General features: G+C 48.3%; 2 protein-coding genes, 1 long non-coding RNA gene and 1 pseudogene across 5 annotated transcripts; 1 reads left to right on the forward strand and 3 right to left on the reverse strand.

The window, feature by feature from the left end:
* The first annotated feature begins 296 nt into the window (after positions 1 to 296).
* Positions 297 to 14,023, forward strand: Muc20 (mucin 20, cell surface associated). Of its 2 annotated transcripts, none has more exon segments than NM_001401397.1 (4): positions 297 to 406; positions 3,147 to 4,907; positions 10,414 to 10,505; positions 13,681 to 14,023. In NM_001401397.1, coding segments are annotated over 4 exon segments (2,001 nt in total). In that variant the 5' UTR covers positions 297 to 327; the 3' UTR covers positions 13,750 to 14,023.
* Positions 14,024 to 20,717: 6,694 nt separating this feature from the next.
* Positions 20,718 to 67,385, reverse strand: Muc4 (mucin 4, cell surface associated). 2 transcript variants are annotated; one of them, NM_001419613.1, is given in 33 exon segments: positions 20,718 to 21,272; positions 22,086 to 22,248; positions 22,672 to 22,907; positions 22,987 to 23,057; positions 24,050 to 24,123; positions 24,801 to 24,980; positions 25,854 to 26,013; positions 26,970 to 27,151; positions 29,737 to 29,874; positions 31,030 to 31,263; positions 31,613 to 31,714; positions 32,161 to 32,328; positions 32,666 to 32,750; positions 34,644 to 34,855; positions 35,127 to 35,246; positions 35,938 to 36,054; positions 36,223 to 36,402; positions 38,103 to 38,191; positions 39,609 to 39,739; positions 40,448 to 40,603; positions 41,534 to 41,698; positions 42,460 to 42,599; positions 44,178 to 44,306; positions 44,534 to 46,351; positions 46,724 to 47,766; positions 47,769 to 47,776; positions 47,778 to 48,221; positions 48,224 to 48,227; positions 48,230 to 48,236; positions 48,239 to 50,834; positions 51,561 to 51,633; positions 52,363 to 52,900; positions 67,197 to 67,381. In NM_001419613.1, coding segments are annotated over 33 exon segments (10,041 nt in total). In that variant the 5' UTR covers positions 67,279 to 67,381; the 3' UTR covers positions 20,718 to 21,076.
* A 10,206-nt stretch (positions 67,386 to 77,591) lies between these two features.
* On the reverse strand, positions 77,592 to 78,760 carry LOC148002634 (glyceraldehyde-3-phosphate dehydrogenase pseudogene; annotated as a pseudogene).
* Positions 78,761 to 96,433: 17,673 nt separating this feature from the next.
* Positions 96,434 to 98,055, reverse strand: LOC134481086 (uncharacterized). The gene is made up of 2 exons (XR_015633516.1): positions 97,804 to 98,055; positions 96,434 to 96,689 (listed from the first exon to the last, which is right to left on the reverse strand). It is a non-coding gene; the product is annotated as an uncharacterized LOC134481086 (long non-coding RNA).
* Between the last annotated feature and the right edge of the window lie 17,257 nt (positions 98,056 to 115,312).

A 115,312-nucleotide genomic window follows, 5' to 3' on the forward strand; every position in this document is an offset into this window, starting at 1 on the left:
TCCCATGAAGCCCGGACCCCAGGCATGGGTGAGTGGGGTAAACACCGTCTCTCTCATGCCCTTCTCAGTGGCAGGGGAGGATTTCAGAATGGAATTGATGCTGTGTCTTCACATCAGAGAGACAAGGCTGCCTGCCAGGCAAGGGAGTCAGGGTAGGGAATGGGACCATGAGCCTGCAGTCAGCCTGGACATTTGTGGTCACCTGGCTCTATCCTGGAACCTACCCAGTCACGCCTGGGCAGTCGGCTGCCCCTCCTCCCTGGATTGAGGAAGTAGGAGAGGGTAGTGAGGAGAGGCAGCAGGCAGGTCTGACAGGCAGCGGTGGTCATGATGAGCTCTGTCTGGGGCCTGGCTGTACCGCTCCTTGTCTTCTACTGGAAGGTTGGAGTCAGTGTGAGCTCTCCAGGTAAGGGACAGGACAGCCCCTGGGGCTCCTCCCTGGTGTCGGTGTTGGCAAAGACAGCCCTTTGTGGGCAAGAGAGACATTTTTTGTTAATTGTATTAATGGCCTGAGAAATACACGAGTGTGAGTGTGTGGGATGGCAGATGGGTCAGCTTATGCGGGGTGGCCTTGTGGTGGTCACTGTGAGTCTGGGAGTTAGTCTTTAGTCATGGGATAGTGGGGTGGAGGGCAGAGGGGGGCAGGGATGGCAGCCGGGGATCATTTTGCTGTGAGCTGAAGAACCATGGTCTAAGGAAGCTCTGGTTCCTCCAGCTTTGTCGCCTTGCCCGGCTAGTCTTTGAGACTTGCCTTTTGAATGAAACGTTTGTCACAGACTGCTTGGGCAGGGCAATTCTGAGAGAGGCAGGCTTTCCTGAAAGATGGGAGCTGGCAGTGATCTGTTGCTAACAGGCACTGTGCCGAACTCACCCCATGCACTTTAAAATGGATAATTTTCAGGCTAACTTTAGGTTCGAAGTAAAACTGAACAGCGCTCTCTTGAGACTTCTCATGATGTCCGTGTCCCGACAGCATGAGGACTGCTACAGCTCTACAGCGGAGACCACACACTGACATTGTCACACTAGGCGTAGCTTTTTAAAATTCCACTTTTAAATTTACTGACAGAATTTATGTAACACAGGGCCCTGACTGCATGGAGCTTGATATAGAGACTTCATTTATTAATTTTTCCATTTTCTATGTCTGTGTGTGAAAGAGAAATGTCTTACATATGTGTGGATCCATCCATATGTGTGTGAACATGTGTGCAATGTATGTGTGGAGGCCCAAGGTCGATTTTGGGAACCATCCTTAAAGGCTCTCTCGCCTTATTCCTTCACCTAAATCTCTCAATCAAACCCAGAGTTCAGCTATATATACACCCCTACACACACACACACACACACACACACACACACACACACACACACACACACAAAGAGAGAGGGGGGGAGGGAAGGAGGGAGGGAGGGAGAGAGAGAGAGAGAGAGAGAGAGAGAGAGAGAGAGAGAGAGAGAGCAAGCGCACAAGTACCTGACATATGTGGTGTATGGAGACCAGATGACAGTTTGAATCTTAAATTCAGGTCATCAAGCTCAATGACAAGCAGCTTTACCCACTTGAGCTATCAGGCTGGTCCAACATTACCTTTTCAATCCTCACAATAATGTCAGGGAATAGGCTCGTACCTCTAAGACACTGCCACCCACTTAAGAGCAAGGAGACTTCAGATATAGGGAGAAATTTAACCCTGGAGTCATCACATGCTAGCGGTGCCTAACCTTTGGGCCACCCTGCCTGTCACACATGCTCACAATTGACCAGGCTTATGCTGCAGTTTTCATTCTGTTTAACTGAAACCTTACAATCCCAGGAGGCAGGTGGCCCTCACTCCACTTTACAGAGGAGACAGTGCCAGTGTGGAGCACAGAGACTTGGCCTGTGTCACAGAGTTAGTACACAGCAGAAGAAGGAGCAGAGGCGGGACTCAACCCAGGCTCTGTCCACACTTTTCTCACCCCCAATATGGAGGCATGGGGGAGGAAAGTGGCAACATCCTATGACCCGGGCTGGGCTCTGTGGACCAGGGGCCTCAAAGAAATAGCCTGGGCATAAACGCTCATAAGAAGGCATTCAGTAGCTCCTGTGGACGTGTGTGTGTGTGTGTGTTTGTGTTCGTGTGTGTGTTTGTATGTGTTTGTGTGTGTGTGTTTGTATGTGTGTGTTTGTGTGCGTATGTGTTTGTGTTTGTATGTGTTTGTGTGTTTATATGTGTGCTTTGTGTGTGTTTGTATGTGTGTGTTTGTATATGTGTGTGTGTTTGTATGCATGTTTGTGTGTGTCTGTGTGTTTGTATGTGTGTGTCTGTGTGTTTGTGTGTGTCTGTGTGTTTGTATGTGTGTGTCTGTGTGTTTGTATGTGTGTGTTTGTGTGTGTGTTTGCATGTGTGTGTGTGTTTGTGTGTGTGTGTGTTTGTGTGTTTATATGTGTGTATGTGTGTGTTTGTGTTTGTGTGTGTGTGTTTGTGTGTTTATATGTGTGTGTTTGTGTGTGTGTTTGTGTGTTTGTCCGTATGTCTGTGTGTGTATGTCTGTGTGTGTGTGTGTGTGTGTGTGTGTGTGTGTGTGTGTGTGTGTTGCTCGAGCCCAAATCATTTTCTTTACGCAAGTGAGCTGGCTCCACTCCTGGGCCGATTGCTTTCCTAGGACACGTTCCATTCATGCAGGAGGCTCCTCTCCCCATCCTCCCATGATTTCTAAAGATAAAACTGTAGGTCATTCTAGACTTGGAAGAACAAGTGTGCGTGTATAGGAAAAAATTTTGGGGCTGAGCGAACTAATGGAAGAGTGGCAAAGTTTCCTCAGAAAGTCGTGGAAGTCCTGATCCCTGCTCTGCAGCCCTTGGCTCATGTGGATTCCTGTTTTCTTTACCTACTCTTGTGTGTGTTGTGTGCTGGGAGGCCGAGCCGCAGACCAGAGATCAGCTGGGATCCTTCGGGGCAGGGGCCACCTGTCAGGGCTTCAGAGAGCACTAGTTAGGGCAGCGTGTATTTAGGGCTGCCACAAAGGCTTTGGCTTCTCTGTGCTGCCTTCATCCTCTATGTTTATACAGACAATGACCCTCCATGCCATCCGATAGCACCCAGGGCATAAACCGTGAAGTCAGTCACCGGAATTCACCAGGTTGTTCTCACCCGACACAGGTCTCGGCATTAGCAGATCCATTCCTTTGGTGACAAACAACAGCATAGAAGTGCCCACCTTCCCTCAAAGGGACAGACCCAGCTCAGAGCGAGCTTTCCAGACCACCAACCTGACTCAGTATGTTCCTCTAGACACGAAAACTCTAGGCACTGAAACTGCTCCTAACACCTTAATTGCAACCAGTGCCAATTCAGAACTCAATTCCAGGGACACCCAGACCACCTCTTTTGTAACAAAGACCAGGAAGACACATCCTACTACTCTTGCAGCACCATTCCTTGAGACCCAGACCATCTCTCCTAATGTGTCAACCCTAAATATTCAGACCACTTCCCCAACAGCATCGTCCCTGGATTCCCTGACCACTTTCCCTGCACCACCATCATCCCTGACCACTTTCCCTGCACCATCATCATCATCCCTGACCACTTCCCCTCCACCACCACCATCCCTGACCACTTCCCCTGCATCATCATCATCCCTGACCACTTCCTCTGCACCATCATCATCCCTGACCACTTCCCCTCCACCACCACCATCCCTGACCACTTCCCCTGCACCATCATCTCCATCCACTTCTCCTGCACCATCATCCCTGACCACTTTCTCTGCACCACCATTCCTGGGGAACCAGACTGTCTCGCCTGTTGAATTGACCCTAAAGACCCAGACCATTCCCTCTGTAACAGAGACCAGAATTCTTTCGAAAAGAATACCTTCCAACTTCATGGTTGTGCACACCATCCCTACAGGGACATTGGCACCAAGTGACAGCCCCAGAGCTGGGATGACCACTGTCAAAGCTGGCACAGTGAGTGACCCCATAGAAGCCGTCCTTGGCACCCTTTGTACTGATGACAGCTCTGAAGAGACAAGGAAGATCACAATTGACCTCCTGACTTTGGCACACCCCTCCATGGGAGTGGAGCAGCTGTCTTCAGAGAGCAGCTCCTCCTCTGACAGCTCAGCTGGGGTCCTCAGCAGCTCTCAGGCCCTGGGACCCGACAGTACAACTCCAGCCAAGGACTCAGTTGCCTTCAGCATCTCCCATATTAAGCTCACCACCTGCATCACGGAAATAGAAACAACCATCACCATCTCTGGGACCCCAGACGCGAGCCGCAGCCCTGCAGAAGCAATGACAGCTTTATCTGCTTCTGAGATGTTAACTTTGCCTCCATCCACTGAGGCAAAGCCAGTTGTCCCTAAGACCACAAGCTCATCTGGGATCCTGTCAACTGCCACTACCCTGGCCCTTGCCACCACCCTTGAGGGTACACTCCCTGCTAGTGGAATCACAGAAAGCGAAATAGCAGTGGCCCAGACTCCTACCTCCAGTGGAACTTCGGCTACAGGAGGAACCCAGGTGACAGTTAGAAGGAACCCACTGGAAGACACTTCAGCACTCTCTAGTGAGACACAAAGCCACACTGAGGTTTTTGGTACCATCACAGTCCCCACGGTTGCTGGATCAACAGTAGGAGAAGCAACCTCTCTTGTGAGTTCCACAGCTCTAGACAGCAGTCTCTCAGCAGTGGTCACCACCAAGGGCTCTGCTTCCTCAGAGACTTTAACCACAGACAATACAACCAACAGCTCCTTCCTCACAGGGAGTCGCCCTCCTTCTTTAATCTATTCGACAACAGCTAGCACCAGTGAAAGAACAAACGTCACTTTAACCAAGACCACAGCCTCACCGAAGACCCCGATGAATCCCGCACCCACTGCTTGGACAAGGAAAACCACAGAGCACGATCCAGGTAAGCGAAACTCCCACAAATGCTTTTTGGAGATTTGGAGTAACCTTAAGGAGTTGAGAGGAAAGAAGGAAGTAAAGGCCAATATTACACCCTCTCCCTGACATTTCATAATCTCCTGGTCGGTTGGTAAAATACAGCTAAGATGTGTATGTGATGTAGTGATGCATAGGTGATGTTGTGATGCATGTGTGATGTCATGATGTATATGTAATGTAGTGATAAATACATGATGTAGTGATGTATATGTGATGTAGTGATGTAAATGTGATATAGTGATATATATATGTGATGTAGTGATGTATATGTGATGTAGTGATGTAAATGTGATATAGTGATATATATATGTGATGTGTATGTAATGCTGTGATGTATTGTGATGTAGTGATGTATATGTGATGTAGTAATGTATATGTGATGTAATGATATATATGTGATGTCATGATATATATGATGTAGTGATGTATGTGTGATGTTGTGAAGTATGTGTGATGTCATGATGTATATGTGATGTATGTGTGATATAGTGATGTATGTGTGATGTAGTTATGTATGTGTGATGTAGTGATGTATGTGTGATGTTGTGATGTATGTGTGATGTAGTTATGTATGTGTGATGTTGTGATGTATGTGTGATGTAGTGATGTATGTGTGATGTTGTGATGTATGTGTGATGTAGTGATGTATGTGTGATGTAGTGATGTATGTGTGATGTAGTTATGTATGTGTGATGTAGTGATGTATGTATGATGTTGTGATGTATGTGTGATGTAGTGATGTATGTGTGATGTAGTGATGTATGTGTGATGTAGTGATGTATGTGTGATGTCATGATGGGTGTATGATGTGTGTGAAACTGGGTTTTCCAGATGTGGTTGAGATCTTGGCTGTGCTTTAACCTGAGAGACCTTGGACCTGCCCCTGTTCTCTGAGCCCGTTTCTCCACCTTGTCTAGGGGTGGTTGTAGTGGATGAGCTTCATCTTTTCCAGTCTGGCTTCTGTGAAGGTATCTATTGGTCAGGAGCTCTGCTTCAGGTGAGATCTGTAATGTTATTCAGAAGACTTGACCCTCACGCCTTGGAAGCCTCAAGCCAGCAACGCCCAACAGAAGCAAAGAATGTGCAAACTTGTCAAACTGCTGCCCTGTAAGCATGGCAGAGCACGCCAACGGGGCTTGGGGGCCATATTTGCTGTGTTCTACATCATAAAGAATGACTCTAGACAAACCAACAGAACAACGTTTGGGGAGTTTAAACCTTCATTTCTGAAACAGCAGAAACTTCTCAGAGAAGCCCACTGTCAGCAACTCTCCAGTAAGGACAGCTGTGGGCATCTGCCTCTGCTGCTTACCTTTTTGTTTTTCTGGGTCATTCCTGAGTATCTTTGCCTTGTTTTACCTTTTTGGGCAAGGGAAATACAAACGTCAATCATGAGCTGAGGATATAGCTCAGCGATGGAGCGCCTGACACTGTGCGTGTGCCTGAACCCCTACGTTTGACTTCATGCTCTGAAAATCTGTCTCTGTCATCTCTATCTCTCTGTGTCACCTCCACCATCTCTGTCTCTGTCATGTCTGTCTCTGTCATCTCTATTTCTCTGTTATCTCCATCATCTCTGTCTTGGTCATCTCTATCTCTCTGTCACCCCTGCCATCTCTGTCTTCATTATCTCTCTCGGTCATCTTTATCTCTGTGTTACCTCTGCCATCTCTGTCTCTGTCATCTCTGTCTCTGTCATGTCTGTCTCTGTTATGTCTGTCTCCGTCATCTCTGTCTCTGTCATGTCTGTCTCCATCATCTCTGTCTCTGTCATGTCTGTCTCCATCATCTCTGTCTCTATCATCTCTGTCTCCGTCATCTCTGTCTCCATCATCTCTCTCAGTCTTGATCTATCTCTGTTACCTCTGCCTCTGTTTCTATGTCCATCTCTACCTGCATCACCATTTATTTGGTCTCTATCTCTGTTTTCTCTCTCATCTCTGTCAGCTCTATCTGTATCTGTCAGGAATGGTATCTCTGGCCTGCAAACCAGCACTCAGGAGGCTAAGCAGAAGGACTGCGAATTTGAAGCCAGGTTGGTCTATGTAGTAAGACCCTATGAAAAACAGAAATTAAAACAAAAAAATTTACTCACAACCATGCTATTGAGTATCTTTTTTATTCTGGGCAAAATTAATATAAAAACATTTTGCAGTCAGTAGCAGAACCCATAAGGGAATTCACCAGGTGCTCTGGCTTTCTATCTGGACCAAGAGCAGGTTGGGGAGGAAACAATTTATTTCACTTGTTGGCTTGCTTCTCCTGGTTTGCTTGGTTTTCTTTCTTATACCCCAGGCCCAACCGCCCAGGATGGCACTGCCCACAGTGGGCTGGACCATCCTTCATTGATTAGTAATCAAGAAAATGCTCCACAGGCCAATCTGATGGAGGCAGTTCCTCAGTGAGATTCCCTCCTCCTGGGTGTGTCCAGGCCTGTGTCAAGCTGACAAACTCTACTACAACTCCAGAGGGAATGAGTCTCCTTGGCACAGAGGAGAGACCACTGATAGGACAGATACTGTCGTGAGCTCAATAAATGTTTAAAAGCTGCAAAAGAAACCTTTGCCCAAGTATGGAGTAGCCACAGACACTCAGTCAAAGAAATGTCTAGGAATTCCAGGGGCAATTTACGTTGGCGAGTTTGAATTGAGTTCTGCCCAGTGTTATCTTTAGCATCCATTTTCAGAAATCTCCCCCACCCCGACCCCTGGTCCTAAAGGACATTTGGGCCAGGTGGTGCTACCAAAGAAAACCAGCTTTTTCCTCCCTGTAGGTTCATACTCATAGTTGGTCTCAAAGCTTGCCTCAGTGGGCCTTTCAATTCTGAAAGCCAAAGATGAAATCACACACATAGACTGGCTCCCAGGGTCTAGGTGCAAGTCCTGTAGCTGTTCTCACTCCCACAGAGAACTCTGTTAACAAAACGAGTATGTGTGCATGAGATAGACCACAGGTGGCTCTATCTCACAAAGAGGGTGGCCTTGGAGAGGAGGGGAATCCGCTTCTTTTCCATTTAATTTCTTTCTCTCACCCTCTCTCTGTCTCTGTCTTTCTTGTCCACCTTCTCTTTCTTATCATCGCCATCATTATTGGTGTGTGTGTGTGTGTGTGTGTATGAGTGTGTGTGTGTGTATGAGTGTGGTATTTGTGAGTGTGCATATTGTGTGAACGTATGTGAGTATGTGTATATGTCTGTGAGTGTTGTGTGTATGTGTGTATAAGTGTGTGAGTGGTGAGTGTGTGCACGTGTGTGGTAGGAACAGGAATTCATGTGTCATGGTGCACGTGAAAAGATCATTCCCTTTCTTGCACGTTTCCATAATCCAGGGATTATTCTCAGGTCGCCCATCTTGCTCTGAAAGGCCCTTTACCCATTGAACCACTTGAAAGACTCAAGAGAGAGTTCTGAGCACACATTTCAAGGAAATCTGCTGTACTTAAACTCCAAACCACAACCTCACAGATTATCAATTTCCTTAGTTCAGCAACTATCAGACACAAAACAAAACAAAACAAAACAAAACAAAACAGAAAAACAGTCAGTAGTGGTCGGGGAGTCTAGGGAAAATTCTCTAGGGAAACAAAAGACCCTGTAGGCTGCTGGGACTAACGTAGGAGTCCCTAGCTGAGAACCGGCTAGCTGTCAATTTTTTTCATAAGAAATGTAATGTTTATTTCTATTCTTCCCCGATAGCGAGGGGTCTCACAGACTCTATCCAGTCCAGCTTGATGAAACAACATATCGTTATTGGCTCTCTACTGGAGCCCAGAGAGCTCAGCATCTCACCACGAGAATCCCACCTCTTGTGTAACCTTAGAGAGAGGTTGGGCCCTGTAGGATCTCAGAGCCTGTGAGACTCTTATCCTCCTATGGGGGGATGGGTATTCATAGAGCTGATCTTGTCAAGGTCACAGTTGCTATGATCTGAGTCATCAGCCATCAGGCCTAGCCCAGAGGAAACAGATGCTAGCTGTGAGCAAAAGGACTTTTAACTTGCCAATGTTTGCTTTGACCACTCCAGAAGGCTAATGACTTAAGGACAAGTCGTTGGGGTGAGGGAAAAATCATTTTGGGGCTCTCACATATTCTGAAGGGCTTCCTACAGAGGGAGGAAGGAGGGAGCAGGGGACAGAGTTGATTCCTGGAGACTTTTAGGAGCCGAGACAGCAGGCTGCTGTCTTAGTCACTCTTACCTGGTTTCCTTTAGCTTAAAGGGGAGAAGAGCATGAGGTAAATTTAAGGTAAGTCAACTTTGTATTAGTTTCATAGGAGACAGTTCTTAAATAGTTAAAACCAATAGTTTAAAGTTGAACATAAATCTGGCCCAGAGGTTAAGGCAGCAGAGGAGACAGATACAGCGCAGAGGCATTTCCGATTTCCGTCTTGTCTTAAGGACTTGTCAGACATCCACAGATCCAAGCAGTCAGTGCTTTTAGCAAAAGTGACCTCTGAGCCGGGAAAGGTAACATACTCAACTGGTGACGGCAAAAGCAGTCAGAAGTGTCTACAGTGCATTATTGAGAGACTAAGGCTATGACGCTCAGCTCCGTGATATCCATAATCAGTGATTTTAAAAGTCAGCTGAAGTAAATGAAGCTGGATCGTGTATGTTTCTCTTAACATAAAAGATAGAATTTAGCGGACAGTGGTGGCCCATGCCTTTAATCCCAGCACTCAGGAGGCAGAGGAGGCAGAGGCAGAGGCAGAGGCAGAGGCAGAGGCAGAGGCAGAGGCAGAGGCAGAGGCAGAGGCAGAGGCAGAGGCAGAGGCAGAGGCAGAGGCAGAGGCAGAGGCAGAGGCAGAGGCAGAGGCAGAGGCAGAGGCAGAGGCAGAGGCAGAGGCAGAGGCAGAGACAGAGACAGAGACAGGTGGATCTCTGTGAGTTTGAAGCCAGCCTGGTCTACAGAGAGACTTACAGGACAGTCAGGGCTACATAGCGAGCTCCTGTCTCCAAAAAAAAAGAGAAGAACTTTCTGGTAGAATTGGAAAGGCGGAAAGGCTAAGCTAGGAGGCCTCCTGACACTACCAGCTTCCTGCTGGAAGCACAGCACCCAGCTCAGGGCACCCCTCGGTGGGCCGGCCCCTCCACAGCATTCTTTCAGGGCAACCCTTTGAGGATCACCCTCTCCAGCACTCTTTCTGCCCAGGGTCCTCTCCAATGGTCTCCAGGTCTTAAGAACATTCTAGATCCACTTCCATTTTCCCATCCTCACTCTTCTCTTTGACTTTTTCAAATATGGGGGTGCCCTAAGACACGGTGCACTCCACTCACTCACTGGTCAGGGGAACACGGCAGTAGGCGTAATTACTCTAGGAAGGGAGTCCTCGGTCTGTTTGCAGCGATCTGTGGAGACACACACATTTTCCAGTGGGAGTATAGAGGAGGAGGAGAAGGGGCATGGAGAAGGGGCCCAGGCTGGAGATGAGTCAGCTGTGTTTGCACTGTCTCTTGTCTATCCTTAACCTTCAGGTATAAATGGAGGCTTCCTCCTTGTACGGCTGACCGTGGCCTCCCCTAAGGACCTCACTGAGCACGTCACCAGAGAGAAGCTGATGCACCAGGTACGTGTACACCAGGAGTAAGTGACGGGCTCTTGGGAACTCCAGGGAGCGTCTGCAGGGCCTGGGAGGACAACGACTCTGTGAAAGAGCGTTTGGAGCTGAACCGGGGCTCATGGCTGGCTTTGATCTTGCCAACCTTCTCAATCCTTCTGTTTCTTTTCTGTTTCTCCCCACCCCAGATACAATTTTTTCAGGTCTAGGAAGTGTAGGCCTTCTGGCCTTTGAAAAGGCCAATATTAATGGGAAAGTAACAGAGATTTTGGTGCAAGCAGCAGGAGCCAAGGCAGGGTAGTTTACTCGGAAAAGACACAATCTGAGAAATCTTCAGGCAACCCTTCCAGCTTTGGATATGGCCGCAGCCAGCAGTGCAAACACAATCTGTCTCTCTCAGCTCCGTGCCTTTCATCCTTCACAGTCTTTCTCTATACACATGGAAGGGGCTTATCATCATTTAGTCACACAAAAACTACCTCCCTCTCCCCGAATCCACGTGACATCCAGAGAAGGCCTGGTCTCATTAGCTTACAACATCCACGGTGCTAGTTTCATGTCTGTTGCAGGGAGAAAATAACCTAACAAACGTCAATTTATGGTGGAAAGGGTTTATTTCTAAGTTAGAAGTCTATTGCTGTGATGAGACACCACAATCAAGCCAACTTGTAGAAGAACGAGTTCATTGGATGCTTGCTGTGTCTGAGGGTGAACACCCATGACCATCGTGTCAGGGAGCATGGAAGCAGGAAGGCATGCATGGCACTGTGTAGAAGCTGAGAGCTCACATCTTGAGACAACACGAGGCAGGGAGTTAATAGAGAATGCCATGGGCTTTTGAAAAGCCAGTGACATGGCCCCTCTAACAAGGCCACATCACATCTCTTAATCCTTCCCAAACAATTCCACTGAAGACCAAGTATTCAAATATTTGAGCCTACTGGGCCATTCTCATTCAAACCACCACAGCAGAGAAGTCAAAACAGCAGGCACCTCAAACAGCTCATCATAGCACAGCCACAGCCAAGAGCAGAGGCAAAAAATACGAGCAAGCTTCTCTTCTTCACTCTTGTACAGTCCAGTGCCCAAGCCAAGGGAATGGTGCCACCAATAGTAGGCTAAGATCTTCCCATACATATTAGCTGACTTATTAAGACAACCTCGCACAGACAGACTAAACTGATCCAGACAAGGCCTCATTAAGACTCTTCCTAGGTGATTCTAGATGGCATCAAATTGACAAACCTAACATCACAGATACCATGACTGACATCTCAAAAAACATCACAAATGGGAAAAGATATAAAATAGGGATGCTAGATATTAAACCCCTCGGAGACATGCTCCAGGTAGGAAGGGAGGTTGTAGTGCATCTGAATACCAATTTGGAGGAATTCTCTCACTTCTAGACCATTAGTAAAATTCTGGGGTCTAGGCTCTTGGGAATGCTATAATGACTGGAAGATTAAACTGGGTCAGCTCAGTATAAATGTCACAGGCCTAGCTCAGTGCTGGTCTCGTGAAGTGTCCAAGTTCTGCCTGTATTGTGGACAGTGCAACTAGACCTGGTGTACCACCTAAGACAATGGTGCCTCGACCCTGCCCTCCTGGGTGTCTCGGACTTCAGCCAGCACATTTCATCGTCAATGAGAGTCACATTAGTTCATGCTCTGTGCTGTCTAGTAAAGGAATAGACCCTAAAGAGGGGCTGACTGGCAGCTTTACGATAGGGGTATAGCCCTGCTGCCAGGGCAGGCAGGTGAGGAGTTGCTGTTACAGAGTGGAACTTGCTGTTATCCCTGCTCATAGGATCCCTCGGTGAAAGCAAAAGAAGCCTGCCATCTGTCACTCTCTGGTCTCATCTGGCTCCTGTGATTTTTTTTTTCTATTCTCTTTTCATAATGTAAATAAGTCTTCCCACCCCCACATCTAAGTTTTGCATTATCTTTATTTTATGTGTGTGGACATTTTGCCTGCATGTAATCTATACACTATGTCTATGCCTGGTGCCCCTGGAGACCCACAGCAGGTACCAAATTCACTGGAACTGGAGTTACAGGTGATTGTGAACCACCATGGGGGTGGAAGGAATCAAACCCAGGCCTTCTGCAGGAGCAACAAGTGCTCTTAACCACTGGGACACCTCTCCGGCCCCAGATCTAGTTAGTTTCAGATCTTAGATGATCAGGTCTTAGGACTTCTGAGAATTACTACAGTAATTACTACTAAGTAGACATTGATGGGAGTAAAAAGCAAAGCTCGTCGCTTTGCAAACAAGGGGAGGGAGGGCTCAGACACACAGAAGCAAAGGAATGGCAGAAGAGCAGCTTTGACAAGCATCAGGGCACGCTCCCTGGGACACTGTCCTCTTTCTGCTCAGTGGGTGCCATGCTTCCTCAGTGAGCCATCACAAGTGGGATGTCATCTTTGGGTCGCTGGTTACAAAGCCTAAGTTCTGGGCAGGAGCATCCAGCTGGCCAAGCTTGGCTCTTGTAGTCACCAATCGCTCTTCTGGGATATCAACAGAGAGTAAATATCTGACTCTCTGGATTCTCTTAGTAACAAGGAGGCCCACAGGGACCCTCCTCATGAGGACTTCTGCCCACAAGGCATCAACATTTGATGTAGGACAGACAGGTGACAGGTGTCATCTGTCACAAACATCGAAGTGGCAAGCACGGATCCTCCTGGGAGAGAGAGAGGCCACAGTGGAGTGTGGAACTGACACCTCAACTAGCGACTATTTCAGAGGTCAGAGAGCAACCATGGAGCTCAGGATCAGGTCAGGCCGCTGAGGTACAGAAGTGAGGCCACATGGCATTTATTCTATTGTTGTTGTAATTGTTATTGTTATATTTCATTCCTTTATTTTTTATGAAATTCATTAAGTGTATTGATTTCTGTTGAGGTCTGGCCAATGGCCCGGGAGTCAGGCAGATCTGAGGTTGGGTCCTAGTTAGCTGTGTGGATTGGTTACTTCAGTCCATACTACCTCTACCTCTTATAGAATGAGGTTAAGAGCCCCTTCAGTGTATGGCTGTTGTGAGATTAAAGTGGCCCTTGCTATTACAGGAGAGGGTCAGGAAGCATCGGGATATCCCTCCCATGGCCCCTCTCATCCTTGGCTTACAGTGGGCTCCCAGGCAGATAGGTTGGGTACCCCACCAGTTATTTTGCTTTCCAGCTCCGCCGTGAACTGCACACCCATATGCCACTTGTCCAAGTGTCCTTACTGAGCATCAGGAGGAGCTGAAGAATGCAAGTTGCAACCAGGCATGGCCCCCGTGTCAGAAGAAGTGATGGCACCTGTGGCTCAGATGTTACCAACAAACCACGGCCATGGTTCTGTGCTATGGACTCAGAAGGTTCCCATGAAGCTCAGCTGGCTGGAGAGCCCTCCTCCATACCTGATCACAAGATGTTGGTCTACTTATGCCTGAGTGGGAGAGGCTGGCCTGTTTCCAGTGACGGCCTTCACCTCCTCTGACTGGTTATTGTGTTTCAGTAAAGGGAGACCTGATCACTCACCTGTGTTCTTCTGTTTTGTACTCAATGACACTCGGCGTGACCTCAGAGACTATCTGTATTGACCCCATGTGCCTTAGATGTTTTTACTATGTGAGAATTTGGGGAGTGATTTTTCCCCGTTGCCTGGTTTGGTTTGGCATTTATCAAGACTTGCCCTGGAGCCTGCTGAACTTTGTATTAGTCAGCTGCCACTAGAGTAAAATATGAGATAATCAGCTTCCAATGAGAAAAAACTTATTTCTGTTCACGGTTGAGATGGTTCTGGGTCAAAATAGGGCAAACCCATTGTTTCAGGCCTCAGGTCAGAAAAAAATAGGGTAGATCCATTGCTTTGTGTATTAGGTGGGAGTGCCGGATGGCAGAAGTGGCATGTGCCGGCTGCTTGTCTTATGCCCAGAAAGCAAAACGAAGGAAGAGGAAGGCGCTGGGGCACCCCACCCGCTTCAAGGACATATCCCCTTAGGCCCCATTTCCTAAATGTCTCACCTACTGAGGAACCACCCTAAGGACCAGGCCTTTAACACAGGGGCCTTCCAGAGACACATCCGAACCACAGAGAGATCCTTCAGGGACCATATTTGTTAATCTCAGACCAGTTGAGCCTGGGAGAACCTGGTCCAAGAGAGGGAGGACCACAGAGAACGTCAAATTGGTTTAAATGTCAAGTTATGGACTCAAACTGGTTTAAAAAGAAAGTCGACGACAGGCAGTTACTCTTGCCGTAGCTCATGCCCACCTGCCATTATTTTAAAGTTAGATGTAGTTTGTTTATCTTCTCTCATAAAAGCATAACTTGCTTAAGATTTTAAACTTTTGAAAAATTCAAGAGAGGAATGAGAAAGAGTAAGGCGGGCTGGGAGAAGAAAACCTGAAATACCAGCGCTTATATCCAGTGAGAGTAAGCTGCTCACTCTGCCTGCCCACGTGGGTGTCAAGGGGACCCTACACACTCCGTGCTCCCCGATCTGAAGTTCTTAATCTCACTTGCTGCGTCTCCCTCGACTCAATTCAGCCACTCTGCAACCTTCAGCTGCCCCAGCCCAAATCCTCAGAACCAGTAGTCATTTTCCTTTCTCTCTCATACTTTATACAAGAAAATCCGAAGGGCTTCTCTTCCAGCACCCCACACTCTCCACGATCTCACCATCTCTGCAGCCATCACTCAGGAGGGACGAAATGCTGCCGTCTCTCACCCGTGTTACTCCATGACTACAGACTTCCCATTGGTTCCTGTGCCCATCTGAACATCCGGTCTAGTCCCCGGACATTTTCTGGAGACTTCTCTTCCTAACACGTGGCAGGCCTGTGCTTCATACTCTTCCGTTTCATTCAGAGGAAAAGCCAAGTTTGGGCAACAGTGTGTAGAACGGTGAATAACGGGTACAGCCACAGCCGCCTCTCTAGCCTGCTCTCTGTAATCTCTGTTCCTTGGACTTTGCCCTTCCTTGGATGCACCAGGCCTGCTGGGGTCTGGGGTCTTGGGAGCCTTTGTGTGCATTATTCAGTCTGCTTAGATGGCCTCTCCTCCAGACATCTGCTCAGTGCCTCCTCCCTCTTCACCTCTCTTCCCCCTCCTCAATATACTCTACCCACAATGCCCTTCTCACCCTACATACCGACTGCCATTCTTCTTTGATATACCTGATAAAATATGTATTTCTTTTATTTGCTTTTATCACCGGAGTCCTTCAACTATAATGACACCCTTTGCCCATTGTCACGTCCCTACCACCAAGGTGGTTATTAATATCAGATATCGACCGCACCCGTGCGGAAAGAGCACACCAAACCAACACCAACACGGTTCCATGTGGTGAGATTTAATGGGGGAATGAGACAAGAGGAAGGGGCAAGAAAAAGAAGAGAAAAAGAGAGGGAGGGCGGAGAGAGTCTGCCTTTTATTTGGAATGTGACTTAACTACTCCCAGGTGGAGTTGCGAATTGAGCCAAAAGGTCTTCTGGGAAGGTATGGCCATGGCCATGGCAACGCGACCAAATGGTGTCCCTGCTAAAGGCAATTGCTGATCCCATCACTAGGTTCTTGCACATAGTAATTTGTTGGGGAAGTAGCTCAGTCTTGGAGCAAAACACTGGGTTTCATCCCTGGCATTGAAATAATGACAGGGCTGCCCATAAGCATGTTAAGTAGTTAATAAAAACATCCATCAGCTCTGCGGTTGCTCCAATAAAGGGGTGTGTACAGAGCTGGTGTGCGCTTTCAAGAGAGGCAGAACTGGAGACGCAATGGCAGTGAGGAATGGTGTGATGCGAGCAGCGCGCAGCGTCACCTGGGGCCGTGGTGATGTCTGGGTCCATGCTGTTGCCTGGGTCCATGCTGTTGCCTAGAGCCATGTCTGGGTCCTTGGCTCTGCCACAGCCGAGTCTGTGTTGATATCTGTGGTGTGAGGGTTTGGGATTTAGCTCAGTGGTAGAGCGCTTGCCTAGTAAGCGCAAAGCTCGGGGTTCGGTCCTTAGCTCCAGAAAAAAAAAAAAAAAAAAAGATATCTGTGGTGTGGCCGCCTGAGGCCATGTTGATGTTGAAGAGTGTCCAAGCCAGCTACAGCAATCGAGAGAGCTAGCTCTGCCCCTTGCCTGGACAGCCCAGGAGAGCTGGCTCTGATCATGTGATCTCTGGAGAGCAGACAGGCTACTGCCCAGGCCCAGATACAGGGCTTTGAGTTAGCCCACTCCAACACTGACCCCGTCTATGAGCTGCTGGAGCACATGGTGCTGGTCCCGCAGCACCAGAGCGCAGGATCTCCACGACTCAAGGCAAAAACTGGATCTCAGAGGGGACTCTCGGTGAAGCTCCAGGATTGATGGTGTAACAGAAGGCTGGAGCCTCGAACCACACCAAAGATTCATTACAATGAACGTTTGCAAGTAAAGCTGTGTGGGCAAAGGGTGCACTGTGTGACATACTGTGACACACGGTGACACGCGTTGACACACCACAGCTTCCATGGGGAGGGTTTTTGTTTGTTGTTGTTCTCTTTTCATTTTCATTTGTCAGGGAGGTGACAAGGGCAGAAGTCAGATAATGGAGGGACTGTGAAATAAGTGGGATTGGGGTGCTTGATGTGAAATTCACAACGAATACATTAGGAAAATGTGCATCCCTTCAACCCAGAGATTTTATTCCCAGTTTATTTTAAGAAAATAGTGAAAAAAATCTATACAGAATATAACTGCCGATTTAAAAATCTAAGCAAAACCAAACCAACCAACCAACCAAACAAACAAACAAACAAAAACTCAAGGAATTCCAATAAGGCAGTTTAGATGGATGCAGTAGATGTTAAAACACAATATTTCATTCAGTCTAGAGACATTCCTGTCTGCCTCGATGGTCATCAGCTAAAACCTGCTCTTGCAAAGGATTAGAGTTTGGTTCCTTGCATTCATGTCAGGCAGCTCACAACTGACCATAACACTAGCTCTGGGTTCTGATGCCCTCTTCTGGCCTCAGTGAGCACTGCACTCATGTGCACATAACTCACCACAGATACACACAACACAAGTAATTCAAAATAAAATAACTCGGGGCTAGAGGGATGGCTCAGAACATGCACTGCCCTTCTAGAGGACTTGAGTTCTATTTATTAGCATGGAGGAAAGTTCTTGATACCTTTGATACTTTTGATCTTATTTTTTGAAAACAAAATGGTGCTGGAGAGATGACTCAGTGGTTAAGAGCACGGACTGCTCTTCCACAGGTCCTGAGTTCAATTCCCAGCAACCACAAACTGGCTCACAACCATCTGTAATGGGATCTGATGCCCTCTTTTGGTGTGTCTGAAGATATCGACAGTGTGCTCATATACATAAAATAAATAAATTTTTTAAAAAAGAAAATGAAACTGTTTTTTCCTCCCTACTACTTTTCATATTATCTCTAGAAACTTTCAGGCTTTGCGTTTTAAAAGCCCGTGACAACATCAGTCTAGAGCTCTTTCTGCCCAGCACCAAGCCTGCCTGACTGCAGTGATGGTCATGGACTCATGCTCTAAAGCTGTGAGCAAGCCTCCAATTAAACGTTTTCTTTATAAGTTGTCTCAGACACGATGTTTCCTCACAGCAATAGGGCAGTGTCTAAGACAGGTTACATGAGCAGATGTCTCTGAAATTAGGGCAGTGGGATCTGAAAGCTAAGAAAAGAGCACTCTGTGGTACAGTCAATCAAGACATCAACTGACTCGATATCATCCCAGGCTGTGCTGTGACAAGGTGTGGAGGAAAGCAGCCAGCTTACGAAGGCCCTACACCAAGCCTTTGATCTTCTCCTGCTCTATACTTCCTTCAATTCCAGAGGATAATTTAACATTAATTACATAATTAACATTAATTACATGTAAAGACCTGTATATACAGTGTTGATGATGATTGCTAGTAAATCAGAAAAAAAATTACAAAATATGGGACAGAACAATTGGAAGTACTTGGAAATTATGATTATAATTATACATGTGTCATTATAAATATATTTTATATAAATTATGTTATATAAATTATATATGAATATTACATGTATAAATACACATGTGTGATTGTAATTGTGTGGAGGAGGGAGGAGAGGATCACAGTTAGCAGAGATAATGTCACTGAATCAGCAAGAGGCAAAAGGATGTGGAAAAAAATTCCCTAGCCATTAAGATTTTGAAGGTATGTACAGACAAGGTAAAAACATAGGGAGATGAATTGGTGGGTAAGAGCGCTCGCTTTAAGACTATGGTGACTTCGGTTCAGATCTCCGTCACTCATACAAAAAGCCAGCCGTGGCTATATGCAAACCCCAGTACTACCAGGGATGGGACAGAGACAGGAGGACCCCTGGGCCTTGCCAGCTGGTCACCTAACGTCCTTCACAGGCAATGCACTAGTACACACACACACGCACACACATACACACACGCACACACACATGCACACACACACACATGCACACACACATGCACACACATACACACATGCACACACACATGCACACACATACACACATGCACACACACACATGCACACACATGCACACACACACACACACACACACACACACACACACAAAGCTATGTGAAGCAGTGCCTGGTAGCCAGCCCGTGGGTGTGTCCCACCTGTAAAGGAGCAGACACCACATCGCTGTCTAGTCTGTAGATGCCAGCAAACTGTTGTCTGTCATCCTGGACATTTAGCTCCTTGCTTTGGCCCACAGGAAGGTTCTAGAACATTCCTTTAAAGAAGAGTGAGCAAGGATACTGGCATTTGGGGCCCCAAACAGTTAGTTCCCTTTGTCCCTCAGCCGCCCCTCAGGGTGTCTCTGCTGCTTGTAACCACCTGGGACTGGTGAACGTCTGCTTCCCTTTCTCAGAGAAGCTGGCACCCTGAAGAAGGACTCGCCCCTTTTTACTCCAGGTGCCAAAGTGACAGAATCCAAATTTTAAGAGCCGGAAGTAAACTCGTGAAGATGCGAAAGTGTCCTTAATCTAGTACGCCATTCACAAAGGTAGTTCTCGGGGCTGGGGATTTAGCTCAGTGGTAGAGCGCTTGCCTAGGAAGCGCAAGGCCCTGGGTTCGGTCCCCAGCTCCGAAAAAAAGAACCAAAAACGAAAAAAAAAAAAAAAAAAAGAACCAAAAACACAAAGGTAGTTCTCTGCCAGTCAGAGTGGGCTGTCCCTGGGACACCTTCCTTTCCCTGTCAGTGGCCTATTCTGGGCTCTCCTTGCCGCAACAATCGTGGCCAGGGCTACTAGACAAGATACAGAATATCATGTGTATTGCAACTCCAGATGAACAATTAAAACAAACAAACAAACAAAACAATTGTGCTGGTGGCTTGCCAGGAGCTTAGTTTTAACTAGGCATCCTTAGTTTCTTATTTGCTAAATCTGACGACTTCCCTTCTTTATTCGAGAATGATCTGTATTTGAAAAGAGCACAGTCCGAGCTGTGTAATACGTTAGGTGCTTTGTGTGGGTTAGCAAACAGAGCTCCTTCGGGAGACCTGATCTTGCTAAAGCCCCTCTGGTCTGGATCTTGCCATTCTGGCTGGGCCTCTGCTTCCCGAATTCCGTTCCAGGCATCGTGGCTACACCTGGCCTGAACAGGCGAGGTACTTACTGATACAGTTCACAAGTTTGGAAATTGGAAGCCCAAGGTTGAATGGCTTCATCTCTTTGGCCTCTAAGTGAAGTCTCTTTGGCTAGGTCAAATGGCAGAGAAACAGAAAAGAGAACTGCCTGCTATCTGCAAAAGAGGCCAAGGGCACAGGCTACCCTCATAATAAAAACACACTCCCTGGGAACTAGGGTCCTTTGGGAAAGATCTCAGTCTTCACGAATGTGATTTCCATAATCTAATCGCCTTGTAGTAGGCCCTGCCTTTTGAAGGTTAACCTCTCCAACATGGCTGCAACCGGGACCAAGGCTCGCCAAAACAAGTGTCCCAGAGCATTGGCTGAAGTGTAGGACTGGATGAGACAGGAGGAAGCGAGGACCAAGCCAGCATTGTAGCCACTGATGCAGCCAGCACAGGCAACCGGGAGCTGTGGTAGGGCTGTGCCCCACCATCTGGCTTTTCCACCCCCAGCCTAATATACAACTGCTACAACTGTGTTTATGAAAAGTAGAAAAACATGCTAACCCTTCAGACTCCATAAGAAAACTGGAATGGAATCCATTGTTTGAAGACATAAAAAGATACTTTATATTTAAATAGATTTTAATGAGAAGTATGCTGGTTTTATAAGTAAAAACATTTTGGTGAATATAAAGCCAGTCATCCATTAACTCTGGTGTGTGTGTGTGTGTGTGTACATAGGCAATATCCTTTCCCATGTGCTGTATAGGAATCCATCCATCTCTACATTTGGTCATCTGGCCTTTTCCTATACCCATGGCCTACTAAAATGGTAGAGTCTGGTTTCACTCCCTTTATTCATGCTTGAAGAATCTCAAATCATCTTCATGCAGTCGGCCCTTTCCAGTCTCCCTAGAGCAGGGGCAGACCGGTGGGCGGGTCCTGAGGTATTCTAGGTGCAGCTGCCCATCTGGGACGAGGCCTCACAGTTCTGAGTCCAGAGGGTAGGAGAACTTGTTCATGGAGCAGCCGCAGAAGTGAAAGACCACACATGCTAAGATGGCCAGTAGCAAGAGGGCACCCAGGGCTCCAAAGAGGATCCCGAAGAATGCCCCAAGTTTCACGCTTAGATGCTCACAGCGTTCGCCCCAGGATGTGTAGATGCTGAAGGTTGCGCAGCTGGGGACAGAGAGAACAAGTTGTGGTCAATGAGGAGGCCTTCCCCTCCTGGGGACCAGGAGTCATTATGCAGGACAGGTAGGGTAGGGGATCCAGCCAGCCCTGAGGCCATTTTGAAGTGAGGTCAAAATGGTATGGCTCAGAGGGATGGCAGACTAAGGCACGTGTGCCTGCACAGCCACAAACCCATCCCCTTATCTCTCAAAGGATGCGCTCCACCCTTGACTTAGCCCACCTCCTTTAACCAGTCCTGCACTAAGAGTGGGACAAGAGTAAACAGAGGACAATGGAAGACAAGCCCCTGTGTCCCTGCAGACTTAGAGTTCTCTCCTGGGGAAGACGCAGTTTGGTAATGCATGGAGGAGGCCTATGGAACCAGCCTCAGGGGTGTCCCCAGACTGAGTACCCCTGGGCAGGACTGGGACCAGCCAAGACACTTTGTTCTTTTCCACAAGGTCAGGGTGGGGGGCAAACATTCTTAGGAGGTTCTAGCACCTGGCATTTTACTTCCTGGGTGCCCACTGGACCCTCCCCTCTCTACAGTGCAGTTTCCCCAAGTCCAGAACGGTTGGAGTGAGCTTTTGCGATGAGCTTGGGTTTCAGAAGCAACACACATCTCTCTCCTCCATGCACAGGAGTGCCACACGCTTTCTCCCACTGCCCCCTTTTTCTGTTTCTTGTTCCTCCAGCCACTGAGGAGTCATCCCAATGTCATGTCTTGGGAGGGACCATTGTCTTCCTGGGCCTACTGTGGTGTCTTGTCAAACTTGAGTTCCCCAGTACTATGCTGTCCTGCCCCAGGCCCCTACCCACCTGCACTGGGGCCCATCTGGCAGGTGCTTGCATTGGCCTCCATTGTGACAGTAGCCCTCACTACATGGGGACACACAGGTGACGCCATCCTGGGGGCTGTAGACCAAGTGGTAGCCTTTGTAGCCATCGCACGTGAAGTACTCGTCCAGCATACTTAGGTTCACTGCAGGCAAGAGAAACACGGAGTAAGCAGACCACAGAGACACGGTCATACCTTTCCGGTCAGGCAGTCATGGGTTTATCCTGAGAAGCATCTGGTTAGGTGTACAGAGTCCTGTCTCTGTAGGTGTTCAGTTCTCCGTGGTTGATCTTATTAACGTTGTGTAATGGGGGTCGGAGTGCTCAACAGGTAAATTACTGTACACGCTTACCAAGAGGATGGCTGTTTTCAGGGTCTGAAAAGGCCAGCAGTGATGAGCCCATACTCAGAAGTTAGCCAGAACCGAGCCCAATCCCAGACTCTCCAACTCACTCACTCTCTTCTACCAAGGGCTGACATGGCTTGCAGGTCTGTGACAACCCTCTATTTACTTTTCTCCTCTTCTCCAACGAATCCCTGTATTTTCCCTCAGATAGAGTGACTCACGGGCCATCCCGTCCTGGACGTCTGCCCTCGAGATGGGGAAGAAGCGGACGTTCTTCCTGGCTTCTCCACTCCTCTTCCGCCTCTCCTGCCGAGCCTGGAGGAGGAAGGCCTCCATCACGGCGCTTATCAGTTGGTTGTTCAGATAGTGGATGAGGGGTCCCCTGGGACGGTACTTGAAGTGGGAGACGACCTTCCAGTGATGAATGGGCTTGCCCAAGGACTGTGCTCCGGGAGAGCTGTACGGGAGGGATACAGTGGGAGTTTGAGGAGCAGGAGAGAGGGAGAGGGGAGACATGGCGGGACAACTTCACTTACGTTCGTATCAGCTCCACTAAGCTGTTGGAGAGAAAAGCCCGCATGTCCAAGTTCTCTAGTACGTTTGCCACCTACAATGGGGGGGATGGGGGATGGGAGGAGAAAGGCATAATGAGGATTAGAGAGACCTCGCCCAACTTTGAATGTGGGACCCAGGCAGTTCTCTTCATTCCCCCCCTCAGAGGCTGGCCTGGGTCCCGGCTTAACAAATGCTCAGCAGGTGAAGAATGTAGCGTCCTGTCCCCTCTGCCGTAGCATTGCCAGGGAAACCTCTAAGAGGAACACCTTTGCCCATCCTCTCCCCTCATATGTACCAAACACAGACCGTTCAGCTAAGCCCTAGAGATGGCCAAGTGCCAAGAATATCACCTGTTAAATTCAAAGAACCTTTGGCCAAGGGCAGCAGATGGATGTCACCAGACCTGACTAGCTGGGATTTGACGTCTCTGGCAGTCAGGGTATTAATAGTAACGATCACTTTGAATGTCTGTTGTGTTTCAGTGCCAAGGGCTTTCCACACATTATCATTTAAATCTCGACACAGCCTAGGCGGGTACTACTTAGTGCCGTTCACTTTTACACCCAAAGCTGCTATAAATAGCTTGTCTAATTACTGCTTCTGCTCTAGAGAGAGGCAGGGCAGCGTTCTGAGTCCCTGTGTATAGGAGTCTAGAGTTTCCGCCATTCACCAACCTGGCTACTTTGCTTAGTGGAGGTATAGACAGGGACATGGTATCAATGGAGTCCTGGTTCCCTCTGGGAAATCAGGGAGGAGGTGACTTCTGCCATGGAGCAGCCAGAGAGCGTGAATCATGAGGGGGTACCCAGAGGGACAGACTGGAGTGACATACCACCTGAGATTCTTCTCAGGGCGGGCTGGTTATTCTAACACATTCTGTACTCTCTAACCCTGAAGCTTCCTGACATCTCAGAACCTTGAACCTCCCCTGGGCAAGAGGCTGCCCCTTTGGGAAATTAAGGTTGCTGAAGGATGTGCAAACTACAGCACAGTCCCTGTGGGACCCTTTCAAGATCCGCTTCCCACCAGGAGCCCAGCACTGACCGAGGCATTGACGTCAGCGTTAGAGGCGTTTTCGTCCTCCCTGAGAGAGAGCGTGATGGTCCTCAAGGGAAGCTCTGGAGATAAAGGAGACCCAGACTTAGCCGACATTTCCCCCGTGTCCACTCAGAGAGATAGCTCCGTCTACCACAGCAAGGTCACTGAAAGCCAATTCCCCCACTGCTTCTGTGCTGGCCAGGCCTTCTGTGTAACCGTGAGCTTCTCCACCCGGCTTCTTTGTTCCCTGAAATAACAACCCTGAGACTGAATTATTGTGAATAAATTCTTAGGCCGGAAGCTTTGGCACATTCCCGATGCCCATGACTTACTCTGTTCTAAGTTTCGCCGCAAGGTTGGTTTCCTCTCCTCAATTTCACGCAATCCTCTTCCTAAGAGTTTGGAGCAAATCTCTCTCCACTGACTATCCCAGAAATCCCCTCTCTGCACCAGAACTTTCACCTCCCTATTTCCTGCCTAAGCTAGCAGGCCAACAGCATTGTATTGACAGGCGATGCTTCCACACATCGCACAGGAGGTTCTCTCTACATTCCTGAGGCTTCTTCTGCCTTGGTCTGTCCTCTGCAGAGGGGACAGCGGCCCTCACCATGTCCTCCAGCCCCAAACTCACCACATGGAGGAAACCTCAGTTCTGATCTGTGCCTTTGAGGAACTCAGGCCTCATACACTAATGTACCCATCATTCCCAGGCATGAGAGACGAGAGGGGCTGGCACAGCAGGAGCAGTCAGCCATACCTTTATAGATGATGGGAGTGAAATTGTTCCCGGCCAGGAAGCAGCGGTTACCAGTGAAGGCAGGGGCGCAGGTGCAAGTGGGCTGGCAGTCTGGAGGCCCAGAGATGTCGCAATGGCCATGGTTATAGCAGTAATTCACAGGACAGGAATGGTTCTGGCAGAATTCAGAGATCTCCACAGCTGGAAAGGGAGTCGGAGAATCAGCCACACTGTGACGAGGCAGCCTATGGGAGTGAACAGCCTGTCGGAGTCTAGCCCTAGGATATCTTGTTTGGTTTCTCCCCCATGCTCGCCTATTCTGTATTGTGCTTGCGGGCCACTCTGAACCCCAAACTATCTTCCCCACATCTTCTCCACGCGTTTCTCTGTAATGCAACCTTTCTGTCTGCAGATAAGTGTTTTTTCTCCTCTGCACAGGGCATGGCATGTTCACCAGAGCATCCTTGTCAGAGAGGGACCCAGAAGATGGTGTGAGAAGGACCGCAGTCTGCTTCCTTCCCTTCTCCCCTCACATCCGTCTTCTGGTTCCACTCACTCTGGACTCTGCCCAGAAGATGGTAGTCCCCTGGCTGTCTTAGAGGACTGGAAAGGTTGCACTGTCATCTCTGTCATGGTGACTACAGTGGCTCAGAGAAAGAGGAGCAGACGCACAGGAAAGAAGCCAAAGGAAAACTGAGGTTCCTCTGTCCCAGGGTCCCCATAGCAACACCTCTAAATGCCCTGACTTGTGAAAGGCAGAGCCCCTGTGTCTCTGAAGATGCCCACGTACCTGAGAGCCTAGCTTGCCTCTGGCTCATTAACCTTATCCATCAGTCTTTCCCCATGTTGTCTCCAGCAGGGTCTGGTCCAGCCCCAGCCTCAGCTTCTGCATCCTCTCCTGCATCCCCATACCATATCCCACCCCTTTCTAAGTCCTCCCCCATCACAGTTCCTGATCCTGAGGTATTTGAAGACAGGTTGTTAAAGACAGAGACACCAGTTTGTCTTTGGCTGTCACAGACCCTTGACAAATCACCTGAACCTCCTCTTGCCAGGGCCTGGTCCCAAGCTTACCTACACAATGACGCCCATCTCCAGTCATGTTTGGAGGGCAGGCCTGACAGCCCTTCCCAGGAATGCAGTCCACATTAGGGAAGCATGGCTCAGTGCAGAGGTCCTTAGAGTGTTCACACAAGCGGCCGAAGGAGTTCCCATCGCACTTGCAGCTGGTCACCTGAATAACAGCAGGGCTGCTGGTGTCCCCAAGCTAAGGGACATCTCCCCTGAGTTTTGCTGTGAGTCCCTTCCCGAAGCTATACAATCCCCTCCCTGGCCCTGTAGCAGGCTCTCAGCTTTGCCTCCCTCCGAGCACACCTCCTTCCCTGGAATCCATGGCAGAGTAAGATGGGGAAGAAACAGAGGGGCTGGGGATTTAGCTCAGTGGTAGAGCGCTTACCTAGGAAGCGCAAGGCCCTGGGTTCGGTCCCCAGCTCCGAAAAAAAGAACCAAAAAAAAAAAAAGAAAGAAAGAAAAAGAAAGAAAGAAACAGAGAGGACAACAAAACAAAACAACAACAGCAGCAACAACAACAATCCCAAGCAAAACCACAAAGCATAAATAAGGCAAAATCTGTGGACTTGGGTCATGAAGCTTCACCACAAATGTGGACAGAGAGGATTTTCTCCAAACTGAAGAAGGTACACTTCCACAGACAGCAAACAGCTGGGGACACAAGGCAGCATCCCACCCCTCTCTTCCCAACCCCAAAGAGAGGTGAGCTACTCTCCATATTGCTCTATAAGGGCTTCTGTGTGTGAGCATAGTGGGCTCAGGTCCCCCTGGTCTGGAGGGAGTCAGGGCAGCTAGCTGGTGGCTACAGACCTCTATCCAGAAGCACGGTAAAACTTCCTGTCCTACACCTCAGGGCTACCGCAGGGAACCATGGGAAAGGCTGAAGTGAACATTTTAAGCCTGACCAGGTGGGAGGTGAGACACAAAACTCTTTTGAGCTCTAAGCAATGATGAAGGTTCCACTTCACATACATGTTTGTAGCTCAAGACGGCGCCTGCACTACTCCCCCACCACAGCTCCACCCTCTTCCCTACATACACCTTGCCCAGGAGAGGACACACACACACACACACACACACACACACACACACACAGAGCCCCCAGCTCCCACTACTCACCTCAGTGGAAGAGTTGCCCTCTTTGCTGGTCTCGTTGTACAAACACTGTTCCTCCTTACTACAGAAGCAAGCCACCGTCTCAGGCTGGAGTACCGATGACAAGTTAGTCTTGACATCCCTTGCTAGAATCTCCAGGGTACATGCTTCTGGGGATGTTGGTGTCCACTGCAAACTCCCGTTTTCTATCCAGAGAAAAGGAGACCTCAGTGTCTGGGGGAGCTCTCTGCTCTGTGGTCAGTGCATCCTGGCATCTAACACCCGGACTACTGAGGTGGTCTTCCCATACCCACAGGCATCCTTTAGAGCAGAGCTGGGAACCCCAGGGCGATGGCGGTCATGCTCCAAGCAGGAGGGAGGCAGCACCTGCTGAACGTGATGGGTGTGTGTAGACATACACACAAGGGAAGGCTACCCATCCCCTAACGAAGAGGCCCCTAAATGCATCCCTGCCTGTGGCTGTACTAGGATGCTGAAGACCAAGTACGGTCCTCTCAACGCATCCCCAAGCTGCAGGGTGGAATGGCTTCACCTCCAGAATCTCTTCTGCCTTCCCAGCATGCCCTCCCCTGACTTTCCAGGCCTAGGGTACCTCACTAGACATCAGACTACAGAGATTAAAGAACAGCTTGGAAGAAACAGAGTAGGGGTGGACAGGAGTTAACTTCAGGCCGTCACCTTCCAGGATGGCCAGGGTGGCAGAAAGCCTTGTAATGCCTGCCACTGCGTGCCAAGGTTTAATGACCCCTCCACACCAGAAAAGCAAAAGGAGACAGTTTGGTGGTCAGGGCCCAGAGGAAGTTCCCTGATGACTTTGGTTTAGCAAAGAAAGTCACCATCCCTTCCAACTTTGGCCCTTTAACCCAAGTCACAGCTGCCAGTCCGGGTTCTCAGATGCCGTTACTAAGAGGGGAAGATGTGCTGTGTTAGTCCCAGTCCAGAAAATCAGACAGGGAGACAGAAAGCCAGACAAGTGTGACTGACTGCCGTAAGGACAGCCCCAGTGTTAATTGTAGTTTTATTTGTAGTTTTTGGTCTCATTTCACGGTGTGTTATTCTTTTAATAGATGTGATAATGCTATAAACACATGAGTCTTATTACATCTATTTATCCTGTGTGGGGGTAGGAGGCATGTATGCATGCCACAGTATTCATGTGGCGCTCAGAGGAAAGCCTGCAAGACTTGGTTCTTCCCTTCTACCATACAGGTCCCAGGGATGAGACAGAGGTCAGATTTGGTGGCAAGTGCTTTTGCCTGCTAAGCCATCTCACCAACCCTAAAAACTATTGTTGCTGTTGCTCCTCCTCCTCCTCCTACTCCTCCTCCTCCTTCTTCTTCTTCTTCTTGTTTTCCAGGAGACAGGTGTAGCCCTGGCTGTCCTGGAACTCGCTCTGTAAGCCAGGCTGGCCTTGAACTCAGAGATCTGAGTGCCTCTGTCTCCTGAGTTCTGGGAGTAAAGGCGTGTACTGCCACCAGGTTGAACTAGTCTTTTTTAATGGTCATATTTGATTATTCTGATAGTTTGGTAAATGCTCCATGATGGTTAAAATGAGGCACACAGCTGTGCAAGATGGCGCATGCCTTCAATCCCAAGAGGCAGAGGCAGGCAGGCAGATTTCTGACGGTTCAAGTCTAGCCTGTTCTACATAGTGAATTCCAGGGCAGCCAAAGCTAGCTAATGAGACCTTGTCTCAAAAAAATGTGTGTTATTAAATAGAGGCAAAACGACCTTTGCATTACCTGTGTGTATCCAGAGCCAGTTGACCTATTTAAATTTATCTAAACTCCGTACTGCTACTCGCTTGGGGAGGGCCACCCATTTGCACTATAGGCATTACTGTTTTTTTCTTGAGACAGGGTGTCGCAGACTGGACTTGGTCTCATGGCAAGCTCCTTCCTCAGCCTCTCTCCCAGAGGATTACAGGCTTGAGTTGCTATGACCGGCTGTGAGTACCAATCTTGGGAAATGCTGTTTCTCAGGGGCTGGAGACATAGCTCAGCGGTTAAGAGTATGTGCTGCTCATTCAGACCACAGGAGTTCGGTTCCCGGCACCCTCCTCAGGTGACTCACACTGCCTAACTCCAGCTCAGGGGCACCCAACCTCTAGCACCTGTACACACATATGTACAGAGGCACATAATTGAAGTTAAAACGCTTGTAAGCCCACCACAGAGGGGACATTGGCTAGTCGTCACATCCGATCAAGAGCAGAGAACAGATCGCCCATGCTGCCTGCTGCTCACTTTGCGTCTTCAGCTCTGCCCGTTTCTTCATTCTTAAACAGTTCAGAGCTCCGCCCACGAATCAGTGCCACCCACGTTCATGCATCACCATAACTGACAATCAAGACACCCCTCACTCCTGCAACAAACATGCCTGCAGACCAGCCTGATCTAGATAATTCTTCACTTGAGACACCCCCCACCCCCTTTTCAGGTAATTCGAGGTTGGTTGAAAACCCACCATCACACCTGTTCTGAAGCTGAGGTGGGAGAACCTTAAGTTTGTTTGTTGCCTGGGTTACATAGGAAGTTTCAGGCCCGCTTGGGCTATTGTAGGAATACCCTGTCCCAGATAGAGGGAGGAGGAAGGGAGAAGAAGAAGAGAGAAAACGAGGAGAGGAGGAGAAAGAAAGAAAAATGTCTGTTGGTCCTGGATACTCAAATGAAAAACAAAACAAAACAAAACATCAGGGTGCTGTACAGAGTGAAGAGACACAAGAAAGCTCAAGGTGACTCCTCCCATCCCATTGGCCAAAGATTCATACCAAAGAGCTCAAAGCCACTGCACTTGTTGGAGAGGCTGAATACGACATCCTTAGAGTTGCTGGTGATCTCAATGGCCACTGTTCGCCCCTTGTAGGCTTGAATCTTGCTGTTGTAGTGGATAGGGGGTGGGTACTGGTCTGAAACAGAAACACGGAGACTAGTTATGCACGCAGCTCTCTCCAGTCTTCCCTTTCTGCTCTCTTTCCCCATGACTCTTCCTCCAAGTCATTGCCAAGCCTCGGCCAGCCTCTGGGAGCAGGACTCAGTCTTCCTCCGTGCTCTGCAAGCTGTGTAGAGTGTATTGAGTTTGCACTGCCCACTGTCTAACCTTTAGGCTCCCTGTCTTTTCTTTTTCTTAAATATAGTCTTTTAAAATTGGAATTGTATTTTTATTGTGTGTGCATCAACGTTTGGCTTGTATGCATGTGTATCGGCGTGAGGGTGTTGGATCCTCTGCAACTGGAGTTACAGATGGTTGTGAGCTGCCATGTGGGTGCTGGGAACTGAACCCAGGTCCTCCAGAAGAGAGGCCAGTGCTCTTAACAGCTGAGCCATCTCTCCAGCCCCTAGTCTCCTGAACAGAATGCCATGCTGGGCCTTGAGAACAGATAGTCAGTTTTACCCCTGATAAGAGCTGAAACCCACAAGGGTGATGTGTAGATAGACATTCCACCTTTCCAGAAAGAGAGGTCAAACTCTCTCAACACTCTGTATCCCGGAAGCCTGTTTTTCTATCCCATGGCATATGAATACGTTTCATCAATAGATTTATCGAGCATGTGATACACAGATGGCACTAATCTCTCTAGCAATGAACAAGTGACCGAAAAAGAGGCCTAAGGGAATTATAAATTATAAAATGTTCTTAGTAGTTATAAATGCTAAAAGAAAAAAATTCAGGAAAGGGAGTGTGACTGAAGTGTGAAATTTAAGACACGGCAGACCAGAGGGGCTTAAGAAAGCAGTGTCAAAAGTTGAGAGAACATACCTTTGACTGTCTGTGGAGAGAGCCTTGCAGGCCAAGTTACTAGTGAGCCCAAAGAAGACAGTGGGGTGGAGGGAGAGGGAGGAGAAGGGGTGTCAGGGAAGGAGTTCTGAGTGGCGAAGGAGACAGTGCACAGACAGGGCAGTGAAGAGAAGGCTGTTGTCCCTCAGAGGGCCTGAGTGAGCTGGGAGGGTTTGGTCCATTAAGAGAATGAAAATGTAGAGCTTGAAGGAATGTCATGAAACGGGGGTCCTTGTCTGCTCCCCATCTCTGGAAAGGTCCCTCTGACTTTCCTCAAGTCACTTACTGAGCGTGCCATTCACGTGCCGGAATGTTCTAAGGATTGAGTTGGTGCTTTGTCCGATGTCTCTGTTTCCTGTGGCCAGGATGTCAAACTTGCACTGTGCGTCCTCGTTGCACCCAGAGATCAAGTCTTCACCGGCGCCGCTCTTGTTCCACAGTTGGGACAAGAAGATGGGAGTAAACTCAGAAGGCAGAGGGTCTGTCCTCACCCCAAGGAGGCCTGTCCCGTTGATTTGCCCTGTAACACGGGAAGTACAAGGGTGGTACGAGACTCCAGTCATACCTCAGTGGTGCCCACCCCTGACCCTCTGTATATGGTTCTGTGTGTAAGGGGGTGGCACGGGAGCTGGAAGGGACAGGATGGCTTCAGCGTCTGGAAATTCCTACTTCAGTGAGCGAAGACCACCCACTCCTCTCCTCCCTTCCTGGAAGAGACATGCAGGGTAGAAGCAGGGGACAGACATAGGACAATGGCAAAATCTTCAGACCTTATGAAGGATGCATAAGATCCCCCACAAGCACAAGGATGACAACACAGCAGCTCCCTCACTGACCCGCCCCAGTGGCCTGAGGACCCCCAGACTCACATGTCATTCCATAGTGGAAAAGAGTCTCCTCGGAGCTGTTGGAGGGGATGGTGGAGCCATTGGGCATTCTGAAGTCATCTTCTGGATTGTCATTCCAGACTCCTGTGGGACAGAGCAGAGGGTTCACCACCACAGCTTCCCTTCTCCAAGGAGCATTCAAAAGGGCAGCTGCATCTGTCCCAGGTCTGGGGTCCCAGGAGGTAGGAGAGGACCAGGCACTCACACCCTGCCATCGTGCTTTAAAAGGGGAGAAGAAAGCCAAGAAGAATATAGAGGGAAGGTGGGAGGAAGGAAGGAAGGAGACTAAAAACAGAAAACATAGAGACGGGGAGGGGAGGAAGCGGACAACTGAGCCTCCACCTTCCCCACAGCATCTCCTTCAAGGTCTCTTAAAAAAAAAGTGGCAAACAGGAAATTAGCCTAAACAGTGTGTGAAGCAGCCCCTCTCTGTGCCCTTAGGGGGCTGAGGAGGAACTGGGCAGGGTAGAGAAGTCCAAGGCCCATGGGAGGGATGACTGTCCTGGTACGGTCTGACCTCTGCTTCTTACCCAGAAGGCCCTTTGTGTGGTTGCGGTACTCCTCTGACAGGCTGGAGGAGGCGTGAAGGATGTTGGAGAGAGCAATCACAGAGATGGTCACTGTCCCATCAAAGTTGGCTGAGACTTGGGAGCCATTTTGGATCAGTAGGACACCAGTGGCATTGAATACGGGCAAGTCTGGAAGATAGGACAACAAGTGATGCCGTAGCCAGCATGTCCCTTGGACTCGGCAGCGGTGACAACTCATGGCACAGAGGACACTGGGGTATCCTGACCATGCCTGAATTAAAGGTCTCACACCATCCAGACCAACCTCCAGCCCCTTCTCCCTTCTCGGGTAGGAAACAAAGAACACTCTATGCCCAGGCTGGCTGAAGATCTTCCAGTGGAGCAGTTTAAGGGCAAACATTCCATTCTTCTGGGTGTTGTAGCCTCTACCCACTTCCTCTGAGCACACCACTCCCAGGGGCCTGAGGAAGTAGAGTGGGACACTTGCTGACATTACCAAGCCTACCTTCAGTGTCGCTGGTGTTAAAGGCCACCGTTTGGTTATTGTGTACAACTCGGATTGTGTCATTGGGCTCAAGAAACCACTGAACCTGGAAAAGAATAGGAGGAGGACTAAGCCCAACCAACAGGCAAAACCAAGGCCTGAAAATGAGGCTCTAGAGAGCAATGCAAGGCTAAAATCTGGGCCAGATATGCAGACATATCCTTACTGTGTGTGGAGAGCTCAGTGGGAACAAGGCTATCAAGGGAAGCCTGGGGGAGCAGATAATACCCTTGTTCCCACTGTGTTATGAGCAAACAGTGACATTGGAAGCTCGCTGGCAGCCCAGCAGTTGTGTCAATGCCAAACATTAATAGACAACGCGTATCGTAATCCTGTCACTTCTAGGTTTTACTCTGCTCACTCCACTGTCGATGTGCCCCTTTGTTCCAGGATGTAGGATTGCCATGGAAACACATCCCTGGTTGTGTCTACATGAGTCTTTCCGGAGATATTTAACTGAGAAGGGCAGATCTACTCCAAATGTGAGCAGTATCGTTGCGTGCACGGGGACCCAGACCAAATAAAAAAGAAGAGAGCTGGGTGCCAGGACTCATCTCACTGTGACTGCAGACACAGTATGTCACCAGCCTCCCCACATACTCCCGGTGCCATGATGCACTGACTTCACTCATGAACTGTGAACCAAAAGAACCCTTTGTCCTAATTACGATTGCTGTGAGGAGACACCAGGACTGGAGCAACGTGGGGAGGGAAGGGTTAATTTGACTTATGCTTCCACATCACTGTTCATCTGAAGGAAGTCAGGACAGGAACTCACACAGGGCAGGAACCTGGAGTCAGGAGCTGATGCAGAGGCCATGGAGGGTGCTGCTTACTGGCTTGCTCCTCATGGCTTGCTTTCTTATAGAACCACTAGGCCAGGGATGGTACTACTCACAGTGGGCTGGGCCCTCTCCCATCAATCACTAATTAAGAAAATGCCCTACAGGTTTGACTACAGCCCAACCTTATGGAGGCATTTTCTTAATTGAGGTTTCCTCCTCTCAGATGACTCCTACTTCTAAGTGACAGAAAATTGTCCAGAACGCCCTTCTTTTCCTTAAGTGGTTCCCTGTAGGATGATGTCATTATGGAGGGGAAGGCAGGTGCAAGATAGAACAAGGCCTGTCATTGGACAAGAAGGAAGGATGGGCGGGAGAAAAGTTTTGGAGAGGAGGAGGAGACTGGAGCAAGGAAGGAGCGAGAGGAGAAGCAGCCGCGAGAACATGGAGGCGGACGTTAAGATTCCTCTCTGCACATTTACAGGTTGTTATGAATGTTCTTAAGGGATGGATGTGTACAGGGCTTTGCATGTCTAAGGTGGACAATTATATCTTATCAATTGGATCAGAGGTTATTGTGTTGTGTGTTCTTTCATGTGGTGATTTAATTGAATTCAAGAAAGTTTGTGGTGGGGTTGGGGATTTAGCTCAGTGGTAGAGCACTTGTCTAGCAAGCGCAAGGCCCTGGGTTCGGTCCCCAGCTCCGGAAAAAAAAGAAAAAAAGAAAAAAAAAGTTTGTGGTGACTGGAGACACTGGTCTGCCACGGAATTGGGATGTGTATGTCTGGCATGGTGGCAACCTGCCTTGGGAACTAGGCGGATAGAGAGATTGTTGCCAGGCTTGGAGAGAAGCCATCGGCAGTGTGATGTGGGATAGAGCAAAGTGGGTGAGATGCTTTACTGACTGAGATGAAGACATCTAACAGATGTCTTGGGGCACTATGGTGCTGGACCTAGTGCGGGATAAAAGACAGCATTTTTTATTATAATTTTAGAGCAACTATTTCCTGTCATGTAATTGGACACAGAAGTGAGAAAAGTAGACAATGAATCTCTCCTCATTTGTTTATACTCTTCCTCTTCCGGTGTCCAGCTGATGGCCCCTGAGGGGTTCCGGGGAAGGGAATGCAAGGATACCCTGGACTCCCCTCACTTACTGTGATGGGAGACTTCAGGCTGCTGGTGTTGTATTGGGCCGCAAAGGCAATGAAGTTCGTGGCATTGGCAGAATCAGTCTGGGCAGTGCGGCCCTCCAGCAGGAAGGAAGAATTTCTGTCCTGGGCCTGAACCAGCAGGAAGTCCCCTAGCCCGTTGAAGGTGTATTTGGCGTTATCCAAAGTGGTGATGTGGGGATCACCAAATGTCCAAGCTAAAAGGAAGGAGGTTACACATTCGCCAGTTAGGGCCGTGGCCTCAGACTCCCAGCTGGTAGGGATTCCACCTTGGGGGACTCAAGTTTGGTGGACTCCAGAATCTACTCCAAAGTCCTCATCACTCGTAGTCCCTGGCCTCAACCCTCAGTCCTTTGCAAAAGCTAGATCCAAAGTCCCTCTGTTTACTTAGCTTCACACAAGACCCGTGAACATCATCTGCCCTAGGAAGTCGATCCCTTGCTAATCCACCTCAACCATGATGCTCACCGGGCCGGGGGGGCCTGTACCCAGCACAACTAACTCGGGGCCGCCTGAGCTGGTACTGGACGCAGAAAGAGGGCTTGTCGTTCCAGCGGCAGCACCAGTTCTGTGCCTCCTGCTCCTCATCTGTGGAGAAGAACAGTTCGTCAGGAGGAAGGAGCCCCGGGGAAGCCACTGGCACGTTTGGAAGAGTATGGTGATATTAGCAGCAAGAATAGTGCTCTTGGAGTCAGGCACGGCACAGTACATACTCTCCCAAGCCCAATGGCTGCCAGTGACCTATAATCAAATGGCACTGTATGTCCTCGTTGAATGAATGTTGGGGTTATTACACAGCAGGGCACATGGTACAAGCCCTCAGAGAGCCGGCGGAGAGAGAACAGAGATGATGGTGTGAGAGACTAGAGCAGGCCCCAGGGTGGGCACAGGCAAGCTCCCCTCCCCTATTCACCTCTGCGTGCCCTAGCTCCCTTGGAAGGTCTCTATGGTGGGATGATTCTAAGTTTTCCCCCAACGCATGGGACCCAGAGGATAGCATCAAAGTAGGCTCTCTTCCTTGGCCTAGAAAAATTCCCCACTCCGGGCTGAGAGCACAAGGCCAAATGAAGATAGAAGACACATTCTGCCCTAATCGGAGAGAATACGAGGAGGAAGGCTGCTTCTGAATTTCCCACAATCGGGGGTTTGGGACCAGAGAGGAAGTCGCTAGGAAGCACTGGAGCCAACAGGCTTCATCCAGAAGGTCCCCATAGCTTGTCTGAGAAGAGCCACAGGCTTCAGGGCAGACAGGGGTTGGGATCTCCAGGAAGATACTTACCAAACTGCCAAGGACTGTGCATTCTCCAGCCTTCTCGAAACTCACCCCAGGTGCCATAGCTACAGCACACGCCCCCTCGCCCGGAGGAGAAGCTGCACAGCTGCCTGCCCCACAGACCTGCGAGGAGAGAGCAGACATCCTCAGGCCGGGAGCTCGAGGCAGGTCAGATGGGCAGGGGCTCTGTGTGTGGGGGTGGGGTGGGGGGTGCTCAGGGTGCCCGGGAAAGGGCAGGACAGGCATGAGCAGAGCAGAGCGCGTTTGTGAAGGACCGGGAGGAGGTGTCACCTGTGTTGATGAGCCAGAACCGAAAGTCCCATCGTCCCTGCTGCCAGGAGCAAGGGCAGGAAATCTTGTTCCAGCCCCAGCTGGGCTGCTGAGGCTGACTTTCCAACCACCGCAGACACTTGAGCCTGTAGTTGGGCCACACCTCCCTGTGTAGCCTGTAGACCTGCAGTCCCCGGATGCCTGAGAAACAAGGAAAGCAGTGCTTATGACAGGACACGGGCTGCGAGCTCGGCTTCAGTTAGGCTCAACACAAGCTCATGACTGCATCCTCCATCCATGTCCTCCTGCCTCTCTGGATAGCTCTTCCTAGGAAGGGGCCCACTTCACACTGGCAATGATTATCTCCAAACCACCTTGAACAAGTTCCAAACGCTTCATATCTCAGACCTTAGGGCAAAACTCTGGGATAAGTGCCAGGCAGGGAGGCGTTACTTGACCAACCTACTTTCCCTCCTCTCTCTCTCTCTCTCTCTCTCGCTCTCGCTCTCGCTCTCGCTCTCGCTCTCGCTCTCGCTCTCTCACTCGCTCGCTCTCTCGCTCTCACTGTTGTTCTTGCTTTCTCTCTCTTGCTAGCTGGTTCTCACTCTGCCGTGCCTTCTAATTCTCAAACCACTACAGTTCCTCCCCTAGAGACACATAGCCGCCAGTCATGCCCCAGACGCTCCATTTCATGATGCGCCCTCCTCTTCCCTTTCAGTGGCCAAAGCAACGGGGACAGAGAGGTCCAGGCCCAGAAACTAGCTGGAAGACACAGAGAAAATGACAGGCTGGTGGGGCCTTGCTCTATCCTGTGAGTCTGGGAAGCCTCTTTTGGACCCAGACACCATCTTGGGAAGGGAGAACTAGCCAGAAAAATCTTCAGCAGGATTGTAAACCTCCAATTCCTTGGAAGTTTCATACTGTACACACAACTTTAGGGAGAGGAGCGGACTCTAAAGACTCCCTACACTCCGGGACAAAATATGATCTACTGTGTGAGATTTTCAACCCCTATATTCACATTAATGAAGCAACTGTTTTCAGAAGAGTAACATTGTTTATAATGCTGCACACACACACACACACACACACACACACACACACACACACACACACACTCTGTGAGATACCCAAGCTGATGTGTCTAATAGAGAGAGACCCTCTTCCACAGGGTGGCACCCACCTGTCATTTGACCCAACTTACGTGTCTCATTGTCAAACGTCTTTGTCCCAGATCAGATAGACCTGGACTCGCCCTTTACGATCTGCATGACTGACCTCTCCCAAATGCTAGCATGCCCTTTTCTCCATCACATTTTGGAAGACGATATTCCCTTTGGAGTCTATATGTTAGACCAAGTCTGAGAGGAAGTGCCACAGTTCGCCTCTGGTCACGAGGGTCTCTATCACACTGACTGTTGAGAGCCAACGTAGTTGGCCTTCTCCCTCTTTCTCTTCATTTTTCTGTCTGTTAACCTACTGTCTGGCAGACAGTAAGAGCTCAATAAATGTTGGCTGAGTGGATGCTGGCCTTTTGCAATGCCTCCTGGTAGACTTCCTTAAGGGTCTCACTCCAGCTCTGGAATAGGACATTTATGTGGGTTATCCTAACTTCACACCTATGTCCCTTGTGGTCCTCACTCCAGGACCAGAGTACCTACCTACAGACAGACAGACAGACACCCGGGGTTTGGCTCGTCTATGGAATGAGATTTAGAGGGGCTGAGGGTGTGAAAAAGTCCAGGCAGGATCAACTGTGGATGCACTTGTAGGTAGTCAGTCTGTGCAGGAAGCTCTCCAGGGTGATGGAGAGGCTACATCTGCCTAGGATTGCCATGGCCAGGGTGTGGAGGGCAAGGGAAGCCTGAAGCCAGCTCGTATACGGTGGGTGGCACTTTTACCTAATTTGGAGTTCAGGAATCGATCTGGACGGTACTTCTCCACTGCTGGCCGGAATATCAGCGGGCTGTTTTCAAAATACCCATCTCCACTGCGGGCAAAGGAAAGACTCTCAGGCCTCCGCGTCACATTCAAAGCTGCTCTTCGTTTAGTACGTCAGTCATCCTAGCCAGCCCCCCAGTCAGCAGCTGGTAGCCCATGGCTCAGTGAGGTGGGCAGCCAGATTGAGCCACGGTCCCAGTACTAAGGGGGAGAAGGAAGAGAAGATGGGTGGGGTGGGGAGGTTCGTCTCCATCCCACATCTCACCAGTGAGAGTGAGACATGAGCAGGCTCACTCCATACACACAGGGTGCGGGAGCCACAGAGCTGAGGGCAGATTTTCCTTTGTTTCCCTTGAAGCAATCTACGGGCATACTTCGGGGAGTGCTTCAAGGTCAGTTTCTGGGTCCAGCATTCACTTCCAGTGGCTGATTCTGCACTTACTAGCTTGGTGATCTGGTCTGACTTTGGGGGTTTTATATCTGGGTGAAAGAGACCCCTGACTATGTCGGAGCGTTTTAAAGCGTCAGTGCAGTGACATTTGTAAATCCCTCAGATCTGAGTGGAGACCACATTCAAGGGCCTACCACCTCCACTGTCACAGTTTTGAGGGTCCAGGATGGAAGGAAGTCTGCAGCAGCAGTCCCAGGGCCGCTGCAGGAGCATGATCTTTTCTCTACAGTCACCCAGGCTAGAGGACAAATGCATGCGTGACGTCTCTGTTGGGCTCACTGAAGTCGGTGTGAAATCGCTAGCTGCCTGGGTAATTACATGCTTTCCTCATTCATGGCACATCGAAAGCCAGTCAAAGCCACGCTAGCCAGGCTGTACACACCCCAATGTAAAAGAAAACCATGGTCACAGACCATGTGTGACCGTCACAACCAATTGCCACACAAGCAGGCGGCTGGGAGCTGTTCTTTCAGAGGCTGTGGCCCCTTCGTGTGCAGGAGCCCACACTGCAGCCAGACAGTTCTTCTCCTCACTTCCTTCTCCATCTAACCTTCGGGAATCACAAATGCCACTCTCGGGGGCCTGCGTTCTGATGCCCACTTTGCCACCTTGAAACTCTCTGACTTTGGGCAAATGAGTCATCCGCTAGAACCTGAGTTTTCTCACCTATAGGATAATGGTTTTACTTGTAGGAGAGTCATCAGCTATCGTGTGATCACCAAATCAAACAAACCATAAATAAATGAATGAATTAATTAATTAATAATATGACGTAATAGGTGTACTAGGTGGCTGCTAGCTGAGAAGTCAACTAATGTCAGTGGAGAGAAACCAAGGAGGTCAAAGGTTAAAGGAATCCAGTACACAGGTGTTGAAATAGGAACACCTAATAGTCAGGATGAATGGGGGCTTCTTCCTCAGGAAGAGCTGCATGTTCAAGCACAGGATGGGCATGTGAGTGGGGAACACTTGGCTCTCACAGGCCGGTGCTGACAGCAAGCCGACCCTGTCTTACCTGGAGAAGCCCATGAGCACTCGGTTGTACAGTCCCTGGGTCACATCCCACCTCATGCCACCGCTCTGGTAGAGAAACAGGGCGTAGGACCTGCTCCCATCTGTGGAGAGGATGGCTTGGTAGGTATTGGTCTGCAAGTTGGGGAGAGACAATCGGAGATGTCTATGAGAGGTCTGAGGTTTCCTCCCTGGTGTCCCCACACCTCTGAGCAGACCCAGGGACATCGCCTGTTCCTGATCCACCCAGGCTGGGCGTGTCGGCAAGCTTGCCGTGTAGGGCAGGCAATATTTACCCTGGTGCGGAAGCTCTTAGCATGCCCTATGTTCCTTCCCTGTAACTTGTTTTCAGGGAGAGGATATAGAGGGCTGTGGGTTGCAGCCCAGTTAGAAGAAGGCTTGTAAAAGAGACGCAGGAACCTGAGAGGTTGCACAAGACCGCAGCGATGAGAGGGGCCCTCCTTAGCCCTCCCTCCGGATGTGTAAGGGCTTTGTCAGGTGTCCCCTCTACTTGGGTGGTATGGAGAACTTGCGCATGCCCTGTGCACGGCAGGGAGTCGGTGAACTGTTTTTTGAGTGCCACTCACTGGTGTTTCACTATTAGCAGAGGAAAGCTGACTCGTGGGAGTCAAATGAAGTTGTCAGTCACCAGAGATTCTTGCCTGTAAAAGCAGCTGAGGCAGGCCTGGCCCACTGTGGGCACTCAGTAGACCATGCTTTCAGGGGATAGTAGAACCAGCAATCTTTTCTCCAGCCAGGGTATTCTGGAAAGGTAGCTCCCACCTAGGATGATGGGATGTTCGGCTTCCATAAGGGTCACAGGAGCTGTCCATGTCCACTCACCCCAAAGCTTCCCCGGGCTGGATAGGCAGGAACATTGACCCAGGTGACCTTCAGTGTCCACTTGGCTTTGAAGCTCCAGTCACTTGTAAACTCATTAATCAGAGACTCCACCTTCCGGATTAGCTGGTGCTGCTCATCGTAAAATGTGATGTAGTCCTAGGACAGGAAGGTGGGTAAGAGCAAGGAAGTGAGGGGCCCTCTAATGCCCCTAAGGCAGCCGTTCTCAACCTGAGGGTTGTGACCCCCTTTGGGGGGAGGGGCAGTTCAAACAACCCTTTCACGAGGGTCAAGTATCAGACATGTATATTATGATTTATAACAGTAGCAAAATTACAGTTATGAGATAGCAGTGACATAATTTTATGGTTGGGGGTCACTACAACATGAGGAGCCATATTAAAGGGTCTCAGCATTAGGAAGGTTTAGAACCCTAAGGGGTCCCTGCTTCCTGCTTGGGGATGCTAGTTACCTCGATGCCCATGGCTGCCTGTACATCTTTTCCTCAAGTCTGAATTTTTACAAACCCCTTTGACTTTAAAACCAAGGAAAATCTTGGGGCATGTGAACTAGAGGATCCTTATCCAGAAACTCAAGGCTTCTTGAACTGAGCTGATGCATCTCTTAGTTCAAATCAGCTCGCACGGTATGACCACATGTGTCTGGTTTTACATTCCTGTGTCTAGCATGTAACTCCTTAAGGACGGGTGCAGGTATGTCCATCAGGTATGGAACTGAGGCCGAGCTTTGTCAGCGGCAGGCACACGAAACATACTTGCTATGACAGCTATTGCTATACACTTTCACAGGCTGGCATTATTAACTCAATTCAGGAGTGTTGGTGCAGATGGGGCGGGGTTCTGCTGGACTCAGCCTCCATTCCTGTCACCTGCAGGTCTTCACGTGGTTGAAGTAGGGTGTTCCAGAGTCTACTTGGCATTCTCTCTTGGCTTCCTCTACATCTTGTATTTAAACTTCAGTCCCTTTCCATGAAGATCTAGGCTGTGACACAGTGCCCTTGAAGTGCCCCTGATCCCTCCAGGGAAGGTGCTGGGGAGCTCCTGACTACCAAGGCCTTGAATGACCCACCTGGTAAAATATGGTTCCCCTGGAGCTAGAGAAATCAGCATCACCCCAGAATGGGGCCACTATGGCCACATGCTCCCTTCCTGTGAAGTCTCTTTGAGGTGGGTTGGGGTAGGAGAAGACATCGTAGTCTGACTCGGGGAAAATGATCTGACCGTTATCTGTAAACTGAGCACAAGGGTTCTTGGTTAGGGAGGGATGAGGAAAGGGTTATCCTAGTCTAGGGCCAGTTCCTTGTCTTTCTTTGCTCCCCCTGAGAGCCCATCTGTGCAGAGAGTTAGAGGTGTCAGTATCAACGGTCTCCTTGTGCACTTTTTGCCTTCCAGGAGAACTCGGAACCCAGCAACCTCACAGGTACTCATCCCTGTAAGGACATTCCCATATCAGTCTAAGGTAGTGGACTGTGTCCTGACTCTGTAGTGCATCCCAGCTCTCCTCAGAGCAAAGCCCTCTTAGTAAAGAGCCTTGCCCTACCTGGATGCTTGTGACATATCAGATGAGGGTAAAGGAGTCAATGCCCTGTTTCCTTTTACCGTGTTGAGCTCTCATTGGGTGTCCCTACTTCTCTTCCTGAGGGCAAGAGGAGCCAGGATCGCCATTCCCAGGGAATCAGGAAGTAACCCAGGGAAATAGAAATGGTGGGAGCCAACCAAGTTTCCAAGCCTAGCTTCTTCCTCATGGAAAAAATCTTGTGGAACAGTCAAGATTCCTTTTCACTAGGGTAAGGATATTTTTGTCCACATGGGCAGGGAGGTGTGGCTTTCCACAACTAGAAACTCTGATACCAAAGAAGGCTACAAAAGTGTTGTACAACAAAGTGACCTCCATTCTTTCATCTATTCTGTCATGGGCCATCTCTGCAGAGAGACAGGGCCCAGAGAACATAGGCCACAGACGTGACACAAGGCTACAGTCAGAGAGAGACTCACGTAGAAGGAATCCCGCAGGGAGGAGCCGAGGGGAAAGCCAATCTGGATCTTGAAGATTGGTGAGGTAAAATCCACAGTCCTGGCAAACAATTGCTTGTCTCTAACTTCAGAGCTTGACCCGTAGGGGAAGAGGGAAATACCTAGGCCAGAATAGAGCAGCAGAGTCTTTGAGGGTCTTCCCTCCTTTCAGGTTCAGAAGGATCCTGAGAGAGCTTCCCCTAACTCACACCTTACCTGTCCCCTCTTCCAGAAGAAGGCCTACCTTCCCTGTAGGCCTTACTCTTCATTCTACCTCTCCATACACACACATCTTGTTTACTTCAGCAGGAACCCTCATCATCCCTCAGATTAGATCATCCTGACATAACAGTCCTGCTGTTAAGATATTGCCATAGGATATCCTCTGACTGGGAAGTCAGAACTACTAAACGGTAAAAAGATGAAACTCCAAAACGGCAAAGACTGGTCACTGTTTACTGCAGTGGTACTTCTCCAGATACATTTGAAGACACCGCCCTGTATGCCCTCGGATTCCAGTTTGGGAAACCTTGTCTTAAGTGTTTCCCAAGTGGATCTAACGCTATACTGCATGGTCTTGATTGGCTTAGCACAGTCTATTGGCTTCCTCACTGATGCCTCGTTCGGCACTCCCAAATTTAACCCATACCAGCCACCGCTATGCAGAATTATATCCTTCCTGATTCATTTGCCCACATAGTTCTTGGGCAATTCCAAATGCTTCGGAGCTCCCCACCCAACACAAGGACCATCATTTCGCTCCCGTGGCTTTATTCTAGCTGCTCAGACCATTGACCTATCTAGGGTGCTCTCCCCCTCCCATAGTTCTTACCAGGAAGCCTCCTTCTGTTCACCTTTACCCTATTTCCATCCCCCTTAGGGGCTTTTGAGTGTTTATTCCTCATATCCTGATCTTTCACCTATAGAACAGTTCATCAGTCCTTGAATATTTCCCTCCCAGCCCAATGCGATGCACAAAATAGCCTTTGGCACCCAGTTTGGGGACTGCCCCGTGGTTCCCTGTAAGCTCTATCCCCAGAGAGCAGAGACTGTAAGTGAGTAGAGTGAGACTCAACAGGTTGAACCACTCTAGGACAGTGGTTCTCAACCTTCCTATACTGTGACCTTTCAGTACAGCTCCTCAGGCTCTAGTGACCCCCGACCATAAAATTATTTTTAACAGATATATGTATTTTTAATTGATATATATTTTTAATAGATTTTTTAATAAATATATTTTTTCATAAAATTATTTTTTTTTGATTCTTTTTTTCGGAGCTGGGGACCGAACCCAGGGCCTTGCGCTTCCTAGGTAAGCGCTCTACCACTGAGCTAAATCCCCAGCCCCATAAAATTATTTTTTGTTGCTACTTCATAACTGTAACTTTGCTATTGTTAGGAATTGTAATGTAAATATCTGTGTTTTCCGATGATCTTAGGTAACACCTGTGAAGGGGTTGCTTGACCCCCCCAAAGTGTCGTGACCCACAGGTTGAGAACCACTGGTCTAGAGGAAACCACAGGGAAAGGGGGTGCATTATTTGTGACCTGTATGGGACAGAGTATGAATTAAAAAGCCTCGATTCCTCAGCTACACACAAGGACCTAAACTGACAAATGCAGTCTAGCAATCACAGCTACAGTATTGCCGTCCGGCTCAGTAGAAGACACCAGGGTCCTATCTCATTGGTATCACTTACCCTGATCTGGTGGAAGAGGGGCTGGAGGCACTGTGGACCTGGAGGCTGTGGATGTGCTGGGAGTCGGAAGGGTCAAGGAGGTGGCTGAGAGTGCTGTACTTCTGTCATTGTCTGTTTTCGTGGTCAATCCTGGACATACAGGGAGAGAAGACGGGAGTGGGTTCAACATCAGAGAACGTGAGAGTCACAGAAGATGAGGAGCTGAAAGAGACAGCTAAAATGTTTGTCCCTACACTGGTCAACAGCCAGCACCTCCATGCATAAGTATAGAAGGCAGAAAGAATGGCTCGCTAGTCACCATTCACCATTGGGAATCTCACCTCACCCTTGCCTTATATGTGTGGTAGCTGACGCACCTGAAGAGGACGTCCCACGAGAGAAGGTCTCTGTCACAGTGGGTCCAGGTGAAGAGGCAAACTGCTTCTCTGTGGTAGCCTCTGTGAGGAGGCTGGTTTCAGACGTGCTGGATGCCCCCATGGTTTCACTCAAGTAACTCTGAGAATGTGTAGATGATCGCTGAGTAGACTTGCTGTGCGCTACTGTTGACAATCGGCCTAGAGTTGTGCTTGCGACTCTTGATGTGATCACACTGTGGCTTCCCGTTAAAAGTGTGTGCCCCGCGTTTCCTGAGGTGGAGTCTGTGGTGGTGAATATGTCTGATGTGGCTACGGATGGGGTCCTCCTACTGGAAGTAGATGGGGCAGTTATTTTTCCTGAGGAGGATGTTTCCCAAGAAACTGTCTGGGTTTGAGTGGATCCCCTTGAAAATGATGAAAGAGTGGATGTGGTCACCTCTGTCGGTGTGGTGGCTTGAGGTTTGCTGCTGGTCCCCATGCCTCCAGTGTGTTGGCTCTGAGAAGAAGTTAATTCTTGAGTAGAAGTGCTAAGTGTTGACACTGGTGACAGTTTCTGAGTTGAAGGTGTCACTGAGATCTCTGTGGTGGCAGGTGTGGAACCTTGAGCAGTCATTGCCATTGTGTGTCCCGTGTCTCCTGAGGTGCCTTCTGTGGAGGCCGTGGTGGTTAATATAACTGATGTACTTGGAGGTGAGCTGCTCTCTCTGGGAGCATGTGAGGTGGTTGTTGCATCAGGAGATAGTGTTGTCTGGGAACTTGTCTCTGCCTGAACTTGGTCACTTGAGGAGGCTGAAAGAGTTGTAGTCACCTCTGTGTTTCTGGTGGTTTGAGGATTGCGGGTGGTCTTCATGCTACCAGTGCGTTGGCTCTGAGAAGATGTTATTTCCTGTGTAGAAGTGCTGAATGTTGACACAGTTGACATTTTCTGGGTTGAAGGTGTCACTGAGATCTCTGTGGTGGCAGGTGTGGAACCTTGAGCAGTTACTGCTGTTGTGTGTCCTGTGTCTCCTGAGGTGCCTTCTGTGGAGGCCATGGTGGTTAATATAACTGATGTACTTGGAGGTGAGCTGCTCTCTCTGGGAGCATGTGAGGTCGTTGTTGCATTAGGAGATAGTGTTGTCTGGGAAGTTGTCTCTACCTGAACTTGGTCACTTGAGGAGACTGAAAGAGTCGTAGTCACCTCTGTGGGTGTGGTAGTTTGAGTTCTGCTGGTGGTCTTCATGATTCCAGTGTGTTGACTCTGAGGAAGTGTTGTTAATTCCTGTGTAGAAGTGCCGAGTGTTGACCCTGTTGGCAGTTTCTGTTGTAAAGATGTCATTAAGACTTTTGTTGTGGTTGTTGTAGAGGTCTCAGGTGTCCTCGGAGCTGTGTTTCCTGGAGTAGACTCTGGAGAGGATGTTGGGGTGAGCACTTCTGTTGTAGCTGGGGATGTGTTACTGACACCAGAAGAAGTTGGGTTGGTTCTTTCATCTGAGGATGATGTCACTTGGGACCGAGTCTGTACAGGAGTTGAGCCACTTGGAGAGGATGAAAGAGTTGATGTGACTGAGGTGGTTTGAGGTCTGCTACTGATCTCCATGCTGCCAGTGTGTTGGCTCTGAGGAAGTGTTGACAATTCCTGAATTGAGGTGGTGGGTGTTGACACTGTTGACATTTTCTGAGATGAGAGTGTTGGTGAGAACAGTGTGGTAGCAGGTATAGAACCCTGAGCAGTTACTGCCGTTGTGTGTCCTGTGTCTCCTAAGGTGCTTCCTGTGGAGGCCGTGGTGGTTAACATGTCTGAAGTACTTGGAGGTGAGCTGCTCTCTCTGGGAGCATGTGAGGTGGTTGTTGCATCAGGAGATAGTGTTGTCTGGGAACTTGTCTTTGTCTGAACTTGGTCACTTGAGGAGGCTGAAAGAGCGGTAGTCACCTCTGTGGTTCCGGTGGTTTGAGGATTGTGGGTGGTCTTCATGCCTCCAGTGTGTTGTCTCTGAGAAGATGTTATTTCCTGTGTAGAAGTGCTGAATGTTGACACAGGTGACATTTTCTGGGTTGAAGGTGTCACTGAGATCTCTGTGGTGGCAGGTGTGGAACCTTGAGTAGTTACTGCAGTTGTGTGTCCTGTGTCTCCTGAGGTGCCTTCTGTGGAGGCCGTGGTGGTTAATATAACTGATGTACTTGGAGGTGAGCTGCTCTCTCTGGGAGCATGTGAGGTGGTTGTTGCATCAGGAGATAGTGTTGTCTGGGAACTTGTCTCTGCCTGAACTTGGTCACTTGAGGAGGCTGAAAGAGTTGTAGTCACCTCTGTGTTTCTGGTGGTTTGAGGATTGCGGGTGGTCTTCATGCTACCAGTGCGTTGGCTCTGAGAAGATGTTATTTCCTGTGTAGAAGTGCTAAACGTTGACACAGTTGACAGCGTCTGGGAGGAAGATGTCAGTGAGCCCTGAGTGGTGGCAGGGGTAGAACCCTGGGTAGATATTGCTGTTTTGAGTCCTGTGTCTACTGAGGTGACTTCTGTGGAGGGTGTACTTGGAGGTGAGCTTCTCACACTGGGAGCATGTGAGGTGGTTGTTGAATCAGGAGAGGATGTTCTCTGGGAACCTGTTCCTGTCTGAAGTTGGTCACTTGAGGAGGCTGAAAGAGTCGATGTAGACACCTCTGTGGTTTTGGTTCTTTGAGGATTGCGGGTGGTCTTCATGCCTCCAGTGTGTTGACTTTGGGAAAGAGTTGTTATTTCCTGTGTAGAAGTGCTGAGTGGTGACACTGTTGACAGTCTCTGGGATGAGGCTGTTGGTGAGACCTGTGTGGTGTCAGGTTTAGAACCCTGAGTAGTTACTGCCATTGTGTGTCCTGTGTCTCCTGAGGTGCCTTCTGTGGAGGCCGTGGTGGTTAACATAACTGATGTACTTGGAGGTGAGCTGCTCTCTCTGGGAGCATGTGAGGTGGTTGTTGCATCAGGAGATAGTGTTGTCTGGGAACTTGTCTTTGTCTGAACTTGGTCACTTGAGGAGGCTGAAAGAGCGGTAGTCACCTCTGTGGTTCCGGTGGTTTGAGGATTGTGGGTGGTCTTCATGCCTCCAGTGTGTTGTCTCTGAGAAGATGTTATTTCCTGTGTAGAAGTGCTGAATGTTGACACAGGTGACATTTTCTGGGTTGAAGGTGTCACTGAGATCTCTGTGGTGGCAGGTGTGGAACCTTGAGTAGTTACTGCAGTTGTGTGTCCTGTGTCTCCTGAGGTGCCTTCTGTGGAGGCCGTGGTGGTTAATATAACTGATGTACTTGGAGGTGAGCTGCTCTCTCTGGGAGCATGTGAGGTGGTTGTTGCATCAGGAGATAGTGTTGTCTGGGAACTTGTCTCTGCCTGAACTTGGTCACTTGAGGAGGCTGAAAGAGTTGTAGTCACCTCTGTGTTTCTGGTGGTTTGAGGATTGCGGGTGGTCTTCATGCTACCAGTGCGTTGGCTCTGAGAAGATGTTATTTCCTGTGTAGAAGTGCTAAACGTTGACACAGTTGACAGCGTCTGGGAGGAAGATGTCAGTGAGCCCTGAGTGGTGGCAGGGGTAGAACCCTGGGTAGATATTGCTGTTTTGAGTCCTGTGTCTACTGAGGTGACTTCTGTGGAGGGTGTACTTGGAGGTGAGCTTCTCACACTGGGAGCATGTGAGGTGGTTGTTGAATCAGGAGAGGATGTTCTCTGGGAACCTGTTCCTGTCTGAAGTTGGTCACTTGAGGAGGCTGAAAGAGTCGATGTAGACACCTCTGTGGTTTTGGTTCTTTGAGGATTGCGGGTGGTCTTCATGCCTCCAGTGTGTTGACTTTGGGAAAGAGTTGTTATTTCCTGTGTAGAAGTGCTGAGTGGTGACACTGTTGACAGTCTCTGGGATGAGGCTGTTGGTGAGACCTGTGTGGTGTCAGGTTTAGAACCCTGAGTAGTTACTGCCATTGTGTGTCCTGTGTCTCCTGAGGTGCCTTCTGTGGAGGCCGTGGTGGTTAACATAACTGATGTACTTGGAGGTGAGCTGCTCTCTCTGGGAGCATGTGAGGTGGTTGTTGCATCAGGAGATAGTGTTGTCTGGGAACTTGTCTTTGTCTGAACTTGGTCACTTGAGGAGGCTGAAAGAGCGGTAGTCACCTCTGTGGTTCCGGTGGTTTGAGGATTGTGGGTGGTCTTCATGCCTCCAGTGTGTTGTCTCTGAGAAGATGTTATTTCCTGTGTAGAAGTGCTGAATGTTGACACAGGTGACATTTTCTGGGTTGAAGGTGTCACTGAGATCTCTGTGGTGGCAGGTGTGGAACCTTGAGTAGTTACTGCAGTTGTGTGTCCTGTGTCTCCTGAGGTGCCTTCTGTGGAGGCCGTGGTGGTTAATATAACTGATGTACTTGGAGGTGAGCTGCTCTCTCTGGGAGCATGTGAGGTGGTTGTTGCATCAGGAGATAGTGTTGTCTGGGAACTTGTCTCTGCCTGAACTTGGTCACTTGAGGAGGCTGAAAGAGTTGTAGTCACCTCTGTGTTTCTGGTGGTTTGAGGATTGCGGGTGGTCTTCATGCTACCAGTGCGTTGGCTCTGAGAAGATGTTATTTCCTGTGTAGAAGTGCTAAACGTTGACACAGTTGACAGCGTCTGGGAGGAAGATGTCAGTGAGCCCTGAGTGGTGGCAGGGGTAGAACCCTGGGTAGATATTGCTGTTTTGAGTCCTGTGTCTACTGAGGTGACTTCTGTGGAGGGTGTACTTGGAGGTGAGCTTCTCACACTGGGAGCATGTGAGGTGGTTGTTGAATCAGGAGAGGATGTTCTCTGGGAACCTGTTCCTGTCTGAAGTTGGTCACTTGAGGAGGCTGAAAGAGTCGATGTAGACACCTCTGTGGTTTTGGTTCTTTGAGGATTGCGGGTGGTCTTCATGCCTCCAGTGTGTTGACTTTGGGAAAGAGTTGTTATTTCCTGTGTAGAAGTGCTGAGTGGTGACACTGTTGACAGTCTCTGGGATGAGGCTGTTGGTGAGACCTGTGTGGTGTCAGGTTTAGAACCCTGAGTAGTTACTGCCATTGTGTGTCCTGTGTCTCCTGAGGTGCCTTCTGTGGAGGCCGTGGTGGTTAACATAACTGATGTACTTGGAGGTGACCTGCTCTCTCTGGGAGCATGTGAGGTGGTTGTTGTGTCATGAGATAGTGTTGTCTGGGAAGTTGTCTCTACCTGAACTTGGTCACTTGAGGAGGCTGAAGGAGTTGTAGTCACCTCTGTGTTTCTGGTGGTTTGAGGTTTGCTGGTGGTCTTCATGCTACCAGTGTGTTGACTCTGAGCAAGTGTTGTTAATTCCTGTGTAGAAGTGCTGAGTGGTGACACAGTTGACAGTGTCTGGGAGGAAGATGTCAGTGAGCCCTGAGTGGTGGCAGGGGTAGAATCTTGAGCAGTCACTGCCGTTGTGAGTCCTGTGTCTACTGAGGTTCCTTCTGTGGAGGGTGGACTTGGAGATGAGCTGCTCACACTGGGAGCATGTGAGGTGGTTGTTGTATCAGGAGAGAATGTTCTCTGGGAACTTGTGCCTGTCTGAACTTGGTCACTTGAGGAGACTGAAAGAGTTGTAGTCACCTCTGTGGGTGTGGTAGTTTGAGTTCTGCTGGTGGTCTTCATGATTCCAGTGTGTTGACTCTGAGGAAGTGTTGTTAATTCCTGTGTAGAAGTGCCGAGTGTTGACCCTGTTGGCAGTTTCTGTTGTAAAGATGTCGTTAAGACCTTTGTCGTGGTTGTTGTAGAGGTCTCAGTTGTCCTCGGAGCTGTGTTTCCTGGAGCAGACTCTGGAGAGGATGTTGGGGTGAGCACTTCTGTTGTAGCTGGGGATGTGTTACTGACACCAGAAGAAGTTGGGTTGGTTCTTTCATCTGAAGATGATGTAACTTGGGACCGAGTCTGTACAGGAGTTGAGCCACTTGGAGAGGATGAAAGAGTTGATGTGACTGAGGTGGTTTGAGGTCTGCTACTGATCTCCATGCTGCCAGTGTGTTGGCTCTGAGGAAGTGTTGACAATTCCTGAATTGAGGTGGTGGGTGTTGACACTGTTGACATTTTCTGAGATGAGAGTGTTGGTGAGAACAGTGTGGTAGCAGGTATAGAACCCTGAGTAGTTACTGCCGTTGTGTGTCCCGTGTCTCCTGAGGTGCCTTCTGTGGAGGCCGTGGTGGTTAACATGTCTGAAGTACTTGGAGGTGACCTGCTTTCTCTGGGAGCATGTGAGGTGGTTGTTGCATCAGGAGATAGTGTTGTCTGGGAACTTGTCTCTGCCTGAACTTGTTCACTTGAGGAGGCTGAAAGAGCGGTAGTCACCTCTGTGGTTCCGGTGGTTTGAGGATTGCGGGTGGTCTTCATGCCTCCAGTGTGTTGTCTCTGAGAAGATGTTATTTCCTGTGTAGAAGTGCTGAATGTTGACACAGTTGACATTTTCTGGGTTGAAGGTGTCACTGAGATCTCTGTGGTGGCAGGTGTGGAACCTTGAGTAGTTACTGCCGTTGTGTGTCCTGTGTCTCCTGAGGTGCCTTCTGTGGAGGCCATGGTGGTTAAAATATCTGATGTACTTGGAGGTGAGCTGCTCTCTCTGGGAGCATGTGAGGTGGTTGTTGCATCAGGAGATAGTGTTGTCTGGGAACTTGTCTCTGCCTGAACTTGGTCACTTGAGGAGGCTGAAGGAGTTGTAGTCACCTCTGTGTTTCTGGTGGTTTGAGGATTGCGGGTGGTCTTCATGCTACCAGTGCGTTGGCTCTGAGAAGATGTTATTTCCTGTGTAGAAGTGCTAAACGTTGACACAGTTGACAGCGTCTGGGAGGAAGATGCCAGTGAGCCCTGAGTGGTGGCAGGGGTAGAACCCTGGGTAGATATTGCTGTTTTGAGTCCTGTGTCTACTGAGGTTCCTTCTGTGGAGGGTGTACTTGGAGATGAGCTTCTCACACTGGGAGCATGTGAGGCGGTTGTTGAATCAGGAGAGAATGTTCTCTGGGAACCTATGCCTGTCTGAAGTTGGTCACTCGAGGAGGCTGAAAGAGTCGATGTAGTCACCTCTGTGGTTCCGGTGGTTTGAGGATTGCGGGTGGTCTTCATGCCTCCAGTGTGTTGACTCTGAGAAAGTGTTGTTAATTCCTGTGTAGAAGTGCCGAGTGTTGACCCTGTTGGCAGTTTCTGTTGTAAAGATGTCGTTAAGACCTTTGTCGTGGTTGTTGTAGAGGTCTCAGTTGTCCTCGGAGCTGTGTTTCCTGGAGCAGACTCTGGAGAGGATGTTGGGGTGAGCACTTCTGTTGTAGCTGGGGATGTGTTACTGACACCAGAAGAAGTTGGGTTGGTTCTTTCATCTGAAGATGATGTAACTTGGGACCGAGTCTGTACAGGAGTTGAGCCACTTGGAGAGGATGAAAGAGTTGATGTGACTGAGGTGGTTTGAGGTCTGCTACTGATCTCCATGCTGCCAGTGTGTTGGCTCTGAGGAAGTGTTGACAATTCCTGAATTGAGGTGGTGGGTGTTGACACTGTTGACATTTTCTGAGATGAGAGTGTTGGTGAGAACAGTGTGGTAGCAGGTATAGAACCCTGAGCAGTTACTGCCGTTGTGTGTCCCGTGTCTCCTAAGGTGCTTCCTGTGGAGGCCGTGGTGGTTAACATGTCTGAAGTACTTGGAGGTGAGCTGCTCTCTCTGGGAGCATGTGAGGTGGTTGTTGCATCAGGAGATAGTGTTGTCTGGGAACTTGTCTTTGTCTGAACTTGTTCACTTGAGGAGGCTGAAAGAGTTGTAGTCACCTCTGTGGTTCCGGTGGTTTGAGGATTGCGGGTGGTCTTCATGCCTCCAGTGTGTTGTCTCTGAGAAGATGTTATTTCCTGTGTAGAAGTGCTGAATGTTGACACAGTTGACATTTTCTGGGTTGAAGGTGTCACTGAGATCTCTGTGGTGGCAGGTGTGGAACCTTGAGTAGTTACTGCAGTTGCGTGTCCTGTGTCTCCTGAGGTGCCTTCTGTGGAGGCCGTGGTGGTTAATATAACTGATGTACTTGGAGGTGAGCTTCTCACACTGGGAGCATGTGAGGTCGTTGTTGGATCAGGAGATAGTGTTGTCTGGGAAGTTGTCTCTGCCTGAACGTGGTCACTTGAGGAGGCTGAAAGAGTCGTAGTCACCTCTGTGGTTCTGGTGGTTTGAGGATTGCGGGTGGTCTTCATGCTGCCAGTGTGTTGGCTCTGAGGAAGTGTTGTTATGGAACTTGAAGTAACCATCGGTGATGCTTGTCCTGTGTTGTTTGTCATTCTATATGGAGAGGCTGTTGGGTTGGACACCTGTGAGGTCATTTGAGATGGGTTGGTGCTGCTGGGAAGGGCTGTAGAAGTCTTCGGGGCTGATGTAGTTGATGTATTTACTTGAAATGAAATAAACAAGGACATTATTATCTTGCAGAGTTTGGTTTAGGTAAATGGATAGTTCCAACCCAATTCTTTCATACAGCTAACAGTCCTTTTAATTTCTCTACATAGTGTTTTCTGTGAGGTTTCGTTTATTTAACCACAGCTGTGCATTTTGCACACACACACACCCCAATTCAGTGATAAATGTTGCAGAAGGTAACTCGCGATGGTCTTTTTGCTTCCATTATTGTTGTTTTTGAAAGATAGTAACATCTGATGGAACCCATAAACCTCGATTTCCCTCAGGTTAAACTTGGAAGCCAAGAGCCAACTGCCACAGTCTGCACCAGTACATAATTAAAACTTGCACACAGATCACATGATCGAAGCTCTCCAATAAAGCTGTGTGGGCAATGAGCAGCAGGTCAAAGCCCTGTCTTATCGGGTTTCAAGGCACCTTTAGGAATCCACAAAAATATTTTCTGTAAATGACTTTTATCATGAGAAAGAAAGAATCGATCTAATCATGGACCTAGCTCGCCTCAGTTTCATTCTTCTTTAGCCATCCAGGTAGAAAATGCAATGTTTAGCTTTTTCCTTCTCAGAAGAAAGGGGTGTAGAAAATGTACCTAGGGCCTATGAAAATCATAAGAGATGCCTCAGCAGTTAAGAGCACTGACTGGGGGTTGGGAATTTAGCTCAGTGATAGAGCGCTTGCCTAGCAAGCGCAAGGCCCTGGGTTCGGTCCCCAGCTCCGGAAAAAGAAAAGAACACTGACTGCTCTTCCAGAGGTCCAGAGTTCAATTCCCAGCAACCACATGGTGGTTCACTACTATCTGTAGTAGGATCTCATGCCCCTTTCTGGTGTGTCTGAAGACAGCTATGATATATCATATACATAAAATAAATAAATCTTTTTTAAAAAAGAGAAAATCACAACAGAGAGTTAGAGAACATCCTATTCACACTATTTTAAGATTAGCAGGGACCATTCTCTAGAATTGTACTGTCTATGTCCTTGGAGACAGCCTATTTCCTAGTAGGGGAGAGGGGAGGGGGAGGGAGAGAGAGAGAGAGAAAGAGAGGGGGAGAGAGGGAGGACGGAGAGAGAAAGAGAGAGACAGACACAGAGTCAGAGACAGAGACAGAGAGACAGAGAGGGACCGAGAGAGGGAGGTGTGAGTAAATAGAACCATCAGTAAGCAAGGATGTGGCAGAAGTTACAGCACCACACATGGATTAATACAGCAACTGCTTAATGTACAAAGCATGCTTACATCCACACATGCGTTTGGTTTTCACAACATCTGCATAAGTAAGTCATTATCCCCCAATTTTGTAAATGTTAGAGGCTTCTCTGAGACTGAGATCTGACTTTCCCAAAACTTCCAGCTCTCCCTGGGAAGCCAAGACCAATACCCAAGCTCTTAGCCTCTGCTTTGCGTCCTCCACAGCCCTCACCGCCATACTCAAAGTTCTGGAGAAGTGACACCATGGAGCTCAGTGTGCCAGACCACGTCAGGAGAGAAGGAGGAAGCTTGTAAATGGGAATGGAATAGAGGCAACAGAGAGCAGGAGTGCACAGCCCTTAAAGATTCACTCAAAGTATCAAGCGGTCTTACGTCTTAGAGAGTGTAACCACCAATGAAGATGCTGCTGCTTTCTCCAAGGCACAATTGACAATGTGAAAATTCTAGAAGTTAGGGGACAGGAGCAGTGATTACAAGCACGTACTTCTCTTGCAGAGAAGCAGGGTTGAGTCTTTCAAACTCCACATCCAGCAGCTCAGTGGATCTGTTCTCTACAAGGACCTGCACTCACATGTGCCCCAACATACATACATACATACATACATACATACATACATACATACATACATACATGATTAAGAATAAAAACTATAAACCAGGCAATGGTGGTACACACTTTTAATCCTAGCACTTGGGAGGCGGATACAAGCAGATCTCTGTGAGTTTAAGGCCAACCTGGTCTACAGAAGAAGTTCCAGGACAGCCTAGACTACACAAAGAAACCCTGTCTTAAAATAATGATGATGATGATTGATGATGATGATGGTGGTGGTGATGATGATGGTGATGGTGATGATGATGATTTAAAATAGTCTAGATATTGGGAAAGGAGAGAATGGACAAAGGAGGCTGAATTTGAGCAGAGTCCAAGTGGAAATATTATGATATTATGCCTAACTCCTATAATCCAATACATACTGCTAAAATATTTTTTAAACTCTTAATCAAGAGATTTATTATGACTAATCAAAATCAAAGCACACAGAATAGTGGTTAGGGTAACTTTCCATGTACCCCTTAGGTGCACACATTCAGGGCTTCCTCATAAATCTATCAATAATGTAAATGAATGCTTTTCAGATCCTGTATCAATGGGCATGTCTGTTAACTGAAGAGAGCATCAATTCCACCCCTCCAAGGACTTTAGAAATAAAGATTGAACATTAATCTTTCTGACATGACTGGAAGCAGCCCATCTTTCTTGCTAAGGTTGTCAAATACTCCTTCTTTTAAGAGGAGTCTTAAAACAGTCCTGAGAAGACAAACAAAGAGAGGCAGGCAGTTTCCCTCACTGTGGTGAGGAAGTAGCCCAGGGTGAAAAAGGCTTCTGGGACACTATGTATCCTCCTGGGCTGGTGAGCCAGGGCTGGGCCACAAAACCTGTTCTAGCTCAGAGGCTCCGAGACATTTTGGAGGAAAGCCCTGGTCAACAATTGAGAGGTGGCAGTCCAGGCTTCCCACAGAGAGGCCAGCTACTTGGGGTTGCTTCAGAACATTTGTAAATAAGCCTCAAAGCTGACAGTGTCGTGTGTGTGTGTGTGTGTGTGTGTGTGTGTGTGTGTGTGTGTACATCTGTGTGTGCATGTTTGTGTATCTGTGTGTGTCTGAGTCTGTGTGTGTCTGTATGTCTGAGTCTGTGTGTTCATGTTTATATATCTGTATCTGAGTCTGTGGGGAGGGAGGGGTATGGGTGTGTCTATGTGTCTGTGTGTCTGTGTGTAATCCTAGCACTTGGAGGTTGAGGCAGGAGGAGCTCAGGTCCCTAGTTTGAGACTACTGAGTCACAGAGTGACTTTGAATTCAACTTAAACTACATAGTAAAACTATCTATACGAACCTCACCCCAAAGTAAAGAAAAAAAATCCCAGAGCTGGGAATGTGGCTCAGTAATAAAACACATACTTTTCAGTGGGTTATCTATCCCAGGATTAAAATGAGCAAGACTTTTCTAACTTGAAGGTATCTTCCATGAAATGAAAAAGGTATGTGAACAGACAATGGGAAACTCCTGAAAGAGAAGGGGACAGTGTCCTTTCTCCAGAGGTAACTCTCTGTTCTTAGATTATAGTAATCCCCAGGGATTCCATTCCAAGGCCCAGGTGGGTGCCTGGAACATTGAAGAGTATCCAACGCTATATAATATAATATAATATAATATAATATAATATAATATAATATAATAATTTCTCCCTGCACATACACATATGCTAAAGTCTAATTTATAAATTAGCCATTAGAAGAGATTAACAACAATAATAGCATACGGCAGTAAGAATATCTTTGTGCTAAGTTATTTAAAACCTATGAAATATTCATTTCTGGAATTTTCCACCTAATGTGCTTCGACTTCAATTGACTACAGGAAGATTTTACTTTATAATGTTGTTGGTTTTTTTTAAAGGAAATGGATTTTCTCCCTTCTCTTTGTGCTGGAGATGGGAACAGGAACATTGGCAATGCCAGGCAAGTACCTGCTCCAGCCTTCAAACATCCTTTTCAACCTAACTGCTTACAAGTGTTCGGAAGGCAGTTCTTAGAGTTGCCCCTGATTGGTTCTCTCCCCATATATATTTCCACCTCGAAACTTATCCTAGGATGGTTTCAAGTTCACAGCCATCCTCCGGTCTCAACCTCCTTGGTGTAGAATTTTAGGACTAAGCCACCACGCCCAGCTCCTTAGCTCCCTTCCTGAGAGAGCCATTCAGACTTTCAAGTAAGAGGAGTTCCGAGTTGGCTCTAATTTACACAAGTCATGTGACTCACCCGCAAGCCTCTGTACTGTGTTAATAGAACTGCTTCCTGGGGGAACTGTCTAAGCTGTTGTAGACAAAGGAGTGGGCAGAGCTGCAGAGTACCCTGCTGGACATTTCTTAACGGACATTTAAGGATTGTGTAGTTTCGACTTTATGGGGCCTCTTCCAGAGTTTGGAAGAAGAATGCTTCATGGCTGGTTTTACAATGCTAATGTAACTTTAATGATAAAACTATACAAAGACACTTCAGAAAGAAAAACTAAGACAAATAAAACTCGGTAATAACATCCACACGAATATCCTAAGCAAAATATTAGCAAGTCAAACCCAACATTAGATGTTTAAAGGTGTATTACAGATAAGCTGAATTTAGAGCAGAAATGCAAAATGAATGAATGTATGACCTATTGAAAATGGGCAAGCGGTCCTGGGTTGTATGAGAAAGCAGGCTGAGGAGCCCATGGAGAGCAAGCCAATAAGCAGCATTCCTCTGTGGTCTCTGCCTCAGTTCCTGCTTCCTGCCTCTACTTCCTGTCTTGACTTCCGTGGGTGAGGGAGTGTGAACTGAGAGTTGGAAGCTGTAATAAGCCCTTTCCTCCTCAAGTTTCTTTTGGTCATGATGTTGTCTCATAATAAAAACCCTAAGAGACAGTGTGTCTGAGTGTACAATGTGCATGTGTATATGTGTGTGCAGTCCCACTTAGCCAGGAGTACATTGTTTTAACTTCGCCTGATGCCAAAGGGTCTTTATATGTGTAATTATTTTCACAAACAGAGAGGAAATCAGCCTTTTACGTCTTGGGTGATAGTTGCCTCCCTCCCTCTACCTCAGAACAGGAAAGAATGGTGCAGAGGGAGTGGCTGAACTCAGACCAGCAGCAAGGCCCTATGTACTACGTCAAAACTCTCTGCTGGGCTCTGAAGACCTGCTTCCTAACAAAGTCATATCCAGAGCCTGGAACCTTCCTGTGTTAAATTATCACGTTCCTACAAAAAGGAGCACTGAGAAACGTGACACGCGCTCTCTCCTGAGGAATATTTGGAGTGTGCCCACTTCTCTGTGCAGTAACGAGAACTTAGGAACACACCATTGGTCTTGGTTTAAAACTTTTCTCCTTTTCTGTGCATGCCTGTGTGCATGCAGCCCTATGTATGCCATGTATGTCCACGTGCTTGTGGAGGTCAGAGGTCATTGTCCAGCATCTCTCTTGGTTGCTCTCCACCTTATTTTTTAAGATAGGGTTTGACACTGAAACGAGAGTTCACTGAGTCTGCTCGACTGACTGGCCAGCAAATTAATTCCCAGAACCCACTAGAACTGCAGCCATCTACTACGTCATGCTGGGGACCAAACTCAGGTCCTCACGCTTACGTGGCTTTAGTGGATGAGTTACCTCCCCAGGCCTGACATAACTCATACCTTGGGCTTGACCCATATGTTGCTAGCATCTATGTGTGGTACCCCAAAGATGAGCGTTTATCCAGTAGCCCTGCAGAACCCTGGGCACAGTTTTTAACACTGTATAAAACAAATATTACCTATCGGAGGACGTTATGTGTTGCGTTCATTGTGGGTTTTTTGTTATATGGTTGATGCGAGTAAGGAAACCAACATCTATCTTTCAGTTGCTAGCAAGCACAATTTCTTTTTCCTTTGTTTAACTCGTGTCCGGGTAACTCAGCTGTGTCATGTTGTAAGCGCAGCGACTACCTCTGCCCGTCATGCTCAGCTCCGCTTCCGCTATTTCAGCTCATTTCCTAGATATTGTCTCTGTTTGTGGAATTACTGGTTTATGCCATAATATAGATTCATGTTATTCATGTGTATTGTCAAACTTTTTGGCAGGAAGGTTGTGCCAGTTTGGGGTCCCACCACATTTCCCATCATCCTCTCCTCCTGGAACCTCTTTGCTTTGCATTGCTAATTTTAAATCTCACCCAACATGGCCGTGGCCTGATAGTCCTGCTTGTACAGGTTTATTTAGAGAGTTTTCTGGTCTCCCGTGAAAACAGGCAAGAGGGTATGAACTGCTTCAATTTCTGACCTGGGTTTTAATGTTTGGGATATAAGTGGGGAAAACAAAAACAAAAACCCTCTCACTCCATTGAACCTGCATTGAGAAGGAAGGAATTTCTGTTAATACAACAGATGGGTACTGGTTGCTTCTGTCTTTCAACACTATTTAAACAACACATTCTAAGCTGCTCCCTTCACGGACTGGTGAACTCTTTAAGGAAGTGATGTGTAGATTATCTACTAACCTTGGCGTGTCATGCTCAAGTATGAAATGATGGTGAGAGAAGCTATGTTTCGTAAGAAAGTGGTCCCCAAAAGAAAGACTGAGAGAAGTCTCAGCAGTTCAAATGCTTCCTGCTCTTAGAGTGGACCCAGGTCCAGGTCCCAGCACCCATATCAGATAGCTCACAACTGTCTGTAACTCCAATTCCAGGGAATCCACATCCTCTGGCCTCCCCAAGAGCCTGAATAAACTCAAACGGGCACACACATATACACATAATTAAAAATAAATAAAATGTTTTTATAAAAGATAAGATAAATCAGAATCCATGAGGGATCTTTTTTTAAAAAAAAAAATGCAGCCTATGTGCACTGAAGTATGGCTCATGTCAATCATCCCAGCACTTCAGAAACTGAGACAAGGCTTGACTCAAGTTTGAGGTTAACCTGGGCTACTAGAGATAGTCTGGGCCACAAAGTGAGAACTAACCTATGACTAACGAAGTGTCCTTGGACTAACATCGAGAGTCTAATTTTCTATGTGTGGATGGAATCCAGGAATCTGCATCATAGTGGGTGTTCGGGATGATCCTGGTTTCTGCAGCCCATGGAGCACATTTTAAGAAACAGTATAAAGCAAATAGAATGGGTGTGGAGATACGATATTATGAGAATCTTACATCCCAAGAGGCTGGAGCTTTTGCTGGGCCTCAAAGCCAGAAGTAATAGTGTAATAAATCAAAGTAATAACCTCACTTGGGAATCAAGACTTCTATCCCACTGTGTGCTCAACCCACCTTTAAGAGTAGAGTGTAAATGCCCAACCTGGCCTTGGATTTCCCACGCAATCGACTTTTACAACCTGAGCTAATGTGCAGCTGTAATTTTGTTTTGGTTTGGTTTGGGTTTTTTTGTTTTTTGGGGGGTTTTTTGTTTTGGTTTGGTTTTTTATTTTTTGAGATAGGGTTCCTCTGTGTACCCTTGACTGTCCCAGAACTTGCTTTGTAGACCATGCTGACCTCGAACTCGTGGAGATCTGCATAGCTTTGGCTGTGTCTCAGACACTTAGGTTCGACCTTCCATCCCCCTCCTCCTGTTAACTGTTAATGGCCGTTCCCAGATGTCCAGGCTGAAACCCTCTCAGTCACCTTCCATTGTTTCCTCTTCCTTGTCCCCCAAATTGTAGTTTGGTGCCAACTCTCATTCCCCCAAATGACTCGTGTCCCCTCGCTCACTTTGCTGTGTCATGAGAACCCCCTTCCTCCCTATTCCTAAGTCCAGTTTCTCATTCCCTGCTGTGCTTTGGATGTGGTGAGCTTGTCCCTCAGAGACTCGTCTTTTGGAGGCTTGCTTCTCAGTATGATGGCAAGACCCTCACCAGGAAGATTTGTGGGAAGCTCTTAGGTCAGGAAGGGGTTATGGGACTCCCGCCTCTCTTCTGGCTTCCTGTTTTGGTGGAGTGAGCACCGGCTCTCCTCTGTGCTCTGACCGTTCTTCCATGAGGTCGGCCGCAGAGCCTATCTGTGCATTCCAAACTGTGAGCTAAATCAACTTTGTGTCCTTTATCAGCTAAGCTGCATCCGAGACTTCCGGTATAGTAAGTTGACTGATACACACCCAATGAATGCTTCCCTCATACTGCCGTTGGGTTGATATTACTTACAAAGACCAGGAAAAGCTGCTCTATAAAATGATCTGTATTGCCTGCCCTGGAAGGAAATTGCTTGAACGCTAAGAGCACGGATCTAGCTACCATCTAAGATCCACACCTAAGCAGTTCTCAGAGGTAGACCATGTGCTGATGGTTGAACTTCTTCTTGGTTGTGGCTGAGCATCTAAAAATGGCCAGTGCATCTATAGACATGACAGAATGCTTTCTGTAGGAAAGAATGCCCATTCCCAAGGTATTCTTGGACTCTTGGTAGATTAATGGAAGGTGTGTCTCCATGTTAAGTCCTTGAACATCAGTCTGCTTTTGGGACTAACTAGCTCACACAATAAACTGCTTCGACTGCCACTGGTAGCACATTTGCATGCCTCGAATAATAAAAATACGAAGTCTAGTATTTACATCCCGCTCTGTCCCGTATGTCACTGACAGTGGCCCATACTGCACAGTGAGAATTCTAGGCTAAGTAACCTGCCCAACGTCTCCGAAGCAGAGATTGAGGGCCACCAAGGCAAAAGACAAGTCTCTGAGGATGTGAGCTCCTGCTCAGCTCCAGGACTGCCACCTTGCATCTGGAGTGCTGGAGTGGGGGTGATCTAGGATGGTTGACCTGTGCCAGGTTCTAGAGCTGCCATGTTGATGGGGAGCTGAGCCTGAGGACAAGCCAAGCACATGTTTAGGGGCAGAGAACGTAGCGCTGGGACATTTCTGACTATTTCCTGACTCTTCTTTCTGTGATGATCAGTGTGAGTAGCGAGTTGCTGCGTTCTTGAAGTGGCAAGACCATTGTCCGATGGTCCGTGTGAGACAGTGTGAAACAGAAAAGTTCCCAAGTTCTAAGAGAGGAGAAGCATCACCCGGGGATGGCAAAGGCTTTGGCTCTGGTTCTGAAGTGAGGCCGAGCCTCACCACTGTGTCCTGGAGACCTCAGTACACGCTCTGCTCACCCTAACCTCAGCAAAGTCATGCCTCCCAGCTGTGTGGTGCCTCTCAGGGCTCCAGGGATGGCGAGGTTGAAAGTGAAAACGGACATCATTCTTCTTGATGGCCCTCCGGTGACTCCACGGTCATGAGAAAATGTTGGGTGTGCTGTTGATACAGGAGGAGTGGTGGCAGCAGGAGTGAAGAGGACAGAAGAATATATTCAATAGGGTGGAGTGTCATACCACAAAAAGAAACCGTGCTTCACCTTGCATGCTCTGTGGGCTGAGGCTGCATTTTAGCACCTGTTGTTTGTCTTGGGTTTTTCTCCTGGAGGGAGAGGTGAAAAGCCCATAAACCAAATTTCCCACAATTCCCCTCCCTTCCCCATTGTTCTCTTTTAGCTGGAGATCTCTTTGCAGGGTTGCCTAGGAGAGAATAGAGTCTAAGCAGAGAGCCCAACTGTAACATTTTTAGCAGTAAATGCATTGGAAAGTGTGAAGAAGTTGAGGGAGGGCTGGCCTTCCACCATGGGTGGGGAATCCTGTGCATATCAGCCTAGAATCAACCGACAGGTGTTACATGCACCACTATGTGCCTCTCTTTTATGTGTCCTAGAATTCGAGACAAGGAAAGAGACTGACTCGAAATACTCGAGAGAGTCTGGCAGACCACCTGGAGCAGGGCAGGGCCAACAACAATGACATCATCGATATCTTTGGATGCTTGCCCCAGGCACTAGCTTTCTACTTCCTTCAGTGAGGTTAGAGGGAGAGTGAGGTGGTGCCCATAACTCCTGCAATTGTCACGGCAACCCTCGGCCTAGGAAGAGGCCCACGAGACAGCTATGAAGCCTGAGAAGTGTGCCCTTCCCGTAGAACATTTGCTCTTAGTAGCTCAAGAACCCAAGAGCCGTCTTAGGCTGGGTGGGTATGCCCACCTCGGGTGGGAGCTAAGCCAGGCAAGCTGTAAAACCAAGAGGGCAGAGACTGGAGGCCAAACTTCTGCAAGGAGGCGCTGGACCGGGATGAGGAAGTTGTGCTGAGTCTTGGTGCTACAAAGATTGTCCTGGGGTGTCTGGATGTATCGTCTCCCAGATACCGGGTAAAGTCTCACGCAAGGTAACACCACAGGTGAAGGAGCCCCTGGATGAGTGGCCTTGTTTGATGGCTCTAGCGGATGTAGCTAGAAAGAAGGGTTCAATCTCCTGTTTTAGAGTCTGCTGTGAGGCATGGGTTCTAGAAGGCCTCCCTTGATACAGATCTACAGTTTTAAGGTCGGTACAAAGAATGTGGTTCCAACCACTGATGAGGGGAAGACCAAAGCACTCGATGAAGCCAGGATAACGATGCTGACCTTTGATTTGGCCAGTTTCCCTCGAACTCCATCCCGGTGCTCTTTGACTTGGGATGGAGGGAAGGGAGAAACAAGGTGGCTTCGCTTGTTGTGGCGCTGCCTCACCTCTGTGCCTCCGCAGGCTTGCCGTAACGCCGGTTGCTGTGTCTCTCACTCTTTCTGGGTCTCTGTGCCACCACCATGCCAGCATCTTCCGCCTGGAGCCTCCCTGGCTCGTGGCTGTCTTCTTATCCCACCACTACGTTCACTTTCAGTCACGGTATCCAGGGCAACCATGTCATAGATCTTTTGTGTCCCTGCATGAGTCACCCCTTTACTGAAAGCCCCTCCCTGCTTGCCCACGTTAGTCAGTTAAAATCCAGAATCCATCCTACGGTCATCAGCCCTGCAGGACGTAGCCACCTCTTTAAGCCCCCAATGGGCCAGTCTCTTTGAGAATGTGCCACAAGCCCTTGCCCTGTTGACTCTTGCCTGGTACACGCTCCCCACAACTCATACAGGACTCAGCTCATACAGACAACAGTTACTCAGAGAGACCACCCCAGATTCAGTCTAAACAAAGCTCTCTCGATGCCTCCATTACCCTCAGCCCTCCCTGGAGAGCCCTTCTGTAATTATTTAATATCTGTCTGCAGTTGGCAAGTTCTTAGCTCCAGGAAGCCGGGCCGGGGCTGTTTTATTCTTCACAGTGTACATAAGGGCACCTGAGAACAATGTCAGGCACATGAAGGAGTACCTCAGGTCGCCCTTTAAATTAACAAGTAAATGAATGATGGTTCTCTCTCGTCAGCATTTCTGTGGCTAGGGAGACCTGGATTGTTGTCCCAGCTGCCTTACTTATGGGCCGTGTGACCTGAAACAGCTCACCTAGGTTAGAGAGCTTTGGGACTCAAGGACCATGACCTATCCGTCTTAGTGTCTGAAGTCATGGCCTGGGTAGGCTTTCAGGAAGCGAACAACTTCGAAGTCTGAATTGCGTTCATCTCCTGAACTCACCACAAGGCACTATTTGGAGTCCAAAGTACAGAGTCAATGCCTGAGAGTCCTCAAACATAAACACATGGAGAGGACAAAGATGCCTACCACATGGACGAAGGCCCGTTGTGAGCACAACCAACCATGTTGATACTTTTATGGCACAATTGCCCTGTCCCTCACCATGTGAGGAGCTGAGAAATCGCACTCATTTTGGAGCAGCAACCGTGTAGAGGCTGGAGAAAGGCTGTTGAGACTAGGAGGACCCTGGGCCTACAGAGTGTCGAACCCAGTCTAGAGGGAAGTGGCCCCACAGACTGCTTTGTGTGTCTTTGTGAGGTATTTAACCCGCCAAGAAGCCAGAAAACAGACACAGTAGCAAAGACCATTTCTTTCATCACGGAAAAGGTCAACCGCTTCTCAGCCTCTCCTGGCAACGAAGACACAAGCCTGCCTGTTAAGCACTGCCTGGCCCATCCTCTCTCAGAGGCCAGGGCATGGAGGAGACTGCCCAGGAGAAAGGACCCCCAGAAACGGCAGTCAGAGTTTGGCCCTTTGGCAGAGGTGGGCCTTTGGGCCTGTTCAGGCAGTGAAGCACGTTTGAAATAAAGCTGGGCGTACTTGCAAGTGTAGAGGAAGGATCATTTCCGGGGTGGATGGACCTGCCACCTGAGCCTACGGAGGGGTCCACTATTTCCTGGCTCCATTGCACTCTGGGCTGCTAACTCCACCCCACCCCCATTAGAAGGACCCCTCTCAAAGACGTCGGCATGGTTCTTCTTAATGCTATCTCAATTTATCCTCATCCCGCACCAGCAATGACCTCCTATCGTCCCAGTGGCCCTCAAAGCAATGATGTCACCCCAAAGCAAATATCCCTTTCCACCTCTCCACCGTCCCCCTCTTCTTCCATTCGATCTCTCTAGGTCTTTGTCTCTTACTCCATGACACGTTCACTTTTGTCCCTCTGTGGAAAATAAATCTCCTTTGTGCTGAAAACTTGGTCTTGGGATGTCTGTACCAATATAGACCCTTTGCTGCCGACAAGGGTGAACAGACAGCTTAGACCCAGACGTGTGCGAGGCCTTAGTAGACCCCTCAAGGAGCCAGAAGGAACAGACCCTCAGAAGCTGCCTTAAGCGGCTTAGTGACTGGATTTTCCCACAAAGCCCCTCATAATGTTCTGCCTCTTGCTCTAAGCTTCATTGCCTCTCCCTGACCCTCCTGGCTCTGATCCTGTCACCACAGGACCCCAGCTCCAGGACACGGAGACTTCCGTGAGTCATCCATCTGCCTCATCCTCCTTTCCTTCTCCAGCCATGCTCCTCGATTTCTCTACCACCCATACCCTGGACCCTCTCTAAAGAACACAGAATTTAATGATGTAATGCTTTGGAGCAAGTGGGGAGTTGGTATAAACTTTTTAAGAGTTGAGTATGGGGGAGATTTAAAAACATCTCTTATTTATTCTTCGACAATTTAATACACCTAAACAATGACTCTGATTATATCCATACCCATATTTATTTGTTTGTTTGTTTGTGTATTTATTTCAGAAAACTTCTCACATGATAGCTCAAGCTGGCCCAGACCTAACTACATAGCCCAGGTTATCCTCAAACTCACAGTAATGCTCTTGCCTCCCGAATGCTAGATAACAGACTTGAACCATCAAGTCTGGCTTTTTAAAAAAATGCTATTTTTTATGTGTTTTAAGGTATTTTGCTTATGAATATCTGACTATGTACCATATGTGTATGGTGCTACAGAGGCCAGAAGAAGGTGTCAGATCCCCCTAGAGCTGGGGTGAGCAGTTTATGGATACTGGAAGTTGAGCACAGGTCCTCAGAAAAAGCAGCCACTGCTCTTAACCATGGAGCCATCTCTCCAGCCCTTTAGACTTGCTTCAGATCTGGCCCTAAGTGCTTGCAGCTTGTGACTGCTGCTGTTTTGTTTGGTTTTGTAGCTCTGGGGATTGAACCCAGGGCTTCAGGCTCATTAGACAAGCAACCTGTTGCTAAGCTATGTCCCAAGTGCGAGAGCTGACATTTTGCTGTATTTTATGTTTTGAGACTGGATATCATGTAGTCAGGCTGGTCTCAAACTGAGTATGACCTTGAAACCCCCACCCACCCACCTGCCTCTGCCTCCTGAGCTGGGATTACAGATATACGACGCCTTGTCCAGTCCCAAGAATAGAGTTTGAATCACAGAATATAAACATTTAAGAACTGGGCAGAAGGCATATTCAATGGTACAGAGTACGTGGTTAACACAAGCAAGACCCTGGGTTTGATCTCCAGCACTCAGCACAAGCTCCCCACGGCCTGTTGAGGCTCGAGAAGGACTATGACTCTGACTTCGGTCTGGGCTCCCAGTCTTCAGCCTTACCAGAATACCCAGACACCCCTATGCACAGAACGAAACCCCAGTTTGCAGTCAGGCCGGCAGTTGGGAAAGTGGCAGGAAGGAGTTTCAGAGACCTGGGGAACATCCCCAGCAGGGCTGTGCCCACCCCCCTGAACCCTGTGCAGGGTTATGTAAAGCCAAGGCTGGCATCACAGGTTTTTGAGACAGCGCACTGGCTGCCCTCGGCATCTCTGCTGCCCCTGCCCATGCCTGGTTTCCATTCCCACCATGCTCCACGACGGCCTGCCTCCTTCCCCTCCTTTATGGCACATTGCTTTGTATCACGTATTTCCCACCCATCTTGTCCCCTGCTGTGACATCCCTGGAAGAGTTCTCTTTTTCTCCCCTCAGCAGCTTTTCTGATTTTTCCCTCAGAGTCTCCTCAACTCCCTCACCTCCAGACTATGGTTCTGCCTCTTTCACTTTCTATGCAAATGAAGTCCTGGTCCCCTCTACCATGAGTTCCTCAAGCCAGACCACCTCCTGCCCCAGGACATCTCTGTGTCTTGTCCCTTCTTTATAACTTGTTCTAGTTTATCTTTTGCCTTCCACCTTCTCCCATATCCACTCACCCTCTCTCTCTCCCTCCCTCCCTCCTCTTCTCTCTCTCCTTTCCTCCCTTCCTCTCTGAAGCCGGCCTCCCCCGCCCCAGATGTCATTATCACACGCTATGCTCACCAGGTAGCAGGAGGAGGCAAGAACACAGGCAGCTCAGACACAGCCAGGGAACTCTCCATGAGACTCCATGAGGCCCTCGCATGGCTCCAGAGAATCCCTTAGGCTCCCTCAGGAATCTCCACAGCACAGAGGTGGCAGCAGGAGGAGCAGAGGTGAGCCTGTCCCTACTGGCTGCTGGCCCCAACAGGTGTATTTCCCTGAAGGGGCCAGAATGAGTACTAGGGGGAGGAGGACAAAAGAAGGCGTGGCCTCATGCCAATTATTCTTACCCAGTCTTTTCTTTCCTCAATCCCCACCCTTTTCCCCCACCAGGAAAAAAATTAATACCTGAACACTCATGGCTCTGCTTCTGTCAACTTGAGCCAAGTGGGAGGGAGGGTAGGAGAGGGATGTAGGGAAAGAGAAACAAGACTGGCGGGAAGTGAGAGAGGGCACCTTCCTGCCTACGGCCCCTGAGACCTTTCCTCCCTCTCCTGGGTCTGCAGTGGCTACTGCTACTGTAGAAGGCAGCCAGGTCATTTCAGAAGGAAGGACAGAGACATAGGGAAGAGACAGCACAGAGATAAAGAACTTGAGGCTGAATACAGGAGAAAAGGAGAGATTTATAGATACTCTAATGAACATGGGGGAGGGAGGCGTAACTCTATATAGTAAGGGTTGTAATAGAGATACCCTACATGCTATCTTTTGGAAGGAGTGATGAGGTTAGACCATCAGCTCCCTATCAGCATGTGAAACATGGTGGTCCTGTCTAGGACAGGGAGTATCTGAGGCTACTGGGGGAAACAGTTTGAAAGATTTGCCAAGGTTAGTAGGGTTAACACGGAGACTAGGTAGAATGCTTATCCATGACCCGGATGTGAGGGGTGCCCCTAGAGAATCGGAGGCTTGGATCACCCCATTTTGGAACTCACCAATTTAGACAACCTCTCAGAACTCAGACTGAAGCAAGGAAGGATATGAACCCCAAGCAAAGAATCCCAGGCAGAATTCTGAAGTTCATGGAGGAGTATTGGTAAAGCTTTATACAGGAAAATGGGAGCTTTCTCCTCACCCTTAGCCACTACATGAATCTCTGCTTCTAGGACCTCAAGGTGCCATTCACTAAGAGTGGGTGTCTATGAGTGACTGGTCCTAGAGCAAAGACACAGCCCAAGATAAAAATCAACAGTTTGGCACTCTCAGGCAGAGCCAACCTTGCCGAGGCAATGTTGTGGCAGGCAGTCCCTTTTCAGAGACCGCCACCAAAGACCATGGTGAACCTAACAACACCAGTGGACCATGTGAGGAGGACATCGCATGTGGCCTAAACTGCGCTCTGTGTAGATCCTGTTTATATGATACTACAGAGACACGTATGACCTTCCAGCGCTCTCCTCCTGGGTATGAACCAAGTTACTCCATTGTTTTTAGGAGAAGGAAAGCCATGTGGTAGAGAGGGATGTGAGGTGCCTTGACAGGATGACAGGAAGCCATCACTGAAAACAGTTTGCATAGGGACCCTTGACCTTAGGGGTCATTCTTTTATGACAGCCCTTTTTTCTTTCCAGATTCATTATTTTATAATTTGTGTGCGTATGTATCAATGCATATGCGTCTGAGTTGGCATACACCACAGAAGCCTGCAGAAGCCAGGAGAGGGCATTGGATCCCCTGGAACTGGAATTAGAGACAGTTTGTGAGCTGCCGTGTGGGTGCTGGGAACTGAGCCCAGGTCCCCTGCAACGGCTGCACATTCTCTTTGCCACTGCACCATTTCTCCCACCTCCACATCAAGTCTTGCTCATAGTTCCTCCTTAGTAACTTGTCACCTGGGGTTTTGTTTATTTCCTTTTGGTTTGATGAAGCCGTGTCTTGCTATATAGCCCAGGCTGGCCTGAGAATCTTGAGCCTCCTGCCTCAGCCTCAGGAATGTGCTACCGTGCCCTGCTCACCAATGGTGGTGGTGATGGTGGTGGTGGTGGTGGTGGTGGTGGTGGTGGTGGTGGTGGTAGTGTTGATGGTGTTATTGGTGTTTGTGGTGGTGGTGGTACTGATGCTGGTGATGGGGTAGTGTTGGTATTGGTGTTGATGGTGGTGATGGTATTGATACTGATGGTGGTAGTGTTGATGATGGTGTTGGTGGTGGTGGTGGTAGTGTTGATGGTGTTATTGGTGTTTGTGGTGGTGGTGGTACTGATGCTGGTGATGGGGTAGTGTTGGTATTGGTGTTGATGCTGGTGATGGTATGGATACTGATGGTGGTAGTGTTGATGATGGTGTTGGTGGTGGTGGTGGTGATGGTATTCATTTGTGTTTGTTTTGTTGCCTTGGTGACACTCTCTAAATTACACCTTCTCATCCATGAAGGCCAAAAACCTCCAGGGTCACATGGAACTAACAGTTAGCTAATACAGAGAATCTTCCACTCAAGGCATGGAAGGCTAGAGAGTTTCAGGGCATTCCCAGAGGCTGACCAGGAGACCTGGGCTTTACCTGTAGCTTTGTTACCCGAGGTAAGTCACGGTCTCTTTAAACCTTGTTTTTCTCATCTGAAAAATGGCAGTAATAACACTTACCAAAGAAGCTGTAAGACTGAGGTGAGCTTATAGACCAGAAAGCGCTTCATAAATGTTAGGATACCAGCAGAGGGCATCTGGCTTGTGGCTTCATCCTGACATCATCCCTGAAGGGAGGAATGAATGCAGCAAGGAGAAGAAAGAGTCTGAAACAGAGAACTAAGCTTGGCTGCCTATAAAGGTCTCCCCTGCCTCCATTTAGGTCTTTCAGTACTGGGGCCAAGAACTAGAAACCTCGTGAGAGGAGGTCTGTGATATTCCCCCAACCATCGTCTCTCTCAGGTCTCTTTGAGACCAGCTCCTGGTCTTGCTCATTTCCCAGTGTTAAGTGTCTCTAGTAATGTCTCTCTCTCTGCCCAGGTGAGTCTTGGAGATTTTTTTTCTTTTCTTCTGGCCTCCCAGTGTATCCTACAGGATAGGGAAAGAAACCATTGGCCTCTCCTAGTTGTGCCGTGCCAAGTCTCCCATGGCTCTAGGCTGCTGAGTTTGCTTCAGGTAGGAATATGATAGGGGAAGGGGGGAGGCAAAAGGGACTCTGTAGAAGTTTGGATAGTGAAATGATACTAAAAGCTTTTTCCGAGCGTAGAGTGTCTGACTGGAACAGACAGCTGAGCTCCAGACAGAACAGTCAAGATCTTTGCCCCCTGTATGTGTACGCGCACACGGACATGCGTGGGCGTGTACCTCAGAGAACAGCATTGGTGCCACTTCTCAGTCACTGTCCATACTTTTATTGGTGGTGGTGGGTTTTCCCCAAGGAGAGAGGGTCAAGTTCTCTCATTTACCTAGCCAGATAGCTCAGGATGGCTGGAGACCCTCTCCCTGCAGCTAGTCAGCTAGTCAACTCATGGTCTGCCCTGGGGTCGACCTATCCCTGTCTCCAAGGTGCTTGGTTACAAGCCCACACCACCACAGCTGGCGTATTTTATGTGGATTCTGGACCTTGAACTCGGGTCCCTGTGCTCTGCAAACCTTGTACTTTACCACTGAGATACCCCACCCCACCCCACCCCCAACATTCTTTTTTTTTATTTTTTTTTTATTAACTTGAGTATTTATTTACATTTCAAGTGTTATTCCCTTTCCCGGTTTCCAGGCCAACATCCCCCTAACCCATCCCCCTCCCCTACTTTATGGGTGTTCCCCTCCCCATCCTCCCCCCATTGCCGCCCTCCCCCCAACAATCACGTTCACTGGAGGTTCAGTCTTAGCAGGACCAAGGGCTTCCCCTTCCACTGGTGATCTTACTAGGATATTCATTGCTACCTATGAGGTCAGAGTCCAGGGTCAGTCCATGTATAGTCTTTAGGTAGTGGCTTAGTCCCTGGAAGCTCTGGTTGCTTGGCATTGTTGTACATATGGGGTCTCGAGCCCCTTCAAGCTCTTCCAGTTCTTTCTCTGATTCCTTCAACGGGGGTCCCGTTCTCAGTTCAGTGGTTTGCTGCTGGCATTCGCCTCTGTATTTGCTGTATTCTGGCTGTGTCTCTCAGGAGAGATCTACATCCGGCTCCTGTCGGCCTGCCCTTCTTCGCTTCATCCATCTTGTCTAATTGGATGGCTGTATATATGTGGGCCACATGTGGGGCAGGCTCTGAATGGGTGTTCCTTCTGTGTCTGTTTTAATCTTTGCCTCTCTATTCCCTGCCAAGGGTATTCTTGTTCCCCTTTTAAAGAATGAGTGAAGCGTTCACATTTTGATCATCCGTCTTAAGTTTCATTTGTTCTATGCATCTAGGGTAATTCAAGCATTGGGCTAATAGCCACTTATCAATGAGTGCATACCATGTGTGTTTTTCTGTGATACCCCCCAACATTCTAAGGACATTTCTCTTCTAATTTCTAGCCCCTAGTCTCTTGGGGTGCCCTGCCGTAACTCACCCAACACATACCTCATGTCTCTGTAGAACTTGGAGTACTAATGAAGCCACTCTAGACTAAATGAAAGTATCAGAGTGGGTGGGCAGGAAGTGGAACGGTCACTCAGACTACGTCTAGACTAAAAAGATTTACAGCTAGAATGTGGGCCCCAGTGTATGTCCCCCAACTCAGGCAGGGCCTGTAACTTCATCTCCCTCGGGGAAGACCGAGGTTACAAGAGGTCAGGGTGTACCCTCTTCGTTACCGCGTCATAGTCAGGCTGAGTGACCAAGTGAAACAGAATTGACTTCCTTCATGGTTCTTGTCCTGAGTCACACAGAAAGGTGGAGTGGCAGCCAGGTCTTCCTGGGGCCAAAGTGAAAGAAGGGAACTAAACTGAGAGTCCTCAGTGTATGCTTGGCTCCCAGTTACTTCCTCATGGCAGATCACGAGTCGACTTACCGACTAGCTGCAGGGAGAGAGCCTCCAAAATGTCCCCGCTTTGGGTGGCCCTTTGGCCAACGACTGAGCAAAGTAAAGACTATTTCTACCCTGGGGTTTCCTCAGATGGGCAGCTTGTATGTCAGAGTTCCTACAGGGCAGGGGCTGTGACCCTGTCAGCTCTGCTCCGTCCTCCTAATGGATCCCTACCTCCTTAATATTGTTCTGGCCTTTCACCCCAGCTCCCTCTCCATTTCCAACAGGACCTAGCTTGAGATGATCATTTCAGAGATCGATACTGGCCTCTAAGGTTGAGCTCAAACCTGTGTCAGTCCTACCCTGAGTCTGGCCTCTCCCACTAACCCAGTGACAACACCACCACAAGACCTGCTGAGCCTTGTTTCCCACCATGCAGGCTCCTTGGCCACGTGACTGATGCCTGTAACCCGTGCGCAAAGGCAAGACTTTCGTAAAAGACAAGGAGGGGTATGGACACTCCTGTACCATGCACGGCCGGATCCAGAAATGCCAAGTTGTATGCTAAGATCTCTACAAAGGGGAAAGCCAAGGTGACAAAGAGAAGTTCTGTACCCTCAGCTCCAGTCCCAAGTCCACGGTGAAGGCATTTGGCATTTGGACCTCACAAAGGACAGTTCTCCTCCCAGGATTGAGTTTCTCAGCCTCTTTCTCTGAAAGTGCCAAGCATTTTCTTAGCGATTAGCTCACTTCCTTTTACCAACATCTGGGCAAGCGTCCCCATGAAACAGGGGCTGCTTTGCGCGCGCAGGGGGGCGTAGGAGGCCAGGGTTGGCTTAAAGCCCAGGATTCTCAAATTGTTCGGTTTGGCTGGTTTTAGTCAGAAGGAAAGCCTAGGCCAGGTAGTTCGCCACAACGACAAGTGGGAAAGAAAAGTATCCAAGCCTTCGGACTTACCACCCGTGTCCTACAGCGGGGCTCAGTCTTTTAAAACTTAAACTAAACAGCCTCGGCTGAATCTTAGAGTTAAGAGATGCTGATAGCCACAGTTTAAGTCACTCTTTCAAGGAGGAGGTGTGACCATTCACCCAACTGAAGGTGGCCAAACCTAGGTAGGTTTCCTGTTCCTTTCTGTGTTTTAGCCTCTGTGTTAATATTAAGCTGGTTTGTAGCCTTTTAATAGGCCAGTTAGAACCAGTGCCCCAATCTAAATCCCCACCATGAGCAACATGAAGGAAACACATCCATGGCCCACTGCCCTCTCCAAAGCAGGCCCATGGGCGCAATAATGCAGGCCAGGTGCAAAGCTGACCATAAATATAAAATTGAAGGATGTATCCCAATGGTTAGAGCGATCGCCTAGTATATATGAGGACCTGGGTTCAGTTCCAAGCACCACACTTAATCAATCAATCACCCTCTTCTATGTTTTTTGTTATTTAGGCCTGGTGGTGCATACCTATAATCTCAGTACTTGGAAGGTCAAAGGAGGAGGACTGTGACACCAAGGATAGCCTGGGCTACTTAGAGAGACCCTGTCTCAACCTAATAGTAATTAATTTAAGTGTATTTTTCCCACTCTAAAGATAATATATGCTCATTATGGGGCCCTCGAAAATTTAAGAGAAGATGAACGTCACTAGCCAGGCAGTGGTGACACATGCTTTTAATCCCAGCACTTTGGGAGGCAGAGGCAGGAAGGAGCATCTCTGTAAATTTGAGGCCAGCCTGGTCTACAGTGAGATTCAGGACAGCCAGGGCTACACAGAGAAACCCTGTCTTGAAAAAACAAAACAAGAAACAAACAAGCAAACGGTGAACATCCTTAATGTTTGACTGCGGAAGGGCACAGTCTGAACTTTGTGGAAGAGAGAACGGAAGACGGTCAGAGACAGAGGGGCCAGGCAGTTTGCTGTGGGATGGTGTCTCCTAGTGATGTTAGAAGTTACACTCAGAACATCTCACCAACATGACTGCTCACACATGAGCTGGACAAGAAAGACACCCAAGAGGGCTTGGGAGAAGAGATAGAAGCAGATACCAGTCACCCCTCCCCCGCCTCTCCTCCCCCACTCCCACCCTCCCCCACCTCCTCCCCCTCCCCCCATCTCCCACTTCTCCACCCAGTCCGAACGTCAGCCATCTTCCCTCAAAGGTAGACTGGCTACAGTTAAATAAGAGTTTAACTCCTTCTAGTTAAAGTGGACAAAGTGGACAAGGAGGAGCCCACAAGGCCTCAACCTTACAAAGAACTACGAACAACTGAAGAAAGCCTTCCCCAGGGAGGAGGACACCAGCTAGTTGTCCAGTGCCAAATGGTCAGCCCTGAAAACATGCACACGAGCCGGCTATTGTGACTGAGCATGTTGTATTTAGGAATATATATATGTACACATACACGCACACAGTAACCATTCATGTTTTTAGGAACATATACATGTACACATACATGCACACAGTAACCATTCATGTATTTAAGAACATATACATGTACACATACATGCACACAGTAACCATTCATGTATTTAAGAACATATACGTGTACACATACATGCACACAGTAACCATTCATGAAGTAAGAGACCGTGCATTTGAAGGAGAGCCGGGAAGGGTATGTGGAAGAATTTGGAGTTGAGAGAAGGGAAGGGGAACACATGTTGTAATAATATTATAATCTCAAAATTTTAAAAAGTCAAAACAAACGGAAACAAAAACCAACCCAAGGTCCTCTATTAATACTCGGATAGATTTCTGGGCTTTTCCCTGGATAGTTTACCAATATTTTGTTGTTGTTTGTTTTGTTTTGTTCTGTTTAAAACAAGGTCTCACCGTGTAGCCCTGACTAGTTTAGAACATGACCACAGACTAGGCTGGCCTTGAACTCACTGAGACTGCCTGCTGCTTCCTCCCAAATGCTGGGGTTAAAGGTGTGTGCCACACCCCTCACCCCATAAATATATTTTTAATTTGTCATATTTTGCATGTTTTCTTTAAGACAGGTCTCGCTTCTGTAGCACTGGAACTCACTCTGTAGACCAGGGTAGCCTCAAACTCACAGAGATCCTCCTGCCCCTGCCCCTTAGTGCTGGAACTAAAGGCTGGATAAATTTGTTACTCTTGGCATACACTAACGAACCTTAAACCTACATGTTTCCGTTATTATGAACATTTCATCCACTGTTTTTTTTGTTTTTTTTTTTTTTTCCTTTTTGAGACAAAGCTTTGCTGTGTAGCTTAGATGGCCTGGAACACGCCATTGTGCTGCTTCAGTTCCCTGAGTGCTGGGGTGTGTGTACTCCTATACCCAGCTCATATACCCAGCTCATATACCCAGCTTTTAAAGGCAACGTAATACGCCACTGAACGCCACCGTGTGCATCCTGTGTGTGTAACTTGTTTAACTGAGTCAGACAGTTGGGTTGTCTGTAGCTGTCTCTTTTATAAGACAGAAAGAGATGACAGTTTCGGTACCCACAGCCCCTCCTATATTTAGGCTCATTTTTTCAAGCCAGAGCCAGTCCTGGTGTGCTTGGCTCCACAGGTTATAACAGGAAGTTGACACGAACCGCTTATTACAGGATCTAAAATGTTTTCTTGGACATTTTGGGGGTCGATTATATTTTTTAATGTTGACAGCCGAACGGTAAAAGCACAGCCAAGAGCAGAATGGGATAATTACTGCTTTGCACAGGGTTTGCAAAACAGGTGGAGTCCCCCAAGGAGTCCTTCCTGGGTGAACTCTCAGCCAGAATGCTGGGATATCAGGCATCTCGATTGAATACCTCAGCCTCGACCCTTAGTCAGGCAAATATTCTCGAAAATGATGCAAAAATAATTTGAAGAGGGAGCAAGGAGAAGTAGAGTCAGTCAGAGGTTTAGAGCAGGAGGCAGTGGACGCAGTCTGACAGCTAGGAGAGACTTCATACTGAGAGACTGGCTGACCCAGAGACCAAAGAGACAGAGGGAACCGAGTCAGGCAGTCTTAGCAAGTTCTCTGACACACACTAAACTGGAACCAGAGAAGACAGCAAGCCAGCAGCCAGTAACTGCCTGACCCCATGTCCCAGGCACCATGCCAACGCAGCAGAGACGGATGAAATGGACAAGAAGTCCTTGCATTGCCAGGGGCACTGTTTAGGGCGGACCTAGGCACGAAGGGAGGGACATTTAAGGAGCGGCCTCTGGGTCTGTGAGTTTGATGAATGGTTGTTTGCTGTGCGTGGGGGGAGAATCAATAAAGGTCAAAGGCCTCTGTGTGGGTTTTCCAGTGTAACTGATTTGGCAGCTTCGAGCCACAGAAAGCTGTTCTCTCACAGTTAAGGGGACATGAGGTCTAAAATCAGGATGTCAAAGGCCTATCTTTGCTTTTAGAATGAGCAGCAGTCCTCGACACTCCTAGACTTAACAACCCCTCTAATCCCTTTCTTCACCGTCACATGTCTCATGGCCATCCCCTCCAAGTGCATCTGTCCTCTTTTCAGGAGATCTTTGTCACTGGATAAGGTCCACCCTAAACTAATACAATCAGTCGGACACAACCAATAACATCTTCAAGGACATTTCCAAATAAATCCACATTCTGAGATTCTAGGTGACATTCTGGGGGTCTAGTACAAACCCCTTAAATAAACTTGGGGAGGAATAAACATTTGGGTCATCATTACATGGAAGTTGGGTGGAGGGAGCATTTGCCTACTACGGTGCTCTAGCTGATTGGCGACCTTATGAGAGAGCATACCAGCAAGTGACCCATTTCATCCTGGGCTGGTCCTGGACATCAGGGAGTCACAAGCCAGGCTGGGTAACCAAGAGAAACAACGGGCTAATTCCTAACCAGATTTCCTCAGGGCTTGAAATTGGGCGGGCAGCTGTTCTGGAATTCCAGACTTACACGTCTCACCAGCCCATGCGGAGAGCCCCCACCCAGTGTCCAAGAGGACTTGGGAGAAGTGATAGAAGCGGATACCAGCCATCCCCCCACAGTCCCACACCCCTCCCTTCAAGCCCGAATGTCAGGCATCTTCCCTCAAAGGTGGATTGGTACAGTTAGATGTGAGTTTAACTCCTTCTAGTTTCCTGCAAAACTCCCAGAGAGTAAGGGTGGGAGAGGGCAAAGGGATAGGAGGACAATTCACTTAAGAATAAGTTAACCCCACCCCATCCTCAAGCATTCCACAGCTGGGCGTATCAATCAACCTCCCAGGTGCCATTCTGACCCTGCACCCAGCTCCAGGTTGGGGGAACTGGGCCTGGGCATTTCCCTTTGGCTACACCATGCCACACCTGCCCCTTTACAGAAAAAAAAACGTGACTTCTCACCATCAACCTGATTTCTCTAAATTGTTTTTCAGAGCCAGGGACAGTGTCTAATAATAATCTTTCCAAACGTGTCTGCTTCAGCAATACATCCTCTCATCAGACGACTTCAAGAAAAACATCACATAACACAACTGAATCGCCAAATAAACCAGAAATTTCCATTTCAGTGTCATTCTTTGCAGGTTCAGTGAACTTTATCAATAGTATTCAAGAGAGTCAGGCTCTCTAAGCCCCTCCCCTTATTCTGGGAGTCTGAAGTGGAAACTGTGAGGGGAGATGCTCTGAGTTTGGGAACTGATTTGGAATTGGGACTCCTCAGTACCTGAGGGCCTCTCTCTTACTCTCTGTCCTTGCTGGGGTGGGTGGTCCAGGGTTTCTTACTCCTTGGAGGCCAGGTAGGCCATGAGGTCCACCACTCTGCTACTGTAGCCATATTCATTGTCATTCCAGGAAATGAGCTTTACAAAGTTGTCACTGAGAGCAGTGCCAGCCCCATCAAAGCTGGGAGAGTGGACATCACTGTTAAAGTCACGGGAGACAAGCTGGTCCTCAGTGTAACGCAGGATATCCTTTAGTGTCCTCCATTTCTTGCTTCGCTTTTTTGATGTCATTGTACCTGACTGCTTTCTCCAGGTGGCCTGTCAGATCCACAGCTAGGAACACAGGAGGCCATGCCAGAAAGCTTCCTATGAAACTCTGGGATGGCCTTACTCACAGACTTGGCAGCACCAGTTGATACAGAGATGGAGTTCTGGGCAACCCCATGGCCATTATATCACAGATTCCCATAAGAGCATTCAGTCTTCTGAGTGGCGGTGATAGGCACCCAGGTTGTTAAGATGTCGTGAGGGGGCTCTAGGAGGAGCTTGGGGCTTCTCTGCTTTCTCACTAGCTGGAGTCCTTAAGTTCATAGGAGAGTTGAAAGATGTGTTATGCCATGTGAATGTCACCATCTAGGGAGGAGACCATTTTGCAAAATCCCCTGGACTATAAGCCTGTCCTTCTGCCCACCCACCTCAGGAAGCTTGGGCCAGGTTCCCATCACTACTACCAATACATACACACACCACACACACACACACACACACACACACACACACACACACACACACAATGCCCCAGGGATTCTTCTGGGTCTTCATTCTCCTTACAGGGAAGAGGAAGTTTTCAAAGGTGGCCTTTTGTGGTCATCACTTTCCTTGGCTGGTCTCTGAAGGGCCTCAGGGTTTGTAGTTGTGGCACTGTGGGACCAGCCTGATTTCCAGTCAGTCCTAAGCTTCCTAACCTATTCTACCCTGGTCTTTGCAGAGAACCCCAGAGGTGTTGGGTGACCAGGCTTACCCACTTCCCTAGATTTAATTCATTGTCCACCAACTGGCCTGAAAACACACACCCATGGAAGCCAACAGCCATGATGGTTCTGATCTCATATCCACTAGTGAACTAACAAGCTAGCCTGCCATGGTCTTACAACAATAATCAAACCAAAACAACTCACACCAGACCCTGGGTTAGAGACAAAGAACTTCGTTGCAGCTGGTAACATCAGCTTCATGGTTTCCTTGGTTCCTCTGCTACTTTCCCTGAGACAATACAGAGGCAGGCCCAGATGGGTTCTGTGATCCAAAGTGGGCTTGCATCCCAGCTGCCCCGATCAGGAACACCAAGATCTTATCTACAGCTATAAAAGGAACCCGCTCAGCCTTTCCCCCCAGAGCTAAATGCTCTCTTTATAATATTGGACAGTAAACAGATCCACCTTGTGCCACCAAGTGAGGCCCTACCTTGTCTTCCAATGTTCTCACTGTATGTATAATCATTCTGGAAGAGCCCAGAACAAAAGGACAAAATGTCAACGCGTTTGTTCTTGAAATTTGCAGAAATGTGATTGGGTCATAGAAAAATTGTCTCCCAATGTCCAGGAGCCAGGGGAGACCAAGGCTCCACTAGCATGGGCCGTTGGCTCCATTCCCTGTCTCTAGGTTTCTTGAGTGGTTCATTTAGGCATCACAGAACCCCTTCCCTCAAGTCACCATCCCTGAAAAGGTAACATTTGTCAAATGGACACTTGAAAAACTGACAAATGCAGAGAGTTTGTAGAATTGTGTCATTCGAGGTTTCGAGAACTGTCGGAAGCACCTGAGAGAAAGGAAAGGTGTGTTTTAGCTTCCGGTTTCAGAAGAGTGAATCCACAGTCAGCTAACCCCAGACAGCCCAAAGAAAGGGTGTTTAGAGAAGGTTTCTCACCTTGTGAAGAATGTGAATAGAGGCCAAGGGGGCCAGAAGATAAGATATGGCCTCGAAAAGCACATGGTCTTTTGGGAGACTTTTCAGATTCAAGCCAAAGCATGGATTAAGTATGAAAGAAGCCAAGGCTGGCAAGTTAGCTTAACACAAAGGGACTTACCACTAATACTTGAGGGCTGAGTTCCATCCCCAGGACATATGTGGTAGAGGAGAACTGACTCCCACAAGTTGTCCTCTGATACACACTCACACACACACACATACACACACACATATTCAGATGCACACATGAGCACATACACTCAGATATGCACACATACACACACACTCAGACAAACACATGTACATATACACGCATGTGGGCACACACACTCAGCATGAGCACACACATACACTCAGATATGCACACATGTGAGCACTCAGGCACACACACATACACACATGCACACATGTGGGCACACACATTCAAATGCACACACATAATACACACTCAGACACACACGCATATACACATGCAGACATGTAAGTACACACACTCAGATGCACACATGAACACACACATACACTCAGACATGTACACACACTCAGACACATACACTTACACACACACATACACACACATACACACACACTCAGATGCACACATGAGCACACACACTCAGATATGCACACATACACATATACACATATGTGGGCACACACACTCAGCATGAGCACACACATACACTCAGATATGCACACACATGTGAGCACTCAGGCACACACATATACACACATGCACACATGTAGGTACACACACTCAGATGCACACATGAGCACACACTACACTCAGACATGTACACACACACACACACACACACACACTGAAAGGAGCACTAGTAGAGAAGGTGCAGCAGTTGTCAGTGCTGCAGCTACAGCTGGCTTCAGGAATCCAAGCTACTTATATAGTCTCCTGACGGTTCCCACTCACAAAGGCACTGTGCTCGCTTGGTCCAGTGCTCTGTCACATCTTGACATCTGAAGGTTTATGATGAGGCTCTGCAAATCATGCAGTGGCCCCGGTGGTGACACTACATACGCATAAATCAGGATACTGTGCAAAATCATGGGGAAAAATGGGAACTTAGAGGGGAAATGGAGTTAGGACAACAAGACTCAAAAACCTTGTTGATGGCTAGGTGTGGTTACCATACTTGAGAAGCTGAAGTGGGAGGGTTTTGAATTTGAGGTCAACCTGTCCTACCTAGCAAGACCCTGTCTTAACTCTCATCCCTGAAACACTACATCTTTGGTGCATTAAAAACATATGCCTAGCCAGGTACAGCGGCTCTCGCTTTTAATCCCAGCACTGGAAGGTAGAAATGGGAGGACCTCTGTGAATTTGAGGCCAGCCTGATCTACAGAGTGAACTCCAGGACAGCCAGGGCTAATAGAGGACCCTATCTCAAAAACAAAACAAAACAAAAAGCCAAAAATAAAGCAAATGTATACACCTCATAAGAGTGGTAGCATATTTACACAGTTAGAGGTCATGAAACACATTTCTGCTACACTGATAACAGCAGTTTGTCTCCTGAAAGAGATGAGATTGGTCTGGCTATGGTGTGGGAGAGGTGGGAAGGGTAGAAGGAAGTTTATCTGACACCAGATACAGAATGAGGTGTCCTATGACACATGAGGTGAACCAAAGGGGTTAGGACTGCCTGTGATGCCTATGGGTGTGTGTCTCTTTATATTTTTATAGGAGTCAGTTTCTTGTTCTTTTATTGTAGTGATGATTTCCAAAGATAAACTATCTTACTCCTGCACACGGTGTTTTCCTCATGCTCTGATAGCACCCGTACACACACACACACACACACACACTCACGAACACACATATAAACACACAGACATACATACACACAGACACACAGACACACATGCACACACATGCACAGACACACATACCCACACATACAAACACACATGCACACAGACACATACAAACATACAAATGCACAAACATACATACACATAGACACACAGAGACACACATATGCACACACACATGAACACACACACACATACACACACAGAGACACCCACACACAGACACAGACTCAGACACACAGACACACACAATACACATACATACACATATATATACACACGTATATACCACACATATGCACACACACATATACACATACACACAGACATACATACACACAGACACACCCACACACAGATACACACAAACACACATACATATATAATATATACACACACATATACACATATGCACACACATGCACACACATATACACACACAGACATACATACAGATGCACACAGACACACACACACAGACATACAGACAGACAGACACACACATGCACACACACATGCACACACATACACACATACACACAGACATACATTCACACATATACACACAGATACACACAAACACACATACATATATATACACATGCACACACACGTGCACACACAGACACACACACAGACATACAGACAGACAGACACACACACACACATGCACACACACAAACACACATACACACACATGGACACACATAGAGACACACAGACACACACATGCACACACACAGACACACAGACACATACATGGACACACAGACACACACATGGACACACAGACACACACATGCACACACACATGTAAACACACACACACACATACACAGGATCTCACTGGAACAAGTTTGTGGATCGAGAGCTGTAGCCACACTGTCTGCTCTAATGTTCACAAGGATTGACTTAGATTACTGCCATAGTATCAACCCTGTGAAGAAGTTTCTGTGAGATTCTATAGGAGAAAGAGGTGGGGACCCACCTATGTGAAGAACTGTGAGAAGAATCAGCTGTTGCAAGTCCATAAATTCTTCATGGCTTAACTTTCAGGGCCTCCCAGACAATCAGTAAGTAACTAATACTGAGATGTCCACCAACCCCCACCCCCACCCTACAGCCAGCCTGCCTGGGGCACACTTGTCCATCCATGGCTAGTTGGGCAAACTGCCTTTGCGTGTTCCCCTCTTTTTATACTACTTTTTGCTTTGGTTCAATGACAGCTGGCTGACAGGTCTTCTTTGCCCAGGGTGTTGCAAACCACATGCATGCAAAGACCCACCCACCTCTGAGAATTCAAGGGAAATCACCCATCCTGGATTATGCAGCTCAAGTCTTCCTCCTTCTCTTGCTTCCTGCTAGAAGGTGGAGAAGCTAAGCTCTTTCTCCTCCCCGGCTGTTGACTGAGTGTGACAGTCCGCTGGTTAGCACAATGTTAGTCTCTGACTAGCCAGCCACACTGTAGGTAACACTCAGATGTGTGGGTTATGATAACGGTTGCCTAGGTTACTTTCCCAGGGTCAAAGGCCCTTCATCGGGCCTTCAGTGGGGCAAAAAGGTTTGGCATCTGTACTCTCAGGTCTTGGCCATCATAGATTTCCTTCCCCCCACCCATTTTTAGCAGTGCTGGGGAATGAACTCAGAGCTCATGCATGCTAAGAAAATGCTCCACCACTGAGCTACCTAACCCCTTGAGTCAGATTTCTCCAAAAAGAAGTCCTACATCAGTCTGTAGTAATGAAGACAGCCTGGCACTGGCGTAGCAGACAGGTATACCAATGGAATAGAAGACATGGCTATAAAACGACACGGCTATGACCCCTTAATTTTTGACATAGGAGGTAAAAGCATTCTTTGGGGGGTGGGGGTGGAGATAGCCTGTTGAGCAAATTGTGCTGGCAAAACCGGTTTCCACCTGCAGAAGATGAAATTGGATTATAGCTTTCGCCTAATACAAAAATCAGCTCAGGGGTTTTGGGGATTTAGCTCAGTGGCGGAGTGCTTGCCTAGCAAGCTCAAGGCCCTGGGTTCGGTCCCCAGCTCTGAAAAAAAGAAAAAAAAATCAACTCAGAAATGAATTATGGGTCTTAATTTAAAACCGGAGACACTGAAACTTTTAAAGGGAAACACGGGGATGCCCTTTAAGACACTGGGGTGGGCATGGACTTTTTGAACAGCACACTAATGGCACAGGACTAACCCCATACCACAGGCAGGCTATGTTACGATAACACTGTGAAAGACACGACCCTTAGAGCACAAGGCCCACAGAAAGGGCAAAGTCTTCACCGGCTATACCGACACAAGGGGCTGAGATCCAGAGTTTACAAAGAATTGCAATTAAACACCAAAGAAATAAAACCACCAGTCAGCAAGTAGGCAAATTAACTGAACAGATACTTTTCAAAAATTAGCATAAATAGCCAATGGCCATTGAAAAGTATTCCATTTCCCTAGCCATCAGGCAAATGCGAATTAATGTTATTCTAAAATGTCACCTCGACCCACTCAGAACGGCTGTCATCAACAAATCTGACCATGATGTTGGAGGGACATGGAGGGAAAGGAACCCTTATTCGCTGCTGGTGGGACTGCGAATTAATATAGCCATTGTGCAAATCAGCTGGAGATTCCTCAAAAAAAAAAAAACTAGAACTACCTCATGACCCCCCCCATTCCTCTCCTGGGCATATGCCCAGAGAATTCCACACTCTGTCGTAGAGCCCTCTGTACCCTCACATTTACTTATATCCATTATAAATATTGCTATGTTTTTATATATTTATAGCAATATTTATGTTTATTAATGTATTCGATCATATTAATTATATAATTATAATAAATATTTCTATATATTTATTGCTATAGAAAACTCATTGTTTATTCATATAGCAAAGAATTAGAATCAACCTAGTTGCCCATCAACAGATGATAATGGAAGTTTTGTACTGTGCTCTAAAGAAAAATGAAGTTTAAAAAAAAATGTAAGAAAATGGAGGGACCTAAAATGTATAACATTAAGAGGGTCACACAATTGCAGAAAGGAAGAAAAAGAAAAACCACACGTTCTCACCATACGATAGTGGAATCCATCGTATGTGTCTATATGTTAAACAAATGTGCATGTATACAAAGTACCGTATATGCGGGTACCGTATAACATGTAAAAAACAGGAAAGATGAATGAAGATACCGCTCATGGGCTATGAAAGAGAGGGTAGAAAGGCAAGCGTTTTCTGGGTTTTAGTTCTCTCATGAGATTTTTGTTTTAGGTGCTAGATACATGCATAAGAAATGCGTTTGACTCTGAAGGTGTGAAATTTACTGTGAGGTTCCTGAGCTCCCATCCTGAATGCCTATTGCAAGTGCAGAGCTCTCTAAGGTTGTATGGACTTTAGGTCTGGTTAATTTTGGTAGGAGATGCTTTCTATTTATTTGCAAGAGTTCTTTTTCCAATTAAGTTTATAAAATAAAATTTAAAAATAGATTAACTTAAGAAAGAAAGACTGGGTGGCAGGGTGTTGTCGTCTGTGACTTCATTTTGTATTTCTCCTATTCCTTTGCTTGGGCCTAGCACTTGCCCTTCGCTCTACATTCCTGTAATCTTGTCTGAGATGATTCCGGAAGCCGGCTGTTAAACGCGAAGCTGACCCAAACCTGGGACATCCTGCCCTCAAGAGAAAAAAACGTCATCCCAGGGACTCGCTACCCCATAGGCACCATAACAGCAGGCTGCTCAGCTCGAGCCCCTGGAAATGTTACTTATGCAGCTCCTGATCTGATCCTCGCTTTAATATTCCCCCACTTCCCCAGTGAAAAGAGGACTTGAGACCCTAAGCCTGACAACTATCCAGGCTGCCTGCACCCTCGTGAGAGCCTCCCGTTGTGTCCAAACCTCATCTCTCAGACCCTGTCCTCTCTCGGTGGGATGAGCTTCCGGATCCGGGTTGGATCACATGACTACTCTGCTTTCCCCACAGAGAAAAGAGCGTGGAGTTTTGTGATAGTGGAAAAGTGTGCAGAAGTTGGGGTGCAGACCAGAGGATGGGGCTTTGCCGTGCGAGGGCCAACAAACAGGGCTTGAAACATTCTGGAACCTTCCTGAGAGCCCTGCAAGGCAGGGGTGGGAGTGAGAGAACAGGAGGCACAAAGCCATCAGGGAGTCTTCTCAACCTCCGCTCTCTCTCTCTCTCTCTCACACACACACACACACACACACACACGCCATCTCACACTGGGCAAGGGAGGGGCCGGACTTCGTGGGAGAGGAAGGTTCAGGGCAGAGTCGTAGCACAGCTGCAGCTTTGGGTGAGAATCCAGAATCAACATTACAATCAACATTACACTTTTCTCCATGCTATTATATGGTCCTTATTCTGACCGTGGACAGACCATAGTGGAGAAAATAAGAGTCTATCTGGGTCTCTAGGATACTGTTGACCTACAACTTGAGGGAGAATCCCACACATGGCCTGAAACTTTTATTTGACAACCTGTGGCTTCTGGGAGGAGTGTTATCCCCTGTGTGGAATCATTCCAACTCTTTTATAGGAACATCTATAGGAAGCTTGTAAAACTGCAGGAGGATTCCATATGGCTTTTCCAAACATCCTCAGTGTTAATTACCCTTTCTCCAACCCTCTCCTCTACCCTACCCTCCCCTCCCCAAGTTTCTCTCCCACCTAAACCTCTTTCTCCATGTTTCCCCTTTCCTTCTTTGACTCTGGCCTTTTTCCTAACACAGTATCGGGTTGTTTTTTTTTTTTAAGATTTATTCATTTATTTATATAAGTACACTGTAGCTGTCTTCAGACACACCAGAAGAGGGCATCAAATCCCATTACAGATGGTTGTGAGCCACCATGTGGTTGCTGGGAATTGTACTCAGGACCTCTGGAAGAGTAGTCGGGTGCTCTTAACCACTGAGCCATCTCTCCACCCCACCCCACCCCCGCCACAGTGTCGTTTTTATTCTAAAAGTTTTTATGGGTTTTAAAAATGAAGATTTACCTGCCTGAGTTGCTGATATTGACAGAACCTCCTTGGGAGGTCAGCCACTGGGTGAAGGCAGGCAGTGACAGAGAGGCAAAGACAAGAGGCCTCCCTGCCTGAAGGGACCTCCTGGCACAACTGCAGAGCTACACCGAGGACCCTTAGGAGGGCTGAAGTGAATTGGCACCATTGGGAGGCACAACTCCAGTGCATTGATGGCCTGTGTGTCTGTACAGATTGCTGCAGCATGACATGTCTGCTTTTACAGGTTAGTGTGTAACTGTACTTTTGGCTACTTTGTTCTTTTCCCTCTGCCGCCCTACTCCACCCTTATCCCTTCCAATCCCCTAACACTAGGTAGGAGAGAAAGAAGCTTAGAGGGAAAGGGAGCGTTGATAGTGTTAGATTAGGGGCAGCGAGTTCCTTGGAGACAAACACGATCTTCATCATCAGGATATCTCCAACCACCAGCCACCGACCACCAACCGCCAACCACCAATCAACCACCAACCACCAACCACCAACAAACCACCAACCACCAACCACCAATCAACCACCAACCACCAACCACCAATCAACCACCAACCACCACCCACCAACCACCAACAAACTACCAACCACCAACCACCAACCACCAACCACCAATCAACCACCAACCACCAACCACCAATCAACCACCAACCACCAACCACCAATCAACCACCAACCACCAATCAACCACCAACCACCAATCAACCACCAACCACCAACCACCAATCAACCACCAACCACCAACCACCAATCAACCACCAACCACCAATCAACCACCAACCACCAACCACCAATCAACCACCAACCAACCACCAACCACCAACCACCAACAACCACCAACCACCACCCACCAACCACCAACCACCAACAAACTACCAACCATCAACCACCAACCACCACCCACCAACCACCAACCACCAACTACCAACCACCAATCAACCACCAACCACCAATCAACCACCAACCACCAACCACCAATCAACCACCAACCACCAACCACCAATCAACCACCAACCACCACCCACCACCCACCAACCACCAACCACCAACAAACTACCAACCACCAACCACCAACCACCAATCAACCACCAACCACCAACCACCACCAACCAACCACCAACCACCAACCACCAACCACCAATCAACCACCAACCACCAATCAACCACCAACCGCCAACCACCACCAACCACCAACCACCACCCACCAACCACCAACCACCAACAAACTACCAACCATCAACCACCAACCACCAACCACCAACCACCAACAAACTACCAACCATCAACCACCAACCACCAACCACCAACCACCAACAAACTACCAACCACCACCCACCAACAAACTACCAACCACCAACCACCAACCACCAACCACTAATGAACCACCGACCACCAACCACTAACAAACTACCAACCACCAACCACCAACAACGAACCACCAACAACCAACAAACCACCACCCACCAACCACCACCCACCAACCACCAACAACCAACGAACCACCAACCACCAACCACTAACCAACCACCAACCACCAACCACCAACCACCAACCACCACCCACCAACCAGCACCAACCACCAACCACCAACCACCAACCACCAACCACCAATCAACCACCAACCACCAACCACCAACCACCAACCACCAATCAACCACCAACCACTACCAGCAGCAGCAGCTTCCACAGCCTCTCGGGACTCTGGCATTTTTATACTCTCTTAAGAGTCTCCAGAATTCCAAATGTAAACTATCTCTGGCTGGCATAATCATACCCCTGCCAGAGCAGGAGACAAATCATAGTCAGCTGCTGTGGACAATCTGAAGCAGCCCTATATCACATACCTGGGATTAAAACAAAAGCACATTCATATAACATAACTGGGTTTTTGTTTTTGTTTTTGTTTTAAAAAAGAAATCAAAAGTCTCACTGCATTATAAAATGTTTGGTGGGGAGCTAGAGAGATGGCTCAGTAGTTAGAAGCCCTGGCTACTCTTGCAGAAGACCTGCACCTGGGTCTGGTTCCCAGCACACATATGGTACCTCACAACCATTGGTAAATCCAGTTCTAGGGATCCAACACCCTCTCTGGTCTCTGCAGGCTTCAGGCATGTACCTAGTACACAGATATACATGCAGGCAAAATCTGTCTCTGTCTCTCTCTCTCTGTCTCTCTGTCTCTGTCTCTGTCTCTGTCTCACAGACACACACACATCTCACACACACACACTCACACACACACACGTTTTTGATCTAAAAATAAAGTCTGAGGGGCTGAGAAGATGGTTCAGTCAATAAAACATTTGCTGAACAAACATAAGGACGACCTTCCTTTGACTAAAGCACATACACAAAAATGTAGGCATATAGGTACACCCTTATAATCCCAACCCTGGAGGGGTGGGGACAGGAGGAAACTCGCACCTTGCTAGTAAGTCATCAGGCCAGTACACCATAGTCAGCCAAGACCCCAGTAAGAGACACTGCCTCCCCAAAAGGTGCACAGCTCCTGAGGAACATCGGAGTTGATCTCACACAGGATTGAGAAGCGCTGCTCAACAGCGCCCCCTTCAGGTGCTGTGCGATGCTGGCAGAGCCCTTTGAGCAAAGAGGACCAAGAGAAGTTAGTACCTTCCCCATTTTGATGATATAAACTGTTAAAAGGCCTTTTTTTCTTATACTTAACAAACTCTGCTTCTCATATCCAGCCAGTCCCCGCCTTCCTCCCTGACACAGCACTTCAGTCGTCCCCTCAATCCCACTGACCTTCTACTTTCCTCTGCCACTCCGTGACTAACTTCTGACGACAGGTTCTGACCCCACCCTCCCCCCCTACTCCCACTCCCGGTTTCTACTACTGCTTCTTCTCAAGATACTGCCCTAGCTACTCAATCTATTAAAATATGAGTCGCCACCCTGGAACTCAGGTTGCCATGGCCACCTATTCTTCCCATGAATGATCTACCAGCACTGTGCCTCTACCCAAGGAAAGGCCCAGCCTCTCTAGCCTGGGGCTCCTGGTCGAATGGAGCTACGCTGCCTACAAGGGCTGGTGAGCACCAGCTTCCTCCATCCCGGAGAGCCAGCCTCTGCACCTCAGGGCACCACCTGCCACTAGAGGGTGCCTTGAGGCCACACAGGCCTCTCTCTCCTTGGTGGTCCCCACCTGAAGGCAGCCAAAGTCTCCTGAAGGGCAGTAGATTAAGCCACCTCCTGCTTGGTGACAGAATAAAATATTCAGCTGAGGGAACGAGCACACAGACACTAACTCTAGGCCAACCTCCTTCTTCTCCATCTTACCTTTCATAGTTTTTAAAACTTTTCTTTCTTCTAAAATTGTATTTTCTGTTTGTTGTGTACATACCTAGATGCACACACACACATGCACACACACTCGAGAACAGACACTCACACACACTCATACACACACACTCACTCACATACACACTCACACATACACACACACTCACACACATACTCATACTCACACACTCACACACACTCGCACATACACTCTCACACATACACACACACTTATACTCACACACACACTCACACTCACACATACACTCTCACACATACACACTCACACATACACACATACATACACACATACACACACATACACACACTCATACACATACTTGTACATACACACACACTCATACTCACACACACACATACACGCACATTCATACACATACACACACTCATACACACACTCACACACACTCGCACATACACTCTCACACATACACACACACTCACACATACTCATACACATACACACACACTCACACACACACACACTCCACAGGAACTATGATTCTCTCCTACGATTAGCATTTCAGTACACTCACTGTCTTTCGCAAACTCAGTAATGAAAATAGAACAGCACGGGTCCAAAACAGGCACAGAGCAGAAGAAGTCAAGAAATGGCACGATTTTTCACATAGAAGCTAAGAGCAATGTTCAAAGGAGAGTCTCTTCCACAAATGTGCTGAGATTGCCACAGGCGGGAGAATGAAGTTACACTCTCTTCTCACACCACATACCCCATCTCAGGGTGGATTAAAGGCTGAAATTCTAGACCTGAAGCCACAAAACTACTAGATGAAAACGCGAAGAGATTTCTATGATTTCTGGGCCTTGTTTTTCCCCCAGCCATGACCCCAAGAACAAAATGAACAAAAGCAAAAGTGAACAAGACAGATTGTACGTCAACCAAAAACCCCTGCAGGGCAGAGCAAATAACCCAGGCCAGGGAGGGCAAATAGCTGTGGGCTGTAAACCCGATACTGGGCTTCTATGCAAAATCTCTACAGAAGTCAAATGGCTCAATCATGAAAACAAATGCCCCGATTTAAAAATAGACAGAGAATCTGAGTAAGCACTTCTCAGATGTGTGAATGCAAATAGCCGGTGGACATTTAGGAATGAGCTCAACACTACCAACAGCCAGCAAATAAACTCTAAAACCACAATGAACTAAGGCCAAACTCATTAGAACAGCTATTATCGGGCTGGAGAGATGGCTCAGCGGTTAAGAGCACTGGTTGCTCTTCCAGAGGCCATGAGTTCAATTCCCAGCAACCACATGGTGGCTCACAACCATCTGTAATGAGATCTGATCTGATGCCCTCTTCTGGCCTGCAGTCACATATGCAGGCAGAATGCTGTACATAAAATTTAAAAAAAAAAAACAGCTATTATCTTTGTGTTAACTTTTTTTTTTTCTTTTTTCTTTTTTTCCAGAGCTGGGGACCGAACCCAGGGCCTTGCGCTTGCTAGGCAAGTGCTCTACCACTGAGCTAAATCCCCAACCCCAACAGATTATCAATGAGAAGAAAGGCAAGCGTTGGTGAGGAGGTGGAGAAAAGGGAGCCCTTGCACATGCTCATCGGGGATGAGAGTTAGCACAGCCATCACGGAGAACCATGCAGATTCCTCAAGAAAGTAAGGGCTATAACCACCGGACTTGGCAATCTCAGTGCAGGCAGGCGTTTGTCCAAAGGATGTCAGACTAGGATGGTGAAGAGACATCTACACTCTATGCCTATTGCCACAGAATTTGCCACAGCCAAGAAATGGAAGGGACCTCACGTATCCTTTACGAGAGGAGAGTTGAATAAGCATACAGGAGACGGATACAGTAGATGTGGTACGTATATGAACAGAAGAACACACTAATCAGTCATACAAACGAAATGTCTTCTGCAGCAACATGGGTGAACCCGGAGGATGCTGTGTTAAGTGACACAGAAAAACAAACTCACACTTACACAGCCTCTAAAATCATCAAACATATACAAGCCCACAGTCTAATGGTGGATGCTAAAGGCTCAGCTTGCCCGGGTTAAGGATGTGTTGACTAAAGGACACGAAATGTCAATAAAATTAGAGAAATTCCAATAAAATTGTGCGGTTCAAGAGAGCTGTATCTGTATCATGATGACCATAGTTAGTACACCATGTTATATGCTTGGAAACTGCTAAAACAACACACTTAAGTATTCTCTCTACAAAGAATTATAAAACGTGAATTAATATCATTGCGATGTAGCCATTTCATGATAACCCCATCTGTTAAAACACTAAGTTGTATTGTGTAAGTCTAAGTGATTTTGTCAGCGACAGGATATTGCTGGATATAGTAGAACATAACTTTTTTAAAGATTTATTTATTTATTATATATGAGTACACTGTAGCTGTCTTCAGACACACCAGAAGAGGGCATCAGATCCCATTACAGATGGTTGTGAGCCACCATGTGGGTGCTGGGAATTGAACTCAGGACCTCTGGAAGAGCAGTCAGTGCTCTTAACCGCTAAGCCGTAATCTCAGAGGCAGGAAAATCTCTGTGGGCTCCAGGAGAGCCAGGGATTCAGTGAGACGCTGTCTCGAAAAATAAAAATAAATGAATTATCCCACTCCTAGGTGCATTTCCAAAGAATTCCCATCCTACCTCAGACACCTGCACACTCATACTCACCGGTTTCATTCATAACAGTTAGAAAATGGGAACAGCCCGGATGTCCACCAGTGGGCGGGTAGATAATAAAAAGTGGGGTTGGGGATTTAGCTCAGCGGTAGAGCGCTTGCCTAGCGAGCACAAGGCCCTGGGTTCGGTCCCCAGCTCCGAAAAAAAGAAAAAAAGAGTGATATTAAACACATACATATGTACAATGGCCTTTGATTCAGCTGTAAGAAAATGTGAAATTTATATGACAATGAATGGAACTGGAAACTGTTTATAAGTGAGGTAACCCCACGCTGAGACTGCCAGAGGCTGTATCTTCTCTCTAGGTGGATTCTAGCTTCAGATTTTTAGATTTGTGTGTTTACGTTGGAGTAGAAGTCAGAGATCAATGCTAGCAGCAAACCACTGAACTGAGAACGGGACCATCATTGGAGGAATTAGAGAAAGGATTGAAAGAGCTGAAGGGGCTCGAGACCCCATATGAACAACAATGCCAACCAACCAGAGCGTCCAGGGACTAAACCACTACCCAAAGACTATACATGGACCGAGCCAGGGCTCCAACTGCATACGTAGCAGAGAATAGCCTTGTTGGGCACCAGTGGAAGGGGAAGCCCTTGGTCCTGCCAAGGTTGGACCCCCAGTGCAGGGGAATGTCAGGGCTGGGGGTGGGAAGGAGAGGTGGATGGGGGAAGGACTCTTATGGGGGAGGTGGAGAGGATAAGGGGCTTATGGACAGGAAAGCAGGAAAGGGAATAACATTTGAAATGTAAATAAAGAAATATGTCCAATAAAAAAATATAAATAAATAAAAAGAAGTCAGAGATCTAGAAAGGGGTAATGGAGTGGAGGGGGTACTGGGGGGAGTACTTGAAAACATGCCATGTGAAAATAAAAATAGAGAATATTGGGGACAGAAAAAGTAAGGATAAGGGTGGGCAAGGGGGAGAGGAAGGGATCAGGAAAGGGTTAACCAAAATTAAGATTTATAGCAACGGACATGATTTCCTTCCTGTGAAGCCAGCCTTGAATCCCATCTGAAAGCTACTTTACCCCCTAAAACAGGAACCCCACTATAGTACCAGGAGGCACATCTTGCAGGCTGGTTGGCATGTAGCATGCCGGCTAGCACCCTCCAGCACCGTGAAAGGCAGCCGGGAGAGAACTTTCCAGATCAGTTCCAGCTGTGTTTCTTTCTTTCCTACGAGCGATTATCCCTTCTTATTGGAAATCTTGCGATAGGCATTGTTAGTCTATTGTACAGATGATAAAATCAAGCAGGAAGGGTAGCTCGAGTCGTGCGTCTGCACCAGAGACAGGGTTAGAAATAAAGGCTGTGGGCACAGACAGCAGTGTCCCACCAGACTGGCTCAGCACGACATAGGAATGGCGGTGTTAGAAAAAACTAGTTAGTGTTTTAGGGACTCGAGGCGCTTACTGAGCAGTGGGTGGTGTGAGCTCAGGGACCTAGATTGGGCATAGCCAAGGGGAGCTAGCCAGGCAGACATTGAACGTGGGTGCTGTGAGCATATTAGCGTGTAGTAATATCCGGAGGCGCTAAACTTCTGTCTATGTAAGGATCTGAAAAAAAAAAAAATGCAGAGGGATTGGGGCAGAGGAAGGGAAATGAGCTATATAACCAAAGTCATGTAGCAGAGGCAGAATCAAGACTTTACTCTACCTCTACCTAGCTCCCAGAAGGCACTGTCTTTCCCAAAGAGCAATATGGAGAGCCACAGAGGTGACTGACCCTGCAATCAAGTGTGCGCTATTCAACCCCAGAATCCACCTTAGAAAAAGCCAGGTATGGTAATCCTAGTACTGGGAGGACAGCGACTAGAGGGACCCCTTGTGCTTGCTGGCCACCTAGCCTAGGCTAACTGGTGAGTCCCAGGCTAGTAAATGATTCTGTCTCAAAAACACAGAGTGAAGAGCTGGAGAGATAGCTCAGCAGCTAAGAGCACTCACTGTCTCTCCAGAGGACCTGGGTTCGGTTCCTAGCACCCACCGCCCATATGGAGGCTCACAACTACCTGTCACTCCAGAAGAGCCAATGCCACATACACATGTACCTTCAGAAGCACACACGTAAAACAAAACACTTTTGAGGGGCACCCAAGGCTTATCCCTGACTACCACACACACATTTGCACATGCACACACATACAAGGAGGACTATGGCTTACAAATCCTCTGTCAGATGGGTATATGGAGGGTAGAGGAAGGGTGTTCTAGGCAATGGGAACAGAGTTAGCAAAGTACAGATGTGTGACAATGGTTATGATAAAAGATATGAGGGGGTGAGGGGGTGTGCCTTTGGTGGGCCCATGGACCTCTAAGAAAAACCTGGGGGAAGAAGGGAGAAAGTGGAGGGCAGGGGGACCTGGGGGAAGAAAAGAGGAAGAAGGAGGGAGGGAGGAGAGGGAAGGGGGGAACAAAGGGGAAAGAGGGGGAGAAGGGGAGGGAGGGGGACAGAGAGAGCGAGAGAGACAGAGAGACAGAGACAGAGACAAAGAGACAGAGAGACAGAGACAGAGGCAGAGAGACAGACACAGAGAGACAGAGAGACAGAGGCAGAGAGACAGACACAAAGAGACAGAGAGACAGAGGCAGAGAGACAGACAGAGAGACAGAGATACAGAGACAGACAGGCAGAGAGACAGAGGCAGAGAGACAGAGACAGAGGCAAAGAGACAGAGAGACAGAGAGACAGAGACAGAGACAGAGAGACAGAGACAGAGAGACAGAGACAGAGGCAGAGAGACAGACAGAGAGACAGAGATACAGAGACAGACAGGCAGAGAGACAGAGGCAGAGAGACAGAGACAGAGAGACAGAGACAGAGGCAAAGAGACAGAGAGACAGAGACAGAGGCAGAGAGACAGAGAGACAGAGAGACAGAGGCAGAGAGGCAGAGACAGAGAGACAGAGGCAGAGAGGCAGAGACAGAGAGACAGAGGCAGAGAGGCAGAGACAGAGAGACAGAGGCAGAGAGACAGAGACAAAGAGACAGAGACAGAGAGACAGAGACAGAGGCAAAGAGACAGAGAGACAGAGACAGAGGCAAAGAGATAGAGAGACAGAGAGACAGAGGCAAAGAGACAGAGAGACAGAGATTTGGGATGATAGCTGGGGTCTTTTATCCACAGCACACACCTGTCGCTATTGGCATGGTGGTGACTTGGGCAGCTGCTAGGTCCCTGAGAACAGGCCAATGGAATGGCCTGTACACAACAACAAGAAGTTGTTAGCAAAGCAAGCAGGCCAAGCCACACAGGTTTAGCACCCCATTCCAAGTCATTCCATCAGTGCTTTGCATCAGAGCCTCTCTGAATTCCACTTAACCACTCCAAGGAAGGAGTTACTGGGGTTGGTCCCTCTAGGCTCCTGAATGCACACTGGGGCTCAGTGAGGTAAACCAGTTACCCTCTGCCTCCATGAGACCAGAATGGGGTCTAGTAATGAGCAGAGTCAGCCTGGCCCATGGTGTCCTAAGTCCCAAGTGGGCCTTGTGCTGCGGACGGAGCTCCTGAGACAGCGGCCAGCCTGTTGTAACTGGCTGGGTGAGAGGCAGTCTGACTCTTTTTTTTTTTTTAATATTTTATTTATTTATTATATATGAGTACATTGTAGCTGTCTTCCGACACACCAGAAGAGGGCATCAGATCTCATTACAGATGGTTGTGAGCCACCATGTGGTTGCTGGGATTTGAACTCAGGACCTCTGGAAGAGCAGTCAGTGCTCTTAACCGCTGAGCCACCTCTCCAGCCCCGGCAGTCTGACTCTTGATCTTAGGAGCTCTGTATGTGGGAGCTGCTTTGGTTCAAGGGTCAGAGAGGTCTCCATAGCTAGAGTCTTCCGCTGTGCGACCGGAGGCCAGAGTGGGGGCAGATGCTCCCCGCTCCAGGTCTACCAGCCTGGCCAGTCTCTTCCTGCTCAGTCGTCAGGCTTTGGGGCACGCTGGGTGAATCTAATCCTGGAGGGTGCCAGCCCAGTAGGAATTTGGGGCTGGGACTGAGACAACCCAGGTGCCAAGAGGAACAAGGAAGCAAGGAGATGTCTCAAGTTAAGTTTCCACCTAGGCTGCTCTGAGACGTGCGGTGCGTGGGAAATGAGCCATGATGGTTTCTGTGGGAAGCTGGGCCAGCAGTGATGAACTTGCTCTGACTCCTGTCTGCTGGGTGGAGGCCAGAGCCCGTGTGTTCTGGTCTCCTGGCTACACGGAGGACAAGGGATGAGCTGTCAGAAGTGAGGAGGGATACCCTGTGGAAGGGGCTCACAGGTCCCTGTGACTTCACACAACCACGAAGGGCCAAAGTAACAGGACTAGGACAATGGTTGAAGGGACATCCGTATGGGAAAATGGGGCACACAGGTGCCCACATTCCCCACCCACACATCCAAGGTCATCCTAAGCAGAGTTGAGGCTGCTATGCAGCCCTCTCAGGCAAGCACCTGCCTCTCCTCCAGCCTAGCAGCTGGCTTCACCCCACCACCAGCTGCTTACCCACCAGGTCCTGCCACCCTCCTGTCGGGTGCCTGCTCCACCTGCTTGTGTAATTGCTGGTCTCTGTGATCAGCTCTCCCGCTTCTGAGCCATGCCTTTCTCTGATCTCCTTCCCACTGTGCCTCTGGCTTTCTGCCATTGCTAACATGGCTGCCCCATGATGACTCCTTTAACCCAGAGCAATGTTCAAGGGAACATTAACGAAGATCTCATGCTGCATAAACTCTATAGAGTCCAAAAGTCCCTGCGGGAGGTAAGGGGAAGATTCCAGATGGGGTCTGCTCCCCGCCCAGGAGCAAAGTCGGGTCTCTCTGGGGCAATCATTTCTGCTTCTGAGATCCACTCTAGGCAAGCTTGTTAACTCCCAGTACAACATAGAACTCCTAAATAGCCAAACGCTTGTTGCTTCTTCTCCCTGTGGGGCTCTCTGAATCTTTTTGGGGCTGCCCCTCCTGTGAGGATTAGTACCCCTGAGAGGGGTAAGGACTCCCCCTTAAACAACTTCTGGGGGTTGGGGATTTAGCTCAGCGGTAGAGCGCTTGCCTAGCGAGCGCAAGGCCCTGGGTTCGTCCCCAGCTCCGAAAAAAAAAAAGAAAAAAAAAAAAAAAAACTACTTCTGGATATCTGAAGATAAGATAGTTTAACAAGCCTAGAGGGCAGAGTGAGGTACATTTCCCAGAGCAGAGCACTTTTACGTGAGCTACTTTCCCTAAAGAATTCCAGTTAGGTAAGCTGCAGGGAGCTGCTGCTTGGCTAGACCTGGGAATCTACAGCACGCGCTCAAGTAAAGGAAAGGCTAGAGAAATCGTGCAGAAGCACTGACCTCCTTAGCTCTATGCACGGGGAAGGCTGGTCGGCCAGCACCGGCCCCACTCTGAGGAGTGCAGACGGGGGTGCCCGTGCCCACAGCTTCTTCCCACTGGCCCATCCTCTTGGTTCCTGTCCTTCCATGGCCACCACAAAGGCAAACTCTTCACACTTGGTGTTAGCATCATCTACGCTGGGCCAGGTCTTGCCGCTCCCACATGCTGTCTGCCACAAGGTTTCCTGTGCTTCAGGCGCTTCTGCGCCTGCGCTGGAACAGGGAGGACACTCTTGAAATAGGCCGAAGGAGTTCCAGAGATAACCCCAAACTACAGGAGCCCTGAGCTCATGAAATGAAGGTGTCTTCAAAGGGTTTAGATGTACAGGTGTGGCGCCACAGCCAAGTTTTGGGGCGAGGTGTGCAGAGAGCCAACCTTGTCCTGCTATGCAGCAAATGGAATCCAGACCATCAAGGCAATCCGGAAGTGAGGGGGAGGGGCTCTCAAGGAATGATGAGGCTGATCTGACTTGTAAAAACAGACCAACTGTGTATGCTGGGATTGCTCAGTAGGGAGGGGTTCAGACCAACACAACCCTCCTTTATTGTTTTCAGTAAGCCTTCTCAGCCACAGGAAGGGGAACCATTGTAAGGACAAATGGGTAGAAGGAGCCAGGAGTGGGTGACAATGCTACTCTGTGACAGGCAGCTGCTTGCTGCGCAGCGTGGCCGTCGCTGGGAGCCTGTCGTCAATGTCCCACCACGGCTGAGTGCCCTGTGGATGGCGTGCAGAGACTGAGGCCCAGAAGACAAAGGACAGGTCTCATATTTAGCTTGACACAGGGCCTTCGGGGAGAGCAGGACCTGTGTAGTGTGGAACCTAAGAAGTTCTGAGGCAGGATGCTGGCCCGACCACCAGAGCGGCAGCGTCTGTTGTGGTGAGGAGATGGGACCTAATCAGTCTTTTCTCTAGACCTCCAGGAAATGGCTGCAACTGACTTTACTTCTCGTTTGGGTCTGTACCCACACACACATGGGTCTGCCTAACATCTTCTCCTCATAGGTTGTTTTTCCTTAGAGGCACCATTGTTACCTTTGTAGCTGGCATAAGGGGACATCTTTAGGTCACCAGTGGCACACCTTTAATCCCAGTGTTTGGGAGGCAGAAGCAGGTGGAACTCTGAGAGTCTGAGGACAGCCTGGTCCACAGAGCTAGTTCTAGACCAACCAGAGCTACACAGAGAAACTCCGTCTCCAAAAAAAAAAAAAAAAAAAAGGTATTATTCTGCGGCCTCATTATTGAAGTGGTAAAACTGTGGTCCAGGGGACTGAAGAAGGCTCCTCACAGTCACATCTAGAACCTTCTATGATGAGCGCAACACACCCTACACTCAGGTTTCACTGTCTCTGTGTTTGGCTTCCCATATATGAAACGCAGTATAGGATTAACTGAAAGGCCAGTGACTGCAGTGTCTCTTTAGCTGGCTGTTCTGTAATATTAGCAGGGATTATTATTATTATTATTATTATTATTATTATTATTATTATTATGCGTGTGCATACGTGTGTGTGAGTGTGAGTGTACTTACAGGTCACAGTGAATGGGTGGGGATCAAAGAGTAACGCACAGGATGGTTGTCTCTCCCACCATGTACTTGAGGGACTGAACTCAAATCTTCAGGCTTTCGTGGAAAGTGTTTTACCCACCGAGCCATCTCTGGCCCAGAATCTGCTTTTGTTTGTTTGGTTTTGTTTGTTTGAGACAAGGTTTCCCTGTGTAGCCCTGGCTGTCCTGAAACTCACTCTGTAGACCAGGCTGGCCTCAAACTCACAGAGATCCCCCTGCTTCTGACTCCCAAACTCTGGGATTAAAGGCCTGCACCACCACTGCCGGGCGCAGGGTAGGTATTTTTATGTTTGCTTCTAATCGTGTCAGTCCAATGGAAAGAAGTTGCCACCATGACAGGACCAAGTTTGCCAAAGATTGGTTGGAAGGAATAATGCTAAAAGGAGGAGAAGAATGATAGATTAGCACGACAGTAACTCCTAGAGTCAGGCAGGGACTTGGAGATGAGCAGGTGGCTGTGGCTTGGGACATTTCATGAGCTTGGAGTAGGTGTTGGCAAGAACTACAGCCAGCTATGGGCTCCCAGGTTTACTGGGGTCTTAGCTGAAGGCACGATCCTCACATCACATGATCCTGACAACATAGCAGCTGTGGAGAAGGGAGAGGGAGGGAGGGAGGGAGGGAGGGAGGGAGGGAGAGAGAGAGAGAGAGAGAGAGAGAGAGAGAGAGAGAGAGAGAGAAGAGGGGACAGGGAACAGGGGGAAGGGGGAGGGGGAAGGGGGAGGGGAGAGGGGAAACGGGAGAGAGGAGAGAGGAGAGAGGGGACAGGGGAGAGGGGAGAGGGGAAACAGGAGAGAGGAGAGAGGAGAGAGGGGACAGGGGAGAGGGGAGAGAGGAGAGAGGAGAGAGGGGACAGGGGACAGGGGAGAGAGGACAGAGGACAGAGGACAGAGGACAGAGGAGAGAGAATATCAAGGCAGAGGCTTGATATACCCTAATCCCTGAAGTGCCATTCTTCCATTCTGACAGCCACAGAGACCTTGTTCCCTATAGGGCTCTTCTGAGCCTCCCACAGGCTGGGAGACAGAGACTGTGGGACGATCTTCATCCCGTGACCCATCTGTGAGGGAAGGGGAAAAACGGGGACTGTGGGACAGCCAGACCCTAACTCTAGCTCAGTTCTAAGGACATCTCCATCAGTACAGTATCTGAACACTTGTCCGCAGATGCTGCTGGAGGTGTCACGTGACTTGTAGACAGGTGCCTACATAGTATACTCGCTGTGCCCAGGCCTGGCTTAGAGTGGCCACAGGAGGCACTGTATTGGGAAAGAGGTGGTAATTATTCCCTCCAACCAATCTTTGGCAAACTTGGTCCTGTCATGGTGGCAACTTCTTTCCATTGAACTGACACGATAAGAAGCAAACATAAAATTACCTAATCCTGCGCCCAGCAGTGGTGGTGCACGCCTTTAATCCCAGAGTTTGGGAGTCAGAGGCAGGGGGATCTCTGTGAGTCCCAGGTCAGCCTGGTCTACAGAGTGAGCTCCAGGGCAGCCAGCGCTACACAGAAAAACCGTCTCAAACAAACAAAACCTGGGGTGCCGTGCTCCTGCTATGGGAACTGTTAAACGGACACTTTCATGATGGCTACTATACCAAAGTGTCTTACCCAGCCACGTGGCACATAAATCAAGCAAAGATATTGCTTATCAAAAGGCAGCACATGAGGACTAGAGAAACAGCTCAGAGGCTAAGAGCACTGGCCACTCTTCCAGAGGACCCATGTTCAAGTCCCAGAAACCACATAGCGGTTCACGACCATCTGTAATTCCAGCCCCAGGGGATGCCACACAGGCACTGCACACAGACATGCATACAAGCAAAACACTCATACACATAAAATAATTAAAAATGTAAGATAACACAGCTGAGGACTAAACGTGGTGACTTATACCTGTAATCTCCACTCTCTAAAGGCTGATACGACAGGGGGATCATGAGTTTGAAGTGAGCTCATAAGATCCTGCCTCAAAAGAAACCAACAACGTAAGACAGAAGACATTTGTATTGTGGAGAAGATTGAAGTCAGGAGTCCTGCAAATCACAGGCCCATGCTTAGCTGTTCCAGCCACATGGTTTCTAGGGATCAGCTCTGCATAAACCTGGGAGGCACCCACCAGGTCTTCCCAGCATCCCCAGCCTGAGTAACCCAGAGGGCAGAAAGGTTTCTTTAGCAAATGGGACTCTTCAGATGCTCTTCAAAACCAGCTTAGTCAAGAAAAGAATGGGGCAGGGGCTGGGGATTTAGCTCAGTGGTAGAGCGCTTACCTAGGAAGCGCAAGGCCCTGGGTTCGGTCCCCAGCCCCCAGCTCCGAAAAAAAGAACCAAAAAAAAAAAAAAGAAAAGAAAAGAAAAGAATGGGGCATGCTCTCTGGCAAAGGGTACTGCTTAGCAAATATGCCGGTCTCCTGCCTCCCCACCCTTGAGAGGTGAGGCAGGGGCATCCATGTAGCCCAAGGAGGCAAGTTGTTGGTCACCCCCAGTTACCCACTCTGGAAGCTCTCTGGACCCAGCGTTGCCCCTCCACTGTGCTGGATTCCCATCTGGAGGGCACTGGGGAGAGAAGTTGGGTAGTCTGTCAGCATGATCAGGTCTGGAACAGGTGGAAGAAGAATCCAGTGGCAGGAAGAAGGATGGACGGCAAGGGAAGCCTAGCCCACAACTCTCGCTTCCCGTCTTAGTCTGGTTTCTGTTACTATAGAAAAATACCTGAGGCCAAGTAATTTATAAAGAACAGAAAGTTACTTGGCTCTAGAGACTGGGAAACTCAAGACCCCAGTGTCCAACATCTGCTTGGAATCTGGTAAGGTCTGTCTTTCTGTGCAACATGAGGTAGGACAGGTTGTTCTCAATATGCGAACTTTGCAGGGAACACATTCAAAATAGCACTTCCTCTCCTCCCCAGAGACGCTCACCTCACATCTAGGAGGACGGTGGGGAGGGAAACTGCACAGCACTCTTACTTACCACCAAGACAGGTCTAAATTACCTGCAAAATCAGTCAGTCATTCATTCAGTCAGTCAGTCAGTCAGTCAGTCAATATCTCTCCCTCCTCTCTTTAAAAAATAAATGAGGGCTGGAGAGATGGCTCAGTGGTTAAGAACACTGACTGCTCTTCCAGAGGTCCTGAGTTCAATTCCCAGCAACCACATGGTGGCTCATGACCATCTGTAATGGGATCCGATGGCCTCCTCTGGTGTGTCTGAAGACAGCGACAGTGTACTCATATACATTAAATAAATAAATTTAAAAAAAGGAAAAGTATTAAAAAATAAAATAAAATAAATGAAACATACAAATACAGAAAATCTGCGAATAAAAGGAAGATCACATACAACCCACTTTCCTTTTTTTTTCTTGCTGTTTCAAAAGCTTTATTTTTACTTGATCCAAGACTTGGGAGAGGCCCCAGGGAGGTTCCAAAGCTGCCTGGTGGCTTGAGAGGTTCACTCAGGTGGAGGTCCTGAGGCAGCCGGCCTGCCGGTGCAGAGCAGAGGAGGGAGCCCCTTGGAAGGCTCAGAGGCCTCATAGCTGTGCTTGAGACCGAGGCACTCAACGAGGCACTCGCCCAGAGATGCCTAGGCCACGCCAGTCTGTGTTGACGACCCACTTTTCTACAAATAACTTTAATATATTTCTGCTTCTGGTTTTTACTGTTCTTGTGTATGTTATTAACCCCTTTCTATCGGTGAGCTAGGTGCCATTTATATTCTGTTGTTTTATTTACTGTATTAAGCATGTATTAGCACATGTCTTTAAAATTAAAGATGTACGTGGGTGTGAGTGTGTGTGTTTGAGAGTGTGAGTGTGTGTGAGTGCGTGAGTGTGTGAGTGTGTATGTGTGAGTCTCTGTGTGTGTGAGTGTGAGTGTATGAGTGTATGTGTTTGAGAGTGAGTGTGTGTGTGTGAGTGAGTCTGTGTGTGTGAGTGTATGAGTGTGTGTGAGTGTATGAGTGTGTGTGTTTGAGAGTGTGAGTGTGTATGTGTGAGTTTCTATGTGTGTGAATGTGAGTGTGTGTGTTTGAGAGTGTGTGTGTGTATGAATGTGTGAGTCTGTGTGTGTGTATATGTGAGTGTGTGTGTTTGAGAGTGTGTGTGTGTGTTTGAGAGTGTGAGTGTGTATGTGTGAGTTTCTGTGTGTGTGAATGTGAGTGTGTGTGTTTGAGAGTGTGTGTAAGTGTGTGTGAGTGTGTGTCTCTGTGTGTGTGAGTGTGTGTGAGTGTGTGAGTGTGAGAATCTGTGTGTGTGTTTGAGAGTATGAGTGTGTGTGTTTCTGTGTGTGTGAATGTGAGTGTTGTTTGAGAGAGAGTGTGTATGTGTGTGTTTCTGTGTGTGTGAATGTGAGTGTATGTTTGAGAGAGAGAGAGAGAGAGAGAGAGAGAGAGAGAGAGAGAGAGAGAGAGAGAGAGAGTGATATGCATGTGAGGTCCACAGAAACCAGCAGAGGGCGTCAGATCCCCCTGGAGTTGGAGTTGTGGGTAGTTATGAGCTACAATAGCCTGATCAAACCTTGTTTGATCTCAGAAGGGAAGCAGGGCCAAGCTCAGTAATATTTGAATGAGAGAATAAGTTCACCTTCCTAAACAAACAAACAAAACAAAGAAAAAAAAATCAAAATCCACACCTGCTTAACTCCTGTTCTCTGCCTCCTTCTTGCAGCCACAATACCTTTTTTGCTACTATGAGAAATTTGTCTTCTGAAGATGATGTATGTTTTATAAAATATTAATCTTTGCTGGATTAAAAACAAAACTTGGCTGGGCACGATGGCAAATGTGGGTGGGTGGGGGGAGGGGAAGGGGCTGGAGAATCAAGGTCCCCTTCAGCTACACCTGCTGTTGGAGGCCAGCTTGGACTATAATAGAGCCTTTCTCAAACAAACAACAAACAAACAAAACAGGAAAGAAGTGGGGTGTCGGGGTGAATGCCTTTAATCTCAGCAGCCCGCAGTGGAGGATCTCACAGCCAGGTCTCTAGAGAAAGTTCCAGGCCGGCAGGGGCTGTATAGTGAGCCCCTGTCTCAAGACAAAAGCAAAAATGAGGAAAGCCCAAGCCCACCCTGGCTGGGGACCTGCACACAGGACACAGAGGACACTGGCCCTGCACAGTGCCTGGCCTGCCAGGCGGTGATCAATATACTGCCTGATAAATTATAACACAGAACATCAATATTTGTTCTTTTAAGATGATTGAGGGTAAGGTTCGCAGGAGGAAATGACCCACTGGATTTCTTACCCACTCAACCGAAAAAAGATCAGAGTCCCGAGAAAAAGATCAAATGTTTGCGCTGGTGCTTTCTAAGGCAGGGTGATTAATTTAATGGTCGCATAAACCTTTCATCCTGTGTGATAAAGGGATGAATTGTTTTCCTTTCTTCTGTGGTACTGGGTACTAAGCCCGGGACTCACGTGTACTAAACACTCTGCTACTGAACTACACCCCAACAGGGGAATTCTAAATGGAGATGTGAAATGGGGGACAGGTGACTCTGTCCATAACTATCAAAGAAATAAAATTATATTGTTTTCTCTGAAGTTTTTTTTTTCTTTTTTTCGGAGCTGGGGACCAAACCCAGGGCCTCGTGCTCGCTAGGCAAGCGCTCTACCGCTGAGCTAAATCCCCAACCCTTCTCTGAAGTTTTAATGGAAGCTGTGGACTGCAATCTTCGAAAAAGAGTTTTAATGTTTTCTGGAGTTTTTAACTTTATGTGTGAGTTGTTCCCCTGCATGTATGTAAGTGCCCAAGGAAGCCAGAAGGATGCCAAGTCACCTGAAGCTAACGTAAATTGTAAGCGGCATTGTCGGTGCTGGGAACTAAACCTGGGTCCCCTGCAAGAGAAGCCAGGATGATTAACCACTGAGCTATCCCTCCCATCCTGTGTTTGGTTTTTGATTGACTGATTGGTTGGGTTTAGATTTTTTTGTTTTGTTAGTTGGTTTGTTTGAGACAAGGTTTTGTTATATATTCCAAGCTGGCCTTGAGCTTGCAACAAATCCTCCTGCCTCTGCCTTTGGAGTGTTGAGATTAAAGTATGTGCCACTACAACCAGCTAAAAACAGTCTTTAAAAAAAAGGTAAATTTTTAATATTTTTTATTTGCCCGCCTGCCTGTGTGTGTGTGTGTGTTTACAAATATAACCTGTGAGTCTATATGTTACTTGTATGTCAGGCATGACCATTTGGCATTGGACAACCAATTGGCATGCTCTTCCCAGGTGGGCGGTGTTCCTCTCCTGCCCCCTCCAACCTAGCTCATGTCGGGGAGTCATGTTGGTGAGACTTTATGGGTATAGTTTCTGATATTACTAGCAGACACCATCTCACAGCAAAGATTTATTAATATTTATTTATTGTATGTATGTGAGTACACTGTCGCTGCCTTCAGACACATGTCAGATCCCATTACAGATGGTTGTGAGCCACCAAGTGCTTGCTGGGAATTGAACTCAGGACCTCTGGAAGAGCAGTCAGTGTTCTTAACCACTGAGCCATCTCTTAAGCCCTGCAAAGATACTTCTTAACAGCCATATTCACTATGAGGCTCCCTTATCTCCTTCAGCATCCTAGACATGGAGCATATATTTTGTTCGGCTAGGTAATAAGGTAACACATAAGATACCAGACACCAGCTCCATATCCAAGCAGACTCTGTCACTGGTCCTACGTTGCCAAAGCTGTAGCCATGACCCCTAGGGTAGGGCAAGGATAGAGCATAGCAGGGAACTCAGAGCTATAGTTTCCCACAGGCTTCTAGGCTCTTGGGAGGATAAAAAGGCTTTTCAATGTAGCTGCTTCAGCAGAAACATTCTTGCAGTGAGTGGGATAAGGTCTATTTGCTTTCACTTTCCTGTCCTGCGCTCGTCCACAGTTCTATAGAGAAAAAACTCAAACAGCAACAACAGAAAAACCTCCCTGGAGACTATTTGACTTCCCTGAAGAATCGCTGTCTTCCCCTGCCAGCTGACGCCAGTTAAATAACTCCACAGTTAGGACTACCCTGACCCTGTGTAGCCTGAGACACTACGGTAAAAAAGTAAAATTAAAATAAAATATAATAAAATGAACAGCTCAAACCTTGCCTAACATTCAAACCCTTTAACCTAGCCACTTCCCCTTATTCTAATGTCCATTCTTCTGCCCAATGGGTTGGTTCACCTGGTCGACACCAATACCACCCAGCCCCTGAGATGTACTAATGGTTTGACTAAATGCTCCTAGGTAGATTAGAATCTAGGGGTATTAAGACAACAATTCAATTCCTCTGCAGAATTGGTTCTACAGAATTGGAGAGGCTTAGATTTACTTCTCGTGAGATAAAGGAAACTATGTCTGGCTTTGGGGAAAAAAAAACTGTCATTTCTACACTAATTGATCAGGAGTAACTAGAAAATAATCTTATCTTGGTTTAAAAAAAAACTCAAAAAGAGAAAAGGAGACAAAGACATTAATCAGATAATTAGTCCCAGCCTCTGTCCTCTTGGTCCCCTGGCTAACTCCCCTGCTATCAACACTGCCTGAGTCTCTAATTCACGTTCTGATTGAATTACTGCATCTTAAGCTATATGGCCAATTGTGTATCAATTAAGTAAAACTAATGGTCCTTAGGACCAACCACACCGCTTTAGAATGTGATGAGTCCACAATTAGACTCACTCACTAGGACTGCAGGAGAATGTAACAGGCCACACGCTTTAACAGGTCCCCAGACCTTAGCACAACTAACTCCATAAAACACATCTGCCAAAACAGAAACAAAGGCCCAAGCCATCAAATTCCATAGCTCTGAAAAGTCTCTAGATTTACTAACCTTGCTTCGTGGCTTCTGTAGTTCCACTTCTGGCTAGCTGTTCTTGTTTACCGAAGTATGTCAACCCAGGAGGTGGGTTTTGTGCTTAAAAGCTTGCCCTGAGAAAGGTTCATGCTACACTGGGAGCCCAAACACCCATGGTAGTCGCCAGCTGGCTATTAAAACTTCTACCTGGGGCTGGGGATTTAGCTCAGTGGTAGAGCACTTGCCTAGCAAGCGCAAGGCCCTGGGTTCGGTCCCCAGCTCTGAAAAAAAGAAAAAAAAAAAACTTCTACTCGCTTAACCCATGTCCAAGCAGTCTTCTCTCATGGATACCCCACAACAAATCATAACCATCAGGAGAAGCTTTCAGAAGCATCTCCACACCCATCTACCCCAGGCCGAAGAGAGGGAGGAGGCATGATTCATGTCATACTTTTTTTTTCTTTTTTCTTTTTTTCGGAGCTGGGGACCGAACCCAGGGCCTTGCACTTGCTAGGCAAGTGCTCTACCACTGAGTCAAGTCATACTTTTTACATTGATTTCTTCATTCAAACATAAAATTAAGCATTTTAAGCTTACAATAGCAAGGTTTGAGTAGGACTGAGATATCCAATGCCATTACTACTAATTCTACAATTTTTTTTATCCACACCACCACCCCAGCATCCTGTACCCATCTGTTGGTCGCCCTACCCCTTGGCAGCTACTAGTTTGCAAATGTCTCTTGTCTACTCTGGACATCTAAATGGAATCATGCAGAATTTGGTCTTTCAGATCTGATTTCACCCCCTTGGTTGAATATACCCAAAGTTTATCCATGCTGCGACCCCTTGACCGAATATGGCCAAGGTCGTCCATGCTGTAGCCAACTTAAGTCTTTGTTAGGGTTTGCACTGCTGTGAACAGATACTGCTGTGACCAAGGCAACTCTTAAGAAGGACAGCATTTAATTGGGGCTGGCTTACAGGTTCAGAGGTTCAGTCCGTTATCATCATGGTGGGAACGTAGCAGCATCTGTGCAAGCATGGTGCAGTAGGGGTTGAGAGCTCTACGACTTGACGAGAAGGCAGTCAGGAGAAGACTAGCTTCCTGGCAGCTAGGAGGAGGGTCTCCAAGTCGACCCCCACTGTGACACACTTCCTCCAACAGGCCACACCTCTTCCAACAAGGCCACACCTCCTAGTAGTGCCTCTCCCTGGGCCAAGCACATTCAAACCACCAGATATGCCAACCCTTTTTATGGCAAAGACCTCTTTATGTGGGTTTCTCACAGCTGGTTCAAACCTGTCCTCGCTTCTTCCTTCTGCATCCACAGAGCATCAAGCACCTTACCTGGTGATCTAAACCCGCCCTTCGGATGTCTTCCTTGATGTTTTTTTTTCCTCCCACTAGCCATCAGAACCCTCAGACAATGCAGAAGTCTGACCTCTACCCCATGTTCTGTCCTTTCTGTCCTTCCTTCTGTCGGCCATTATCTTGAACCCCAACCTACTTCAGGATGCCCTTCTTTCTCATCTGGATGACTTTGCCAGTCCCCTGAAATATGGCCCTGGCTCTTCTGTCTACTCGGTACATAGTGATAGGAGTGGCCTTCATTTTCATAGCTAATGGAGTTTCTATCTTGTTTAAATCCCTTCAGTGATCCATGGCCTTCAGGATAATGTATACATTTGTCATCGAGGCTCCTAGCTCTGTGTAGGGACATGTGCCCTCTTCATTCTCAGCCTCACCTTACATGGTCCCTCATCCAGCCCATGGAGTCACCAGGCTCCGGCCCTGACCAAGATCTCACCTCAGATATCATCTCACTCTGCAAGGCCTCCCCTATCACTTCCTATCCACCTAGCCAGACTGGACCCCACATAGCATAGCTGCTATCCCAAGTCACTCCTCTCAGTGGTGGCTTCTTCATGTTCAAATCTCCACTCTGATGTTAATGCCACTCCCAGAAAGGGGATGGATGGCACTGCCCAGCCCAGACACTGTCACACTTCATTCTTGGCATTCACAGTCACCTTAAAAATCTCACTGGTTGGGGTTGGGGATTTAGCTCAGTGGTAGAGCGCTTGCCTAGGAAGCGCAAGGCCCTGGGTTCGGTCCCCAGCTCAGAAAAAAAGAACCAAAAAAAAAAATCTCACTGGTTTATTTGCTTGTTTATGATATGTTCATCTGCACAGTAAGGCTCCTGGGATTGGAACTATTGCTTCTTACCCAAGGCAGGACTCAGCAGCGGCCAAATGAACAACACAGGCTAATGTGGAATGGCTCACCTTTTCAGTAATCAGGGCCCCCTGTCGAAGGTGCTCCTCCTGGTCTAAGTCCTCTTCACCTCTTGACCTCCCCAGGCTGAGCCACTCTGGCTCCAAAATCACTCTCTGACTAGTCTGTTCACTTCCTGTTTCCTCTCCCGCTTCCTTCTCCTCCCAGATGAGGGTTTTCCTCAACATCAAAGTCTAGGCTTTCTCTGTCAATACACAGTGAGTCCCCTGCCTCTGCGGCATCTGGGCCACTGTATGTGACTAAAGTATCCCGATCTCTGACTACATGGAAGGTGACCCTTGGAGCTCCCTTGTGCCCTGAGGCAGAGGACCCTAAGCTCTTAGGGCAGGATTCCTGAGGATCCTGTAGTCCCGGCAAGCTTGCCAAGGGTGAGATCTCAGTGGGGCAACTTCATGTGACAGCTTCTGTGTGGTCACTGAGGACCAACTGCTCCACACAGGCAGAGTGGCCACAACATTTCCCACCACAGATCCTGTGGGAAAAGGAAGCACGAACTCCAGTGCAGGGCAGTGCTGTGCAGCAGAAATAGAATGGAAATATAATTTTAAATGTCCTATTCACCACATTAGCGGTAAAAAAAAAAAATAGATAAAATCAATCTTAATAATTCTTACTTAACACAGTCTATTTAAGATATTATTATCTTAATGCAGTGACATAAAAAATTATGAGACAGCTCACACTTTTCTCACAGGGTGGCTTTGAAATCCATGTGCCTTTTAGGACACTAGCCTGGCCTAACCATATCCAAGTGACAAAGGCAGTTGTCAGGCAAGGGGACTGCGGGAGACCTTAGCAGTGCCAGAAGAGCAGACCCACAGCTGGAAACACCTAGACATGGTGCCCCGAGACTTGAGTGGCCTCGGTTCCCTGGATATCTTCCCCCAGCTGCCCTGGATCAGCTGGAGGCTCCTCCCTGAGAGGCTCGGTATAGTCCCCTCCCTTAGTCCTGCTGGGACTTCTCAAAGGGAGGGACAAAAGTTCTGGGGCACAAAAAGGCTCTGCCACTTTTACCCAGTGCCTGTGTCCCCTGCAGAGTAAACTCCTCTCAGCCCCAGGCCATTCGCACTGTCTTCTCTGTGGCCCACCCACCTGGATTTGTTCAGAGTAAATTGTTCAACCAAGTGCTTCCTTTCAGAGTTTACTGTATGGGAGACACTTGCAAGGCCCTAGGTATAGGGAAGTATGGTTCCTGCCCCTGTGACCCTCTAGTCTCAAGGGAGCTCCTCCCCACACATGTCCCTTCGCCTTGTCTTTTTACTCGTCCTGACTGCTTTGGGCTTAGTTTCTATTTTCAGAGTTGGCCTGGTCCTGCCTCATCCTGGGGAGGTTTCTGTGAACGCATCACTGGCCTCAAAGAGCACCAAGTGTCAGGGATGATAGGGTGACCATGAGGATACAGAAGGAGTCTGGAGAGCAGAGGAAGGTTCAGGGCCCTGTAGCCTCTAGATCATTCTGGAAGGACTCACGCCGAGCTTGTTCCAGGATGATACTCATCTTGGAGAAAGGCAGGCGTGTCTGAGGAAAGCAGAAACATGTACACACCCCATCTCCCATCAGCCTTCTGACCGAGATCCAGGGTCCTGAGCTTATATCAGTTCAACATCTGACTAAGTACTATGCCCAAGGGTGGGGTAGCCGATGGAGGATGGAGCAGGGGCAAGAAGCGAGAGCCCACTCCAGGCACTTTATCTACAGTGCTGTGGTGCCTCCAGACCCCCCAGTGCTTCCAGCCCGGAGCAGGGGTGAGGACTCCCCATGAGCCAGTGGGCAATGACTGCAGCTTCCACAGCTGTCTGCTGCTTTATAAGGAGAGGGCCCTTCTGAACTAGTCTGAATCTTTACACTTCCCCCAAGAGCTTGGCATGGCCAATGGTTAAAAGGACATCAGCTGAAGATGTTGGAGGAGGGAGTGGGGACCTGAACCAGGGCCTGGCACACACCAAGCCCAGGCCAATGTCCTGGGTCTTCTCTGCATGGTAAGCACTTGTCTTAGAGACTTCACTGAGCAAACTATCTTGCTGAGTCTATGATGTATGTGTGAAGGAGGGATAGAGGTGGGTATACCAGCAGTCACAGCTCAAAGACCTAATGTTCCTGGCCGTGACTCTGGTGAGATGGCTGTGGGAAAGGAGTTTAGATTATCAGGCCCTCTGCAACACCATGAACCCCACTGCATGTTTGTAAAGTGGGTCCACCTAGTGCCTCCCAGGCAGTTACAGGGAGGAGAAGCAAGCACAGTCATCCTTAAATGACAGAGCCAGCAGACACACCTCTCTGCCTTCTCTTCCTCAGTCCCTCAGGTTCAGACTCTCATGGTGTCTCAAACCTCTCTCCTCTTCCTCCTTGTTTTCTCTCAAGCACTCACTTCCCCTGGGGCATTTAATTCCAACTTTATGACTGCTTCCTGAAGCTCTGGGCCCACGGGACAGGGCCATGCACTTTCACACACACTCAGGCCAGGCCAGACAAACCTAAAGCCTGGAGGAAGCATGTGATTCTGCAGCAGGAAACAGAACCCACTGGGCACCTCAGCCAGAAAGCAGGGCACCCCCAAGCCAGGCCTCCCCAGCAGGACACCCTCAGCAGGGCACCAACAAGCAGGTTCCTCAGGCATAGCACTCCAGCTCTCTGGCTTACAGTCAGTCTGGGAGACCATGCAGCGGGGAATGTGCTTCCTCAGCCTCCCTTCTCCACCTCATCCCATGTCTTGATGGTTCTTGTAGTCACCTGACAAACATCTGGTTCAAGATCAGGCTAATTCAAAGCCCCAGCCCTGGTCTAATCCTGGCTGCTGTCAGAACAGCATGGACTACTTTTGGAAAAGGTCTCACCAAGACCCTCACTGTGGTCACCAAGCCCTGACAGGAGTTCAGTCCCTGACAGGAGAGAACAGACTCCCACAAAATCTGACCTTCACACACACACACACACACACACACACACACACACACACACACACGCACGCACACACACACGCGCATACACACACACACTATCAAACTTAATGTAGGGCTGGAGAGATGGCTTAGTGGTTAAGAGCCACTCTCGCTCTTGCATAGGACAGTTTCTAGTCCCAGAAACCTCACAACAGCTAACTCCAATCTCTAGAGCTCTAGCACCTTCTTCTGGCCTCCAAAGGTACTGCATGCATTTGGTACAGAGACATGCAAGCATGCATGCAAAATACCCATACATATTAAAATAAATACATCTTTGAAAAATAAACCTTAAAAAATAGAATAGATCTGACTGTCTCCAAACAGAGTAGCATCTCTGAGATGTGAGGATCAGGCAGTGGACTGTTGATCCTCAGGGTCAGGAACCACACTGAAGCATTTGGGGCAAGCAGGATAAATCCCATTGCTGCCAGTGTGATATCTGTAAAGGCATCTTCAGAGAGGATACCCGGAACAGGGAAGACACCCCCCCCCCAAAATATGGGTAGCACCACCCTGTGGGTTGGGATTCTGGATTGAATCCAAAGGAAAAGGTGAGCTGAAGTCTAGTATCCATCTCTTTCAGATCCGCCTGCCTCTGCCTCCCGAGTGCTGCGATCAAAGGCGTGCACCAGCGCTGCCTGGCTTTTTTTTTTTTTTTTTTTTTTTTTTTTGGTTCTTTTTTTTCGGAGCTGGGGACCGAACCCAGGGCCTTGCGCTTCCTAGGTAACCGCTCTACCACTGAGCTAAATCCCCAGCCCCCTGCCTGGCCTCTCTTTCTGTTTCTTGACTGCAGATGCTGTGTGACCAGGCACCTCGTGCTCTGTGCACCATAATCTCTCCATCATGAGCCAATGAAGATCCTCGCTTAAGTTGCTTTTGTTAGGCATTTGTGGCAGCACCCCTCAGGCTCCCCGAGGCTCAGCAGCTCTCAGCCTCAAGCTGGCCAAGCTCCCTTATGCACACAGGAGTGAATGAGTTACTCTTTACTGTTAGACGTAACCTGGAGAGATGGCTCAGTGGTTAAGAGCACTGACTGCCCTTCCGGAGGTCCTGAGTTCAATTCTCAGCAACCACATGGTGGCTCATAACCATCTGTTATGGGATCTGATGCCCTCTTCTGGTGTGTCTGCAGACAGCTACTTATATACATAAAATACATCTTTAAAAAAAAAAAAAGTACAAAGTAACCTGCAGCGGAAAATAGGGGTTTGGATGTAAGTCAACCTGGATCCAGACCCATGCTTACTAGCTGTGTGACCTCCCTGGCTGTCCTGGAACTCGCTCTATAGACCAGGCTGGACTCAAAATCAGAGATTTGCCTGCCTCTGCCTCTCCAGTGCTGGGATTAAAGGCGCCACCACCGCCTCGCTGGATTTTCATTTTCTTAACCAAGGCAAGAGAAGAGCACTGACATCTAAAGCTGAGCGCAGACGGTCATCAGAAAGAACACGCGTCCTAAGGGAGGACAGTAGCTCCCCCTAGGGGACAAGTTGAGACGTTCCAGAGGCTACAAGGGCCGGGATGCCTGAGAAATGTCCTGTGGTATATGGGACAGAAGAAGGTTTGTACAGCGTTTAGACAAACCGAATTTTCCAGGAACTCAACCACTGTGCAACACCGAGGGAGTTGCGTGTTTTGTCTGGCACCTCGCCAAGAGCTGTTAACTTCTTGGAAACTCTCACTGCCCTCTGCCCCTGTGGTGCCAGAGAGGTGGTGCCAGTCCCAGGCGTCCTCACTGAACAGACACATCGAACCTTCTAGCTGTTTTTGACCTGTGTTTCTCACACTCTAAGGTGCATACAACTCTCCATGGCCTGTGCGTGTGCGTGCGCGTGCGTGGGTGTGGATGTGAGTGAGCCTGTGCCCACACAGAGGCCAGAGGAGCGTTAGGGGCCTCTCTCCTCTCTAACACTCTTCTCTTTACTCCCTGAAGACAGAGCCTCTCTCCGAACCTGGAGCTGGACCCTCAGCCAGCAGGACCCAGTCCCCCCATCCCATAGCTGGGGTTACAAGCACATGTGTGAACATACCCATCTTATTATGTGGGTGCTGGGCCCCACATTCTCACGAGCACAGCACGCGCCCTTACCTATTAAGGATCCTTACCCATCCCCACTCTGCCTCCTTTCAGCCTCAGCTGCGTGCTGTCCACAGGGAGCGCTTGGGAAACTGAGGGAAAGTGGGTCAGGTGAGAGCTGGGAGTGGGAGGGGCACACCTGGCAGTCACACGTGGGGACAGATTACATCATCTGTGATATCCCATTACAGCATAGTAAAGATCACCCCAAACATGGGACAGGAACCATGTGAAGCTTAAAAACTGAGGGTCTCTGGGCAACCCTGGCAGTGGTTTGTAGTAACAGAAGTGGGAGTTCACCAAACTCAGTACGAGTCACATCCGGGCACTGGGTTAAGTATCTGAACAGTCGAGCGTCCGCAGGCGTGTTTGGGCCCTGACCTCAGTTCTTGATTTTAGGTTTGCATCTCCCTATGGGTGATCCACAGCAACTACCCATGCTGGTCTATGTTCCAGAGCACGGGGATCCCCCCTGGATTTTTCTCTCTACCTTCCCTTTGCTTGGCCCTAGATGCAGACACTGACAAAGAAGAGTGCGACAGAGCAGAGGCAGAAGCCACCACTTCCAAGCCAGACCAGTGGGAGTGCGAGCTGGGACTAGCGCAAGAAATGTGGAAGAGCTGCCCACGCACGCACGCACGCACGCACGCACGCACGCATGCACGCACGCACGGACCCTAGAAAGCTGTGCTTGCCCTGAGCGGTGGCTCTAACCTGTTCATCAGCAGGCCTGAGAAGGGAACCATCGTCCCTACTGGCCACTGGGTGGCACACGTGTGAGACAGCTCCAGAGAGACTAAACAGAACCTGGAA

The sequence above is a fragment of the Rattus norvegicus genome, chromosome 11 (genome assembly GCF_021556685.1).
Source record: "Rattus norvegicus strain SHRSP/BbbUtx chromosome 11, alternate assembly SHRSP_T2T, whole genome shotgun sequence".
Classification (NCBI taxonomy): domain Eukaryota; kingdom Metazoa; phylum Chordata; class Mammalia; order Rodentia; family Muridae; genus Rattus; species Rattus norvegicus.

What these genes read in the sequence shown, in the direction of transcription:
- Muc4 (XM_087576192.1), bottom strand. Translation starts at nt 67,278, where the DNA reads ATGCGAGGGCCTCATGGAGTCTCATGGAGAGTTCCCTGGCTGTGTCTG. An exon ending in GCCTGAAGTCTCCCATCACA is followed by an intron (nt 32,751 to 34,643) that starts GTAAGTGAGGGG and finishes ATTCTTTTCCAG; the next exon opens with GTTCAGTGGTTTCTTGAGCC. An exon ending in TTAGTGGAGCTGATACGAAC is followed by an intron (nt 22,908 to 22,986) that starts GTAAGTGAAGTT and finishes CCTCCCGTACAG; the next exon opens with CTCTCCCGGAGCACAGTCCT.